The sequence below is a fragment of the Gopherus flavomarginatus genome, chromosome 2 (genome assembly GCF_025201925.1).
Source record: "Gopherus flavomarginatus isolate rGopFla2 chromosome 2, rGopFla2.mat.asm, whole genome shotgun sequence".
In the NCBI taxonomy this organism is placed as follows: Eukaryota; Metazoa; Chordata; order Testudines; family Testudinidae; genus Gopherus; species Gopherus flavomarginatus.
In genome coordinates this window covers 243,334,646-243,478,824 of record NC_066618.1, presented here as the reverse complement: position 1 = coordinate 243,478,824, position 144,179 = coordinate 243,334,646, and the positions used below count along the sequence as shown (strand labels likewise).

Below are 144,179 nucleotides of genomic sequence, written 5' to 3'. Positions count from 1 at the left end.
CAAGTCCCTTCCTGGGCCATACCTAGGGCCCTACCAAATTCACAGCCATTAAAAATGCATCATGGACCATGAAATCTGGTCTTCACCATGGAATCTGGTCTTTTGTGTACTTTTGCCCTATGCTATATCAATTTCACAGGGGTCAGGGACACTAGCATTTCTCAGGCTGGGGGTCCCAACCCAAAAGAGTGTTGTGGCAGGGTTGCAAAGATATTGTAGGGGGATCATGGTATTGCTCCCTTACTTCTGTGCTGCCTTCGGAGCTGGGTGGCTGGAAAGCGGCGGCTGCTGGCAGGTGCCCAGCTCTGATGGCAGCACCACCCGCAGAAGCAAGGGTGGCAATGGGCTGCTGGACAGTGGTGGCTGCTGGCTGAGGGGCCGAGGGCCCAGCTCTGAAGGCATCAGCACAGAAGTAAGAGTAACAGTACCACCCTTACTTGTGCTGCTGCCTGCGGTGGCGCTGCCCTCAGAGCTGGGCTCTCAGCCAGCAGCTACCACTCTCCAGCTGCCCAGCTCTGAAGACATCACTGGCACCAGAAGCAGCACAGAAGTAAGGGTGGCAATACCACAACCCCCCTACAATAATTTTGCAATGCCTCCACTACCTCCTTCGGTGTCAGGACCCCTACAGTTATGATACCATGGAATTTCAGATTTAAATAGCTGAAATAATGAAAATGATGATTTTTAAAATACTATGACCATGAAATTGACCAAAATGGACCATGAATTTGATGTGGCCTAGCCCAGGGCCGCCCAGAGGATTCAGGGGGTCTGGGATCTTCGGCAGCGGGGGCTCCCGCCGCTGAATTGCAACCGAAGACCCGGCACTATGGCAGCAGGTCCCGGGGCAGAAGGACCCCCACACTATGGGTCTTCGGGGCACTTCGGTGGCGGGTCCCAGAGCGGAAGGACCCCCCATCTCCAAATTGCCACAGAAGAAGCTCCTGGGGCCCGGGGCCCGCGAGAGTTTTCTGGGGCCCCCGGAGCAAGTAAAGGACCCTGATCCAGGGGCCCAAAAAAAACCTCTCGTGGGGGCCCTTGCCCCACTTGCCCCCACTTCTGGGCAGCCCTGCCCTATCCATAACCAAAAACCAAGCTGGCTAGATGTGGAGTTTGTAAGAAGGGACAGCTCTGTTAAATTTGCCATAAATGTTGTTTACTTTGTGACATTTTCCTATTTGCATATTTTTGCAAATACTGCCTTATTATTATTGCAATAGCAATTCAACATAAATATGTATTATGTATGCCTGAACAGTTGCATAAGGAAATTGTTAATTGCTAAGAGAATATTTGATTTTGTTGTTTGATTTGTCCATTTTTAGGACAATTTAATATGCTTAGTATCCTGATATGTTTAACAGTAGAATAAACAGAGCAACTGAAACTTCCCAGGTCTCTGTACAGTTACCTGAATTGACAACTGAAGGCAAAAAAGTCATATTTGCTTGTATTTAATGGAAGTGATTATTCAAAACTTTTAGAAGTAATAATGCAAGGAATCAGAATAGATTTTATCACATAAGTTATGCTTAGAGAAGTGAATGCATAAAAATAGCAGCTTTCTACTCAACTGATACTATGTATATTCAGTCATTTCTGCTTACTTTAGCAACAGTGAGTTTTTACTATTTTTACTCATGTTAGAGCCAATACAGCTGTGGCAGAAAAAGAGAAAGACACACACAGATTCTACTCTGTTGCATACCCTCAAACAGAGATGTTGTCTATAATTGAAAGGTATCTAGGCATCAGCTTGACTTTCAGATCCCAGGGTGAGACTGCAAGAATCAGGTTATAAGCACAGGGATTTGGCGGTTGGTTTGTTTGTTTTAAACAAAACACTTTCAAACAAATAAAATTCAGGAACCAGGGACACAAGACATGCAGAAGTGGACAATGCCATTTTTATAGAATAAATCACACTTCTAAGTAGAAGCTGTAGGCAATGAGGATCTCACCAAAAAGAGGGAAAATGGAAACATAATACAAAGAATACAAGCACTGGGCTACAATCAATCAATGGCCATTGTAAGCAGTCAGTACCTACCATTTGAGATCAGACCCCTAACTGGGATAACTGTTTGGCTCAGAGTTTTAGATCCACTCTTCATGATTTTGTCAGTCATTAATCAGTGGTACTTCCTGAAACCAAAAAGTGCATCAGTGCACAGTAAGATGCTAGCCACTTGTTCAGGCCTTTTTGTCCTTGTGGTAGGCTGCTACTACAACAGTAATTTTGATTTGATGACCAAGTGCATGCATAAAAATCCCAGGAAGCCTGGAAAGGTTAAAATTGCAATACAAGTTAAAATCACTATTGCTGTCAAGGTAAAATCAACATTAACACATCTGCTGACCATTAGCTGCCCTCAGATCCTAGTTTATATGGGAAACTGTCTATGCAAAAATGGTGGTGGCTATGTTGTCATATGGGCCAAATTCTCATTTCAAGGTAAGACCACTGACTTCAGTGAAGTTGCCTCAGTGTCACTGAGATGAGAAACTAGGTCATCAGCTGTTATCATGGTCCTGTCTTTCTAGAATCCTGGTATGAAGGAATCAAAAGTCTCCTAGCAAGTCCCCAACTATCTATGAAAAATCCTATGTTAGGTGTTTACAAAATAGATTGTAAGAACTCCAAAATCGCACAAGCCTCTAAAAAGACAAATAGTTTTCAGGGGTAGGATAATTGTCCAAAACCAAATTTTCTATTACAGGTCATGTTTTAAACATTTCCTGAACATATTTTGAAAAGTACCTAACCCAGCAATAATAATTCCAAATGGCTACATAGTAAGTCCCAATGTCTGCTGTCCATCGTGTTATATGGACATGAAATATCAGCATAATTTAATGAGAAATGCATTAACAACCTCACATATGTATTAAGTAAAGTTGATTTCCCCTGTCAGGAAATAAGTATACATCTCACTCTGAGTTGCTAGTAGGGGAGATGAGGGAAGAGATAAAATTGATGGAAGCGAGTCATATTTAGCAGATTACACAGAATAGCTGTTTGGCAACGCAAGTCTTGAAGAGGAGCAAAACTATTACAATTGTTGTTTAATCCATGTGCTCACAATGATTCTTCAGGTGGAAGCAAAGTGTATTTAAATAATTCATATATGTAAGAAGTCTCATCATGTTGAGGGTGACAGCTTCATCAAATAAATGCTAATATTCATCCATAGCAGTTTTCAGTGGTCTCTTCTTGACCAGAGCTAGTTATATGGTCCTAATGTAATTTGGAGTGAAGTGCTCTTTCAGTCTTTGCTCAAAAAACACCTGACATACTACACATTACAAATCCCTTCTTATTGAGTATCTGAAGTTACCTGTGATGAACACATTGGATATACAGATCAAAGCAGAAAAAATGCCAGGTGTACAGATGACCAGCTCTTCATGAGTGGATTTTCATTCTAATTTCTCCTGGAATACTGGAGCAGCAGCATCTGCTGATTTGCATGTGCTCCATCATGCCCTTTCTAGCGCATCCCAAAATGGGGATTAACCTTGAAGGACTGTGGATTTTGTTGCTTGCACCTTGCCATAGAGTAGAATCTGTGGTGTACTGAGGACAGTATTGGAATTGCAAGCAATCAGTTCAACAGTGTGGGGATTGGGGGGAAGGGGAATTGCCTGTTTTTGCTTGCATGCTAGGGTACTCCGTAGTGAAGTATGTGATCACGAGAGCCTGGAAAGAACCAGACTAAAACAAGGTGGGATGAGTTGTGCCTCATGGAGCAGCCTACTTTGTCTCTCTCTCTTTTTAGTTACTATGTATTAGTCTGGATTCTAAAAATAAAAGTAGTGTTGCAATGCAACCTTCAGCAAGAGTATCTGACTTATCTGTGCTTATGCCATGAACATAACAGAATCATAAATAAAAAATTTCAATCCATGTTTTCTTTTTTTCACTCATATCCTTCCTATAAACTCAAAATGAAGGTTTCTTCCAGAACACCCTGCCATGAGTGCTCATCTGAGCGTCCATTTGCAAATTTCAAAATCATGCTGTCAAACTCAAGTGATGCTGTCATTCCATAGCATTCTGTGGTGATCTGCATAAGTGTCAGATCACTTTCCAAGTGATTACTTTAAATTCATGCTTCCAAGAAATCAGTGTTCAATTAATTCACATACTTTTAAAATGGTCTATATTCATACATACACCAAACCAACATGAAATCAAAGATTAAACACATCCTTACTAAGGAGACCTCTAATAAAACAGGTTGAGTGGACATTGCTTGGGATGATTTTTTTCCCCCATGGATTGCATTGTATCTACTTTTATTGTAAATCTCTCAAAGAATACTCACATTGTATATTGTGAGTAACATTGAGTACACTCTTGCCATATTAGCTAGCTTTGAAAGAACTGATAATATGCAGCTTCAGAGTCTCTGTTGGGATTGTCCTTTGAAAAGTTAACTTTCTCTCTGAAGAGCTGAACAAAGGTATTTTAAATGTTACCATTAATAAGTACTCTTACAAAATAAAATTCAAATGCTCAATAAAATATTTAAAACATTTGTATCTGATTCAAAATGAAAAATAGGACAGAGGATAAAGGGGGAAAAACAGATAAAGGTCCAGACTTTGAGTCCAGGATCACTTCTAACTGAAATCTGACCAACTGTGGTCAATAAAGATCCTATGACACTGTTCACAAGAGTAAGGGTGTTAATTCCACTGTCTTAGCCAAATTCCTCTGTGGATAATATTAATTATATTCCCACTGCAGTTTCATGTCAATATGGTATTCTTTACTTCCTGGCATAAACTGTTCAGTTGGCTGCTGAAAGCTTTCAAACTGTTGCTGCGTTTCATTCTAAAGGTGGGTATACTTAAATGGTATGAAGAAAGGATAAACAGAAAAATGGGAAATTTCAACAGTGGATTGCCCAAGATGAATTGTTCTTCATATTTCCAACTGACAGATATGGGATTCACATAATCCTGTAGCTTTCTTTATAATTGACCTGTATGAAAATACATGGCCCCAGATGTTCTGGGGGCCAAGGTGCATAAATCGTTAAACAAATAAAGTAAGTGGAATCAAAACCTCAGTATTGCAAATCTGGTGCTTTGGTGCTCAAAATAGCACCAGAGAAACTGATTTAATACCAGCATTGCTAACTGGCCTCAGGTATTTACACTGAATCTTTTTTTCCTAAACCTCTCTTTGGTAGTACTATTTGTTTTAATAATAGGGCATTAATATACCTCTCTCTGATAACTTACAGCACACACATAGACACTCCAAATAAGGCAGCTCATGTGGGCCATTCATTTTTCCATTCCATTCTGAGCTGCATGTCTTTAGCTAGAAATTTAACATGAAACCTGTACAAAGACATCTCTTATTAAACAGCCTGTTTTAAGAGACCACCCAAAAATAGCCCAGGAATACAGTTCTGATCCACTTTTATTAGAAAACCACATCTATTAAGCAACCCATTTTTCAGACCCTCAGTGGTCACTAAGTGAAATTTACATCATATAATGAAATTGGAAACCAGAGTGGGTTGCTTTACAAAAATGCTACTGTATTATAGCACTGATCAGACATGTAGCTCCTCTTCATGGTACAGTGCCAGATGCTCAGTTGCCATAAGTCAGTGACTCCTTGGAGCTAGTCAGATTTACACCAGCTAAGAATCTGGCTGTAGTGTTATTTGAAGGCATCATTCAAGAGAGATGCTCCAAATATAGTGTTCTCCCGAGGATGGACATAGAAGCAAATTCAGTTTAATTTATATTAGGAAAAAGCATTCTGGTGTCAAGATGATTTCTAGATACACAATGTCAATTTTCTTGATATATTTAGATATTTACAGCTCTTTGATAAGAGTGACCTTACCAACAACTGTGATTACGATTTATGACTGGCAGGATGATTAAGATTTATGATGGACAGTTCAAGCAGTAGAAGTTCAATTTTATAATTACTTTTAAAATCCAAAGTGTTTCTCCTACTTCCTTCTTTCTGGTTTCCAAATCATGACTGAAGGTCTGCTCAGTATGAGAGAGATCAAGTACCAGTGAGGCTCAGTGAGGGCCTGCCAGAAAGCAATGAGATAGAAGTATATTTCAGTAGGAACCTAAGCTCACACTCAAGCTAATCCCATGAGTCGGAACACCATGATAATAATGTACAATGTGCATCTTCTAGCACAGTCGGACCTGGGAACCCAAGAAACTGCCCAGGTGGAGAGTAGACATAATTGGGACAACAGTAACTGAACTTTTTCCCAGTTCGTACCCTCACTGCATATCCTTTACCCATATGTGTTGTAGCTTTCCAATTTAGAGTGTAGTTGTCCTATTTAGGGAATTTAGGGCACCTATCACTGTAATACCTGAGCAAAAAAATACAGTGATTATGGTTTGCATAAATGGACCATAGTGAACTCTGCCTATTGCCTCTTATCTGAGCATTTAAGAGTGTTTTTAGACTGTATTAATAGCAGCGATCCCAATCCTGTTCATTATTTGTGAAATTAACACAGCAGCATATGGGCCTTGGAATGGCTGCGACGCAGTGTGACCACTGGGCTTGTTCTGCACACAAGTGGGACGCTGGGGAGCATGTGCTTACATCACAGTAAGCGTGTACTGTAACTCTTCGCTTAACGTTGTAATTATGTTCCTGAAAAATCCAACTTTAAGCGAAATGATGTTAAGTGAATCCAATTTCCCATAAGAATTAATGTAAATGGGGGGGGCGGGGTTAGGTTCCAGGGAAATTTTTTTCACCAGTCAAAAAGCTATATATTATATAGATATACACACAATATATGTTTTAAACAAACAATTTAATACAATTCACAGCTAAGATGATTGTGAAGCTTGATTGAGGTGGTGAAGTTAGAGAGTGGAAGAGGGAGGGATATTTCCCAGGGAATGCCTTACTGCTAAATGTTGAACTAGCACTCGGCTGAGCCCTCAAGGGTTAACACGTTGTTGTTAATGTAGCCTCTCACACAAGGCAGCACAAACATGAGGGAGGGGAGACAGCATAGCAGACAGAGACACACATCTTGTGTGTGGGAAAGAGAGAGAGAAATGCACACTGCCCCTTTAAGTAAGCTGACCCACTCTTAAGTGCATTGTCTTTTTAACAGCAGCAAAGAGTCCTGTGGCACCTTATAGACTAACAGAGGTTTTGGAGCATGAGCTTTCGTGGGTGAATACCCACTTCGTCAGATTTCACCCACGAAAGCTCATGCTCCAAAACCTCTGTTAGTCTATAAGGTGCTACAGGACTCTTTGCTGCTTTTACAGATCCAGACTAACACAGCTACCCCTCTGATACTTGTCTTTTTAAGTGGATCAGGAAGTTGAGACAGCAGCTGCTGCCCCATGCTTTCTCTGTCTCTCTCCATCTGTGTCCCCTCCCTGCTTTACATGGAAAAGGGGTAAGCAGTGTGCAGGAGGAGGGGGACACCCGACATTAGCCCTCCCCATGCACAGCAAGAAGGAATCTCTGGGAGCAGCTCCAAGGCAGAGGGCAGGAGCAGCACATGGCAGTGCGGGAAAGGACAACTGAACTGCCAACTGATAGCCTGCTGGGCGGCTGCAGCACAGGGAACTTAGGAGAGTGTGGAGCTGATAGAGGGGCTACCAGTCCACTCTGGCTCCAAGCCCCCACCAGCTAACTGTAATGGAATGCTCTTCCTGTAAGCAGTGGACAAAGCCGGCAGCTGCCAAACGACGTTAGAAGGGAGCATTACACAACTTTAAATGAGCATGTTCCCTAATTGATCAGCAACGTAACAACCTAACAACATTAATCAGGATGACTTTAAGTGAGGAGTTACTGTACAGCTCTTACAGACAAGAGTGACATGTCTCTGCTTCTAATTAGGAATATACATGGGGAGCCTGTGGCCACATAGGGGATATGCAAGGATTAGGGCTACTATTCTAGCCCAGAGACTGAACTAGCTGCCAGAAGATCTAAGAGCCTGCTGTGCACTTCTCTGTCTTCTGATTTGAGGCAAATTCCAGCCACCAAAGCCCCCATTAGCCCTACACACGGTCTGTTTATTTGGGCTTTGTGCAGGTGGACAGGGGAACGTCATTCAAACTAAATTCCAACCTGCTGCGAGGACGCCAAGACATGATCTTATTGCAAGTCTTGCAATAATATATGGAGATATACCTATCTCATAAAACTGGAAGGGACCCTGAAAGGTCATCAAGTCCAGTCCTCTGCCTTCACTAGCAGGACCAAATACTGTCCCAATATTTCACGTTTTTTCCTTAAAGCCCCAGCTCCTGCAGTCCCACAATTATGTTAAGAATCAAATTGTCTCTAGCCCTTGTGGTTGCAGAGAAATGCTGGAAAAAGGACATAGCAAGACTCAAAAGAACAGGAAACAAATAACAACTGTTGGTAATTTTCTTTTGTAAATCATGATTTTGGAGGAAGGACTCATGATTTTTGAATGCTTGGGAATGGCAATTCTATCTTCCAAATCTAGATTCAGACCATTAGTGTGCACATCTGAGAGAAAACCATGAGCAGTCCATTAAAAAGCACATTTAATGCAATGTTTTTTAAAATGGTTATATTTCAGGCCTAATTCTGCTTTCACGCCAGCGCAGCTTTCAGATAGACAATGGGGATTGCAACCCAGAGCTAAATTTGATTATCAGTGGGCAAAATGCTGAAGCCCTTACTCACTTTTCAGTCAGTTCTTTACTTAGACAAAACTCCCACTGGTCTGATTTTTTAGTTCTGAAGCATAATTCCAATTGACTTCAGTAGAAGTTTCCCAAGGAAAGTCTGAGAAAGGGCTTCAAGTTTTGGTCCAATAGTCAAATATTCTTTCAGGATTGTCAAAAATTCAGAGCAAGGTTTAGTTTCTCTTTTAACACACAAAAAGATACTCAATTTTTTTTATTTCTTTATTTGGAGAATGAAAAGAAAGCAAGCACACTTTCTCCAAACATTAAATACAGATTTACTTCAATTTGGAAATGGCCAAAGTTAACCAATCTTTGTTCCTAACTTTCTTCCAGATCCAAAAACTTATCACGTTACTAGAAACACTTGAGGACAAACAAAATAAAATTGCACTTGAGTTATATGATTTGAATAACTCCTGGGATACTGAAGATACAATTGACTTAAAGTTGACTAGCATCCCAAGAGAGAAAAATTGGAGTTATGCTGCCCAATAAAAGTAACACCTACATACTGAGAACAAGCCTGCCTTCCTGAGTAGAGTCTGACTCTGGCAATGGGACTGATTCAAACAAACAATCTCAGGTGGGAGGTGAGAAAGTTGGGTAGTAGTTTATAGAGGATAAAGCCCCAACCTGCTCTGCCCCTGAAACATTCCCTGCACAAGTCTTCACTTTTGAAAACTCCTGGGGCTTGACATAGAGATGCTGCATCACACCCTCTCCCACAGTTCATGAACAGATAGCATTACACAGCATGCCAGCATACCAGGGCATGATATCTCTGCATGCCCAGACTTTTTAAAGATTTATGGCTCTTTTTTTAATTTTCAAGCACCATACAATATCTTTGTTCCCTTTAATAAATTACGTTTTTGTTCACTACTTAAAGGGACATGCCTTAGAATAACCGAATCAAAACTGGGACTTCCCTATAAATCATATCTTTAAAGTTTAATCCTGGAAAAACTATTAGTCATGTTGCTGCCCAAGGAATGAAAAACCAATATCCAATTGCTTATCTACCCAGACCATATTTAAGTGTTGACTTATTTGCTATAGCCAGCGCACATATGAAAGTCATGCAGCCCTTGGATCTGTCTACCTGCTCTGTTCTTTTTTGTGCATTGGTAAAGTATCAAAACTTACAAGAATTTTACTATAGAAGAGCAGATTTTTGTCAATGTTAATACTCTGCCTGCTCACAAAAACAGAAGAGGCAAGCAGAACAGAAGGCCAGAGTGAGGCAGACCTGCAAAGCAATAGTGCTATTCTTCTGGTTAATTAGCTTACATATGTATTATGACATTGGGAATTTTGAACAAGTGGGCGTGGGAGCAGGGATATGACAATCCTCCCTATCTTTATGGAGCGATGAGAAAGGGACTTTGAAATTTTTCATTTGTAACATGGGATCACACTATGAAAGAGGCTGAGAACCACTGCACTAGAGGTTAAATATTAGACCTTTCAGCCTTGAAAGCTGCTCCTCTATTTCTCAGCACTTTACAGATATCAAGCATGAGCTCACAACCGCATAGAGAATGCTGTGGCTTTTTATTAGGTACTTGAAGTCATTGGTTGTTCAAATGAAGGGATAAGAGTGGTTAGAGGTCAAACTAGGGTGCAACTAGGAGGAAGGTGACTGAGGAAAGGGGTGTAGACTTATATTAACCCTTAGGTATTTATGCCATGCTCACTACCATATTATCTAAGCACCTTAAACATCTCATGTTCCACATCCAACTGTATCTACAAAACATCCTTATGTCTCGTTACACTATTTCAACTGAGCGTATAAAAATATCATCATTGTGCATGAAACTGCAGTTCACTACATACTTGGGGCTTGATCTAGCTCCTATTAAAGTATTCAGAAATCCTTCCATTTGTTACAATGAGAGTTGGATTGAATGAAAATTGAGCCCTAAATTCATGTATCCTGCATGTTTCCTCAGGCCAGACTCTACATGGCCCAAAAGACTACACTTTAACAATGAACCAAAAGGATTCCCCACCTCTTTAGCTGAACTAGTAGAAACTCATACTTTGTCTCAGCTGGTAGATATTCCTTACACCCAAGATATGCTACAGTCTAGAGGACATTAATCTTGGCTAGTTATAGAAGAGAATAAGTGGAAAGTCTGATGAAGCTTCTGGGAGAGAGACAAATGTTGTTCAAGGTGAAACAAGACTCCTAGAGACATCTCTCTTGTAGCCATTCCTACATGGCTTCGTGTTCACTCGGTAGGAGACCTTATATCTAGATCATTGGCAACCTGCATACAAGCCACAACACAGATCATCAAATGACAAATTTATGAACATGGTTACTGGGCGGATGAGGGGGACGGAAAAAAAAGAGAGAAAAGATTAAAATTAAAAGTGTCGTTTGGTTGATCTGAAACTGAGCCAATTTTCTAAGTTGCTCCTTGTAGCATATGGGAAATATAAGGTGAAATGTAAGATGCAAAGAACAATTCTAAATCTATGCTATGAGAAATACAATTAATTCCAGTTGACATAGCATAAATTAGTGTCCTTTCCTGAGCTGTGAATGCAACAAAACCCAACCCCTAATTGCTATGTGCTGTTGCTGCTACAAGAAATACCATGTATTTTTTTTAAAAAAAATAATTGATAGTTTTGTCATTCACGTAACATAAATTGTTCAATTAAGTTGTCTCTCGGCCTCCCAGTTGAGCTGTGATATGCTTAACTTCCTCCCCTCTCACAGTGGGGCTTACCCTTATGTTTGTTTTACTCTCAGCTACCTCAGCATATTTCTATTGCCTGGAGATAGAGTGTGGTAAAAGGAAAGGATGTGCTCTCCAGTTTGCTTATTCCAGGGGAATTTGATTCCATCATTTGACTCACAGGATTGGAAATTGAGGAACTGAATATAAATTAGGATTCTAACAAAACATGCCTTTTTCTGAAGAAAGGAGGCCACTGTCCTTTATGCTTTAAGTTTAGGAGAAAAGTGTTTCCTGAAGGTCTAAATCTGTACATTCAAGAAAAGCAGGCTTGATTTAACCAAAGAACTAAACTCAGTGCTTTCAAAACTTTATCCATGATAATCAGCATTTCACTCATCCTAGAGTGTTAAAATTGTTTTCCCTGGAGAACTCTCCAACTTAGGAGCTATCATTTTGTAAAATTATGTCTTACACATATAGAATGACAGTGTGATTGCTAACCTGCCCTGCACAGCAAGCATTACAAGCAAGATGAGAATGCAGCATGACATGACAGGACCAAGGCTGCTGTTCTGCTCCTTGAGCTGGTAGAGAGCCCTGTTATATGAGCAAGTCCATCACATTCCATCCACCCCCACGCACAAGTCAACCAGAGCTAATTCTGAGCTCCCAAACAAACAGTTCTTCCAGCTTTCGGACAGATGAGCTTCTGTGACCAATAAGGGTTCAAATCAACTCAGTCACCCATATTTGGTACTCCTTAATTTGCATGAATATGACACCATGATCACCAGCCTCATTGCTTGAATGGTACATTCAGTCTCCAGACTCTTTATTTCAAAACGCAGTTTTCCACTCCGTAAGGTAAAAAGGCCCAATCCTATAAGGTGCTGAGCACCCAGAATTTTATGACAAAGAAGATAATGAATGTTATGATCATATGATGAGCCAATTTTATTTATAATTGGTGAAACAGGATTAAACAGAGGACTGGAGGTAAAATCTTCAGCTGATTTAAACCAATATAGCTCCATTAAAGTCAATGGAGTGATGTTGACTTACATCAACTGAGGATCCAATCTTCAACTGGTGTAAGTCAGAATAGCTCCAGTGAAGTCCAGCAGCTGACAAGCTGGCCAGCAGAGCCTTGTCCAAAATTTACTGCCACTCAGCAAAGAGGGAGTTTTGGGTACTCAGCACCTCACTACCCAATGCCGTGTGTTACTTGGGCCAATCTATTTCCAGAGTGCTGGTGTGCTCTGGAGCATGGAAAATGATAATACAAGAGATACAAGGTGAGTGAGATAATATATTTTATTGGACCAACTTCTGTTGGTGAAAGAGACAAGCTTTTGAGCCACACAGACCTCTTCCTCAAGTCCGGGAAATCCCAAGTGCCACAGCTAAATACAAAATGGAACAGATTGTTTAGCTAACTACTTATGCTAATCTGTTCCACTTTTCATTTAGGTGGGCTCCAAGTACATTTCCCAGACCTGAAGAAGAGCTCTGTGTAAACACAGAAGTGTCTCTCTCAGCAACAGAAGTTGGTCCAATAAAAGATATGACCTCATCCACCTTGTCTCTCTAATATCCTGGGACCGACACAGCTACAACTATGCTAATACAAGAGATGACAGACAAGGAAAATTCACAGCAAGTAGTGTTATATAGCTTTTTTCGTTTCAGAGTACTCAGTTATGGCTTTGCCACAAGCGTAGAGTAAAGAGTAGCTTATTGTTCTTCTGTGCCAAAGGGAGACTGATTCTTGGAGTCACGATTTCTCTCCCAGTTTTCCTGCTGCTCCAAGAAGGGAATAAAATGCACTAGGTCTGTACCTGGTACAGTTCACATCACCCAGTGTGCCAGTACAGTTATGCTGCCTAGCACACTGAGGGGGAGAGGAGCAAAGGCTCTGTCGTTTCCATCCTCCCCTTCCTGTGGGAGAAGTTTAGCATCTCCCTTCTGCACTGAAGCAGCAGAAGTAACCAGTGCAAAGAATGGACTATGATCTTGCCTTAAACAATACTCAACGAGGTAGATGTTAAGATTGCCATTTTACAGACACAAATACTGAGGAAGAGAGAGAGGTTAAGCAACTTCAAGGCTCCAATAGAAGGCAGTGTCAGAGCTGATACTTGAATTAAAGTGTTCCTGGCTCCCAGTCCTCAGACTATGTGTAATACAAGTTAGGAATAGGAGATGATGATCTACAAATTCATTCAGATTCAAATTTTGCCCTTCAAAGTCAGCTTTATCCTAACTTTCCTCAATCCCCGCAAAATACATACAGCACAAAAACACTAAAAGAATGGGATAGAAACACGAGAATCAGAGTCACTGCATAAAATGATGGTAAAAGTTTAGAAACAGATGTCTATGGTTCATTAAGTGAACATCATTCTGTCATGGAGACATTTATAGGATGTTAGCATGGTAGCTCATACTGCTTTACATATTTTTTCGTAGCATCTGTATAATTGATACTATTTTATCACAATGCTTATAATTCAAACTAAATGACTGTGGAGAAACTGTGTAAATCAGAATGATCCAAAATGGGACCTAGATTTAGCATGGCTAGTACTATATGTTAACTAAGTGCCAAAGAGTTCTATAAAAAAAAAAAGATCGTAGAAAAAAGGCTATGAGTCACAGAGGTAGAAAGGTAACATAGTACCCTCTACAATAGCCATCATAGCCAAATTAGTGAAGGCTTAACTCATTTTGCTTAACTTCAGACCCATTTTAATACCATCAGTTCAAAAGTTTGAATCCAACTTTAATGTTGGTGAATGATAACATGTAATCATGACTTACATTTACTGATATTTGTATATGTTCTCTATCCCTAAACACAGTATTTTTTCTCTTGTACTTCTTTCTTCAAGGATATAAAGACAGGGCCGGCTCCAGTGGTCGGCGGCACTTCAGCGGCTGCTCTACCGTGTCGCTTCATTCTTCGGTGGCAATTCGGCGGCCGGTCCTTCCCTCTGAGGGGGACCAAGGGACCCGCCGCTGAAGACCCGGGCATACCGCACCTTTCTATTTGTCACCCCAAGCACCTGCTTCCTGCACTGGTGCCGGCCCTGTATAAAGATGAAGTGGTCTATGTATTAATTGTTTCTCTCTATCTATATTTATTAAGATACAGCTGCTGGAATCCTGATTACAAGGAAATGTGATATGTCTACTGTAACAGTCTGCCTGTGTCTGTAATCTACTAGGCAGGCAAGATGTTGGAAATTACAACAGTATTATACTTATGAAAGACTGAATATAAAAACTGCTTCATTTATAAAAGGTTAAAAGTTAAAAAAAATTACAAAAATATAGAAAATTCCATTACCCACTCAAGCCAGATCAGGACTCTACTTGATACTAGACCTAGGCCTCTGGCTCTTCCCCCCCCCCCACACCCCCAGTAAACAGTTCTGAAAAATTTCCACTGGCTGCTAACCAAGCCCTCTTTGTAGGAGAGATTTTTAAATAGGGCTGATGGAAAATTCTGTCTAAACTGTATATTGACAGAAAATTAAAATTAATGTTTTTCAAGAAAAGTGTCCACTTTCCACAGAAAATTGACTTTTCAGAGAAAAGCCAAAACACTTGAAAACCAAAGAATTCTTGATTTGCATCCAGAAACCAAAAAAATTTCAGCCAAAAAAAAATTTTTTTTTATTTGGAAATGCCACTGTGGTGGCTCATGGGAGAGTTGTAATTTGGGTGCCTTATGCCCCCATTTGCCTCTCTGAGCCAGATTCCTCAGTCAGATTCCACCTTCCAGGAACCACAGAAAAGGACTTCTTTGATGCAGCATGGGGGCTCAACAAAAGAGGCGACTGTGACTCATCATAAGAAGCATGGTCTAGCCAGGGAGCACAGCATATAGCAGAGAATAGGGCATGAAGAACCCAAGCTAGAGCTCCCATGAGGCACCTTGGCAGCCTTTCCAAATTAAGCTTAATGTTTAGGCATAAGTTGTGTTTTGTTTTGGTTTTTTTGGGGAGGGGGAGGGGTTGCCAAAAATTCTAAGTTTTCCATACAAAAAGTGAACAACAAAGAAAAACCATCCATTTTCCCTACCATCTCTAGTTTCTACCCTGAATCACTTGCCAGAGTTGAGAGACTCCTTTTTGCTATGGCTGCTCCAGTCAATCCCATGTGATAAACACAGAATAAGGCATTATTCCCTTTCACCAAAATAAAGTTCTTAAAAAAGAAATCCGCATTTTGTAATTCACTCAATTACAAGAGTATCACATTCAAACAACATGACCACTCACTCACTAAATTACTTTTCCAGTATAACTTTAAAATAAGGTCGGGGTCACTTCTCCATTCCAGATATAAATATTCCAAACCCTGAGCGTGTCTTCAAGATCACCTAAGTCACGTTAGCAGCCACAACTGCATTACAAAAAAATCATACATAATTTAGATGAGTCTGTCTCATGTGCTTCTAGTCTCCAGTTTATCAGCTTATCCCAAAACCACTCCTTATCATAGTTTTGAAAACCTTGCAATTATGAAAAGATTCGAACATGTCTCAAGCATCAACCCATCCCCTGATGCAGAGGTCAATACCTGTGTGATTCAGGATTCCTCACGTCATCCAGACTAAAAGATAAGCTGAACAACAAAGGAAACAAGAGAAAATAAGCTATATAAACCTATACACTCTGTTATATGAAAATCAGTGGATTTTCAAAAGGGGTTGGAGTACCTTTATGTCCTATTGATTTTAACAAAATTTGTGGGTGCTCAGCTCTTCTGAAAAATCAGTTTGCATAGTTTTGTGAGGGGGTTGAGGAAGGTTGGAAGTACGTTCCTGAAGGTATAAAAGGGTCTGTTTTGCTACTGCTGTGGCTGGCTGAATTAATCCATTGTTTGTATACAATTCTCCTGCTGCTCAGTAGTTATTTTGATTGTAAGTCTAATTAATTTCTCGAAACTAGAATTTTTGGTATGGGCATCTTATTTTTATTTCTATCCAAATAAATATGTGGAGATGCTCAATATAGATTTAGGAACCTAATTGGGCACCATGTCATAAAATTTTGGCCTGAATTCCTAGCCTCTTTTATTCACAGTTACTTATAGACTTGAACAAAGATGGTTGTAGCAACAGCACAGCTACCCACAAATAATTCCCCTTCCAGAGCACCAGCAACGTGCAATTCAGAGTTCAAGTTCCAGATTCAAATGCACTTCTCTGGCACTGCTATCCATATACTGCTCCCAATTGCTGTTTAGACCCCACCATCTACAAATCACACCTCTGCCTCCATACAACACATTTTTGTCTTTGATGCAAGGCCAAGTGATCCTGGATGTTGCTTTCCTTTCCTTGTACAGCTGATTTTCAATACAAACAGAAAAGCCATTTGAACCAAGAGATTTTCCTTCTTCCACAAGGACTCATTATCTATAGTGCTGAGCTCTTGGTTATTAAGAGAGCCTTCTATTATGATCTTTTTATATAACCTCTCCTTGCTAGTATCATCTTTATATATTTATTGCCACTTCTGTTACAGCGACATACTTCTAGTCTAAACCATGAGCAGTTAAACATGAGATCTCACAGGTACATATAGTTTCCCCACCCCACTGAAAGCCTCTTTATAAAAAAAAGTTTTTATTGATTGTCCCCATTAATAAAAAAAAAATTCTAAGCCCTATTAGGAGCAGCCACTTGGGCATAAGCCTTTTCTCCCTCATCTCCCCAATCTTATATACACATTTTCCAACAAGAATATTTTTAGGCTAATAAAAACTGAGCCTCACATTGCTGTCAAAATATTTCACTGTCAGAGGACTTCTGAGGTCATACTGGCCCTCTAGGAACATTGGAGATTTCCTGGCTGCTCTGCAGCCAGAACCTCATCATTCATAGTAAAGATTTACTATTGCTGTTTGCAATCTAAGCTGAAAGCCTGATCACTTCTGTGGACATATAAAACTTGGTTATATTATCATTTTTTATTCTTCAGCATAACCAAGACCATTGCAAGAAGCTCTTCCAACACACTCCAAAGACTGGGTAATCATAGTTATCACTTGAGGACTGTTTATTCTACAGACTCATTCCTCTATTCTTTGACATGGATCTCAGGACAATGCTTAAAACAAGTCAGAACAAAGGCATTAAAACTGGGCAGAAACTAATGAAAAGGTCATTAATTAGCAAGGAGGAAATGCATTTACTATTGGGTTGTTTGACACATTATTGGCTTCTTGTGAAGCACGTCATCAGGGAAGACAAAAATATAATGTTATAATGAAAATCAGAGACAAAGCAAAGGTAGAGATGGAGCTCACCTATGGAGAATGGAATAGATTGATCAATAGTATCTTCATTTTCAATTGCTTGATATGTTGTACAATGAAAAAATACAGTACAGCCACAAAATACAAGTGTTTACTTTTTATTTTAGTTTCCTTTTTAAGTGCTAGGATCGATGAATTTACTGCATGTCTTTTACAGTAATTCTGGTGCAGTTCTTTGGCTTTACTGAGAATTTAGTTAATTACTTTAAAAAAAGCACATTCAACAAAAGAAGAAAAAAAAGTTATTGTTTTCAGCCTTGAATTATGGGTTTTAAATATACGAGCAGTGTCAGAATTTTTCCACACACATTAATGCCAGCACACATTTCCTCTCCAGCGGGGGAATAATAACAGACCTTCATGATCCATGTTGCCTTCCACATGCTCACTTGAAACAACAGGACTCTAAGTGCCTCTGGGCTTTTGACATCACATTGCTAGGACTATCAGTTTGTATTAGTCACAACAAACTTCCTATGAATATGCAGCTTGCAGGGTCCTTTACTTGAGAACAGTTGCTGGGCGAAGAGATAACTGTTTCCCCTCATCTCTATTTGCTGCCAGCAAATGAAATGACAAATGAATGATGGCCAGGGTCACGTTCAGTAGGTTTTTTAGTAAACTTGACTTTATGCATCTTCTAGAGCTTTCCCAATGTAGCTGCAGCCCTCAAATCCTGGACATACCGGTAATTATTTAATTCTGAAATACAGGAATTAAAGGGTCATTGTGAAAAGATAAATTTGTTAAATATTAATCCAATCTAGACACATTTTGGTTTTATGGTTTTTTGCATATTTTTTTTAAATAGCTTTTTACTGATGAGGACTAAAACTAGTTACAAATAGAACAAGAATAGCCTGTTTATATATAAATACAGTGGCAAAAGCATACCAGCTACATACTTTGATTGTGATTTTTTAAATCTCTTTTTTCTAAGAAATTTTACCAGAAAACATATAGGCATCTTCTCTTTCAGTACTCTTTTTAAAAAAGCTTCAAATAAATGCATAAATAAAATTAAGCCAGAACTGACAATTTAGAGTGTTTTCTGTATCCAAGGGACATTTTTTGAGGCTAGTTCCATAGCACATTTTAATATAATAGGAGTTCTAACCCTGGATTGAGTTTGTACTTTAAGTATGTAATCTACTATTTTCCATGAATATAAATCCCTTCATCCAGGCTCACAAAGGATATGTCCACGTTAACGTTGAGTCATGGTTTAACAGGTGTCAGCTAACACATTAACTACTATAACTGCAGTAAACTGGATAAACATGATTAGGAACAAATGTTGGTAAATATAAAGTAGGGTTAACCACAGCTAGAAACAAATGTGTGTTTCATCTCTACACTAGAATTTACTGTTATTGTTAGTTAACAAGTGCTAAAGCACCAATAAAAATTCAAATGTAGACATACCCAAGATGTGTGATACTGACTTATAAGACTCACAATGAGGGACAGATGCGCATACATACACACAATATGGGATTTGTTTCTTTGCCATGTAACACTGGTCTACAATTTTTGAGAAGTCGTCTGCTTCAGAGATAAAATGTGATATTTATTATGTATTTTGATGTGCTGAATTCAAATATGACAATTAAAACAACTGATTGGCTACTGTTTCTAAGATATTTAAGTTTTTACATTTTATGTCTATGTATATTGTGTAGATAGTAGAGTTTTAATCATAAATTGTAAACCTAGGTCTTTTCATGTGTTTATGGTTGCTTTACATGATAATATTTCACCTGTCCTGTTTATGTAACACTTTAAAAATCAGCAAAAGGGTTATATAAATAGAATTTATTGTGAAACAAAAGGCAAAAAACTATTATGTACATATTTTAGTCCTATTCAGTGTCTACTCGGTGCTTCTGGGCTTGTCTCTTGTATTCATTAAATGGAGCATCTCTTGTCACTGTCCAGCAATAGTCTGCAAGCATTGATGGGCTCCATTTGCCCTGATAGCCTGCCAGGAGATTCCACTGCTGTAGTCTGGAGCCCAACAGCTCTGCCTTACTCATGGGTAGTTCCAAATCCCTGACAAGGTCATTCAGTTCACCTTGTGTTAGGAGATGTGGTTCAGAGGAGGAGGATGGGAGAAAATGTGGGTCCTGTGACATTGATGGTTCAGGACCAGAAGTTTCATCCTCTTCCTCGTCTGACTCAAGTGAGAATGATTCTGGTGCATCAGGAACCAGCAGTCCTTCTCCCTGGGGTACTGGGCATATAGCTGATGGAATGTTTGGATAATGCACAGTCCACTTTTTCTTCTTTGACACACCTTTCCCAACTGGAGGCACCATGCAGAAGTAACAATTGCTGGTATGATCTGTTGGCTCTCTCCAAATCATTGGCACTGCAAAAGGCATATTCCTGTTCAACCACTGGCGAAGATTTGTTGCACAAGTGTTGCAGCATATGTGTGGGGCCCACCTCTTGTCCTGGTCTCCAATTTTGCAGCCAAAAGAAAGGTGATAGGCTTTCTTAACCATAGTGCTTATACTGCGCTTTTGTGATGCAAAAGTCACTTCACCACAAACATAGCAGAAGTTATCTGCACTGTTCACACAAGTACGAGGCATCTCTGCTCACTTTGGCTAAACAGAAATGTGTCCCTTTGCAAAATCAAACACTGACAAATAAGAGAGCACAACACTGTATGATTTCTAGAGCTGATATAGGGCAATTTGTTCAGCAGAGTGATGTAAGCTTCGTTATGATTGCATCATCCATGACTTCTAGGAATGACATGATGCAATTCATATCATGTGTGATGCAATACCAGCTTCAGATTGCATCATTCATTGTTTTGCCTCAAAAGCAAGTACTGTCCAAACCCAGTCATAGATTTATTCATAGATCCAGTCAAAGATGTAATTTAGTCATTTCTGGTTTAAATTGAGATCCCTTCCCTTTATAACTCACTTATCCTCCGCCTTTCCCAAGTCAAGGGTCGTATATACTGACCCAATAGCATATCTTGAAAACTAGACCCAATCAACAATTTTAAGCATCATTTTCGTTCTCAGTGACCCAGAATTAGTAAAGTTGGACTACATTTATTTCAGAAGCATTTTGGCTGTAGAGCAGTGTAATGGGCCAAATGTTATACAGAGAAGGGAAAATAATGTAACCTCTTCTGAGCCACAGGAGATGCATCTGATTATCCCATGACTGCAACACCTCTGTCAACCCCAAGAGCATATATTTTGTATGCACTCCAAATGAAAATATTTTAATATCAATGTACAGAATATTCTCAAAAGATTCAAAAGTGTATTTTGCTGTGAATTCAAAGGGACCATGGACAGCTAATTGTATGACAACAGGGGAAATGCATAGCATAATGGCAAGGAACCCGCAAAAGCACAGTGCAGAATGGGGAACTGAGGCATCTAATCAAGTTGGCATTATTCTAGGCCCCTCCTTTCCTGTCCCAGCTCCAGTCAAATGAGATTAGTGGCAACAGCATCATATAGGTATTGCGTGCTGCTAAAACAGCTCTGATATCATCCAAAAGCACACAGTGACACCAGTTCCATGTATGATGATACTGACTTAGTAGTCATTAGCTTGGAAAAATTAGTCACGATATTGGTGCTGTGGTCTGATGGAAGCATGTTTTTATCAGGAGACTGCTTCCTATCTGCACTACCACTTCTAGCTAGCTACTACTCCACATGTAGTTATACATACTCCAAACATGCATTGCTCAAACAAAGGGGCTGCAAGGACAGGAGCATGCCTGTTAGCCACCTCTCACCAATGTGGTCTCCCAAGCATGATAGCCACATGATTAATATGCTTTTATTCCCCTCTGTGCCACACAGTGGAGGTAAGCATGAGGACCTAAATTAATCTGATGCATTTTGCCTTGTTTGCTATTTCTGTCATTTCACATTGTGTTTTTTGTATTCCCTTTGTTTCTATATTTAATAGAAGTAAATTATATGAAGTAGGGCACAGCATTAACACCTCTAATGAAATGACAGCACCTTTTATTCTGGTTCAAGTGTAAGATTTAGTTGGATCCCCAAAGTAAGGTCATTCAAATCTCCCTATTCTTCAAGAACAGCTACAGAGGGGGTCATTAAAAGGAAGTTTATTTGTAAAAATAGAAGATGGTGTGCAGCACAACTGTAAGAAACACAGATAACGTGCTGAGACCACTGCCCATCATGCTGACCAGTATGATTTCATTTTTGTCTTGTACTGCCCTGTCAATCTATCATCCTTGGACTGTAAGCTCTTTGGGGCAGGGACAGTCTTGTTCTGTTTTTGTACAGCACCTAGCACAATGGGGTCCTCATCCATGACTGGAGCTCCTAGGCTCTATTATTTGAATTACTACAATAATGAGCTTTCACAGTATGTCATGAAATCTCATGTTGATATTTTTACATAAAATAAGACAAGTTTATACATAAATATATATATATAATGTAAATAAGGTTGGTGGATTTCTCTGGAGGAGAAACCACAAAACAGTCACCCAATGATCTAAGGGGAAAATAGCAGCACTAAGTCTCACAACTTGACCATAGACAAAAGGCATACTGATCAGCTCACCCCAAACAAGCTTCATGGCATTGAAAAAGTCTTCATGGCAGAGATGGCACTTATTTCTTTGAGAAGTCAAGCCTCTGAAAAAGCAATACTAGCTTATGCAGTGGTTGTAGTATCTTACTGATGAGAAAACTGGTGTCAAGAAAAACTCTGTTACGAACAGTCACTATATACAGAAATGATGCAACAAAACTTCCTGCTATTTTGTACAGCTGCAGCTTGCCACTGACCTATCCTGGGCTGCTTTGTTTCTGCCTCAACAAGAAGTGCATCCCAAGAAACCAAAGGTGGCATCTTTACTCTTCCTGGAAGACATACACTAGCACAGAGGTGACCCTCATGGCACAGAGGGCATGACTCCTGCAAGATTGACTCTCCAGATCCTCCATCAGCTCAGAGGTGTTAGATGGCTCCAGGAACAAGCCTATGTGCTGAATAACATGTTTCCAATAAGTTCAGAAAGCTCCTGTGTGGATGATGAATGATAATATCCATAAAGGGTATGGATATTAAAAAGAAAAGGTGGGTGAGGTGATATCTGAGGAAGATATCTGTGTAGCTTGAAAACTTGTCTCTCTCACCAACAGAAGTTGGGCCAATAAAAGATTATCTCAACCCCCTTGTCCCTCTGAAAAACTGAGGGCAATCAGTGATTTTTAATCCCTTCTAGGAAAATCAAACAATTCATGAGCAATCCTCCCAAAAATATGAATACAAATCTCTTTTCCAAAATCTCCCTCAGAGATGTTACCAACAATTCTCTCCTAAAAATCTAAGCACAAAAAAAGCAAACAGAGCTTCTCAGGTCCGGCTACAGAAATTGATTGGCAAAATCCCTGGACCAGATGGATTCATTTTAGATTTTTATACAGCAAATTATTCGTGCCTTTCTCATTGAGCTCTCTCTCACATGTATTTCCCCATTCTCCATCCATAGACCAGCTCCACATTTATCCTCTGGAAGCTAGGTCTGACCTGCTGCTCTTGGAAATGGGTGAAAGCTTACCTGCAACACTCTCAGACCTATTTATTCAATCAAGAGCCCATGGTTCTACATCAGACTCATCTGCAGTTCTTGCCAAGAGTTTACATTGAGAAGGCGCACTAAATTTGATTAAGTTTCAACTAGCAACCAAAATTTTCACTGAGCTAAGCAACAAGCTTGAACTAGTTAACACAAAGTTAAATGAACACAGGTGGATGGGGAGAAATCATGGAAATAATGTTCCTGTAGAGATCAGACTCTTAAAATTGACTTAGTTTAGATTAGATGTTTTCCTCTCAGTGCAGGTGCATAGTTCCGAGAGTTCCTCTACAAACGCACACGCATCAAGAGGCCAGTGAATCATTATGGGACCTTGGGCAAGTCACTTAATCTAAAGTTATCTATAAAGGTTCATTTAAATCCAGTTATTTTTTTGTATTTTGATTCTTTTCTATAATTACCAAGGGGCTTCTGATATTTTTCTTTCAGTTTCATTAATTATTTTGTGTAACTATATGTGTATTTATATGGACAGTTTTCTGATGTATCCATTACATGGATGTAACTGTATTTTACATACCACCTTGGCTTAACCACGAGATCTTGCATGACCTATAAAATAAAAAGGGGTCATATAAAAAATAGAAACTAGGACAGATTACAAAGGATGAATATAGGCGAACAACACAGGAATGCAGGGGCAAGATTAGAAAGGCAAAGGCACAAAATGAGCTCAAACTAGCTATGGGAATAAAGGGAAAACAAGAAGACTTTTTATCAATACATTAGAAGCAAGAGGAAGACCAAGGACAGGGTAGGTCCACTGCTCAGTGAGGAGGGAGAAGCAGTAACAGGAAACTTGGAAATGGCAGAGATGCTTAATGACTTCTTTGTTTCGGTCTTCACTGAGAAGGAGTCTGAAGGAATGTCTAACATAGTGAATGCTTATGGGAAGGGGGTAGGTTTAGAAGATAAAATAAAAAAAGAGCAAGTTAAAAATCACTTAGAAAAGTTAGATTCCTGCAAGTCACCAGGGCCTGATGAAATGCATCCTAGAATACTCAAGGAGTTAATAGAGGAGGTATCTGAGCCTCTAGCTATTATCTTTGGAAAGTTATGGGAGACGGGAGAGATTCCAGAAGACTGGAAAAGGGCAAATATAGTGCCTTTCTATAAAAAGGGAAATAAAAACAACCCAGGAAACTACAGACCAGTTAGTTTAACTTCTGTGCCAGGGAAGATAATGGAGCAAGTAATTAAAGAAATCATCTGCAAACACTTGGAAGGTGGTAAGGTGATAGGGAATAGCCAGCATGGATTTGTAAAGAACAAATCATGTCAAACCAATCTGATAGCTTTCTTTGATAGGATAACAAGTCATGTGGATAAAGGAGAAGCGGTGGATGTGGTATACCTGGACTTTAGTAAGGCATTTGATACGGTCTCGCATGATATCCTTATCAATAAACTAGGCAAATACAATTTAGATGGGGCTACTATAAGGTGGGTGCATAACTGGCTGGATAACTGTACTAAGAGAGTAGTTGTTAATGGCTCCCAATCCTGCTGGAAAGGTATAACAAGTGGGGTTCCGCAGAGGTCTGTTTTGGGACTGGCTCTGTTCAATATCTTCATCAACGACTTAGATGTTGGCATAGAAAGTACGCTTATTAAGTTTGCAGACGATACCAAACTGGAAGGGATTGCAACTGCTTTGGAGGACAGGGTCATAATTCAAAATGATCTGGACAAATTGGAGAAATGGTCTGAGGTAAACCGGATGAAGTTCAATAAAGAAAATGCAAAGTGCTCCACTTAGGAAGGAACAATCAGTTTCACACATACAGAAGGGGAAGAGACTGTCTAGGAAGGAGTATGGCAGAAAGAGATCTAGGAGTCATAGTGGACCACAAGCTAAATATGAGTCAACAGTGTGATACTGTTGCAAAAAAAGCAAACATGATTCTGGGATGCATTAACAGGTGTGTTGTAAACAAGACATGAGAAGTCATTCTTCCGCTCTACTCTGCGCTGGTTAGGCCTCAACTGGAGTATTGTGTCCAGTTCTGGGCACCGCATTTCAAGAAAGATGTGGAGAAATTGGAGAGGGTCCAGAGAAAAGCAACAAGAATGATTAAAGGTCTTAAGAACATGACCTATGAAGGAAGGCTGAAAGAATTGGGTTTGTTTAGTTTGGAAAAGAGAAGACTGAGAGGGGACCTGATAGCAGTTTTCAGGTATCTATAACGGTGTCATCAGGAGGAGGGAGAAAACTTGTTCACCTTAGCCTCTAATGATAGAACAAGAAGCAATGGGCTTAAGCTGCAGCAAGGGAGATTTAGGTTGGATATTAGGAAAAAGTTTCTAACTGTCAGTGTAGTTAAACACTGGAATAAATTGCCTAGGGAGGTTGTGGAATCTCCATCTCTGGAGATATTTAAGAGTAGGTTAGATAAATTTCTATCAGGGATGGTCTAGACAGTATTTGGTCCTGCCATGAGGGCAGGGGACTGGACTCGATGACCTCTTGAGGTCCCTTCCAGTCCTAGAATCTATGAAGATATGAGATCTCTCTCTTAGGTCTGATCCCCCATTACCTTACAATCTTAGTTATTTATCACCATACCTTTGTAAGTGCTATTCCCATTTTACTGACATGGAAAGACTAAATGACTTGCCCGCCACAGGGGAAGTTTGTAGTGGAGCAAGGACTAGAAACAAGATCTTCCAAGTCCTAGGCCAGGGGTAGGCAACCTATGGCACAAGTGCCAAAGGCGGCACACGAGCTGATTTTCAGTGGCACTCACACTGCCCGGGTCCTGGCCACCAGTCCGGGGGGCTCTGCATTTTAAATTTAATTTTAAATGAAGCTTCTTAAACATTTTGAAACCCTATTAACTTTCCATACAACAATAGTTTAGTTATATATTATAGACTTCTAGAAAGAGACCTTCTAAAAAGGTTAAAATGTATTACTGGCACTCAAAATCTTAAATTAGGATAAATAAATGAAGACTCGGCACAACACTTCTGAAAGCTTGCCGACCCCTGTCCTAGGCAAATGCTCTGACCACTAGACCATCTTCTTTCTCTAAGAGGGTACAAGAATGGAATTAACTAATTAACCTCTAAGAGGGTACAAGAATGACATTAACCCTTAACTATCTGTTTATGATGTCATAAACAGATAGTTAAGGGTTAATGTCTCTTTTATCTGTAAAGGGTTAAGAAGCTCAGTAAACCTGGCTGACACCTGACCAGAGGACCAATAGGGGGACAAGATACTTTCAAATCTTGGTGGAAGGAAGTCTTTGTTTGTGCTTTTTGTTTTGTTCGTTGTTCGCTCTTGGGACTGAGAGGGACGGGACATCAATCCAGGCTCTCCAAATCTTTCTGAATCAGTCTCTCATGTTTCACACTTGTAAGTAATTAGCCAGGCAAGGCGTGTTAGTCTTATGTTTGTTTTCTCAACTTGTAAATGTTTCTTTTTGCTGGAAGAATTTTACCTCTGTTTGCTGTAACTTTGAACCTAAGGCTAGAGGGGTTTTCTCTGGGCTATATAAATCTGAGTACCCTGTAAAGCATTTTCCATCCTGATTTTACAGAGATAATTTTTTACCTTTTCTTTCTTTAATTAAAAGCTTTCTTTTTAAGAACCTGATTGATTTTTCCTTGTTTTAAGATCCAAGGGGATTGGATCTGGACTCACTAGGGATTGGTGGGGGGAAAGGAGGGGGATAGCTAATTTCTCCTTGTTTTTATATCCAAGGGAATTGGATCTGGACTCACCAGGGATTGGTGGGGGAAAGGAGGGGGATGGTTAATTTCTCCTTGTTTTAAGATCCAAGGGGTTTGGATCTGTGTTCACCAGGGAATTGGTAAAGTCCCTCAAGGCAACTCAGGGAGGGGACAAAGTTTTTGGGGGAAAGAGAGTGCCCCAGACACTGGAATTCTGGGTGGTGGCAGTGTTACCAGATCTAAGCTAGTAATTAAGCTTAGAAGTGTCCATGCAGGTCCCCACATTTGTACCCATAAGTTCAGAGTGGGGAAAGAAATCTTGACAACATCCTTCAAAAATGGCCTAACCTGATTATAGGTACACCTGTGCAAACCTCCAGCATAAACACACGCCACTGATAGAAAGCAGGGTTTACTCTCATATGACTTACTCTGGTTTCAAACATCACATACTCTTGCTAATGTAGTAACCGGATTTCTTAAGAATGGTGGCAAATGCAACAAAATGAAAGATTACATAGGTGATCTGTGCCTCAGACTGTAACTACTTCTGCTAGACACCTGAATGTGCTGGGTTTCTCCACACTGTGGCAACATTTGTATGGTTTCTTATTCAAATAACATACCACTGAACAGGTTTAAAATAAACTGAATTGAGTGTGGGTGCATGTGTCTGTGGGTCAGGGGCAGCTCCAGGCCCCAGCACGCAGGGGCGGCAGGCAAGGTGCCTTCGGCAGCTTGCCTGTGGGAGGTCCGCTGGTCCAGCGGCTTCAGTGGACCTCCCGCAGGCAAGCCGCCAAACGCAGCCTGCCTGCTGTGCTTGGGGAGGCAAAATGCCTAAAGCCGCCCCTGCTGTGGGTGTCTGTGTGTTCAGGGGTAGATGAACCTCCAGTATTGCCAACTCTCATGATTTTAATCACAACTCTAGTGATTTTGAGGTATTGTTTTCATGAGAGAGGTGAAAACATGACAAAAAGCTGCCAACTCACAAGTTTTCCCTTATTCAAAATGTCCACCATCTCTTATTACTGTCCACAGGGTTAAAGACAGCAAGAGGGCTCGTGTGGGGAACAGTGGCTATCTGCATGTGAAAAGGGAGGCTGCCATTAATAAAGTTGGTGGCCACCTCCCACTGTTTTCAGTTGAGATTTAAGACATGTCCATAGGCTGCCACTCTATGGCTCAGGGGGCTGGACAAGTCACAGGGATTGTGAGGAGCAGCAGAGATACTGGAAAAGGTGAATGGGAAGGATGTGGGGAAGCAGAAGGCAGATTTAGGGGTTGCAGCAGAGGAGAGTGGAGCGGGGGTTGAGGAGCAGTCGGAAGGCAGAGGACAAGGAAGTGTGACCCAGTCTCGGGCAGAGGGAATCAGGGAAGTGCTGCTTCTTGCAAAAGGTTAAACCAACCCCATATTTGAACTGCAACATTGTCACTTATGAGTTTTAGTGTTTCTATGCAAAACAAATTACATCAGTCACTACAGGGTTGTTCTTGGAGTATTACAAATATTTTCAACACTAATTTTTAAAAAAAATATATAATGAATGGAGATTATATAACTGTAGTCTCCAAGGATGCCAATTATTGGTTAGTTGCCCATTAACTGACATAAATTAGTTATTTCATACTTATTTGTGAAGAGGTCATCTCTTTTATTGCGGTGCTACATAAACATATGAAATGTATGCATAGGTAATGATAAACATTTCTTTTTGCTGTTGCTTATAATGTACAATACTCATTTTTGTCTGTGACCCCCTGTCCTGATATATTCCTCTGCACCCTGTTCAGCTAAATTCAGAAAGCAAAAGTTAGTGTAAAGTCCTTTAATGGATATATCTGTAATTTACCAACCCCAAAAAGTATCAGTTCAATGTGATAGTGTGAATCACGATGCATTAATTAGGGGAGAGGTTCTCAGACTATTTACTATATAACTCTTCTTTAATCAAACGAAATGAACTAGGAGGGGAGAGAGTCAAGACAGTAATAGGCAAGGGATGGCAGTTCCCTATCTAAGGGGTAAGGATAGTCTCCCTATGAGCACTCAGAGAGAGGCATGTGTTTGTGTACATTAAAAGCTGGCTTTTCAATCGTAAATTATCAAACATCTTGGAAGCAGAGTAGAGTGAAGTCAAAAGACAGATTTAAAAAAAAATCAAGATACATTTTTCAGTCTCATGATTCTGGGGCACTCCTGATTTTTGAACTCTTGAGGGGCAGTCTGAATATAGTGTGGTGGAAAATTGAGAGAGAAAGGTAGGGGGCTGCCAAGGTCATCAGTATAACACCACTATTTATTCTGGTAAGGAAAGTGATGACTCCGGCTGACTTAGGGACCAGAGGGAATAACACAGTGGCCAATAATATCAAGTTGCAAGTGTCTAGTTAAGCATACCGTACTCTCTACAAGTATGATTCATTTGCTGCGGGGGGAAAGAGGGGGTGCATTGTTACTTCACTGCAGCTCCCACATGACAACCCCTGCCCTTGAGATATCCTTTCCCGGGAATCAATAATCACTCACATCAGCTCCCTTAGGCTTCTCCTAGGCTGCTTTATAATGATCCACTCTTACTGTAGTAATACATTTTGATGCCTTAATTCTTTTCCGTCCCCATAAAGTCTGTGCTGGCTTTCATTACACTCTTGTGACCTGACCCTATAAGGTGCCAAGAGCTCACTAAACTCATGGAATTTACTGGCTTCAGGGGTAGCTGGACATTCAATCCCTTCAATCCCCTCCTTTCACAAATCTGATAAAGTAAAAAATAAGGGAAGTGAGCTTGCTTACCAGGCAGATGTCTAAAATTCTCCCTGCTTTATTTTATGTCAAATTTAGTCTAGGGATAAGTCTGTGTCTCTTCCTATGTTTGGAACCTCTGGCTCTCACAATTCAATTAAAACACTGTGTGATATTCCATGCTGACCAATGGTGTGTAAGGAATTCAGGCACAAGTCAATTATTTCAGAGGGAGTTTGGGTGTACAGGGAATGCAGGATTGGGACTATTATCTTTTCATGTTTAACTAACTGCCTATTTTAAATCTTTAATGAATTTCACTAGAGGAATTGGCCAAGTTTTCTAGGTGCAGCATAAACTAAGTTAAAAATAATTTACAAAGATTCTTACAGCCTTTGTCAAAATAAGTGTTTTTTTCCAATTTACTCTGTGTGTGTGTGTGTGTGTGTGTGTGTGTGTGTGTGTGTGTGTGTGTGTGTGTGTTTAATATTATCCAGATTGCTGTCATTTTCCAAGAGGAAAAAATGATTTTCTATTTTCAGCATTATCAGTATCGTATTCATTTGGAGAAATTAAGGCACCAATTCAGCAGTCCAGCCCCTTACAGCAAAACTCTCAGCTTTAGACATATTCTTAAAGATAACCAGGTGCCTCACTGCTTTACTGACTACAGGTGGACTTAAACGTTTACATAACTGCTTTGCTGAACTGGGACTTCAATTAGTAGAATGAGCTTTAAATGGTTATGCCTTATCCTACATTAGAGGGTTTAAAATCTTCTAATCTTGAATTTTGCATCTCTTTTCTAAGGTTTTAAAGGTACCATATAGATTCAGCAAGACCAACACTGACTGTTTCAAAATTAAATTAGTTTGAAACCTAGGACTAAAGTGTAAAATTCTGAGATAGGAACTAAGTTCTTCAAACATTAGCACTCAATGAAAAATCTAGCTTGTGGCACAGTAATATTGAACATACTCGTAACTTTTTTCCAAGCATCCAGTATTCATTCAAAAATAGTATTTCCCAGATATATTTTTGAACTTATTCTCTGGATATCTTGGTTATATTTGCTTCATTTCATCTGCTGCAGGATGAGTTTAATCTTCCAGGTCAGGTTTTTATTTTAATTATCTGCAGGCCTGACACTTTGTTCACTCACATTTTCATAGCCCTGAGCTAAATTCTCTTTCACAGCTGGATTTATTTCTCCTGATTCACAGAAGAAAATCTACTAGAAATTGATCAGCTTTATGATTAGAAAAGTCTTGGTATAAGCTTCCTCAATATTGATCCATGTTCAGGTGCAATTATGGTCCTCATGCTATCCCCATGCACGTTTCCTTGCAGAAGGGCTAGGAAATACTGAGGGAGAAAGCTTGAAGAGTGAAAAGTCAATGAGCCTGTCAAATGAGAGGCCAGAACTATACCCATGGAATGTGAAACTGTTTCAGTGCTTCATACAGCAGATATTCCAAAATTAATATGAATCTCCAGGCACCTACCAGAAGGAGAAACATATGAATATAAGCCTCAGACCTCAGCGTTATTCATTGCATCCTCTACTTTCTCAGCCCTACTCCCTTCTGAAAGTTCTGCTCCATGCTATCATGTGGTCCCACTACAAAAAAAAAAGGGGGGGTCTTTGGTGGCAGGTCCCTCACTCCCTCTCGGAGGAAAGGACCCACCACCGAATTGCCACCCAAGTGCCACCAATCGCAGCTTTATTTTTATTTTTTTTGGCTTTGCCGCTTGAGGCAGCAAAAAAGCTGGAGCTGGCCCTGGCTCCACCACTTACATAAGGTGTCAGTGATTTCAGCAGGTGGATAGGAACCTCACTGCTAGTGCAGGCTGTGCAGTCTTTCCCCTGCAACACTGTCCCACAACTGGTCCAAGGCTCAGCACCTGGTTATCAGTGATTTCAGCTCTAGTGATCACTGAACAAAACAAGGACTTTCAATTGAGTCTAATCAGCTCTGTCTTTAAAACAGTGGAGAGGTGAGGATCAAGTCAGATGGTATCTAGGACTCCTTAGGCAGAGCTCACACCACCTGTCATTCTCTTCCCTCCCTCCCCTAAGCTTTGGCACTCTTGTCCCCTGCTTAGACAGTGAGGCTCAATTTAGGGTGACTCCCCAAATCATGGCAGACTAAGTACAGTTCTGGTGCTCTTACAAAAAGGAAAAAATTTCATTATTCCTGCACTGAATACTAAAATGTTTTGTAACCCAACACCAACCAAAATTCATCACTTAGGTGTGCAGCATGATGGAGCTGCCTTGCCAAGGCAATGTAGGTGTTTATGCAAATATCATCTGTTCCTGAAATCTCCCACACACACACACCTTGATTCATCACAAGGTGTCAAGGAAGAGCTCACTCAGACCCTGCATACATAAATAATGCTTTGTGCTGAAGATGTTGTTTGAGTCATTTTAATTAAGCTCCAGTAACAGGCCCCAGAGGAAAAGGCCTTTCAGATGTCAAGCACAGCTGGACCTGTCATGTTAACAGAGTTGGGAGATGGGGGTGGGGGGAAATGCCACACAGAGATACAGCCCCAGAGTAGCTGGACTGTAGGTTCCACCTTTGAGAAAGATGAAGGAAGCCAGGCTTGTGTACTTGAGAGGGACAAGAAGGGTATAAAGCACAGTTTACCTGGTATCTCTTACTTCCATTAATATGTATCACAATGTTTACAGTGCCAGTGTACAAAACTGAGATGCATGCAAACAGACAAAATACAATGAGGGAAAAATTGCCCTCCCCATTCGCCACATATCAGGCTGGGGAGCTTGAGACCTCTGCCTTGCAGCAGGGGAGTGGGGTAGGGACTTCTGCCCAGCAAGGAGGAGGGTCTTGGGGCTTCAGCCCACTAAGTGTGCCTCCAAGGCTCAGGGTTTCAGCAGGGGAAAGGCCTCAGCAGGTGCCTCCCACGTATTGTCGTATGTGGCTCAGAGGGTCAGTAAGTTTGGCAACCCCTGTTCTAGATTTACAATGGCAGAGTTGTTTCTCAGACTCATAATATAGTCCCTTGCCAATGTCGCTACCAAATGGGCTGAGTTTGAACTAATGAAGACTCTCCCTCTATTCCCATTCCTCATGGCCTTTTCCACCTTGCATTCCAGATCCAGAGCATTTCAAGAATAACCTAAAGAACATTGATAGAAGGGGGCATGCGTCTATCTGAAAAGGTTCAAAGTTCTGAAGATTAATTCTGTTCAAAATCCTGATGGAAAACACAGATTATTTTCACAGCCCTCTCCTTTCACAGCTCAGTTACTGTTCAAGATTTAACACTATTGATGTTCAAAAATGATTTGACTGGGGTAAGTGAAGAGTTTTCCCTCACAGGCTGTCACAAGCCAACCGATAACTTGAAGATTTACCAGCAATGCAAATGGACCAAAACAAAAAAGTTTCCCAGTCTAGTTTACAATAAAGGCTTACGCGAATAAAGTTGTTTGACGTTGTAGTTGACTATGGAATTGTTCCAATGCTCATGCCACTGAGTTTCTGTTAATGAATGACTAGTACTGAGTCACCAAAATCCCCTTGCACAGGCAGCATTCTATTGCCTTAAGGTTCTTTTAACTGGGTAGGGTAACAATTCACAACTTGCATTATCACTGCTATCAGCAAATTAGCTGTAAACCCTAGTAACAAAAATGTTCATACTAATAAAGTTAGTGCCAATTTGATGCCGACAAACACCCAGATGTTCAGATGTTTATCCAGAGCCTCTCCAAGCTTCTTGTGTGTGTGAATTGGGCTGGAAATAGAGACGGGCCCAAACCAGCATACAAGTTGAAATCCCCTGAATCTGGATCTAGATTTAGATCTGAACTTCACAACTGAGACCTATTACTACAGAACTACCAAAGCAGTAACACTGGTTCTGAGCACAAACAAACTTTGGGGAAGTTAAGTATTTCTATTACAATAGCACCCACCCACCCACCAGGATCAGGGCCCCACTGTAAAAACACATGCAAAACAATTTCTCCCTCCAAGATCTTGTAGTCTAAAATGACAAAATGAATAGATGATGAGAGGAGTAGCTTGTATGTGTTTGTGTTGCTCTGCCACAGACTCAGTGTTTGATGTTGAACAAGTCACTAATTCCTCTGTGCTTCAGTTTCTCCATCTGCAAAATAAGGATAATACCTTGGTAAAGGATTTGAAATCTGAGATCGCTTTTCTTGCGAGTATTATCATTGACAACAGAATGTACCATCAAAATATCTGTTCTTTCAGGTTGAACCAGCATGTAAGTTATTATCCTGCACAGCTACAGGAATACTCAAGAGACTTCTAGCATAGAAACATAGGCTGGAAGGGACCTCAAGAAATCATCTAACCCAGCCCCTTGTGCGGAGGCAGGGCCAAGTACTTATAGACCAACCCTAAGAGGTGCTTGTCTAACCTTTTCCTAAAAACCTCCAATATGGAATCCCAGACAAGTTTTTCCTAATATTTAACCTAAATCTCCTTTGTTGCAGATTAAGGCCATTATTTCTTGACCTACCTTCAACGGACATGGAGAACAATCGATCACCATCCTTTTTATAACAGCCCTTAACTTATCTGAAGACTTGTCAGGTTCCCCCTCAATCTTTTTTCCTTAGGACTGAACAGTGGTCTTCATCAAAGTACTGTACAGATGGGGCTACTATAATATTTTTTCAGATTGAAAGACCAATGCAGAAAGGGCAGTAAATGACTTAAAGACCACAAAGTCAGCAGAAGAGTTAAAACACAGAACTCAAGTCTCCACACATTAGGAAGCAGTATTATCTAAATATGAAAGGAATTCACTATGGATAAGCCCCTTTGTTTTTAGTTCAAAATCAATTTTTACAAAAAGTATTCAGTTTTTTCTGATTTTCACCCTTCCTTTGTATAATATATAAAAAATAACTTAGTCTCATGCAATGTATTTTTCTATGTGTTACGATAATACATTAGTCTGTGTGTATATGCAAAGCTGCCTGTTGAAGTAAGACTATGTATTAGTCTAGAAGATACAGGCAAAAACAGAACACGCACAGACACAAGCTCTGAAGTGTGTGCACATCTGAACGTACTGATGAATCTCAGGCCCACCATGTACACATTTCGAGCTGTTAGCAGATAATGGTTTAAAGATCTGACACTCTAAAATGGGAAGCTAATTAAACATCATAGGCACAAACTTCTTAGGGACACAGAAATCCAATCCTATTCTTAAAAAAGGTGAATTTTATTAAAAAAAGAAAAAAAATACATTTGGAATTTAGGCTTTTGCTAGATTTTAGAAGACCCACTTACAAAAATTAAACATCAAGAATAACCTTCTTGAAGTCTAGCTTAAGGGTTACAGACAAAACAAAAGCATTTGGAGTTAGCACAGAGGAGTCCACAAGCCAATAAGAAATAAACAGAGATAAACCTAATTGTGTCTTTCTAGACACTTCCTGATCTACTTACATATCTGGGGTTTCAAGTAAGTAGGTATAGGTATAATCTGATGATTTTCCATACCTGCCCCTTAAGGCTTCTTATAGCAATGCTGCTGTGTGTCTCTTCTCTCCGGAAAACAGACAGACAAAGGGAAAGCTTTTCCCCCAAAATTTTAAGAAGTTCTAGCCTTCCCATTGGCTCTTTTGGTCAGGTGCCCACTCCCTTCCTTTTACCTGTGTACTTCTTAACCCTTTACAGGTAAAGCAAGTAGAGAACAGCTCCTAACAGGGATTTTATAGCTAACTAGCTGGCTTGGGTGTCCATAAAAGGGAGCTTCCCGCCATCCCCCCATTTATCATCACAGTCTACAACAGTAAACTGTTTGTTCAAATGAAAAGTTTTATTTGGAGATTAGAGCTATATTGCTTTCTTAAACTCAGAGGTGGCATTGTGTTTTGAGTTCTGTTTTAGTCCTACAGAAAACTACATTAATGCTTTGAATTCTATTCATCGATCGATTGAATATATTCCCCTTGTCTTTCCATCCACCAAAATAAACCCCAATATTTACCCAGAAAAATTATCTATAGTTTTTGCACAGATTTTCACTGATGTTGTTGTGGTGATAATAAACACTGAAATTCCCAGGAAAAAATTAAATAAAATAAAAAACCTGAAAATGAAGCGTTCTAACTATTGAGTATCAGTTACATAGCACAGCACCTACAGCAAATGCTAGTCCCTCCGTTCCAAGTGTGTAAATCTAATTTTTACTTCTTTCTTTTAGCACTCTGGTCCACCAGATGATAGTTTCTTCTTTATTTTGACACCAAGTTATAAATACGGGGATGAGTTTACCAGAAAACTCAAGTAGATTATCCTGGGTTTTTCCACAGTGAATACCGATGAAGCTTTGAAAAGGTTTTGAAATACTAGTACTAGGTTTAAGAGTTTACCTCTCAGATATATTGATTCGATCCCACTGACTGGAATGGAATGACACCTACAGCCTCTCAACAGACAGTAAGATTAGATAAATTGTGGAACAAATCCTCTCTCTGTTCTACCCCAACATTTAGGCCAAAGCCTTACCATTGGTTCCTAAGCAGGGCCATGCCTAGCCACTTGGGTGCCCTATGCAGTGCCCTCATTGGGGGGGAGGCTGTGTGGGGCCCCAGGCCTTCCCCCCCAGGGTCTGGGAGGCAGGAGCAGTGGGGGGCCTGTTTTGGGGGCCCACAGGCCCAGAGTGGCCCAGGGGATTAGCAGCTGGCTGGGAGCAGCCTGCTCCACTTCCCTCACCCCAGCCCCAGTCATGTCGCTCAGGGGAGGAGACTTGGAGGAAGAGATTTCCCCACCACCACCACCGGCAGCAGCGGGAAGTGGAGCAGCCCAGCCCCAGTCCACTCTACTCCACCAGCTCTCAGACGTGGCGCTCCGCTTCCCATCACTGGTGAGCACTGGGGGAGGTCTTTTCTCCCCCAACCCGAGAGACATGGCTGGGGCCAGGGCAAGGGAAGCAGAGTGGGCCACATCTCTCTGCTTCCCACCGCTGGTGAGTGCAGAGGGCAATCCTTTCCCTGCAGTCACTCGTGGCGGGAAGTGAAGCACCGCAGCTGGGAGCTGGCAGACTAGAGCGGGTTGAGGCCAGGTTGCTCCGTTTTGTGCCGCTGCCGGTGGGCGTAGTATTGCTGAGGGAAAAGGTGGAATGGGGGCAGGGTGGGGGCAAAGCAGGGGGGAAGGGTAAGAGGCAGGGCAGAGGGAACTGTCCGGGGCCCCACACCCCCCTAGGGATGGTCCTGCCCCTTGCAGGTGGGGCCCAGCCAAGGGATAGGACTGGTCACCAGGGCTGGTGCTGCCGCGTATGCAGCATGCAGCTGCCTAGGGCACCATGAAATTTGGGGCAATTTGGTTCCCCAGATTTCATAGTGCCTTACGCCACTGCATATGCCTAAGGGTGGCCTTGTTCCTAAGGGCCTGGTTCTTCCAAGTGCTGAGCACTGCCAAATAGGTGTTGTGAATGGGAGTGGAGCTCCACACCTTGCTTGATCAGGCCCAGTTTAAGTTGGGTACTGACAGCTCAGGGCTGTGAGCTTGGCGATAAATGCACCATTTCCTCTGAATGGCAGTTATGAAAGGTTGTGCAGGGAAGAAAGTTCCATTATTTGACCTTGTAAGAGTCTGGTACAAGGAAAGATCTATGGATGACTACTGACACATCCATCCGACGAAGTGGGTATTCACCCACGAAAGCTCATGCTCCAATACATTTGTTAGTCTGTAAGGTGCCACAGAACTCTGCCACTTTTACTGACACATGGAGAGTGAAGACAGGAAATAATACAGGTGAGGGAAATAAAGATCTTAAATAGGGCTGTCAATCACAATTAACTCACATGATTAACAAAAAAACTCCAATCATTTAAAAAAAAATAATCGTGATGAATCACACTGCTAAACAATAGAATGTCAATTGAAAATTAAATGTTTTGGATGTTTTTCTACATTTTCAAATATATTAATTTCAATTACAACACAGAATACAAAGTGTACAGTGCTCACTTTACATTATTTTATTAAAAATATTTGCACTGTAAAGAAGAAACAGTATTTTGCAGTTCATCTCATACAAGTACTGTAATGCAACTCTTTATCGTGAAAGTGCAATTTATGAATGTATTTCTTTGTTACATAACTACACTCAAAAACAAACGTTTAAAACTGGAGGCTACAAGTCCACTCAGTCCTACTTCTTGTTCAGCCAAATCGCTAAGATAGACAAGTTTGTTTACATTTGTAGGCTCTAAAGTTTTACATTGTTTTAATTTTGAATGCAGTTTATTTTTGTAATTCTACATTTGTAGGTTCAACTTTCATGATAAAGAGATTCCACTTCAGTACTTGTATTTGGTGAGTTGAAAAATACTACTATTTCTTTTGTTTCTTTTTTACAGTGCAAATATTTATAATCAAAAATATAAAGTGAGTACCATACCCTTTGAATTCTGTGTTGTAACTGTAATCAATTTAAAAATGTAGAAACACCCAAAAATATTTAAATAAAGGGTATTCTATCATGTTTAACAGTGCGATTAATAGCACAATTAATTTTTTTAATTGCTTGACAGCCCTAATTTTAAATTGTTTGTCCCATCCTTCTTATATAGAATTCCTGCTGTTTGAAAGACACTCCATTTCAAGTTTGACACTGGGTAAGCCATCTCTCATATACTGTGACTACCTAACACTATCCCAGCTCTGCATGGATGAAGCAATATGCAGATTTACACTAGCACATCAGCCATAGAGTGTTATTTTAATTTATTAGAGATGAAGACCCACATTCTCATGTTAAGAGTAGTGGAGTGCTCTTCACTGTATACTGAGTTTAACATAATTTTTTAGCCTTAGAAAAAGCATCTGACCTGTTTCTGTGTCAGCACTTTCTTCCCTTTACCTTTCACTTGAACATCTTATGTCCCTTCTGGAAGATCCTTAATTAACCCTTACCTTATCTTACAACCATCAGATGTAAGTTAATAGTCATTTGGGGTCATCTTTCCAAGTTTAAGCTGCATGGCATCCACCTGCTCTTGCCAGTCAGAATTAAATCTGGAGAGTGCCGAGTTGCTTGGTGATGTACGTCATTTGAAGATACAGCTATTTACCTATACAGCAGAGTGTGGACTTAATTGGGGTGCTTATGCTTTGATGTCTAAAATGCCATGATGAAAAGCTTATTTATAAGAGGTTTTCCTGTAAGAAAAGGATGAATACCCATTTCAACATTTTATAGCCTTGCTTGAATCACTCACTCTGGGCTTATTTTAAGACACAGTTTTCATTAATAAGGAACAGAGTTCCCCTACATGACCTTAGACATATGCAGCCTCCCAGATGGTAAGGAATGAAGCTTTAGGCTAAATAAGCAAGTGATGTATAGTGTATAAAACTAGCAGAATTATTTTTTCCTCTCTCAGAAAGCACAACTGGGAGTGCCTGGGTATAGTGATTGACCAGCATGTACCATGACAGCTACATGAAGTAAGTTTCCTTCAGTATAAATCATGCAAGCAAACAGCCATTTAGATGTAGAGTCCTTCTATGTATGCTACTGTTATTCTGTTGACTCTTTTTGAATAAGTGTGCCTTCAGTTTCCCTTGAAAGAAACTCAGGGGTTTGATGAGGACTAAGTTTGCCATTTGAAAATAGTCAGATTCTATGTAAGTGAATTTTTTGCCACTTAACTGAGAAACAAACTGAATAATATTCTACTAGTTACTGTGGTACAGTAAACAAACCAGAGTGATCCCTCCAAATCATCATGACTTACCACTGAAGCAAATAAATATTTACATGCTAATTGGAGCTGATCTTTTGGAAAGTACATTTCCCAGTATAGGTTTGTATCCCCGTAGTCCAGAAAAAGGGAAAGAAATGCTCCAAAGTTCTCTTTTACTCTGTTCCCTTTTTAAGGGGTCTTCTAAATTCCCATAGTAAGAAGTAAAAAATATAAAGACCCCAAATGATCTATATTGAAGGAAATCCTGATGGTTTGATTTGTCATTTTGTTAATAACACTTTCTATTTACAGAGGAACTTCCCCCTGAGAATCTCTAAACACTTTGCAGACACTGATTTATATGTCTCACATAACAAGTCCATTAGATTGTAAAATGAGTATACTTAGCATTAGCTAACTGGTGAACTGAAACGTAGACTCGCCAAAAGGTACACTAAATCTGTGGCAAAACCAAGATTATAAACTGATTCCAAGGCCCTTGCTCTAGCCACTAAACAACACTACCTCTGTTGGGCAGCTTTGCTACCATACTTCATGTACTTTTCATGGACAGATTATGAACCACTCTAATAATCAGTTTATGCTGTTACATCATGTTCATACATGAAAGTAAGAGTACATGAAGAAGAATTTGCTTTCTTATCCCATATGAAAAACTTCATTATTTTAGAGTTAATGTTGCTCAAGTATCTTTCCTGTCAATGCAATTTAAAAAAATAAAAAACAAAAATAAAAAAAACCCCACACACCACTATGACACCAAAAAGAACCAGCTAAGGTGACTAACATCCCTGCAAACCTCAGTTCATATCCCATGCCACCCAAATACCATAATCCCCAAACATACTCAGAGACTCCTCAACATCACAGTTCCCTTTCATTCCCAACATACAGCCACCCATCATTAGGCTTGAAAGCATTAGATTTTTTTTTAAATTGATAAATGTCAGTAAATTTCAATTTTACAATACACTCAAAACAAAAAGTGTTTCCATCAATAATCAACATTTACAGAACGTGAAATTAAAATGCTGCTTGAGAACTTAAAGAGTTCAATTTAAGGATATTTACTTTGCATATTTTTTACATGTGATGTTGACAATGTGTTTTAACAGTTACAAAGATTTAAAAAGTTAAAGCTTAACATATGCTGTCATTAAATTATCATGACCCTCCATACTTTCACACAACTGTGAAACTGTAAAGTGATACTTTACACACACAAAAAAAACACCACCACACACACAAATACTGATTTCTCTTCAAAATTATGAGAAAAACCAAATTCTGTCAAGTCTACCCAAATGCACACATCAGTCCCTTCCAATCACACTGAAACACAACCTTAACTCTGATCCCAGAAAAATTATTGTATCTAACAGATGGTTTTTACTTCTGAAGTCTACAATATTTTATTACTACCTAAGCATTCTAAGGGCTGGTCTACACTACGGGGGAAAATCGATCTTAGATACGCAACTTCAGCTACATGTATAACGTAGCTGAAGTCGAAGTATCTAAGATCGAATTACTCACCATCCTCATGGCGCGGGATCGATGTCCGCGGCTCCCCCTGTCGATTCCGCAACTCTGTTCGGGTTGGTGGAGTTAAGGAATCGATATAAGCACGTTCAGGGATTGATATATCGCGTCTAGATGAGACGTGATATATCGAGCCCCGAGCAATCGATTGCTACCCGCCGATATGGCAGGTAGTGAAGATGCACCCTAAGGTAGAAAGTTGAGGCTGTATGTTTCAGTGATGTAGAGGAACTGTTTCATTGACAAGTTATTGGAATTTAAATGGATCTTGCTAAGAGGTCTGAAATATCTGACATTTCTATCAGTTTGTTCATAATTTTCTTATTTACTGTGCTTGCTGGCTTTAGTTACTATGGTGGCTCTTTATATCAAGTTATAATTCACATTTTTGGAAATTAAATAATACAGACAATAGTACAGTTTTAAAAAACATAACCCATATTTGGTAAAGCGTAATATTATGTGTTTGTGGATTTGGTTACACAGAACAGAATGTGACAGAATCTGAACAAGGTAAACTTCCTTAACCAAGGTACTGCAGTAGTTGTTTTAAGAAAGACAGGATGTCTGGATGAGGCCAGCCTTAAACATCACAAAAAAAGTCTCTTGCTGTTTGCTTTTACCAGTGAAGCAGAAAATAAGTTGGCTGAATTAAAAAAAAATGCTTTTTAAAACCTGAAGCTAACTAAGTGTATTAGTGTCTCCATTTCTAACAAGACAGAGTCAACAGCAATGTAAGGAGGCTAGTGTGCCTGTGTAGTACTGCCCTCTATTGGATCAAACCAGTTCTATTATAACTGTGTTCTAGGCTTGTGGTTCTCAAAACTAGGGCCACCGCTTGTTCAGGGAAAGCCCCTGGCGGACCGAGCCAGTTTGTTTACCTGCCAAGTCTGCAGGTTCAGCCAATCGCAGCTCCCACTGGTCACAGTTTGCTACTCCAGGTCAATGGGGGCTGCAGGAAGGGAAGCCAGCACGTCCCTCGGCCCATGCTGCTTCCTGCGGCCCCCATTGGCCTGGAGCAGCAAACTGCAGCCAGTGGGAGCCTAACTTGCGGATGTAGCGGGTAAACAAACCGACCCAACCTGCCAGGGGCTTTCCCTGAACAAGCGGTGGCCCTAGTTTTGAGAACCACAAGCCTAGAACACACAGTTATAATAGATCTGGTTTGATCCAATAGAGGGCAGTACTACACAGGCACACTAGCCTCCTTACATTGCTGTTGACTCTATCTTGTTAGAAATGGAGACACTAATACACTTAGTTAGCTTCAGGTTTTAAAAAGCATGTTTTTTGTTTAAATTTAGTTCTAGGCCCTATACTCCTAACAGGTAACAGAGATTCTCACCTTGTGTAAATGGATACAGCTCCACTGACTTCAGTGGAGTTTTGCCCAATTATACCAGCTGAGGATCTGGCTCCCTTACTAACACTGGAGTTTTTGGCACAGAAGAGTCAGTTCTATGCAAACTCTTCCCATGAAGTTCCAAGTGCCCACAGTGTAAATTATAGCCTCTCTCAGTATTTCTAAAGTACCCATCTGAATGGCATTTAAGTGCCAGTGACAGCCATGAAAATCCCAGGTGGCTCTATAATTATTATGTCATGGCATATGAGTGACTCACCAGCCAGCATTCCCCCTTATGTCTAGGCAGAGGGTGCAAGAATAGGACAGCCAACAGCTACTCCAGCCCAGCACCCATCTGCTTCTTTTCATGACTCAGCCCATGTAACATTCAGTCCGACCCCTTCCAGGGTAACAGAGTCCCATGATCTTACATCATGTCATCATCCTGACTTGGGCTTAATGGTCTCTGCCCCCTTATCAAAGGGCTTTCACACCAACTTCCTTAAGGGTAGGTAGGGGAAAACCAGGTCCTCCCTTTGTTCTGGACTCCAGTCCAGGGACCCTCTATAACAAGAAGCTGAGGTGTGCTCCCCTCAGACTCTTGGGGCTCCCTGGACTACTTCCTACTTTGACGTGTCTCTAAGCCCTGTTCCCCAGTCCCTGCCTGGGCTCATTCATCTGCAGACTCTTCAGTCCTTCCCCTGGGCTCTGCAGAGCTCTTGCCTGTTCATGTAAAGAGATACACATGCAAGAGTTTTCTCCGTGGCTGTCTGGCTCCTTTTCTGCCACTCCCAAGGCTGACTAACTGTCTGTCTATACATTTCTCCTTCCCAAAACCCCAACCCTTAGGCTGCCCCTTTGTCAAGGCTCACTGCAGAAGATCACTTCACTCCTGCCCTTTCCCAGCATCTCTGCTGGCTCTTTACCAGAGCTCCTTTCTTGGGAAATTATCCCCAAGCCTACTCTCCCCTGAGCCTCTTGCCTTCTCTTCTATGCAGCAAATGCCTTCCTTTAGTAGTCACTCCCATTCCTCTTAGTGAGGATTCATCCTTAATTCAACCACACAGTTGGTCCTGGCCCTCCCTCCAGTTGCACTAACTACTTTCTGGCTTCAGAAACCTCCTTCTTTGCCAGTGTGGGTCATACACCTAAGCACAAGGGAATCAGATTTGTACATTACTGATTCTTTATGACTTTTCAACATTATTTTGTGCCACATGCCTTGGTCATCATCCATTTCAGCTCTCTGGCATACCCCCAATATACTCCTACCCAGTTGCTTCCAAATGTTGCTTCTAAGATCACCTTCCTCAAATTCCTTCACTGGTTCCTCTTTCCTTCTGCATCAAGTTCAAGCTCCTCAATTCTCAGTGTCAAGACCACATGCTCTATATACAATATATACCCTCACCTCAATCTATGCACTTATTTTTTCCTTCACTCCCTCACATTGTGTGAGCCATCATAGCCGCTCTCACAACCACTCCCTCTGTCAGCTGAGCTATTGAAGGAAGACAGGAGCAAAGGGACACAAGTCACTCAAGGTGTCAGGCAGAACTGCCACTGGCACTAACGCATAATTATAGGCTTTCCTCTGCCCAGCCCTTGAAAGGAATAAGCGACACACACCTAGCCCTTCATCCTCACGGCTGCCCCGGGGGCTGGGCAGCCGCCTAGTTTACCCTCAATTCACCCACCGGGAAGCCTGCACACAGCTGGCACTCAAAGGCTCCCTTACAGGCATGGCACGAAGACAAGGCCGCAAGGAAAGAACGGAACGCCGGGGGCGTGACGCTAGCCCTGCCTGCTAGCCGGGACGCCGCATCCTCCCGCTGACCCGCAAGGGACCCGAGATTGTCTCAAGCACACGCAGCACAATGTTGGGACCCCAGCCCTGATTCCCACTCAGAATAGGGACGGTGGTGCAATGGAAAACATGATCAGGGCCTCCTGCCTGGCTTCAACGGGGCCTTTTAAACCACAACATTTTCACAGTCCATTCCCCTTCATCAATAATGGACACATACCCGCTCATACCCTTTCACACCCAACTCGGCCTCCCACGCCTACCTCAGGAAAAACAAACACAAAGAGACTGACAACAGAAAAGAACTGCTGCAGAAGTCTGCTGCATTTAAAGCACCACTTGCCACTACTTCCATCTACCATACCTGCTTCCAAGTACCTAGGCCACAGTTTACGCCTTTATAGGCAGAGATCTTTTTTTTCATCCTGCTCTCTCTAGTTCAGTGGTTAGGCTACTCACCTGGGTTGTAGGAGATCCTGGTTCAAATCCCCCAACTGCCTGTTCAGCAGGCATTTTCTGCCTCCTAGGTGACCATCCTTTGCAACAGGCTAGTGAAGGGAGTGGTTGGTGGTCTTCCAGTGTTCTGGTGCCTGTTGGGGGTTTGTTTTGTGTTTCTTAGACTAACAGGTTTTAGGTGGGAAGGCTATGACCGATACAGAGGCAGCAGTGAAAGACACAATGAGGATGACTGGATGTGGAAGCTGCAGCATGTAGATGATCCTGGAGGGGGTACCTGAAAAGAGTTTTGTCTGCATGAAGTGCCACCTGATGGAGCTGATGGAAGAAAAGATCCGAGGACCAGAGATGCAGGTGGAAATTCTCGTTCAGTTTTGAAGGGAGTTCGAGCAGATGATGGAGCAAAGACACGAGGAGGCTGAAGGGATAAGCTCAGACTTGCAGATGGCAGCAGGACCAAAGAACTCTGAGGGGAGACTGCTGGGTGAGGACAGTGGATGGTGGAAGCATGTGACTAAGAGAACCAGGCAGAGGAAAAGACGGGCCAGTGAAGGAGAAACAGAGCTCAGGAACAGGTTTGCAGAGTTGGAAAATGAAGAAGGGGCACAGCAGGTGGTCGCTGAACGTGAGAGGACAAGGAAAAAGAGAAGAGCTGCTAGTCCTACAGGAAGAGGGGAAGAGTTAATGGAGACAACACCAAATATGAGCCCTAGGAGTATACGGGAAGGGTTGCGGAGGATTGCAAGGGTGAATAGGAATCGAAAGGACTTGCAGCCAGTGGGAGCAGGGGATAGACCGGAGAATCACACTATCACCAGGAAAAGGCAGGTCTACGTCATTGGGGACTCCTTACTGAGAAGAATAGACAGGTCTGTAACTAGAGCTGATCCGGAGAACAGAAGGGTGTGCTGTCTGCCGGGTGCTATGATACAGGATGTGGAGCTGAGGCTGAAAAGGATCCTAATGGGAGCGGGAAAGAATCCGTTGATTGTCCTTCATGTGAAAACGAATGATACAGCTAGATTCTCATTGGAACGTATCAAGGGAGACTATGCCAGACTGGGGAAGATGCTTAAGGAAATCGAGGCTCAGGTGATCTTCAGTGGGATTCTGCCGGTTCCTAGAGAAGGGCAACAAAGGTGTGACAAGATTATGACGATCAACAGATGGCTCAGGCAGTGGTGCTATAAGGAGGGCTTTGGGATATACGGCCACTGGGAAGCATTCATGGACAGAAGACTGTTCTCTCGGGATGGACTTCACCTGAGTAAGGAGGGAAATAGACTTCTAGGATGGAGGCTTGCCCAACCGATTAAGAGAGCTTTAAACTAGGAATTTGGGGGAGATGGTTGGGAGATGTCCAGGTAATCTCCACGCCACAATTTAACATTGAGAGGGAAGAAAACAAAGTAAGAGAGGATACAGCCGAGGGCAAAAGAATTGACATAAGAAGGAAGGGTAGTGTAGATACCAGTCTAATAGGGGATGCTGGTGGTAGAGTGTCTGTGCCTAGCCGGGTAAAGAATGTCAGTGAAGCCAAATGGCAAAAATTAAGATATCTGTACACTAATGCGAGGAGCATAGGTAACAAAATGGAGGAACTAGAGCTACTGGTGCAGGCAGTGAACCCGGATATTATAGGGATAACAGAAACATGGTGGAATAGTAGTCATGACTGGAGTACAGGTATTGAAGGCTATGTGCTGTTTAGGAATGACAGAAATAAAGGCAAGAGTGGTGGAGTAGCATTGTATATCAATGATAAGGTTAACTGTAAAGAAATAAGAAGTGATGGAATGGATAAGACAGAGTCTGTCTGAGCAAAAATCACACTGGGAAAGAAAGCTACTAGAGCCTCCCCTGAGATAGTGCTTGGGGTGTGCTACAGACCACCGGCATCTGATCTGGATATGGGTAGAGACCTCTTTAATGTTTTTAATGAAGTAAACACTAATGGGAATTGTGTGATCATGGGAGACTTTAACTTCCCAGATATAGTCTGGAGGACAAGTGCTAGTAACAATAACAAGGGTCAGATTTTTCTGGATGTGATAGCTGATGGATTTCTTCACCAAGTAGTTGAAGAACCAACAAGAGGGGATATCATTTTAGATTTGGTTTTGGTGAGTAGTGAGGACCTTATAGAAGAAATGGTTGTAGGAGACAACCTTGGTTCGAGTGATCATGAGCCAATTCAGTTCAAACTAGATGGAAGGATAAACAAAAATAGATCTGGGACTAGGGTTTTTGATTTCAAAAGGCTAACTTTAAATAATTAAGGAAATTAATTAGGGAAGTGGATTGGACTTAAGAACTTGTGGATCTAAAGGCGGAGGAGGCCTGGAATTACTTCAAGTCAAAGCTGCAGAAACGATCAGAAGCCTGCATCCCAAGAAAGGGGGGAAAAAAACCATAGGCAAGAGTTGTAGACCAAGCTGGATGAGCAAGCATCTCAGAGAGGTGATTAAGAAAAAGCAGAAAGCCTACAAGGAGTGGAAGATGGGCAGGATTAGCAAGGAAAGCTATCTTATTGAGGTCAGAACATGTAGGAATGAAGTGAGAAAGGCTAAAAGCCATGTAGAGTTGGACCTTGCAAAGGGAATTAAAACCAATAGTAAAAGGTTCTATAGCCACATAAATAAGAAGAAAACAAAGAAAGAAGTGGGACCACTAAACACAGAGGATGGAATGGAGGTTAAGGATAACCTAGGCATAGCCCAATATCTAAATAAATACTTTGCCTCAGTCTTTAATAAGGCTAATGAGGAGCTTAGGGATAATGAAAGGATGACAAATGGGAATGAGGATATGGAGGTAGATATTACCACATCTGAGGTAGAAGCCAAACTCTAACAGCTTAATGGGACAAAATCGGAAGGCCTAGACAATCTTCATCCAAGAATATTAAAGGAACTGGCACATGAAATTGCAGGCCCATTAGCAAGAATTTTTAATGAATCAGTAAACTGAGGGGTTGTACCGTACGACTGGAGAATTGCTAACATAGTTCCTATTTTTAAGAAAGGGGAAAAAAAATAATCTGAGTAACTATAGGCCTGTTAGTTTGACATCTGTAGTATGTAAGGTCTTGGAAAAAATTTTGAAGGAGAAAGTAGTTAAGGACATTGAGGTCAATGGTAACTGGGACAAATTACAACATGGTTTTACAAAAGGTAGATCATGCCAAACCAACCTGATCTCCTTCTTTGAGAAGGTAACAGATTATTTAGACAAAGGAAATGCAATAGATCTAATTTACCTTGATTTCAGTAAGGCATTTAACACGGTTCCACATGGGGAATTATTAGTTAAATTGGAAAAGATGGGGATCAATATGAAAATTGAAAGGTGGATAAGGAACTGGTTAAAGGGGAGACTACAACGGGTCGTACTGAAGGGTTAACTGTCAGGCTGGAAGGAGGTTACTAGTGGAGTTCCTCAGGGATCAGTTTTGGGACCAATCTTATTTAACCTTTTTATTACTGACCTTGGCACAAAAAGCGGGAATGTGCTAATAAATTTTGCGGATGACACATAGCTGGGAGGTATTGCTAACACAGAGAAGGACCAGGATATCATACAAGAAGATCTGGATGACCATGTAAACTGGAGTAATAGTAATAGGATGAAATTTAATAGTGAAAAGTGCAAGGTCATGCATTTAGGGATTAATAATAAGAATTTTAATTATAAATTGGGGACACATCAATTGGAAGTAACAGAGGAGGAGAAGGACCTCAGAATATTGGTTGATCACAGGATGACTATGAGCCGCCAATGTGATATGGCAGTTAAAAAAGCTAATGCAGTTTTAGGATGCATCAGGCGAGGTATTTCCAGCAAAGATAAGGAGGTGTTAGTACTGTTATATAAGGCACTGGTGAGACCTCATCTGGAATACTGTGTGCAGTTCTGGTCTCCCATGTTTAAGAAGGAAGAATTCAAACTGGAACAGGTTCAGAGATGGGCTACTAGGATGATCCAAGGAACGGAAAACCTGTCTTATGAAAAGAGACTCAAAGAGCTTGGCTTGTTTAGCCTAACCAAAAGAAGATTGAGAGGGGATATGATTGCTCTTTATAAATTTATCAGAAGGATTAATATTAGGAAGGGAGAGGAATTATTTAAGCTTAGTACCAATGTGAATGTAACCCTTCTGCCCCTCTGAGTTGGCAGCAACAAGGGCCGGGTTCAGTATCCAGGGATTCCGTTTCAATAACACAATGCAAAACCGGCTTGAGCCCCCACCCAGTAACCTGGGACAATTACATACCACCCCCACGGGAGCCTCTAGGAGGCAATACTTCCCCACTAGCAAGCACGGAGTCTGAGTGTAGCAAAATCCTTTTAATAAAGGAGGGAAACAATGCGGCATCATGTTGGAGAAACACCACCAACAGGATTATAACACAAACCATAAGCAAAACCCATCTCCAAGTATGTTTGGCAATGTACTTTCCCTCTTAGGGTCTTAAGTCCAATCACCCCAAAGTCCAACAACCCGAAAGTCTCTGGTCAGTGCCACCCCAGAGTTCAAAAGTTTATCTGCAGAATTTTATCCCCCCAGCCTGGGTGGAAACGGGGAGGGGCACACACAGGGTGTTAAGGGGCACCTTAGGTGGGCCAGAGCCAACTCCTCTGCCTCTCCGTGGAGTTCTGCTGCAGCCTTCACCACGACCAGCTCCACTACACCAGCTGTGCCACTCCTCCATCCGACCCGTAAGCCTCTCCGGTTGTCCCCGCAAACTGCTCCACTCCGCTCACTGTTCCATGGGCTGCTCCAGCATGCTGTAAACTGCTCCACTCTGCCAGCCGCTTAGCGATAGATCTTCAGGCTCCCACACTAGTTAACACAGCATTCAGTGATCTCAGCTCAATAAGCTTAGCTCTTTTAGTGATTTCAGCTTGCAGTAGGGGAGCCCCGGTGCTGGTGCACCATTGGCCCAACATGAATTCAGCTCAGCAGCCTCTAGATGGACTTCTAATGGAATCAAAATTAGTTCTACTCTTCAACAGTGGAGACAGGAGAATGTGCAATTGGTGTTCTAGGCCCTCAGAAGGGACCCATACCATCAGGTACACACACCAGTCCCCAACCTCTCTCCTTTCCATGGGTTTTGGCGCCCATGTCCCTTGTCTAGCAAGTGCTACTTAATTGAGATTGACACATCTCTGTCGTAAAGCAGTCTCATAGTTCCTCATTCACATAATCAGGGTGACAACACTTTATTCTTCCTGCCCCAATAACAAAGAAATTGGGGATCCCAGAGCTGTCAAATAATCATGCCAGGCTGCCATGGGCTATGCTAGGTGTGATAGGTGTGCCAATACAAATACCTGAAATTCCTTTCCAAACTCTCTGAAATTCTTTTCACACTCCCCATAATTCACCACCAGATGTCAGGGTAGAGCTCATCCTGACTCTGCTTACAAGGACACAAGAACAAATGAGTATAAACTGGACACTAGGAAGTTTAGACTTGAAATTAGATGAAGGTTTCTAACGATTAGAGGAGTGAAGTTCTGGAACAGTCTTCCAAGGGGAGTAGTAGGGGTAAAAGACATATCTGGCTTTAAGACTAAGCTTGATAAGTTTATGGAAGGGATGGTATGATGGGATAGCCTAATTTTGACATTTAATTTTGGCAATTGATCTTTGATTATCAGCAGGTAGGTATGCCCAGTGATCTCTGATGAGATCGGATCTCAGGTACTGGAGTACAGTACGGGTCGTACTGAAGGGTGAACTGTCAGGCTGGAAGGAGGTTACTAGTGGAGTTCCTCAAGGATCAGTTTTGGGACCAATCTTATTTAACCTTTTTGTTACTGACCTTGGCACAAAAAGCAGGAATGTGCTAATAAAGTTTGTGGATGACACGAAGCTGGGGGGTATTACTAACACAGAAAAGGACCAGGAATATCATACAGGAAGATCTGGATGACCTTGTAAACTGAAGTAATAGTAATAGGATGAAATTTAATAGTGAAAAGTGCAAGGTCATGCACTTAGGGATTCATAATAAGAATTTTAGATATAGATTGGGGACACATCAGTTGGAAGCAACAGAGGAGGAGAAGGACCTTGGGGTATTGGTAGATCACAGGATGACTATGAGCTGCCAATGTGATATGACCGTTAAAAAAGCTAATGCGGTTTTAGGATGCATCAGGCGAGGTATTTCCAGCAAAGAAATATATATATATATAAGGTGCTGGTGAGACCCCACCTGGAGTACTGTGTGCAGTTCTAGTCTCCCATGTTTAAGAAGGAAGAATTCAAACTGGAACAGGTTCAGAGACAGGCTACTAGAATGATCCGAGGAATGGAAAACCTGTCATATGAAAGGAGACTCAAAGAGCTTGGCTTGTTTAGTCTAGCCAAAAGAAGGCTGAGGGGGATATGCTTGCTCTTTATAAATATATCAGAGGGATTAATATTAGGGAGGGAGAGGAATTATTTAAGCTTAGTACCAATGTAGATACAAGAACGAATGGGTATAAACCGGACACTAGGAAGTTTAGACTTGAAATTAGACGAAGGTTCCTAACCAATAGAGGAGTGAAGTTCTGGAACAGCCTTCCAAGGGGACTAGTGGGGGCAAAAGACATATCTGGATTTAAGACTAAGCTTGATAAATTTATGAAGGGATGGTATGATGGGAGTGCCTAATTTTGGCAAATGATCTTTGATTATCGGCAGATTAGTATGCCCAGTGCTCGGTGATGAGATGTTGGATGGGATGGGATCAGAGTTACTGCAGAGAATTCTTTTTGAGTGCTGGCTGGTGAGTCTTGCCCACATGCTCAGGGTTTAGCTAACCACCATATTTGGGGTCAGGAGGGAATTTTCCTCCAGGGCAGACTGGCAGAGGCCCTGGAGGTCTTTGCCTTCCCCTGTAGCATGGGTCACTTCCTGGTGGATTCTCTGCAGCTTGAGGTCTTCAAAACACAATGTGAAGACATCAGTAACTCAGATATAGGTTAGAGGTTTGTTATAGAAGTGGATGGGTAGGGTTCCATGGCCTGCTTTGTGCAGGGAGTCAGACTGGATGATCACATTGGTCCCTTCTCACCCTAGAATCTATGAGTTACATGGCAGTGGCCAGAGTGGGCGCTCTAAAGAAGAGCGTGTAACCGAGGAAACAAAAGCCCAATCCTTCCAGCTAGCATTGAACCAGCAACCTAAAGATTCCCAGGGGAACGAAGCCTACATGGATCCGCTCTACCAGCTGAGCCATCAAAGGAAGATAGAAACAAGGGCACACAAGTCACTCAAGGTGTCAGGCAGAACTGCCACTGGCACTAACGCATAATTATAGGCTTGCCTCTGCCCAGCCCTTGAAAGGAATAAGCGACACAAACCTAGCCCTTCGTCCTCATGGCTGCCCCGGGGGCTGGGCAGCCACCTAGATTACCCTCAATTCACCCACCGGGAAGCCCGCACACAGCTACCGCTCAAAGGCTCCCTTACAGGCATGGCACGAAGACAAGGCCGCAAGGTAAGAACGGAACGCCGGGGGCGCGACGCTAGCCCTGCCTGCTAGCCGAGACGCCGCATCCTCCCGCTGACCCGCAAGGGACCCGGGATTGTCTCAAGCACGCGCAGCACAATGTTGGGACCCCAGCCCTGATTCCCACTCAGAATAGGGACGGTGGTGCAATGGAAAACATGATCAGGGCCTCCTGCCTGGCTTCAACAGGGCCTTTTAAACCACAACATTTTCACAGTCCAGTCCCCTTCCCCTTTGTCAATAATTGACACATTCCCACTCGTACCCTTTCACACCCGACTCGGCCTCCCACGCCTACCTCAGGAAAAAGAAACACAAAGCGACTGGCAACAGAAAAGAACTCACACACACACACACTCCTGAACGAGATGTTGCCCCTTTTGCTCCCTCAGGACAAAAGGCTTACCGCAAAGCCAAGAGCGGACCACAACGCTCCTTTCCGCGCAGACATAAATGGTGCAGGTGGGTGGGGATGAAAGGAGGAGAAAGAGCAACAGCCTGGAGAATGTGGGCATCGATCCCACTACCTCTCGCATGCTAAGCGAGCGCTCTACCATTTGAGCTAATCCCCCATGCCCACACCAGGAGACCCACCCCCTCCGCCACACACTTTCAACTCAGCGCAAACCCCATCCAGCAATCGCTTCACACCACAAAACAAACTACCTTTATGCTTGCACACCCCCTCGGAAAGGACCTCTGCTCAACAAGGACACCTGGCATAGCAAAGAACGCTGCTCCCCTTTCTTGCCTTTCAACCAAGTGCACCTTTCCAGAGTCCATCACAGAAACACAGACACGCCCAGGCTTTGCCCTCCCACACACACCTAACGCCTCTGCTCATGACAACAAGAAGAGCAAAAACTGCAAAGGAAAGGGGACGAGTTGCCTCCCTGCCCGCCTAGGCCAAGGATAGCAAAGCTTCGGATTATCTACGCATAGCCCGGCAGCTCCTTGCCAGAAAGTCCGCCAGATCGGGCTTGTAGCAGTTCTCCGCCAGAAGCCTTTTACATACTATGTGCAGTCACGGTTGCCCAAAGAAATCCCAGCTCTACCAATGGGATAGACAAAAGCCCAAAACGGAAAGAAATGGAACCGTTCCCTCACACTACTCCATAAACTGAGCTCTATGACGCCGGGGAAAGATGGACAAAGAGAGACCAAACCACTGAAACGCACACATTGCTACAACGGGGAGCATAATGGCCCCCCGTCAGCAGCGCACACAATCCGTTGAGCCTGAAGGACAAGGGACTCTCAGCCACTAAAGGGCCTTTCCTATCCCCCCCCACGTTAGCCCACTCCCTGCCACCAGAAACTACGTCCGAGCGGCATCTCTGCTCCATGCAAAAAAAAATGGAGATGGCTTGGGGACATAGCTATGGCCGGTCTCTGTTAAGAACAAAGGTGCCCCGCTACCAGGGTGAGAAATGCCACGTCCGAAGCCTGAGATCCATAGCTTGATGTCTACCCTGTGAGTGCTGGAGGGTGAAGAGAAAGGAACTCTGCCTATACAGGTGTAAACTGTGGCCTAGGTACTTGGAAACAGGTGTGGTAGATGAAAGTAGTGGCAAGTGGTGCTTTAAATGCAGCAGACTTCCAGCGGCCAGTCTCGCACGAATGGAGGGAAACATGGGGGTGGCCAGAGTGGGCGCTCTAAAGAAGAGAGTATAACCGAGGAAACAAAAGCCCATTCCTTCGAGCCGGAGTTGAACCAGCGACCTAAGGATTCCCAGGGGAATGAAGCCTACAGTCCTCCGCTCTACCAGCTGAGCTATCGAAGGAAGACAGGAGCAAAGGGACACGAGTCACTCAAGGTGTCAGGCAGAACTGCCACTGGCACTAACGCATAATTATAGGCTTGCCTCTGCCCAGCCCTTGAAAGGAATAAGCGACACACACCTAGCCCTTCATCCTCACGGCTGCCCCGGGGGCTCGGCAGCCGCCTAGTTTACCCTCAATTCACCCACCGGGAAGCCCGCACACAGCTACCGCTCAAAGGCTCCCTTACAGGCATGGCACGAAGACAAGGCCGCAAGGTAAGAACGGAACGCCGGGGCGCGACGCTAGCCCTGCCTGCTAGCCGGGACGCCGCATCCTCCCGCTGACCCGCAAGGGACCCGGGATTGTCTCAAGCACACGCAGCACAATGTTGGGACCCCAGCCCTGATTCCCACTCAGAATAGGGATGGTGGTGCAATGGAAAACATGATCAGGGCCTCCTGCCTGGCTTCAACGGGGCCTTTTAAACCACAACATTTTCACAGTCCAGTCCCCTTCCCCTTCGTCAATAATTGACACATTCCCACTCGGACCCTTTCACACCCGACTCGGCCTCCCACGCCTACCTCAGGAAAAAACAAACACAAAGCGACTGGCAACAGAAAAGAACTCACACACACACACACTCCTGAATGAGATGTTGCCCCTTTTGCTCCCTCAGGACAAAAGTCTTACCGCAAAGCCAAGAGCGGACCACAACGCTCCTTTCTGCGCAGACATAAATGGTGCAGGTGGGTGCAAGCGGGTTGGGATGAAAAGAGGAGAAAGAGCAACAGCCTGGAGAATATGGGCATTGATCCCACTACCTCTCGCATGCTAAGCGAGCACTCTACCATTTGAGCTAATCCCCCATGCCCACACCAAGAGACCCACCCCTCCGCCACGCACTGTCAACTCAGCGCAAACCCCATCCAGCGATCGCTTCACACCACAAAACAAACTACCTTTATGCTTGAATACTCCCTCGGAAAGGACCTCTGCTCAACAAGGACACCTGGCATAGCAAAGAACGCTGCTCCCCTTTCTTGCCTTTCAACCAAGTACACCTTTCCAGAGACCATCACAGAAACACAGACACGCCCAGGCTTTGCCCTCCCACACACACCTAACGCCTCTGCTCATGACAACAAGAAGAGCAAAAACTGCAAAGGAAAGGGGACGGATTGCCTCCCTGCCCGCCTAGGCCAAGGACAGCAAAGCTTCGGATTATCATCTGGTGAGGCTGCACCACCCAGGGTCTGACAACTGTTCTCTCTGTCCCAGGATCTCACCATCCCAGGAATGTCTCCACATGGACCATCACCTTCCACTCCCACTGGGGATCTTAGGGGCCTGAGCCCAGGGAAGTCCACACAGACATATATATGCTGGGGCCAGGAGTGGGAGCCAGTCTGCCACCCTGCCCATCTGACTAAATAGCTCTATGACCTAGAGACCCAGGAAGGGGTCTAGACACCGGAGTTTTTCTGCAGCACCAGCCTGGTTCCAAGTGCCAGCCTTCCCAAAGGCTGCAAGACAGGCATCTATATCTTCCCCCCCCTCCTTAACCTGGGGCAGCAATTTAGTGTTGAGATTCCCTGCAGAACTGTTACCCCATGGTCCATCCCCACTCACCCCTGAACAAGTCCTTTCGCTTCTTAACTCAGCCACCATCAGTTCATGTTCCCTGTGTCTCTTCTGCTGTTCTGCTTCATGCCTTCCCTGTCTCTCATTGTCCTCTGACTCCTTCAATCTCAGCTCCCATTCCATCCGTCTCAGATCCACCAACGGATAACTCAGTGGAGATCCCCTGCTGGTCACTGATATGGGTCTCCGGGACACCCAGCTGTTCCCAGCCTCTCTCACACCCCAGCTGGGTCAGGATCCAATGTGGGCCCTGGGGCTGCCTGGCTGCTCCCAGGCTCTCTTGTGGCCTCAGCTGGGACAGGAACCAGCTTCTTAGAATGATCCTCCTCTTCCATCTGAGCAATTAACTGTGCCTTAGTGAACTTTCCAATGAGCAGCCCTCTCTCTTTCTGCACAGCTCTACAATGTCCTTCTTAAGGAGATGGTTATAGGCTATCTCCATGCTGTTCCCAAGTGCTCATGGACTCACAAACCTGTGCTCTCTCAGCTCCCCATTATCTCTGGGAGGAACCCCTTCAGTGCGACAGTACTTCTTAGGGGTCCACTTTTCTCAGGGTTAAGCCATAGGCTCCCCCACCTCCTGGAACTGCACCTCTTGGAACCTTCAGCACACCCATCTCTCACTAATCCTCCTTTGTTTTACTGCTCCCCAGTCACTTACTGTAGGATGCTCTGTGCATGGGGTGCAGTTTATCCCACGGTTGCCACCAGTTGTCATGGAGTCACCAAGGCAATGCTCTGGAACTACTCCATATCAAGCCAGTCAGGACTCTGGTGGAGTATGCCTCCTCTCTAAGCGCATAGTGTCTCCAAGGCAAGAAACTTACACAGTTTGACCTTCCTGGGTCTGACCTTGGAGCATTCAGCATCCCCTTCCACACCATGCGCTTCCCTCAGCGAGTCCTCCCAGGCGGGGTTCCTGGGGAAGCCAGAGGGCCCTGCACCTCAATTCCGCAGTCAGATGTGACTCTCAGCCAGCCAGTAAAACAGAAGGTTTATTAGTCGACAGGAACACAGCATAGGACAGAACTTGTTAGCACAGAAATCAGTGACTTTCAGCAAAGTCCATCTTGCGTGGGGGAGGGGAGCCCAGATGCAGGGCTCTGGCCCTACCCCGTGCCCCAAGCCAGCCAAGACAGACTCACTTCCAGCTGCCTGCCCCTTGCGCCTCCTCCAGCCTTTGTCTCACTTCCCGGGCCAAGAGTCTCAGGTTATGAAGGGGAAACCATAGCATCCATGCAGGCAACTGGAGCAGCCCCACAAAAGTCTCACACCCTTATTCCCACCACTTAGACATTGGTGCAATACAAAGGGAAACTGAGATACACACAGCATTCATGCAAAACAGTAAGACTCACATAGGCTCACATACAACATAACAAGGGAAAATCCCCACTACGTCACATCTCCCCTCCTAGCTGAAAGTCGAAGGAGTTTTAACTGGACTGTAGGTGAACCTGACTCAACTTTCAGATAAAACCAAAGGGATTCTGTAGCTTGTGGTAGAAAACTTCCAAACCCAAGTTTTGCATGATTTGAGAATCAAGTTTCCAGTGCAAGTACTTGTGATTATCAATTTGAAATTTGCTGCGTGAAAGTATCCTGCAAGATTAGCCTTTCAGAAATCCTGTCCTTTTATGTTCACCCATGTAAATATTGCTGCCAGTGAATTGGTTTGTAAGAAAATTATTGAAAGTGAGCACAAAAGGGACACCAATGCAGTCAGATTATGTTCATTGAAAAATTCCAACAAATTTTTGTTGATTATTTTATAGTAGTCCTCACAGGGTAGAACTAGTGTCTTTCCACCTCATAAGAAAACAGATATATGAACATTTTAAGGAACTATCTCAATATTAAGTGATCACACATTATTTTTACCTGTGTGGGCTTATATTAACAGATACTGAAATGTCACTTCACCAGTTGTCCTAAGAATGGGATAAAGAAAAACTTGTAGTGGACAATAGACTGATGTCATCTCTGTATCAAAATCAGGAAGCTGTTTCTCAGACTAAGCTTTGTGACTTAACTCAGAGAAGAATTTTCAGCGTAGATTCCACAACAGACATTTGATTCCTATGAATACCCTGTCCAGCATCCTTTGCTAGACATAAGTGTAGGATGCACCAGGCAAGTGCTTCTGCCGTTAAGCTCCAGTGTGAAGTGCAAAGGGCGGGGATGAAAAATTCAAAGGTGATACTGGTAAATGACTGACTGCAACATGGCTTAGAGAAGCTGGTGGAAACTAGACTGTGGGCCTTTGGCAGCAGAATGTCCACCTGCAGCATGGCAGCACAAGCTATCTATAAATCCCATCCCATCAGGGACCCCAAAAGGCCTGAAAGTGGATAGGTTTGGCTGGGAAGGAAATGGAAATAAGTTTCCTGGCACATATCCGCTTGTTAGTTTAAAGAACTGCCCTCCTACCACAAATTCCCCCTGTGGGAAGTATGCATCCACCCTACATCCGTGAGCAGGAATCAGGTCCAGAGAGTGCACTTTAGTCATTGATGAGGCAGAAGGATGAGGTTGTAACTAGAAAAGCACCCAACTGTATGTGTAAAAGAGTAGACCCTGGTGATAAAAGGGGCCTGCATTATCTTATACCCTCCTGGTAATAGCTTTTCTTGTTACAATCCACTATTCTGCTACTCCAGAATGCAAGTTAAACTCACTCCCTCTGGTTTACAGACATGTATGCCTGCTTGTATTTATTTAGCATTTGGCCCTGAGTAATCCTAGGTGTTGGCTCTATGTTTCAGGGAAGGGAGGGAGAGAGGTGTTTTGTTTTCTTCTTCTTGGTGGTTATTCCCCTAGTTCAGGTTTTGTGGGAGAGGCTGAGGGAAGACATGAGGTATGCTGGATGGTAGGAGCTGGTAAAGAAGAGAAATATTAATCACTTCTTTATTGGGGTAAGTTCTTATTGTATTGTTTAATTGGCATCTTGATACCATATCGGAGGCTGCCCTATAAATTTTTAAAAGCAGGCTGAACATGTACCATGGTGTGCACTAGTCAGTTTAGGGGGCTGAGGTTCATTAAGGCAAACTGACCGGCTTCTGAAGCCGGCCATTTATTAACACACTCTTAGATATTTATATACCTAATGGTAGCTACTGGAATGGTGATCAGATTCTGTGAAATGGCACAAATACTCTAGTCTAGGAAACTATGGACATACTCTGGATGGGAGGCAGTGCACTTGCCCATGTGTGAACAAACCCCCAATGGCTACGCCCTCTGCTGTGTGGAGAGCCAGCTGTGACTCCCACAGAAAGTCTGTGTCTGATTTGCCACCTATCTTTTGTCCTTCACTTGACCTGATTAAGCACTGATATGCCATCCCCTCCTCCCCTGCCATGCACCCCCAATTCATCTGCACTGTCCAGCAAACAAAGCTTTCAGAAAGACACATTCATGCCAAAAGCCTTTAAGCAGCGAACAGAGTAGGTCAGCATTTGAGATTTATACAGATCAGTGAGTGCCTAAAGAGAGCATAGTGCTGGCTAAAATTAATAAAGATGAGTGTGTCACGAACTTCCCTGTAGCTAGTTCCTGCCAACCACAGCCTGTTGGGTGACAAATAACTTATCTAAAACCTGAACAAGACAGACATGTTCTCCTCCCTTTTAAGAAAGGAACTGATGATCTCTTGGGACACAGTCCAGGTAATTTGCTCATTAATTCTAGATTCCAGGCATCCCGAGATATAAAGTAATGGATGTGAAAGATCAATGGGTGAATTATTGAGCTTGTCAGAGCTCTTTAAAGCTAATTACAGTACAGAGTGCTGAACTGAAGCAGCTGTTGGCTACTTACCATGCACATTAAAGTTGCTGGACTGTGAAACGAATCCCACAATCTTTCGGTGTTTCTTCTCTGGTATTTTCCTACAGGACCTTACCCCTTTGATTATGGTTCACAGATTTCAGGGAGGGTTAAAATATTAATTTAAAAGTTCCTGCTATCTAAACAAACTTGGAAGTATTTCTAACAATAGGAAGCATTACCAGTATTTGTATATGCCTCCAGCTGAAAAGGAACCCAAATCCTCAAGGGCTAGAGGGTGACTGATACAGTTTTTAGATGCACTCACACTGATAAAACATCCTTGACATGATTTCAAAATTCTCTCCTTTGCTTTCTTGCCCTTTCCATTGCAGTCACAAAGGTTTTCTGGTGAGCAACTCAGCAGCCCGTCTTTTAATAGGAAGAATAATGTTCACTTAAGTCAAGTGCCCACCCATCCTTAAAGCTCATTCACCACCACCCTTTGTTAATAAAATTGCAGATGGTTGTAAGTGTGGCAGTCCCTCAGATGTGGTCTGGGTATGCTCAACCCAATTTAGTAGTGCACAACACAATCTGCAATGCCATGACACAGCCCACCTCTCTGTGTACAGGACACTTATTAAAAGGAGTCGTATCTTATCTGAGAGACTGCCACAACAAAAAGAGAGTGCTGTGGAGGAGGTTCCTGAGAGCCTGGGTCCAGCTATGCATGCACATGCACACACAAGTAAAATGTTACTGGGATCCTGAAGCCCAATGGGGAAATTCAGCAGAGACAAGATTGGAGAGAGGATCATAGAATATCAGGGTTGGAAGGGACCTCAGGAGGTCATCATCATGGTGTTCAAGAGGATGGAAAGAGAAGACAACTGGAGGGACTACAGGAAATTGGGGTGAATAGGATGCAGTCACAAAAAATGAGAAAGAGGAAATAGAAGATGGTTGGATTTGGATGAGCTTTGGACAGATAGACATCCAAACTCCTGGTGCTTATCCAAACCAAAGGGTTAGTCTTTTTAAAGTCTGTCACTCACTGAGTGTGACTAAGCCACATGATGTATTCACAAAACCAGGCCTCTTTAATACAGCACAATCCAAAATGTTCTATTTCAATACACTTCCTAGCTGAGTATAGCTGACATTTTCTCCCCATATTGCCATCTTTAACAAGTTGGTCATCAGCCTGAAGAGGGACAAAGAGTACTTCTGATGAGAAAGCAGATAATTGATATGGAAAGAGTTCTGGCAGAAGACTCAGGGCCTAATATTCATAAAACAGAGATTTCCTTGCAACTTGCTCAGATGGTCCACTTAGAGCCCAGGGCAGGTCTACACAGCTGGCGCTGCAGCTTGCAAAGGCTTTGGCTACATTACAACTGTCATTTTTTCCATGGACAAATCATTCTTAACTAGTATTGCCAATGAAATAGGCACACATATTCCATCAGCATCAAACATGCATATCCACTTTCTCTCATTACCTCCTTTTTATTGTACAAGTGTGTTAACTATGACCATTGCAAGGAGACTCACTCTAGATATGCTTGAGTTCTCCTGTGCCTCTCTTGCAGTCCCCTAGAGAGTTGATGGCATACAGGATCATATTCCACACATCTTTTTTTAGCACCAGCTTTTGAGAATCCAGGGCCACTGTGCAACAAGTAGGGATTTAGTAACTGTTTGCACCAGTTGTTATGCAGTATTTGTTAGAGCTTGAAATTAAGTGTCTTCACCTAGCATGTCAGCTTCCAGGACCAATCCTGCACTCCCGCTGAAGTTAATGGGGAAGGGAGGAGAGGAAGAGAGAGCTTGCAGGATCCAGTCCCCAAAGGGATGGAGGAAACAGATGGTAGTAAGAGAGGAGCAGGGAGAAGCAAATTATGTATAGAGGAAATACAATTATAGGCGAGAGCAAAATTAATAGGGCCTGAAGGCAAAAATTTTTAATAGCTCTACTTTTGTATGATTTTAATAATCTCTATTCCATCAAATTAAATATTTAAGTCATATCCTATACTTTGCAATGCTGGGAAGAGACAGTTTGACACTAATATAGAGCATTTTTTTTCCAGAAGGAATTTTGTTCTTTAATTAAACCTCCCCTCTCCTAAACAATGCCTCTGGCAACACAAATCATACATTGCATGATTGACAGGACATCCTGGTGTGTAATCTCATGCAGATGAGGGACAACATATAGAGGCCATGGTAAGTTTTTTCTTTTCTTTCGCCCATGACTCGAGAAAGCCCAAAAACCTTATTATAACAGATTTCTGCTTTTAATGAAATTGAAAGCATCTTAATCAGACACTTAATCTTTAGACTCTGGTAAGCAGCCCCATTTGCCCCCGCCCTGCCCCCACTGTGGCTGCTATCTGGCTTCCATTTGACCTGCCCAACATGGTGAAATTAACCCAAGAGTTTACCCAATTAGGACATTGCCAGCAGTTCTAAAGCTTCATCCACATACTCATTCATGAAAGCTACACACATTCTCCTGTGTTTGTAAATGATTTACTATATATATATATATGTTGCAATACAAAGTAACAGTACAGCCCTTTTCCCACTTATTCCTGCAGCCTGACATGCAACAGCAAAAGACATCCAACATGTGTGCCATGGTTCCTTATTTAAAATAGGTTCTGCATCATCATATAGGGCACCCTCCCTCATGAACAAGAAAGGGAATTTTTGCTAAAAAAGTAGACAAGGTCTTATTTCCAATCAGCTACAACAATAGTGAAAGCACTAGTGTAGAGAAGGGACCAACAATATTTTAAGTACTGTGCTGTGTAGATCTAATCTGAACAAAATTAAATGACAGTACTTAAAATGCTGGGATCCTCTTGCAGACCTATCTGCACTTGCACTCCCAACAATGCTAAACTGAGGGTAGCAACCATGGGAAATTTTAGCAAATGTTCAGCAGCACATCCACAGCCCAAGTCTTCCTCTGGAATCTAATTCCACTTCAGGGGAGAATCAGCAGGGTTCATTACTGCAGAAAAACAAATCACTCTCTCGGTAACCCAGCAGCATGACATACACCACAGTGTTGCTCCTGAAGTATAAGGGACTGAGCTCAGATCTGCAGCTTTCACATGGAAGCATGAACTCAGAGTGCTCGGCTTTCCTCTAGTTGGTATCTTTTTATGTAGTTCCCATTTCAAGCATAGTGGCCCAAAGTACAAAACAAAATGCATGGCTAGATGTGTAAAAGTATATGTTTTATATATTTCATTCTTCACCCTCACAGGTAAAGAGGAATGTTGGGCCAGCAGTGAGGGTGCCGACTTGAGAGACCTGGGTTCAACTCCCTGCTCAGCTACAGACTTCAGGCAAATCACTTAGTCTCTGTGGTGCAGCTGTCCAGGTGTAAAATGTGGACAATAGTTTCCTTCTTTACAGGGATGTTGTGAGGCTAAATACATTAAAAACTGAGGTGCTCAGATACTGTAGTGATAGGAGTCATATAAGAATCTTTAGATGAGTATGTTCTTGTTCTCATAGATGGTGGGCTCTGATGTAGGAACCATGGGTGGGATGGTCAAAAGTGAGTACATGTTTCATTGAATTCCTAAGTGACTTAGGCACTTCTGAAAATCCCACTGTCATAAACAGATAGCTAAGGGTTAATGTTCTTTTATTTGTAAAGGGTTAACACAGGGAACCAAACACCTAACCAAAGAACCAATCAGGAAACAAGACTTTTTCAAATCTGAGTGGAGGAAAGTTTTGGGTGTAAGTCCTTTGTTCTTGGTCTGTTCTTTTCTCGGCTCTGAGAGTGATCTTTCTATCTCCTGGCTTTCTAATCTTCTGTTTCCAAGTTGTAAGTACAAGAATAGTAAAACAATAGGTTTATATTGTTCTCTTTTGTATTTACATGTGTGTAGTTGCTGGAATGTTTTAAATTGTATTCTTTTTGGATAAGGCTGTTTATTCATTTTTTTCCTTTAAGCAATTGACCCTGTATATTGTCACCTTGATACAGAGACCCTTTTATGTTCTTTTTCATTCTTTTTATATAAAGCTTTCTTTTTAAGACCTGTTGGAGTTTTTCTTTAGTGGGGACTCCAGGGAATTGAGTCTGCAACTCACCAGGGAATTGGTGGGAGAAAGAAGTCAGGGGGAAAATCTCTTTGTGTTAGATTTACTAAGCCTGACTTTGCATACCCTCTGGGTGAGGGGGAAGAGAGATTAGATCTCTCGGTACTTGTGTTTCCAGGACTGGAAGCAGGGAATCTCCTAGGGTCGTCCAGGGAGGGGAGCCTGGGAGGAAGTAACCAGGAAACAAGGGGAGGGGGTTATTTCCCTTTGTTGTAAGACTCAAGGCATCTGAGTCTGGGGGTCCCCCAGGGAAGGTTTTGGGGAGACCACAGTGAGCTAGGCACCGTATAATTCCTAGCTGGTGGCAGCAATACCAGGTCCAAGCTGGTAACTAAGCTTGGAGGTTTTCATGCTAACACCCATATTTTGGACGCTACGGTCCAGATCTGGGAAGAAATGTTATGACACCCACTCTCCAACTAAGCCGCTGCTTAATGCAGCATGGGGACAGAATTCTCAAAAGCCCTTGCCAATATCATGGCACTGAGGGAATTGTTAGCCAGACAAGGACCCAGCCATGATTTTATCAGCTAGGACCACAAATACAATTATATTATGTGAATGCAAAGTAAGCTGTACCCAGCTAATACATATTACTGAGGTCTTATTTTCTTTTCTGGACCAGGCACGCTTTTCCCAAGGCATAATTCACAGAAAAGAGTTTAACATTTTCTAAAATACTCCAAATCTTGTTTATCCGTTTCCTCCCCGTGAGATATTCAAAGCCCCCAGGTGATTAGTCAGGTCTCCTTCTGATTGTCAGACGACTGGAGCTCTATATGATAAAAAAAACAGTACAATGTGACAAAACACAACAAAACACGGCTCAAGTACTAAATATTGAGCACTGAATTACTACAGTGAACTATTTATGATCAATCCACAGAGGGGCAAAAAAATTGCACACAAATTCATTGAGGGTCAGATTTTGCCACATTTATGCTCAGATGTACCCCCACTGACTTTAATGGGACTGCCAGAGTAAGGTCCTACTGGATATATAGGTGGAAGAATCTGGCCCTAAATACACTTGCATAATAAATCAATTTGAAAAAATTACACTCTGCTTATGAACATGTCAGGAACAGAATAAGCAGCTAAATACACACAATATATCAGTGGCTGTGAATCATTTATCCCACTCTAGCTATCTTGTGCGGCAGACACCATAAAGCCTTTACTAGCAGATAAATGCTCTTCATAAACATTTACTTGCTGGAAAAAAATCAACATTATAGGACCAATAAGGAAGATCTTTGTGTGTGTTTTGGGACTTCTAGCCTAACCCCACAATGGGCTGAGCACCATCTGCTGTCAGTGGTAGATAAGGCGGCTTTCTACCCTTCAAGATCCAGGCCTATAAGTTCCCATTTTATTGTTCTCATTCTGTTCCACATTTTAAAAAAGCAAGTCTTCCATTGACTTTAGTGGAAAGGAGCAAACCCTCGGATAACTCTGAATTAAGTTAATATTTTAACTTCCAAGTTGAATTACCCCACTAATGATTAACTGCTAAATATGGCTGTAGTTTGACCATATACAATATGCTGAAAATGATTTCATAAAGCCATATATTCTGATACAAATGTTTTTTTAAAGTTTAAAAAAAAAAGCAAAACTCCTTTTATCCGTAGGAATAATATCAAACAAATCAGATGGTAAGTAGGAACATAGTGATTTTTGTCAGAATCAGTTTAAGGGAGACAGCTCAGGACAAGTCTGGCGTAATAGCTTGACTCATCGCTACCACTGGCAACCTGTGTTGCAAGGTCAGGGACCCACATTGGGGAGCAGCATGAACAGGGCTCTTGCTCTGTCTGTCAACAGATGCTGCAGAGGGTCTTATACTCCGATTCTGAGAACATATTGTTAAGGACCAGACTGTGGGAGGCCTTAACTAACAGCTAGGACAGGAAGTTGACCTAGTTGTTGGAACAGGAGTAATCAGGCCTAGTGGCCAGAACCCAAACCAGAAGCAGGGCTACTTAGTCCAGGGAGTGAGCCAGAGTTGAGAGCCAGGAAGCAGGAGCCCAGGCTCAGAAGCTGAATATCAAGTCCAGGGAGTGAGCCCGCAGTCAGAGATCAGAACCACAGTATCAGCTGGAGCCAAGAACTGAGAGCAAGAAGTAGGAGACTGGGAGCAGGAACAAAGAGCTGGAGCCAGAGGCAGGGACAGTAGGCAGGAGCAGGAACCAGAGACAGGAGCAAGGACCAGGAGCACACTGAGCACAACACAGCTTCTACCTCAGAATGCTAGTGAGGAGCCAGGAACCTAGACCTGCCACAGGGTTTAAGAATGTGCCTGCTGAAGTCATCAGCCAATCAGGAGGCCAGGTTCATTAACTGAATCAGCTGGGGCCTGTCAGCTGGATCTGGTTTCAGCTGTGGGTCCCTGACACATGCAACTTTTTCATAGCAGCCCCAGTCACTGATAGGCCCCTCTCTATCTGACATTAGAAGGGGTGCTTTGATACTAAAAGGAGGGGAAAAGCAGTAGGACAAGTGAACACCCCCCCACCAAACAATGCTCACAAAGATCATCTTTCCTCAGGACATGCAAGAGTGAGATCAAACTCTGAGGCATCATCCCAGGCAAATAAACTCAAAGAAAAAGAACCTTTTATAAAATATTTGCAACCAGGAAAGAATGCAACAAAGACTAACCATGTCTGTTCCCCTACTCATGCTGTTTTGTTGCCCACTGTAACTCTGATGACCTCACAGGCTGCTTACTGGAAACAGTTGATCTGTACAATGTAAGAGTAAGCTCCTCTAATATGCATAGCATCAGTTGCCTTGTGAGTTGTTGTCCAGGGGTTGGTTGGTTGCTACTAGAGTTACCATTTTGTCATTGGGCTGCATATTTGCTTCCTACAGATGCTATTTTACTGGTGAGTTCAGAAATTACAACATGCAGAAAAGGCACCTCAAGAGCTATATCAACATTTTCACTACAATGTTCACTGCCAAGTAACGAATAAAGTCAAAGAGGAACAGCCACAGAAGGTGCTGATAAAAAGCAAGAAGGGAGATGATGAGTCAGTGGTCAGTGTGGAATTAATCCACCATCAACACCAATATGATCATCATGAACTATATATCAGTGATAGATATAAAACAACTGTTGGATTTAGCATGCCTTTAATTAAGCAACTGATCTTGCATAACCATGCTACTAGTTTCTCTTACAATCCATTTTCCTTACATCATTCTCACCTCCTCCAGGCTTTACATAAATACAATAGCAACAGTTAGCTAAACATGAATATCTGCACGACAAAGTGAACCAAATTTCATTTCAGAGAATGACTGTTGACCTTTTTCTATAAATTAGACAACAATTTCTAAAAGCCAGGATACTCCACAACAAGGCACACTATAATGAATCGCAAATTTTCTCATCAGCAGCAAGTGAAGGGAAGTTTCTGCTGCCTGCTCCCAGAATTTCCTAATCCTCAAAGCCACTGACTGCCGCTCATCATGCTATAAAAAGTAGAACGGTAAAGAAAGTAGGAAAGAATAGAGGAAGTTGTATGAAATGTTATCAACTACTTCATGGACATTTTCATCAAAGACCCAGAACTGCTAGGTCTCAGAATGCCTTGATTCTTCCAGTCTTCTGAACATTCTTGTTAAACATCAGAGAATTGTAGCATTTGGCCTTTGCTTAACAGTGGCAGAGAACTTTCCTCTGAAATCAATGAGTGGATTCAGAACTGGTTTATTTGGTTTAATAAGAGCAACAAACTATTTAGCCATATTTTTGAAGTTCCATCCCCTCAGTTTTCTCTGGGCACATGCAGAACAGGCTAATCAAGCCAACCACAGCTCAAGAACTGATATTATTCATATTTGGAGGGCTGAAAATCTGTTTTCATTGATTATACAACAGACAAATGGCGATTCTGCAGCTGACTCTTGGGACAGTGTGTAAGATATGCATGGCATGCTGAAAGCATTGTAGCCTGGCTTTACAAGGGGGAATTTCCTAGATAAGGACAGCATTCAGGAAGAGAAGGAAGGAAGAAGTGAGTGAAAAAGCATACAGCAGCATATGACCTGTGAAAGAGATAAGAGATTTGGGATTAGAATAGTACTTTTGAAGAATAAGTTTCCTAAAGCAAAATTAAAACTAGAATTAAGTGCCTTCCCATTTGAAATCCAAAATATACACATATGGGCAACATTCTAAGCACCTCTACCTTCCCTCAATACCCTGTTCTTCCAGATTCCAGACACAAGATCCAGGTTTGAGGCAAATTGGCTAACAGCTACAGTTATAGCAACAAAACAGAAAGAGCAGACCCATTCCCTTTCAAATGAGAGTGCAAAATTGGTATTTCTGAATGTTGGTTATCTCTTAGCTATCTGAGAAGCTAGTAATTATCTGTATTTTTTTTTCAGGAAATTCCTAAATCCCCAATGATTTACAGGGAACTTAAGCCATGCGTGTGAAGATTGATCTTCTGTCTAAATTTAGTAGTGTTCTTTAATAACTAGAGTGACTCTCCATCTAAAAGCAAAAATATGCCAATCTGCTTTTTTCTTCTCTGTCCTACTTTTGTACTGCTTCATCACATCAAAGTGATCAGAAAAGCCTGAGAAATAAGAGCAGAACATCAGTATAGAAGAATAATGCAAGATTAGCTCATGGAGTAGATAAAGCAGAGCACTCTGCTGTGACAAATATCTTAGGGCTTGTCTGTACAAACACTTAATGTACGGCATGCTGCGGAGCAAACCTACCATACACTAGGGGTATCAACCTATGGCACGTGTGCCGAAGGCGGCACGCCAGCTGATTTTCAGGGGCACTCACACTGTCCCAGTCCTGGCCACCGGTCCGGGGAGCTCTGCATATTAATTTAATTTTAACTGAAGCTTCCTAAACATTTTGAAAATCTTATTTACTTGACATACAACAATAGCTTAGTTATATATAATAGACTTATAAAAAGAGACCTTCTAAAAACATTAAAATGTATTCCTGGCACACAAAACCTTAAATTAGAGTGAATAAATGAAGACTCAGCATACCACTTCTGAAAGGTTGCCGACCCCTGCACTAGCCTGCCTCACACTCACTGTCCATGTGGCCCCTGCTGCACATGTTGAAAGCTCCCTTAAGCACTCTGATCTACTCCTCTTTGAAATTGGAGTGGGTCTCAGGCTCAGACTTTAAGGCCAGAAGGGACCATCATGATTATCTAGTCTGACCACTTGCAAGCTGCAGGCCACAGAACCTCATTTACCCATTCCTGTAATCGAGCACAATGGGGAACTTATAGTGTGCAGTAGCAGGGTCGACATGGACAGTGACTTTGTGGCAGACTAGTGCAAGGTAGATTTACACCCATCTTGCCATGCGCTGTTGGTACAGACAAGCTCTAATTTAGACTGGAAGCTCCTTAGGGCAGGGGCAATCTTTTTCTGTGTGTGTGTGTGTGAGTTTGTTTGTACAGGGCTAGCACAATGGGGCCCTGGCCTATGATTGGAGTCTATAATGCTACTGCAATACAAACCATTAGAGCTGTCAAGACTCAGAATTTCTAGTATATAGGAAACCCCAACATTTTGAAATTTGGTTTGGGCTCAAAATTTTCCACAAATTAGAGATTCCTGAAACGAGAAAAATAGGAACACTGACCCATGTTGTTTTCAAAAGTTCCAGGATCCTGAGTGAAATTGATATATGATTCTTGCCACTGCCACAGGGGCTCACCTCTTAATAGTTCTGGTAGCTGGTGAGCCAGCTGGCCCGTGAGAAGCCTGAGGTCCCAGGGCCCTGCGCAGTCCACGTGGCAGGACTGCCCTCAAGCCACAGAGCCTCAGAGCTCTGGGGTCCTCAGCAGCCCACCAGGAAGGTTTCCACAATTCAGTGGAATTGCTTTCCATGCTTTCACTGAAAATCAGTTTTCACTGGCATTTTCTAATTAAACTCTGTTCCAACTAGCTCTACAAATAATAGAGAAAAGAGGCTTGTTTGCAAGTTTCTGAAAGTTGTTTAATGTATTTTCTTTCTGAAAGTTGACCAGTTTGGGAATATCACTTTTGCTGCTCAACAGCCTAGCCTCATACTGAGGGGTCTAGGTGGATAGGTTCAAGTTGATTCTTCAAACTAGTACATTTTCCTATGTGTGCCACCTTTTATTGCAGAGTCCAGGATTTCACTTTGTAACAAGTCTAACTGATATGGTTTAAAAAAAAATAAGTGAGTAAACTAATACCGTGATGATGGGAAACCTGAGTAAAAACAATAATTCTAAGAAGTGTGAACTACTCTCGTGCATCTCAAAAGGATGATAATTTTGAAGCCTAATGACCAATTATTTCATTGTTGATATACTTCATTGCTGCAAGACAAAAGTGAAAACCATAATATGACGATCAGTGCAATCTATTGTGAATGACAGACTATTTAGGTGTCACAACTAAGTGGCACTTGGGTTGTGTGCATAGCCTGAAAGAGTACCACCCTCTCACTTCCTCCCTCACCCCCAATCCTACCCCTGGAGGGCCTGCATTACAAAGAGTTCTAAATCTAGCAACTGCATTCTGAATAGGATGGAATCTTGGAATTATAGCTGGAGAAAGACTATCATAAAAGGAATTATCATCAAATCCAATCAAAACTGCCACCTCCACACTAATGAAGTGTACCTGATGGGGATGTGGGGGTGGGGAGAATCAAGGAATGTCCAAATTTACAGCAATTCTTATGTGGCTGATAAGATGGCTCTGTTAGTGAAACCTATATTAAAGGGAGCGATAAAAAAAAAAGTAGTTTGTGTTTGTTCTTTGGTTTCACTCAGGACTCAGTTCCTCCCTTATCTACAACTGCACAATGCCCTTTTCTAGCAACGGACGTTCTATGTATTTAGCTGGGGATAAAATTGGGCCCCTTAACCTTTTTTTAAAATGCTTCCATGAGATACTCATCATGTGATGTTACGTTTTGTATCTTGCAATTCCAAAAGTAAATTTGAAGACATTTAAATTCAGTCAACACTAGACAGAAGATACCTTATTTTTTGTGGGTCTCAATGGGCCTGACTGTGTCCCCTCATTTGAACCTACATAAATCATAAGTAAGTCCACCTAAATCAGTGAGTTTATACTAGTGGGAAAGCAGCATGAGAGGAAAAATAGGACCCCTAGTGAATGAATTTATCCTTACCTGAAAGCCGAATATTAGCAGCACCTCTGCTTTCCAAGTCAGAACTGAATCCATATACCAGAATGGTGTTAGGGAGGAGCTGTGCAAGATGTAAAACTGAGATTGTAGCCACTGTTAGTTAATAAATATACCATAGGGTGCTTGGGCTGTTACCCCAAAGGCACTAGCCAAATGTCATTTCAGTTAACTACCTTTTGAAAACATCTACTTCACTTGTTCCTTTAAATGTTTCACTTTGAGGCATTAACATTGCTATATAGTGTTTGATAGAGCTAGTAAAATGTCTGCCATAAATCTAAATCCTATGTGGTAGTGTCACAGGGAACTCTACTCACCGCAGGACAGCACCGCCTCCTGACAGTTCAGGGGATTAACTCTGCCAGGCTCATGCCTCTTCTGGTGGTCACACTCCATCTCTTTCCCTTTCTGCAGCTCCTCTCTTGTTCCAGGAACTGCAGCCTACTCTTTGTGACTCATCCACTGGCCAGGTCACCACATGGTTTCCCCTTCAAGGGGTGTATACGAGGTAAGCAGGGGAATGGCCCCGACATTGTAGGGAACATTTCTGGCTTATATACTACCCCGGTGGAATTGGCTAGTGAAAGGATCCGAGTCCTCACTCCCCCTTCCTTTTACCCAGAGACCTGCCTGACATCGAGGGCTCCCCTTCCACTCTCCTGTGCTGCAGTCCTTGTAACCCCAGCAAGGTTGGGCCCAGGATTCCTGAGGGTTCAACACCACCCCCCAGTCTTGTCATGGTCATTTAGAACAGGGACTAGGGTGTCCCCACTCCAGGGTATTTTATCTCCACTGGACACTTCCCTGACCCACTGATCATTACATACAGTTCAAAGCAAATACAATTTATCAAACAGCAACCAATTTAAAAAATAAGAAAAAAATGGGGAAGGTTAAAGGAAAACATGTAACCCCACTCTGCGGCCATGGGGGAACCACAAACAGCTGTCTCTGGAATGTAAGGGAAGTTCAGTCTGTACCTCATGCTCCAGACCTCCTGCCCAGGCCCTGGCTGTGCTGCAGGGATGCTGTGGGTCAGACACTTGCTCTGGCAGTAGCCAGACGCCCTCAGGCTGTAGGTGGCAGGACCCTTCTTCCCAGTGTCACCCCTGCCCCGTTGGGGTTACGAGCCCCCTCCAAGTCTGGCCTACAAGGCATCTTGGCTGGGGGCATCTCTCTGCACTGGGCCCACTGCATAGGGTCCCCTTGCTCTCCCTCTCTGCTCACTGCAGCCGGTGCCAAACTGCTCCAGCCACAGCATTGGCCTCTCCCCATTGGTCCTGGGGACTGTCAGTCTAAGTGGCTTGATTTCTCATCTTTTCCCTTTCTTTTGGAACTGGGAGAGGGCCAACCAAAAACCCCATTAAGTTTCAATATTGAGTCAACAGTCCCCTTACACAAAGTCCCTTCTCACCAGCAACCTCAGGCCGTCTTCCCTGTCACTGCCCCCTGGCCACTCCCTCGATGGCTGATAGGGAAACCCAAGACTGTCCTCTACTCTGAGTTCCAGCCCAGGGATCCTACAACACACAGCCAAGGTCTGTTCAGTCCCCAGCCTTGCTGCTTACTCCCTGGGATGGTTCCTAGGCTGCATCCTGCAGGGTCTCTTCTCCACCCTAGGGTTGCCAAGCATCCAGTTTTCAACCAGAAAATGACCAGTCGAAAAGAGACCCTGGCAGCTCCAGTTGGCACCGCTGACCGGGCCTTTAAAAGTCTGGTCAGCGGTGCAGCGGAGCCCGGGGCTAAGGCAGGCTCCCTGCCTGCCCTAGCTCTGCAGGGCTCCTGGAAGTGGCCACCAGGATCCCTGCAGCCCCTAGACGCATGGGTGTCCAGGGAGGCTACGTGCGCTGCTCCCACCCCGAGGGCCAGCTCCACAACTCCTATTGGCTAGGAACCATGACCAATGGGAGCTGCGGGGGTGGTGCCTACAGGCACAAGGGCAGCACACGGATCCTCCCTGGCCACCCATGTGTCTAGGGGATGCAGGGATCTGGTGTCCACTTCTGGGAGGTGTGGTAAGCACTGCCAGGACCACACACTCCCTCCTGCACTCCAACCCCCTGCCCGAGCCCGGAGTCCCCTCCCACACCCAAACTCCCTTCCAGAGCCTGCAACCCCCCAAATCCTTGACCCAGCCCCCTGCTGCATCCCAAACCCCTCATCCTGGCCCCACCCCAGAGCCCACACCCTAACCTGAGGCCTCACCCCCCTGCACCCCAACTCCCTGCCCCAGCCCAGAGCCCCTTCCTTTGCCCCAAACCCCTCATCCCTGGCCCCATCCTAGAGCCCACATCCCCAACCAGACCCTGCACCCCCTCCCTTACTCTCAACCCCTCAGCCTTAGCCCGGAGCCCCCTCCTGCACCCTAAAACCCTCATCCCTGGCCCAATCCCAGAGCCTGCTCCCGCAGCTGGAGTCCTCTCCCCAACCCCAACACTCTGCCCCAGCCCAGACAGGGCCGGTGCAACCACTAGGCAAACTAGGCTGTCACCTAGGGCGCCTAGTGGTTGAGGGCACCTAAAAGCCCATTCAGGCGAGGAGGTGGAGTGGAGGTGCGCTGGGGTAGTGGGGTGCAGGAAGGGCCACTAGCAGTAATGGGGGGGCACACAGGGGAACCTCTCCCCGCTCCAGATCACCTCCACTCTGCCTCCTCGCTGAGCACACAGTGCCTGCACTAAGTCTCCTCCAATCGGCGCCACAAGCCTGGGAGGGGAGGAGAATTAGAGAGGCGCTGGCGTGCTCAGCGGAGGAGAGCTGGGGAAGCCTCCCTGGGAGGTGTTAGCTAAAATTCTTGTTTTCCTTCCACAGCCTTTGGAGAGGCTGGAAATAACTCCAGAATATAAATGCTATATTCAGATATAATGCCTAATACTTCATCTATGCAGAGACAAAGTTTCAGTTAGTAAGAGGGACCATTTAGGAACCCCTTCTGGGAGCCACACATACCACCCGAGCAAGAGTACAACATGAGTGTTCATGCTTAGATATACAATGGGGCCCTGTCCCACTCTGTACAGTCAGCACTGTCATAAGTGGTGTCAACCATCAGGTCCCATGTGTTGCCAAGCAAAGTGAGTCTGAGTAGTCCAGTCACTGTTTCTAGAGTACACACCCAAGCTCAGACCACTTGTCTGATGCCCTTCCTTGGACATGGGACTCTGTAGTCCAGCCACACTAGACCATGAAACCAGTTCCTCAGACCTCAAGAGCACACATTCCCCCATGTCACTTATACACTCTCCCCTAGAACCGCACCTGTGCTGTAGGGGCTCTGGGCTTCTAGTTAAATCCCTTCAGAGACAACATGTCAGGAAAGCAAGAAACACAGGTTTAACAAAGGAATTTCTTAAGCACAATCCCTTTACTCATAAAAAGTTACAAATCTTTGAGAAATAATAGAAGTCCTGAGGTGCACCCTCCCTTAATCTGAGTTTCTGAATACCCCTTCTGTGTTTGTCTGTGTTTTGAGCCATGTAGAGTTTCTCATATCCTCTTCTTTTCTGCACATCCTGTTTCCATATGGTGACATTTGCTTTTCACGCCTCCATTCAGAGAAGCATCCCTTCTTAAGTATAGTCTCTGGCCTTGGCTACACTGGAGAGTTGCAGCGCTGGTGGTGGCTTTACAGCGCTCCAACTTACTCATCGTCCACACTTGCAAGGCACATACAGCGCTGTATCTCCCTGGCTACAGCTGCTGCATGTACTCCACCTCTGCCTGGGGAATAAAGACTGCAGCACTGGTGATGCAGCACTGCTCCGCCAGTGTGGCCACCAAAAGTGCTGTTATTGGCCTCCAGAGGTATTCGGAGGTATTCCAGAATGCCTGCTCAGCCACTCTGCTCATCAGTTCACACTCTACAGCCCTGGCCTCAGGTGACCCACCCTTTAAATGCCCCGGGAATTTTAAAAATCCCCTTCCTGTTTGCTCAGCCAGGTGTGGAGTGCAATCAGTGAATCTTTCCAGGTGACCATGCCTCCAAGCGCCAAACGAGCCCCAGCATGGAGCAATGGTGAGTTGCTGGACCTCATCAGTGTTTGGGGGGAGGAAGCTGTGCAGTCACAGCTGCGCTCCAGCCGTAGGAATTACGATACCTATGGGCAGATCTCAAGGGCCATGCTGGAAAGGGGCCATGACCGGGACGCAGTGCAGTGCAGGATTAAAGTGAAGGAGCTGCCGAGTGCCTATTGCAAAGCCCATGAGGTAAACCGCTGCTCTGGCGCTGCCCCCACGACCTGCCGTTTTTACAAAGAGCTGGATGCAATACTTGGAGGTGACCCCACCGCTAAACCGAGGACCACTATGGACACTTCAGAGCAGGGGAGGAGGAGATGGAGGCAGAGGAAGAGGAGGGGGAGGAGGAAACTGAGAGTGAGGGTACTGGGGTGAGGGGGGACTCCCCGGAGTCCCAGGAGGCATGCAGCCAGGAGCTCTTCTCAAGCCAGGAGGAAGGTAGCCAGTCGCAGCAGCCGGTACTTGGTGAAGGACAAGCAGAGGAGCGGGTTCCCGGTAAGCAGCTTTTATTTTTAGGATGGAAATGTTTCGGGAGAGGAGGGAGGGTTAGGGCTGCATGCATGCATGCATGCCTAGATGTGGAATAGCCCATTGATGTGGTCTATCACGTCGCGGTAATCGGCCTCGGTAATCTCTTCAAAAGTTTTTGCCAGAGCGTGGGCAATGCGCTTGTGCAAGTTTATAGGGAGAGCCACTGTGGTTCTTGTCCCAGTCAGGCTAACGTGTCCGCGCCACTGTGCCGTGAGGGGTGGGGGGGACCATTGCTGCACACAGGCAAGCTGCATAGGGGCCAAGGCGGAATCTGCATTGCTGTAGAAGACCCTCCCTTGCTTCCCAGGTGACCCGCAGCAGCGAGATATCTTCCAGGATTAACTCCTGTGGAAAATGTTGGGAGAGTGTTCGGTGTAGGTGCCCCCTGCAGCTGTTTGCTTTCCCCAACAAACAGAAATCCCAGCACAGCCCTGAAGCAATCAGTCCCCCTTACTCACCATTTCGGGGCTACTGTGGGTTATGTGTGCTCTGTTTGGTATGGGAAAATTATGCTAAAGTGAAGACTGTAAACTCCTTCACTGTGTGGGAATAACTCTGAGATATAAACAATGCTGCCTCTGTTAACTGTTGCCTTTTTTTCCTTTCCACAAGCGACTTTGAGTTCTCAGCTGCCCGTGTTAACAGCAGCTCAAAGACTCCAAAACCTGCGGAAAAAGCCTCGAAAAAGCAAAGACGACCTGCTGCAAACAGTTATAGATCACTCTGCCAGAGAGAATAAAAAACTGCAGGACTAGAGGGAAAGGGAAAGCAGGATCCACAAGAGAAACACAGTGGCCAGGAAGAAAAGCACAAAGCAGCTCATAAGCATCCTGGCGCGCCAAGCGGACTCTATCCAGGAGCTCGTAGCCATGCAGGCAGAGCACTACCGCATGGCCCCTCGCCCATCCCAAAGCTTTTTCCCTTGTGCCCTAATGTCAGCTTCAAACCCCCGTCCCCAGCATCCAGGTTCTTACCTCCACCAGCTGCCTCCAACACCTGTACGTTCACCAACCAGCCCTGAGAACTACGACCCTTACCCTCTGCACTCAAGACCCATCACCATGCAGTATAGGCATCCTGAAGTGCAGCAGTCATTGCACAGCACTCCAGACAGGACATATTCAAACCTGTGACTGTACAGTTTCCCACCGCACCCTCCTGCCCTTTTAGGTTCTCAAAATGTTGTGTGTCTGTCAAGAAAGTTATTTTCTTTTCAATAAATGAATTCTTGGCTTTGAAAACAGTCTTTATTATTGCAGAAAGTTAAAGATACCTTAGCCCAGGAAAGAAACAGGCACTGCAAATCAGCATAGGAAAAATAGATTCCTACTAACATTGTAACCACTACACTTCACTTCCGTGCAAGGCACCAAACATTACTGTTGGTTTTCAGCCTCAAATTCCTCCCTCAAGGCATCCCTGATCCTTGAAGCCCTGTGCTGGGCCTCTCTAGTAGCCCTGCTCTCTGGCTGTGCAAATTCAGCCTCCAGGCGTTGAACCTCAGAGGTCCATGCCTGACTGAATGTTTCACCCCTCCCTTCACAAAGATTATGGAGGGTACAGCACGCGGATATAACCGCAGGGATGCTGCTTTCCCCCAAGTCTAGCTTCCCAAACAGAGATCGCCAGTGCCCTTTTAAACAGCCAAAAGCACACTCCACAGTCATTCGGCACCAGCTCAGCCTGTAGTTGAACCGGTCCTTGCTCCTGTCAAGCTTCCCTGTACACGGTTTCATGAGCCAAGGCATTAACAGGTAAGCGGGATCTCCAAGGATCACAATGGGCATTTCAACGTCCCCTACTGTGATCTTCCAGTCTGGGAAAAAAGTCCCTGCCTGCAGCATCCTGAACAGGCCAGTGTTCCGAAAGATGTGTGTATCATGCACCTTTCCAGGCGTGCCTATGTTAATGTCAATGAAACACCCACGGTGATCCACAAGCGCCTGGAGAACCATAGAGAAATACCCCTTCCGATTAACGTACTCGGATAGTAGGTGTGGTGGTGCCAGAATAGGAATATGCGTCCCATCTATCACCCCTCCACAGTTAGGGAAACTCATTTGTGAAAAACCATCCACAATGTCCTGCATGTTCCCCAGAGTCACGGTTCTTCTTAGCAGGATGCAATTAATGGCCCTGCAAACTTGCATCAAAACGACTCCAACGGTCGACTTTCCCACTCCAAACTGGTTCCCAACCAATCGGTAGCTATCTGGAGTTGCCAGCTTCCAGATTGCGATAGCCACCCGCTTCTCCACTGGCAGGGCAGCTCTCAATCTCGTGTCCTTGCGCCGCAGGGTGGGGGCGAGCTCAGCACACAGTCCCATGAAAGTGGTTTTTCTCATCCAAAAGTTCTGCAGCCACTGCTCATCATCCCAGACTTCCATGACGATGTGATCCCACCAGTCAGTGCTTGTTTCCCGAGCCCAAAAGTGGCGTTCCACGGTGCTGAGCATTTCCGTGAAAGCCACAAGCAATGTCGTGTCATACGCGTCAGGCGACTCGCAATCATCATCAGACTCCTCATCACTTTGGAGCTTAAGGAACAGCTCAACTGCCAAACTTGATGTGCTGGCTAGACTCATCAGCATACTCCTCAGCAGTTCGGGCTCCATTTCCCACAGAAATCGAGCTGCACAGAAACCGTTGGGACAGTCACAATGGCGCCAAACGTGGACAGAAAAACAGGGACTGCTGGGATGTAAAGCGATGCATCAAGGGGCGTTGGGATAGGAAGCAGAATGACCCACACCCTTCCATCCCCTTCCCACAACCCATGGTGCCAAAATGGGACAAGGTGCTCTGTGGGATAGCTTCCCATAATGCACCACTCCCAACAGTGCTGCAAATGCTGCAAATGTGGCCACACTGCAGCGCTGGTAGCTGTCAGTGTGGCCACACTCCAGGGCTTTCCCTACACAGCTGTATGAAGACAGCTGTAACTCCCAGCACTGCAGACCTCCAAGTGTAGCCAAGGCCTCTTCTCTTTAGCCATGTGTTCCACTGGAGAGCTCCAGCCTCCCCACCTCCCAGCACCAGGTAGGCTTGCCCAAGCTGGAGGGAAGGGGTGAACAGTAACAACATTGTTTCTTGTCACAAATGGCAGTCATTCAGAGTTGATAGCCCCAGTTTGGTCTGTTCTGGCTTCTTTGTGATGGTCCTTAAATGAGATGTTAAGCTTTTGTCCTGGAATGCAATGCAGTAACCTTGCATTGGGCAAGTTTAGATGCACAATTAAAAAATTGAGCTCTTAATATAAAATGGAATTCACATTTGATACTGACATATCTCGCTATGTCACAATACTATATTACTCAAAAGAGAGTCCAAAGGCCCCCTGGCCTGTCCCAACTCCTGGCTATTGCTGTGCTCACTAATGCTTGGATGAGGTGTGAACTTGGAATCACAGATCCCAGCTTCTGCTGCATGGCCAAGTATCCAAACCCATGGATTGCTCTGCCTAGGCTATACCCACAGCCTACTTCCTGGGCCAATCTCTTAAGCCTACATTTAGGCATACTCTCTCCACTAACATGTCAGGAACATCTGTTCTCCCAGTGTAGCCTGCCAAGCCTCAACTCTTCCCTCAGTATCACCCCTCTGCCAGCTGATTGGCCCAGAGTCAATCAGGTGGCCTTTAACCAATCCCATATCCCCGCTTAGTGGGGTATGACCCTCTGATCTGGAGCCATAGACCCCTCCTCCAGTGAGAGGAATCCTGGCAGCAGGAAGTCAGGAGTGAAATTTCCTTACTGTCCTTGAACCAACCATGGTTCTGGGATAGAGGGGCTAGCTCATCTACTGCTCAACCCCTTGGGTTGTTGGGTATGGTGGGTATGGCTCGGCCTTAAACACTGTCATGTGCACGGGGAGGTTCTACACTTGGTAGCCAAGGGAGAAGAACAGGGGGCTGGCAGGCCTACACTGTGCTCCTGGCACTGTTATGGGCTTCTGTGCTGTTTTATAGGCCAAGGCCAAAAAGAAATCTGTTGATAGCTATGGAGAAGCTGTGTGATGAGGGCAAGTAGATACCATTTCAAGACTGAGAATATAGTTACAGAAAGCATACTGCTTGAACCTTCTAGCCCTCTCTTATGTTCATTTTTTAACTGGTGTTTTAGTCTGGCTATTTTATACATTCTGACTATTTCTATTGCATTCATGGGGAAATATGGAGATCCTCCAGTGGCAAAAAGATTCCACTGAAGTCCTATAGCTGCTAATTAAAGATTATATAACCGAGTGATAAAAGTCTGAGATTCATATTTCAAACATATGGTGTTTAAGCCCTCAATTACTGTTGTACTTTTATTACAGCTTTATTTTTTCCATTAGTGCAAGTTTAGATTAATTTTTACTCCTCTTCCAAATTAAAAAAAAATCTTATCCAAAATATCTTGTGCAAAAAAGCCAAGTTAGAAAGAACAGTTCAGCCATAAAGATAGTATGGGTCCAAATAACATTAGTGGACTTGTACCCACTGTCACCAACTGAATTTGTCCAATAACTATAAAAACAACTACATTAGAAAAGGGTTAGTTGTTTCAATGGTCCAGTAAAAGAAGACATAAGGGCTGATTCTGAGAAAACCTAAGACCTATAAAGTTTATATTAAAATAAAATGACTTCATATGCTCTTAGAATTTTTCAGTACACTGGAACTATGAATGCAATCACTATGAATTCTGGGTACTTAGCACCTCTCAAGGCATGCTCAATCCTCCATTAGGAATAACCTTAGTTCCACTGTTTTCCAAATTAGTGCTCCCCTGTGCATGTTTATGAAACCTAAGAGAGGACCAAATTAGCTCTAATCTTTAAAGGTGAAATTCACCCCTGCGTAAAAGGTCCACATGAACAATGAAATGCCTGGATGTGGGCCTTCTTCACAAGGGGTGAAATTTACCCTACATGATTAAATACTGTTATTTGAGCTTAATTGTTTTCCATGTAAAATGTTTTTGATTGGATAATTCCTTTTTCCTTATTCTGCTTTGTTTTGTTTTCCTTTATATAGATATCTGTCAGATGAAGAGGTTTATACATATAATGCACATAGCTGCCATAAAAAGCTGTATGTATAACAAATTTATTTTAACCGTATTAAATAAAACCTAAAAAGACAAACATTTAAAAGACTAGTCTGTGGCTAATATTGAAAAGAAATTTTTAAAAATGTGTGAAAGAGTATGCAGGTGAGGTGGTAACTGAAGATAACAGTAGAAACAAGGAAAATGTTTAAAATACAGTAGAACCTCAGAGTTACAAACACCAGAGTTAAGAACTGACTGATCAACCACACATCTCATTTGGAACCGGAAGTACGTAATCAACCACACATCTCATTTGGAACCAGAAGTACACAATCAGGCAGCATCAGCAGGAAAAAAAAGAAAAGAAAAAAAGCAAATACAGTATAGTACTGTGTTAAACGTCAACTACTAAAAATATAAAGGGAAAGTTTTTTTAATATAAGATATGAAAAGATAAGGAAACTGTTTCTGTGCTTGTTTCATTTGAATTAAGATTGTTAAAAACAGCATTTTTCTTCTGCATAGTAAAGTTTCAAAGCTGTATTAAGGTTCAGTTGTAAACTTTTAAAAGAACAACCATAATGTTTTGTTCAGAGTTATGAACAATCTCCATTCCTGAGGTGTTTGAGAATATGAGGTTTTACTGTAATAGAGTCTGTAAAAGGGAATGGTACTCAATGTTGCTTTTAAAAATAATATCCCACAGACATAACACTGGAGGACATATTTACAGTTCTTTCACGGTAAAAAAAAAATCTGTGCTGCTTTATGGTCATGTGTTTTATGCATCAGTCTGAGCAGTGGCTTTATTCCAAATTCCAACACAGGAATTGCTTTGCATGCTAAAATTTCATTTTTAAACAGCCATTGTACAATTTATTTATTCCTCTTTCAGCTTTTAGATCTTTGAAAAACAAGAACAGTTTTAAGTTATCTTAAGCTTTCTCGCTGTATGCACACTAGATTGCTACATATTATTCTCTGCAATTTTTCATCTTAATAATTAGTAGTGCTTTCTTTGTTATCCTGAGCAGCCCTGCCAGAGATAGAAACAATAGCTCCAAGGCGGTGGAGGCTATTCACTTTCTTTTCACTGAATAATTGTTTCCTCTCCTGGCTCCAAGATTTATAATAACTCATGTTCAGAGTAGCTCATCTTCAGCACCTTTTATAGTTTCATGCTTATCTTTAGGAGCAAGTGGCTTTTCATTTCCATACCTATCACTAATATTATCTTGCATGTTTTGCCTGTTGTGTATGAGATAAGGGCAACGTAATCTAGATCTTCTATAACTTCTTCTCTACTCAGTTATAATCTTCTTTGCAGGATTTCCACTGCTCTCCCCATTAGCCAGTCTGGCCCCAATTCAGCAAGTACTTAAAACATACCTTGCTTTAAGCTTGCATTCCCATTGACTTCTGTGGTACATTGCTGAATCAGGGCTTCTGTCACTAATCAAAGAGAATTATAGGTGTCATCTCTCCTTGCTGAACAACCTGACTGGATGGTGAACCCATTCTAAATGTTGGCCAGTGCTGTGGAAAAATTACCACGCATTGTGTTTGGATCAGAACAGCCTGAGGCTCCTTTATTACAAGAATGCAGGGAGAGCCAGTCAGTTTATCTGCTCTCCCGAGAAAGGGAACACACAAGCTTATATAGATCAAAACCACATTGAGTTACACATATTTCCTTATTAATATGTTCCCTTATTAGGAATACAGCAAAAACAAGCTTTTCCCGTTATTTACAGGTTGTTCTTTTGCGGTTAACGGCTTTCCTAACACTAGTTATTGCAGTTACATTGAGCAAGATTAGCTGTTGCAATTGTGTCTTGTTAGTAATTTTCCTTTCTCCCCTTTTCCCTCCTGACCACATACGCAGTTGTCTTAACCAAAGGTTAGGCCTACTCATTTTTCCTTTACAGTGCCCCCTTTGGTGCCTTTTTGGCACCATCTTAGCCTAAACTTTCATATTTATTAAAGTTTGTATTTTTGATTTTAAACCCAATGGCTCAGTCTTTGGGGTTTTAGTTGAAGGCAATGACAATGCATGGTTAGTATGAACATGGAAAGTGCTATTATTATTACACCTTTTACAACAACAACAACATAATCCTAGGCTAAACAATAATAATAAAAACATTAACATCCCCATTGTAATAATATGATGAGGTTGTTGTACAGCCTCAGTTACAAAACACAATACATCATATGTAGTACATAAAGTAAACACTTCATAGACTGTATGAAAAGCATGTTTTTTAATTTGATATGTATTTTGAAGCATATGAATTTTTTTTTTTTTTTGTAATTTAGAAATTTTGTGGATTTCTGGTAGGAGTGAAAGCAAATTTTGGAACCGATTAGGTACTAAGGCAGTTCAATTAAAAAGTATTTGAAACTTAAGGGCTGTTTGCAAATTTTTGTTCACAGGCCAATAAATAATATTACTGCCAGAAGCTGTGGTGAGATTGAAATTAATATTTTGCAAAATGGTGGCCTTAACATACACACAGCTATTATTTGCTTGGAAAAGCAGGTATCCCGCTAGGGTAGTTTCTTGTCCCTTACCCTCCCAGCAAACATGGTTATGTACAGTGTCAACTTCCTCTGGCCTTAGTTTGCGTATACACTGGAGCTGTGGGGATTTTAATGGCTAGAGTGTTTATTGGCTCCCTATCCCTATGCAAATGTTGGGTGTTATTTTAGGAGCACCAACTATAAATCAGTTAGCAAACCAGGTATTTTAATTTTCCAAATGTCTTGGTGAATTACCCAATTCTGCATGCATCCTTCCCACAGACTTGGCAGGATTCAGTATAAGGGAGCTCACACCTCTTTAATGAGTCCATATGCTTGGAAGGAGCATTGCGAATGTTTGCACTTTTACCCAGAAAATGTTCAAGTATGTTTTCAGGACCATACATTAGCTGATACTCCTGAAGTATTTGTAAGGGCAGTGAGCCAAGTCTGATGCGTGGGATTACTTGTATAGCCATTAGCTGGTTATTCATGAAATCCTGAATTTCTGAACATGCCAGATTCCACTGCAATGCTTTTCAGCCTTAGTGATGTTTAGCAACAATGTTGTCAGCAGTTTTTGGGTTATTGAACTAAGGGCAGAAATAACACGTAATTCCCCAACTTCAGCCTGCACCTGAGATAACTGTGCTTCAGTGATAAGACCTGTGACCTTTTTTAATTGTCCTAATTTTTTTTGTGTTGTTGGCCCTTATATATTTTAAATGGCAGCTGCGCTGTTGGCACCATTCCATAAGTGTTTGGCCACCTTTTTTTTTTTTTTTTTAAGAGGAAACCCAGGCCCTTTGCTGTGCTAACCTAAGGGCAACCCTTTTGAGCAATTAGGGTATGCAGAGGTGACTTGGAAGCTGGATAAGGGCAGTGTGAATTTTGTAGTTTTTAGAGTAGTATTAATTAGGGTTCATCGATATTCTAACACATCCCTTTTTGGTGAAGTACTATACCACATCTGTTGGCTATACACTTTTATGCACTTTTGAGAGGCATTGACATTAATAGCATAGGAAGGGGTATATTGCAATATAGTGCAGGTTCAGTTATTAGTTACTGGATTTATTTTAATACAGATAAAATTTTCCATGTCAGAACAAACCCTTTGGGTATACATTTGATTATTTACTAATTGCGTGACCAAATAACAATAAGGGCCATTTTAGGAACAGCCATTTTATTTACCCCTTTATAGATCCCCTTCATTTTAATTTCTGATTTCTGGGGCTTATTTGTAGTGATATTTTTATTTACACCAACCCATTTGTTTTTCATTTAATTGTTTACATACACTATTTTGGACTTTGAAAAATAATTTTTCTGAACAAAATTTTAGTAAATTACTAAGATCTGAAGGTTTGGGCCAATGGATTTTAGTAAATTATACCGTATTATCTGTATTCGGGTAAATTTTAGGGGTGATGGCATAGGAGGAGGGAATGGCGGAGGAAATGTTTTTGGCAGCAAGATGTTTTTGATATTTATCCTCTGGAAGCCCATTAGGGAGGGCAGTACATTCCCATGGTACTTGCCCAAAAACACAAGTTGCAGCCTGAGGAATAAACCCCAAAACCCAATTAGTACCAAATTCCCAAGAATAGATCCGACAATTCCCTCTCTGCCAATATACAATACTTCGTTTTCTTCACCAGGGCGAATTTTTAATGTTCTTTGTTGTTAGGAATTTCTGGACTCTGGGGGTTTTAGCAGTGTGAGTGGATGGGGTTTTTTTTTGTTTGGCTGGTTGGTTGTTTTTTTTGTAACGGTCATGGTTTAGCATTATACCGGGGAGAGCTTACTAGCACATTACCCAGATTCTAGTCCAGTGACCTTAAGGGATTTTATCCTTTGATGGTGGATTTTATTGTAGAATTGCTGATGGTTTTGGGCATCCAAAAGAACATAAAGGTATTATGAAGGTTTAACAATAACAGCAAGAGTATAGCTACACACATGAACCAAATTGAGGGCATGAGCCATTTTTGCACCATACCTGTTTCTTTTATTTTGGCTGTGCGGTTGGCCATGGCAATTAGGTGCCAGTGGGCACTAGGCTCTCCACTGGGCTATTAAAGGCAGTATTCTGGCCTTGTGTCTCCTGTTTCCCTTTGCCAGTGGGCCGAAGCTTCAGCTGGCTGTAAAGGCAGCATGTAGGAGATTAAGGTGGCTCTGATTGCCACTGACCGATGGATCAGGGTGCTGAGGTCTAATTTTGTTTCCTGAGGTTATATTTAGGTTCCTTTTGGGGGCTTAGAGAGAGGTTACTGTTACTATTACACTGGTCACTTTCTAGAGCAGTGTCTGCCAAATGGAATTTTTTAGCGTCTGGGTTTAAAGACAGCATTGTCTGTTTGCAGTGGGAGGCATGGATTCAGCTGACAAATCCCTTGCATTTGACTGCTATGTGAGTGATTAACAGGACCTGGTAGGGGCCTTACAAGCGAGGCTTTAGGGAAGCTTTTTTTTTGGTGTACTTTAATGTAGACCCAATCTCCAGGCTGCAGTGGGTGGCACAGCATGTCAGCTGATTCAGGCAGGGCACTTTGTACCTGTGAGTGAATAGACCTAATGCACCACATTAGTGCCTTGCAATATGCCATAACACTGTTATTATTTAGCTGCAAATTCAATTTGTAAGGGATCAGGGGAGGGGATACTGGCGTTCTTATAGGTCTCGCCATAAAGATTTTGTGTGGGGATAGGCCATGTTTGTGTGTGGGTGTGCTCCTCATATACATGAGGGCAAGGGGTAGGGCATTAGGCCATTTTAGGCTGGTTTCAGCACAGATCTTAGAGATTTTGTTCCTTAATTTCCCATTTTTCCACTCGACCACCCCTGCACTTTGGGGGTGGTGAGCACAATGCAGATGTGGAGGGCCTTGCAAATCTGCTGTATGATTTGGCCTGTGAAATTAGTGCCTCAGTCACTGTTGATAGAGACGGGTAGACCAAACAGGGGGATAACGTTTTTTAACAATCTTTTCGCCATCGTGAGGGAATCGGCCTTGGCACAAGTGTAGACCTCTATCCATCTGGAGTACATACAAACACAGACAAGGACATATTCATAAGAACAACATTTCGGCATATTGATAAAATCAATCTGGATATTTACAAAGGGTCCCCACAGGGTGGGGTGCGCAGCTGGTTTAGTTCGTACTGGTCTGCCACTGTTGTGGGCTAGGCAGATAGGGCAAGAGTTACAGTACTGCTATGCCATTATGGAAAAATTTGGGGCATACCAATGTTGCAGCATTGATGCTATCATCCCCCCTTTGCTCACATGTGCCATTTTATGCTTTGAGGTTAAATTTTGCATAAGAGCTAAATTTGGGTGGAAATTGGGCATGGAGGGAGACTGTGAAATAAAGAAAATAGAGCCAAATGGAGCCAGAGACCCGGAAAGGGCCCCCTGCCTGGCAGTAGCATCTGCCAAAGCATTTCCTCTTGTAACATTATTGTAAGGCTTTTGATGAGCAATACATTTTACAACAGCAATGGCAGAGGGAAGCTGAAGAGCAGAGAGAAGAGCATTAACATAAGGCCCATTACAAATGTTTGCCTCCCCCTCCCCCCTGACATGAGAAATCCTCTCTGTTTTTATAGTTGCCCATAGTTAAGGAACACCCTGACGGCATATTGGGAGTCTGTATAGATGGTAACAGATTTGTTTTTGGCCAAGGAACAGGCACGGGTAAGGGCAACAAGTTCCACAACTTGGGCTGAGTGTGCTTTCGGGAGGGAGTGGGCTTCCACGGGCTCGTGTTGGGAACTAACAGTATAGCTGGCCACAAGCAGGCCTACAGGATTTTTAAGATAGGACCCTGTCATAGTATCTTTCCCCAATCTGAACCTTAGAGTCGAAAAGTTGGGGTACTAGCATGAATTCCTCTAAGCTTAATTACCTGCTTAGATCTGATAAGCTGCCACCAATCAGGAATTCCAGTGCCTGATACACTCTGGTCCCCCCAAAACCTTCCCTGGGGACCCCAAGACCCAAATTCCTTGAGCCTTACAACACAGGGGAATACACCATTTCCCTCCCCTTCTCCCATTTCCCTCCCCATCTCCCTCCCTGTATATCTCCTGGAGAGATATACAGATTCAAGCTCCATGAATCTAAAACAAAGGGATTCCACCCTTCTCCCTCTCTGTTAAGTACAGACTCAATTCCCTTGAGCCTCAACAAGGGGAAAAAATCAGACAGGTCTTAAAAGCAAAACTTTTAATAAAAGAAAAAAAGAGTAAAGAAAATCACTGTAAATTCAAGATGGAATGTTACAGGGTCTGTCAGCTTCTAGAAACTGGAGAAAAAGCCTCCTCCAGCAGAAATACAATTTAAAATACTTCCAGCCAAATACACATTAGACCTCTACCAGCCAGATACACATTTGCAAATAAAGAAAACCAATTAAAAAGACTAAACCGCCTTTCTACTTGCACTTACTACTTGAATAGAAAATTAGAGCCTGTAGTACGTCCAGTCACTCTCAGATCCCAGAGAGAACAAAGCCAAATCCAAAAAACACAAACAAAGGCTTCCCTCCACCGAGATTTGAAAGTATCTTGTCTCCTGATTGGTCCCCTGGTCAGGTGTTTGGTTCCCTGTTTGTTAACCCTTTACAGGTAAAAGAGACATTAACCATTAACTATCTGTTTATGACAGACCCGTTTACATAGAACAGCAGATTAGAATTATGGAGCGGGGTGTTTTTTACGTTAATTTTAGGAATGGAGAGTTTTGTAGTTACGGCTAGACAGTTATGAGGTTTTTTATTGGCAGCAGTGGGGAGTAAAGAAGTGGGGTTAAGAACAAGGCAGCGAGTAAGAGTTACATTTGAAACATTTAAAAACAGTATTTTATATTTAGTTAGTCTGGAGTTAGAGAGATGCTGGGTTTTACTTTTTAGAAGTAGGACAGTTACAGCATGTGGGACAGCAACACACAGAGTGGATTTCAGAACGAGAGTAGCAGAAGTTTTGACAAGAGCAGTGGCTGCAGCTTCCATGTGGAGACAAGGAGGGAGTCCAGCTGCCGCAAGGTACAAGGGCGAGCTATAATATGCAATGGGTTGTTGCGCATTGCCGTGAGTCTGAGTAAGGACCCCTAAGGCTATTCCCTCCTTTTCATGGCAGTAGAAAGTAAAGGGCTTTTGATAGTTTGGTAGGCCGAAGGCAGGGGATTTGGTGAGGGCTTTTTTAATTTGAGTAAAGGCTTTTTTGGTTTTTGGGAACCATAGAAGGGGCTTTTGGTCCTTGTTAAGAGTTAGTTTTTGCAGAGATTTGACAAGGGCTGCATACCCGAGGATTCATTGTTGGCAATACCCGGCCATGCCTAAAAAGCCGCGCATTTGCTTTTTAGTAGTTGGTTTAGGGACCTGGAGAATGTCTTGTACTTGCGAAGAGGACAAGTGCCTTTTTTCAGCTGAAATATTATATTCCAAACAATGGACCCTTGGCAAAGAGAGCTGTAGTTTAGATTTGGAGGCTTTGTGGCCCTTCTGAGCTAGAGCTTGCAAGAGTACAAGGGAATTAGTTTTGGAGGCTTTTAGGGAAGATGATGCCAGGAGCAGGTTATTTACATACTGGACCAGGGTGGACCCCATGGGGAATTTAATGTTGTCCAGATCCTTTTTGAGGATCTTGGAGAACAAGGTTGGCGATTTGGTGTAGCCCTGGGGTCCAAGTATATAGTAAGCATATGGGAAAGTAAAGGCATATGTATACTGTATGTATATGGTAAGTAAAGGCAAACAGATACTGGCTATTTTTATGAATAGTGATTGAGAAGAAAAGCGAACAGAGGTTAATAACCATAAAATAAACTATGGAAGGGGGAATGCAGGGAAGGATAGTAGCAGGATTAGGGACAACGGGGAAGATAGGGAGAACAGCAGCATTAACAGCACGGAGATTTTGGACAAAACACCAAGCTTGTTTGCCAGACTTTTTTACGGGTAAAATGGGGGAGTTACATACACTGATGGTAGGAATAATGACTCCTTGCTCGATTAAGAAGGTGATTACTGGTTGAATTTCTTCCTCAGCCTGTTTTGAGAATGGGTACTGCTGCACTCTAGGAAGGGGTTTTGCTGGGTTGGGCAGACCCAATATACCCAGCTTGGTTGGCATGATTAGCCCACAAGGAGGGAGGGACCTTAGCCAGCAATTTTTGTTGCAACAAGGAAGGGCTGGGGTAGGTTTCCTCCTTTTTAGCATCCACCTGTAAGACTGCCAGGACCTTATCATGACTAGGACCAGGCAAATCTAAATATGTGCCTCCTGGGGTACAATAGATGGTACAATTCAATTTACAGAGCAAGTTTTTTCCCAAAAGGTTAGCCGGAGAGCAAGGACTGAGGAGGAAAGCATGACAGTTAGACAGAGGACTGATAGAAACAGACAGCAGTGAAGAAACAGGTTTGGGAATAGGAGTATTGGCCACCCCTACTGCATTCACTATCTCAGATGTTAAGGGAGGGAGGGGAAGTCGCTGGTGCAGAGAGTAGACTGCAAAGCGCCGGTATCTAGCAGGCAGGAGGTAGGGGTGCCATTAATTACACAGGTTACATATTTCAGTCCAACGGAATAAGCAAGCAATGACGTAACCAGTCTCCTGGCTATCCTAATGGCTTTGATAGAGCAAAGGGGCTGGGGAAGGGGTTGACGGTGGCAAGATAGGATTAGTGGATTGGTTAGGCTGGTAGGGACAATTATTTTTTCAGTGGCCCTTTTGCTTGCAATAGTGACGCATGCTATTACTTTGTTTTTGGGAAGGTGGGCAGAAGAAGGAATTACAATTTGGCCTCTGCCCTTTCCCCCACAATGGGTGATTGTTGCGAGGTTTCTGTATGTTTTGGACCTGGAAGGCCATTAACTTAGCTTTTGTGGCGTCTTATTTTCGTTTTAGTTGGCAGTGATAATGTTGGGCAGCTGCTAAAATTTTATCTAGATTTTTTTTCTTCTCATTCTACAATGCCAATTTTTAATTGGTCCCCCAATCATGGATTGAGTCCCTGAACAAAAGCAGCTACCACCGGGTGTCTGGCATCTTGCTCGGCGTTGTCTATACTGGAATGTCTTTTGAAAAGTTGCTTGAGGCATTGCATATAATTAGCAGGACTTTTTCCTTTATTTTGTTTACAGGTGCTAATTTTGGTCCAGTCTGCTTTCTTTGGACAGACTGTGAGGACTGCATTTAGCAGTCTATCTCTAATTTCCTCTATTTTGGTCTATCGTGTGCCTGGGTCATCCACGGGCCACTGGACTACCTTATAAATACAATTAAATGCTTCCCTGGGTGAGACTTCTCTTAGGAATTGGTTTAAGTCTGCCCAGGTGGGGTTATAACAGCTTATGACAGTTTTTCCCAGTTCCTGGCGAGGCAGATACCACCTTGGACCTCCAGCCCTCAGTATGATAGTTCCCTGCAAGACGCGGATCACCTTGGACCCTCCGGCGCCCAGTATCCGGATTATTTTCACTTGGGTCACTTACACAGGGATAGCTTATTTAGGACGTCCACAACTCTCCTACAGCACCCTTCAGCAAAGAGTGTTGGCTAGCCTCAGAGAGAACAGCACTGCTTACTCTGGTGCTTCAGATGAGATGATTGGACCAGTCAGTGGCTTATGAACTGCCTTCAGGCGGGGACAGAGACAGGGGAGGAAAGAGGGTCACAGGAAAGGACACTTCGAGGATGATAAAGGATAGGGTCACACAATCCTAGACCCAGGCAGGCCCCTCACTGGTCAAGCCATGCAGAGTGAGACTGCCTCAGTCATGGCCCTCTCTTTGGCCGTACTAGTTGTGGTTACAGGACTTGCATTAGCGACATCTCCGGTCACAAGCTGGTGGGCTTTGCAGAGAGCTCTGGGCATCTTCCTGTGACCTTCACTCACACTGGCACACACAAACAAAGTCCTACCCAGCCACCCACATGGCTCTTCCCGGGGCAACCAGAAGGGCATCAGGCATGTCTGGCAGCAAAAGGTGCGGATCCAGCATGCAACTGGCTGGCCTCCACCAGAACCCAAAATAGAGATTTAAAAGGTCTCCTACCTTTCAGACGGCGCCTGGGTCCAATGGGGAACAGTCCGCGGTCCTCCGGTCCGGTGGTATGCTGTGGATCCGTGTCACAGCACCAAGAATTGTTGTGGAAAAATTACCACATGTTGTGTTTGGATCAGAACAGCCTGAGGCTCCTTTATTACAAGCTTGCAGGGAGAGTCAGACAGTTTAGCTGCTCTCCCGACAAAGGGAACACACAAGCTTGTATACATCAAAACTACATTGAGTTACACATACTTCCTTATTAATATTTTCCCTTATTAGGAATACAGAATCCTATTATTTACAGGTTGTTCTTTTGCAGTTAACGGCTTTCCTAACACTAGTTATTACAGTTACATTGAGCAAGATTAGCTGTTGCAAGTGTGTCTTGTTAGTAATTTTCCTCTCTCTTCTTTTTCCCTCTGACCAAGTACACGGTTCTCTTGACCAGAGTTTAAGTCTACTAATTTTTCCTTTATACCAGCAAACAACTATACAACATGCTACAGTTCTATAAAAGCTTTAGATGCTATTCACTGGCTTTTTGCAATCCAAGTAATCATAGGATGTTTAGGCTGTCCTCTACCTACAAATGCATTCTTTCTCAGAGCGCACAATATGTCTTCACTGACACGTTTTATTTTCCAATACTATTACAGAGAACAAGTGTATCTCTTACCTGAATCCTACCTACTCCAACAGAAGGCTCTTATTGGAGTGCTGTCTGTTCAATATATTAGTATCCATTATTCATGGTTTATTCATAACTAGTGTAAGGGCCAAGGTTTCGTGTGCATGTTTCAGCATCCTGTTTCAAAACTCAGGCCTGTGCACAAGTCAAGTGACCAAGGTCACATGACAGTATCCCAGCCTGTACAGGGACTGCCTGTTCACACAGACAAGGAAACCTATAAGGAGCAGAAAGAGTCTTGAACATTAGCCACGATAGTGGTAAGCTAAGGAAGCTTGCCAAGATTCAAGTGGCTCCTAGTGAAAAGAGCTGGGGAAATACCTGCAGGGGAGGCTTTAGAAAAGGCCAGCCAACAGGACCTGACTTTGAGACAGAACTGTGTTCTGTTATGTCCAGTGCTGCAAAACAGAAAGGAATTGTGTGTTAAAGAGAGAATTGGGGGAAAGTACCGGTGCCTGGAAGGGCCAAAGGAATAATCAATGTATTTTTGTGTGTGTGATGTAATAAATGAGACTCTAAGAGGAAGAAAGTTATTTTGAAATGCCTGGAAGCATATGAATTCATCCAAGAGGGGACATTGAGGCAAGACTCACCAGATGCTAAGAAGGGGGTTAGCTGAGCCCATGGCACTCTGAATCCTATTTGTTTTTTAAACTGTTTCATCCATCACTAGCATTCACTAACATTCTCATGCTAACAGGTTTCAGAGTAACAGCCATGTCAGTCTGTATCCGCAAAAAGAACGTATTTATTTTCCCCCCTACGGTTCCTCACACCTTTTTGTCAACTGCTGGAAATGAGCCATTTTGATTACAGCTACAAAAAATATTTTTCTCTCCTGCTGGTAATAGCTCACCTTAACTGATCACTCTCCTTATAGTGTGTATGGTAACACCCATTGTTTCATGTTCTCTGTATATATATATATATCTTCCTACTGTATTTTCCTCTGCATGCATCCGATAAAGTGGATTTTAGCCCACGAAAGCTTATGCTCAAATAAATTTGTTAGTCTCTAAGTTGCCAAAAGTACTCCTGTTCTCATTTTAGGTTGCTTAAGGCACTGAAGTTTCTCCATAGTTCAAATACAAACTGGTCCCTTTTGGTCTGGTATTTTCACATATATCCAGTTTAATGAAAGATGTTTTCAACTGAGCTAAATTTTGATCATGATGACATGATGTGCTATGCCACATTTAAATACTTCCTTAGCTTGTGGGTTCCTTGACTTAGCCTCTGTGCAGCTTTTTAGGTGCACAGAGGTTGAAATAGGATTCCTGTGGAACAAGGCAAGATTTCTGCAGATAACAAAGCCATTTGATATATTGTACTGTTTGAGAAGTAATATGTGATCCCATAATTAAAGACTTCATTGTAAGGCATTGGCACAAGGGGGCAGAATTAAAGTTGAGCGACAACCTTAATTTTGGCATTTCCTAATTTAAGTACATAACTGTTCTTCCAACATGGTTTGGGACTTTTTGTATGAAATTTCCTATAGCAAAGATTTTCAATCATCTGTGACAGATTCAAACCAGTGGTCTACAGGTGAAAGGCTTTGTGTCATATTACCAAACCCTAAAGCCATCCAGAATCCTGGTCTCATTCTTTCCTTGAAAGTGAGTACTAACCTCATCAAAGCCCAACCCTGTAAACCCTTGCACAGATAGTCTCACTGAGGTCAATGGGAACACACTCGTGAGTATGGATTTGCAGGATTAGACCCTAAGTACAGAGCTTCCTTTAAGGTTTGATTGCTCTTCTTTATTCAGTTAGATAATAGGCTCTTAGTCCTCACCCAGATCAGCTTTTCATAGCACTATCTGTCACAGGGCACATCTCTCACTGCCGGACTGGCACCTCCTCCTGGTCACTCTGGGGATTAGCTAGAGGCTGGTGCCCCTGTCTGCAGATTGCACGCCATCACTCCCTGCATTTGACTGCAGCCTCTCTCACAGCACCAGGAACCGCAGCGCCCTTTTCGCAACTCAGCCCTCTACCTGTGTCAACATCTGTGTTCCTTCCTCCTGGGGGTTAGTATCTCAGTCTAATAGTCCAGCCACTCCCACAATGGTGAGTGGGGGAGACCCAGGCCCACCCACTACTTTGGGTCTCAGCTCAGAGACTTTGTAGATGGCAACCACATGCTGTGTCTCCTCCAACAGTTCATTAGGTTTCCCTGAGCCACTTCCCCATGGCCCCAACACCTTCTTCACCCTTACCTCAGGGCCTCAGCATGTCAGTCTAGCAGCCAGCCATTAACTCCCTTTTGCTCCCCTGCTCCCTGCCAGCAACTGCTCTGTCCATGGTGCCACAGGACTCTCAACCTGCTAGAGACACATTCCTGACTCCTGAGCTCCCAGCAGCCACTGCCCATCTCCATCTGAGCAGCTCATTTAGGTAGTAGTTTGTTGAATTTCCAAAGTGAGAGATTAACTTATAGCCCAGCCTCCTCCTTTTTCCTGTGAGCTTGGGGACAGCTTTAGCAGAGTTAATCAGACTTTAAAGTCTGAAAAGGATATATACCATTTCTATTATGAATATTTTGGAATTTTTCTTACCTCTTCATTACTGAATAAATATTACATCATTTTCCACAGGAGCTGTTAGTGTAATTACACTTTAATACATGCATTAACACTGTGCAGTTTGACCTTTTATGAAAATAAGCATCTCCCAGAGGGAGACAATTCCAAAAAAATGTACTCTGCTATTTACTATTTAATAAACATGGATATGTACCATAGCAACCCCTACCTCATATGGTAAACATTGGTGCTCTATTTATAATTAAAATACACACTGACACTAGGACACATGTCTATCTTATTCAACTGTGAAGCACTTATTTCATTATTAAGTAGGTAATTTGTTCTACAGCCTTCATTTTTAAAACAGTGCGGGCTAGAAGGAAGTGGTAAGGAAATACACAAGGAAGTTAAGACCAAGAATTTCCTTTGGAAAAGCTAGACACACTCGGTAAAACAGGAAGGTCAATCCTTTGTTATTCTTCCTTTGGTAGAAAGTATTTGATCAACACATAGAAAGTTTGTCTGGCTATGCCATTACTAAATGCTGTATGCATTATTCCACAAGTTACAGGACACAGTTCTTCACACACTCCAGAATGTATATTCATGTTTCTACATTCTGACTGTATAGTCTGGCGTCTCAAACTTCATTATCCTACACACTGACCTTTTCTTGACTGTTTGTATGTGGCCAATTTACACACAGTAGTTTATTTTAAACTCATGTGAATATAAGATATTTAGTTTATCCTTGGAAAAAACAGCAGAACTGAGGAAAATGCCCTTCTTCCTATCCTTTCCAATTGTTCACTTCCTTCAAGGTCATTTTTCCCTGCCTTGGAGCTAACAAGGGGTAGATAGCATAATTTCCTGTTTGTTGAGATGAGATTAGGGAAATTAGGCCAATATAGAAGATTAAAATACCTCATAGAAGGGCTGTGGTGATGGTTCATGCAGCGCTGGTGAGAAGATGGGGTCTTGGGCTGGTCAACATCAACCTCTCCAGCCAACTGAGGAGTGGTGTTGATAGTTTTCCATGGCCACAATGAACAATTTCTTGAAGATTAGGGGAAGCACAAAGCAAGGTAAAAATGTATAATGAACACCCTAGGGGAAAAATGCCTTAGATTGCATTGCTCTTGTTTAAATTAGACTCTTTCTGACATCTGAATTTAGTATGAAAATACAAAGAAAAATAATTGAAAAAAATGTTAGTGAATTAATCCAGTGTCAGTATTAAATCAGTGTCATACAAACATGGCCGTGAATAGCAGAGAATGAGTGCCACAAGTAATGCCATATTTCCTAACAAAACTAGGTGCTTTGCTGCAGTGGGGAATGAAAAAGATAGTAAAGTTAACCTAACATCCTCAGAGGAGTCATACAAATGGGGCACAGAACTGTGATCTAGACCGTGTCTTATAGAAACGCGTATGACAATGGCAAAAAAGATGGATTTAATGCCAACTCCATGCAGCTGTAATTTAAACATCAATTTAATACTAAGAATGAAAGCAAGACCCATCACTGTTAAGCATCTCATTCTATTTCTAACTTGATAAGCCAGCAGGTTTAGGTTAGAGTTGTAAGAATCTCTCCATTTTACCCCACTGTATACCCTTCAGATTGTCAGTGTTTTTGGCATGTGAAGTATAGGTAATATTTGCAGAAGCATGCAAGTGACTTAGGAGTCTATGACCCATTAGGACTTAGGCAAATTCACTTAAGGCCTGTTTTAAAAATTTTACACAAACACCACTTCACAAGTGTTTCAACAGTGCCCGGAACGGTGAAGACTCAGTCCTGCTTAGTGACTCCGAGCTCTACTGCAATACAAATATTAAGTAACTAATAAACAGAACAAATAACTTCTTAATTTTGTTGAACTTAATAAAGTAGATTCTGTCCATACTCACAAAGCTAGGGGTGACACCATTTCTTCCCATTGTACTGATGGAGTCATGGAAAAAGCATCACTCTTCTTTCAAAGAAAGTCTAATAGCAGTCTCTGCTGGATCATTGCCATTTTAACTTTATACACATTATATATAAATATTATAAAATATATTTAAAATTATATGTAAATATAAAATGTCCACAGAAGGGCATGTCTTGTTCTTGTACATAGCCCTGAGCATCACATTATCTATTCCATTATTGTCAATTCACACTTGACTTTTTGGTAGCAGTTAGATGTCATGTGAAACATGTCACTTTATGTAAAACATTTGAAATAGTACTGGTACTAAGCTGCTGACTGTGAGGAAACACAACTTGTTATTTTGTCAAATATTTCTCTTCCCTATTTAAAGAAGCATAATGTATGTTTGTGTTATGATTATGTTAAGACTGCAACTAACAAAGGGCACATTCCTGCCAGATGTTGAGCAACACCTGAAGCACTTCCAGGAATTGCTCAGCACCTGGCAGGATCAAGCTCTAGCAAGGAGACACATTTTGTGTTACACTTGCTGACAATCATGGCAGACCATGCATTTCAATTTATATTTACACTCAACAGCAGTGGCTTTTTCAAAGATTTTGAATATCACAGCACCCAATTAGCTACTTGAGAATCTACACAAATTCAACAGCTCAATGGAAATATCAGTTTGCAAGATTGTAACTTTCCCTCTGTGGCCATGTAGGGGAGTCCTTTACCCCCTCCTGACTCTGTTCAGTCTAGCTGGAATGTCAATCTGTGGACAGAAAGTAGAGTTGGCTCTACAGGGCCTCTAGTTCCCACCTGTGCAGGTGGGCAGAGCCTCCACCTTCCACAATAAGACATCTCATGAAGCTGAACAAGTGTATGGGGAGAAATAATCTCTACCCAATAAAGGAGTGACACAGACTACTTTCCCCTAGAACAAATAGTGTCCTAGGCAATTCCTTGCCTGGCTGCTTCTGCAACCCCTCTGCCTTGTATCTTTCCCTATATAAAGTCTGAATTTTGCCTGTTGTTATTGCCTATTATTTCCACAAGAAAGGGCAGAGCATTCACTGAGGTAATTTAGACGAAGACTGCAATACCTTTACTTATAATGAATAGTGTCTTACTCCATAAGTAGACACATTGACTTCACTAATACTGCTCATGATATAAGGTGCTATTCGATGTAAGTAACAATATCAGAATCTGGCCCTAAAAAAATAAATGGGGTCACTGATATGATGTTTAGAGAGGAAGAAACCTAGTCAAAATTATTACTAAAACTGACAATTTCTTTCTTTCTGACAGTTGGATGTGTGTCACTTTATCATCAATAACATTTTTTTTAAATGCGTAACTGATATCCACAAAGTTCCACAAATGTTCTGATACAAAAATACATGACAGTGTAGGAAATTTGGTTCACCTTTTCTACAGGGCAGAATTTTTCAGTGCAACAGTAAAACGCAGAGAGGCCCATTGATGCCAGCTGGAAAAGGGTTCACTTTGCTGGGTCAACAACTCCTAAAAGTTCTGACAAACTCACTACACCCAACACATAGCTGTCATAGTACTTATCTATAAAGGATGTCATGTGAGATTTTAAATGAAAGCCAGGATCATGCTTGTTATTAATAACATTGCATGATGTATTTGTGGATGATATTTAAGGAATAATATATATGTACTGAAAATATATCCTGAGAGTCTGTCTCAAAGTATGAGTTACCAGCAGAGACAGGGGGAAGGATAGCTCAGTGGTTTGAGCATTGGTCTGCTGAAACCTAACATTGTGAGCTCAACCCTTGAGGGGGCCATTTAGGGAACTGGAATAAAAAAAAAATCTGTCTGGGGATTGCTCCTACTTTGAGCAGGGGGTTGGACTAAATGACCAGCAGAGAGCAGTTCTCTTTCAGACTAGGAATGTTTGTCCATCTAGCTAATTGGCATGTAAATTAAGTATTGTATTGTTTCACAATGGGCTTCTCATGACTGGTGCAACAGAGTGCAGGAAGTTACACTAGTGCACTCTGGCACTAATTGGCTCACCCAGAGAGATCTGACTGGAGAATGAAATGTAATTAATCAGAATAGCGGGCTGGGTGAATTGAAGGATTAATTAGCCCATCAGTTGAGGACTGATAAATAAAAAGGCACAGGAAGGCCATGCAAGGGAGAGCTTGAGCTAGGCTAGCTGAACCTAGAGTCAGAGAGACCTTAACCAAAGGAGACCTTTTCTCCTCTTGGGCCCTGAGAAAAGGGCTGATGATACAAGGGACATTGTATATAGTATTGTCACATGAAACTGTAAAGATATCGGTGGAGGGAACATAAACAAACAGCACAGTGTGGATATCCAACTAATGGATTCTGAACTTGTTTCTGTAGGGCAAGGAGTGAACTGCACCCTGCAACGACTGGTCAGAACTGAATGCTAATGAAGAACAGAGATGTGAAATCAACCAGAAAAATAACAATTGGGAAGAAGAATCTTATCTGAGGGTGCACATGAAAAGTTTACTGAACTATAATGGGGCGGGGGGATCAAGACAGACCTTTGTTATCTATTCACCCTGTTGGAGAATGTGGTGTGTTCATGAATGCATGGATCCTGCTTTTGACTGAAAACTAGCAACTCTGCCAAAGACTGAATCCTTGGGAGAAAATCTCCTTTATTCAGTTTACATTGATAAGTGTAGACCCAGAACTGTGTTTTATGTTTTGTTTTCTATGTATAACCATTTCTATTTCCACTTGTCTTTGCTCACTCTCTCTTGAAACTAAACCTTTGATAATAAACTGATGATTGTTTCTGCATAAATATATTGCAGTTCTATGATGTTATAAAAGGTCTGATCTTGAGTTGCACCAGCTTAATTTGTACATTGTTCCTTCAGGGATGGCTCACCTGGTAATTTCTGAGAGTGTCCAGTGATGGGGGCTAGATACTGCAGGAAGAAAACACTCTGAGGACTCGGGGGTTGGTGTGTGCCTATCCCTAGCCTGCACAGAGACAGTGAGGTCTGCAGAGACATTGAAGTAGCACTTGTACAACCAGAGGCTGCTGGTTTCATGGAGCTGAGCCACAGCAGGCAAAGACAAGACTGCTTCATGCTACGAGCAGGTGGTGGTGAGGTGCCTCACAACCCTGGGTACCTCTGGGGAATGTCACAGTGATCATAGGAATAATTATCAGGCTGTTCAGGTGACAGACAGTTGAAGATGAGTCAGGTCACTCATGAGCAGTTCATCAGGAAGTGAAGTGTGCAAGGACACTCTCTCTCTCTCACACACACACACACACACACACACACACACTTACTTTAAATAGACTGATTTATGTTTCTGCTGCTCTCCTAGTAATAGTGAATACAAAAAAGTTGGCAAAGCCTCCCTGATGTGTGTACACTTATTATTTTCCCTTTTTACTTCCTTTACTGAAGTTGTTACATTAGTTTATTTTGTAGTAAAAACTCAGTGCAGGAATCAACCCAAAACAAGGGAAACTGACATGTTTGAATGCAGTGCAAATCAGAACTAGCCCAGTCATTCATAATCAATACATAGATATATCTTGGGGAAAATGTCTCACTTCTTGGAAGACCAGAAACTATACCAAGTAATGAACCTTAATAGACCTTCCCAAACCAATATAGTGAAGGCTGCCTGGATAACCATGGATATAATCTAAGGAAAACAATCTTCTCCACACTACCCACAGGTACCATGCAGGAGGAAACTTCTTGACCTAGACAAAATTCCCACTGCCTGTAATGTGACTAGGGCCTGCTCTACACTTAAAAGTTTTGCTAGTATAATTATGTCCCTTCAGAGTCTGAAAAAAAAATCATACCTCTAACAAACAAACTAGGACTTTTTGCCAGTGTAGATGCAGGTATACTGGAAAGAAAGTCCTTTTGCTGGAATATCTGTGACATGCCCAGGGTACAATCTGGACTGACGGGTAGCTGTGTCCCCTCAGTTCTCCAGTCTGGGGTGCCCTTTACACTGCTTTACCACTCTCGGTCCGCTCACACACAGCCTCCAGCATGTAAGTTACTCCCAGTTATAAGTGTATGATTGCTGCTGTCAGCCACTCTTGAATTACACTGCAGGGCAACACCAGAAAACTTCCAGTCCCAGACTTTCTCTAGAAATGTATGTCTTATGCTGCCCACCACGCAGCTGGAAAAGATAAGCTCATATAAAAGCCATCATTATATGAATAAAAAATGATATGCACAAATCCTGTTATTTCAAATAGTTTCCCAAACACTTCAATTTAAACACACTAGTTTAGAAAAAACAATAAAACAAGTTTATTAACTACAAAAGATAGATTTTAAGTGAGTATAAGTAATAAGGCATAAAAGTCAGACATGGTTACAAAACAAATAAAAATAAAATGTAATAAATGCCTAACTTAACAACTTAGAGCGAATTCAAAGCAAAAGTCTCTCATCACATGCTTCAGCAGTCTTACTGGCTGAGTCTTTCAGTCAGGATTCTTCCTCCGGTCCAGTGCCACTTCCTTTGTTCTTCGGGTAAAGTGAATGCCATAGGTAGAAAGAAAGAGAGAAATCCTTTGAGGCATTTGCTCTCCCTTCTTATAGTTTTCTCTTCTTCAAAAAGCATCCCCATCTGGGGTTCAGGAGACAGAAATGGGACAGGAACCCTGAGTTGTTTCTTTGTCAAGATGTAGATTTTCGGCCTAGACCCTGCCAAAGAGTGGCCACTTAACCAGGTGGTGGGCCATTTGATTTCTTTGACACCAGGCTGAAGTGTCAGCTTGCCTTTTATCTCTGAGGAATTGGTTTGTGGCTGCTTCCCAGACTTGGAGCATGTCAGAGCAATACTATACAAAGGAATCTTATATGCTTACATACAATGTTGCCACACATATTTTACCAGGACAATAATGATCAGCAAAATATGTGTTTTTAAATGATACCTCACAAGGCATACTTTGTACAAAATTTATCATAATCCTGTAAAAGGGATGAACACAGAGGTTTAGACAGTCACAATAGCATATTTAATTCATGGAACTGGTATAAACTATACTGGAAAACAAACACTTTTGCCAGTATAAGCTGTCTCCACTAGGAGAGTTTGCTACTAGAGCTATAACAGTATATTTATACTGGCAAACCCTTTCTTGTGTAGACAAAGCCTAGGATAGACCCCCTAATATCTTTCCTGAAATTAAATATTAGTCTCCTGCAGTTACCTGTACACATTACAAGGAATTGTTATTGAAAAGGAGGATTGAGCCACTCAATGTGGTGTGTGTGTGCGAATATGTATATAGGTGTGTGTGTGTTTGATGTGGTAAATTGAATGGGCAGTATGACTAGCGTATTTAGGATGTTTGTACCTTCAAGTCCAACCCTGGAAACATGGTGTTGTATCAAGACAGTCATGATTGTTAGGCTTTTTGTTTGTTTGGGTATCACAAAGTATGTTAGGCCCTGATCCACCACTTAAGCACATATGTACACCATTGTGGCCTATGGGACTACACACAGGTTTAAAGTTACTGATGTGCCTAAGTGTTTTGCTGGATTGGAACGAAACCTTTATGCACATTTCAAAGCGTGTATGTGCTTAATGAAAAACAATTTTACAGGAACTGCTTCTTTAGCTAATTACATATTTGGCAACAGAGGGTGAGGGGGTGAAGTAAAGCTATTTTTCCATCTGCAGTAAATCCTGACAGCTGCTTAAAAAGCAATAGTAATGAGAGAGAAAGATCTGTGATGGGTTTAGAGGTTCTCTTCAGATAAACACCCAAAAAATGTATCCTTACCTTCTCTATACCAAATCTTTGGGATTTGCAAAACTATGCTAGAACCCTTGGCAATAAAGAGTGTCTCATGGGATCTAGGACTCTTAATGTTTACATTCGTGCCAGAAATATACTCTATACAGTTGTTTTGACACTGGATCCCATATAGAGTATCATCAAACAATTTCTACATTTGATGAGGACCACATCCTGAAAAAAATCTTTCCAGAACCCCCTTTCTGGGCTTCAAACAACCCCCCAACTTTTCCAAACTCACCATCAGAAGCAAACTCTGCACAGACCAGGATAGACCTACTCAAAGTGGCACCAGACCCTACCAGAACAATGTATGTGAAACCTGAAGACATATCTCCAAGGCTTCATGATAAATACCCCCCACCAGTGTTCCCTCTAACTTTTACGTCTATGTGCAAAATGAATTTTGTAATGGGCACCAATATGGAGGTAATGTGTGGCATGGATGGAGCTGAGGGGCTTGGAGTGTGGGAAGGGACTCAGGAATGGGGAAGAGGGTTGGGATAGGGGGATGAGGGCTCTGGCTAGGGGTGCATGCTATGGGTGGGGAAAGGGGAAGAGGGGACTCGGCTCATGGCTAGGAAAGAGAGTTGGGGTGTGTGACGAAGTGGGTGGTTTTTCTTGGGGTTTTCTGTCTTTTCCAGGGTTTGCATGCACAGGGGGTGGGACTCAATGTCCCTGGGTGTTACTGGTTTAACGAGGTGAGGGGAGAGGGAGTTTGTTGTTACAGAGGACCGGAGAGGGACTCGGGACCCCAGCCCAGGAGACACAATCGGTTCTGGCCAGTGGGAGGACAATGGGCTGCAGAGAGAGCACCCCGGTGACCTGACCAGCCAGTTCCAGCCAGAGGAGAGCTGCAAGGAGAGGGGACTCGGGCCTTCCTGTTTACGACCCTGTTTACCTGGAGAGAAGACAATGGACAGAGGCGGGGCTTGAGGCCGAGGATATCAGAGGCCCAGCTGGGAAGCAGGGGGGCTCGGGGCTGGCGAGGGGAAGCAGGCAGAGCCCGCCTGGATGCAGGGAGCTGGGATGTGCTGTTATTGTGAGAGGCCAGGCCTGAGGCCCTGAGAGTTTCCTGTGCTGTATTCAATTCTCAATAAACCCTCCTGTTTTATGCTGGCTGAGAGTCACTCCATGTCATAAACAGATAGTTAAGGGTTAATGTCTCTTTCACCTGGAAAGGAGTAACCTGAAACACCTGACCAGAGGACCAATCAGGAAACAAGACTTTTTCAAATCTGGGTGGAGGGAAGTTTTGGGTGTGAGTTCTTTGTCCTTTGTCTTGTGTCTGACCCTCTCGGCTATGAGAGTGATTTTTCTATCTCCTGGCTTTCTAATCTTCTGTTTCCAAGTTGTAAGTACAAGATAGTAAGACAATAAGGTTTATATTGGGTTTTTTTTGTATTTACATGTGTGTAGTTGCTGGAATGTTTTGAATTGTATTCTTTTTAAATAAGGCTGTTTATTCATTTTTTTTTCTTTTAAGCAAATGACCCTGTATTTGTCACCTTAATACAGAGAGACCATTTTTATGTCCTTTTCTTTCTTTGTTATATAAAGCCTTCTTTTTAAGACTTGTTGGAGTTTTTCTTTAGTGAGGACTCCAGGGAATTGAGTCTGCAGCTCACCAGGGAATTGGTGGGAGGAAGAAGTCAGGGGGAAAATCTCTTTGTGTTAGATTTACTAACCTGACTTTGCATACCCTCTGGGTGAGGGGGGAAATACTTGTGTTTTCCAGGACTGGAAACAGGGAGGTGGAGTCTCTCTGTTTAGATTCACGGAGCTTGCTTCTGTATATCTCTCCAGGAACCCAGGGAGGGAACACCCGGAGGGGGAAAGGGAAATGGTTTATTCCCCTTTGTTGTGAGACTCAAGGAATCTGAGTCTGGGGGTCCCCCAGGGAAGGTTTTGGGGAGACCACAGTGCGCCACGCACTGTATAGATTCCTGGCTGGTGGCAGCTTTACCAGGTCCAAGCTGGTAACTAAGCTTGGAGGTTTTCATGCTAACACCCATATTTTGGACGCTAAGGTCCAGATCTGGGAAAAATGTCTAGAGAACAGGGTTGCATCAGCCCCTTCGGGGGTGAAGAGGCCCAGGGGGTCCAGAGTGCTGGACTCGCGGAGGGAACCCACGGCAGAGACAGACGTGTAAGGCTCAGAGAGGTGCGGCTCCAGGAGGTGGAGGGGCCTGACCCCGAGAGAGAGTGGACCCCCAAGAAGGGCTGTCTCACTGAAAGGGGCACCCCCCACGGACCGCACAGGGCCAAGAGTGGGCACGATCTATGAGTCTATGACAGGGTGCAAGCTTTGGCTAGGGGGCAAAGGCTCTGATATGGGGCTGGGGATGAGGGGTGAGGGAGGGGGCTCAGAGCTGGGGTGTGGGGGGGTGAGGGCTCTGGCTGGGGGGAGTGAGGGCTCTGGGGTGGGGCCAGGGATGAGAGGTTTGGGGTGCAAGCTGCCTCAGGGCTGTGGTGGGGAGAAAGGACTCCCCTCAGCCCTCTCTCGCCGCAGCAGCTTGGGGACTGGTGAGAGTCACCTCCCCGCAGCCGCAGCAGCTCTGGTTGGGCTAGGCTGAGGGAGAGGCACCTCTCCCCAGCCGCGGCAGCTCAAGCAGGCCGGGGCTGGGGAAGAGGCACTTCTTCCCGGCCACAGCAACTCCAGCGGGGCTGGGCTGGGCTGAGGGAGAAGTGCCTCTCCCCAGCCATGGCAGCTCCGGTGAGGCTCGGTCGAGCCAGGGAAGGGGCACCTGTGCCTCTCCCCAGCTGGGCAGCTCCAGCGGGCCTGGGATGGGCCAGGCGAGGGGCACCTCTCCCCAGCCATGGCACCTTCGGCGGGGTTGGGCTGGGCTAGGCCGAGCCGGGGGAAATGCACATCTGTCCACCTGTGCAGCCCTTGATAGCCTGCTGCGCAGCCCCCCACAAGTCACCTTTCAACATTCACGAGTCCTACACATGCTTATCACAACATATAGTATACCTCATTCAATTCATCAAATACCCGAATAACAACTAGTGTGTGAAATGAGACAATCTTATGCTCCTGAATGAACTCACACACAGAAGTGATAGAAGACTCAAACACCATATCACCCAGAGGCAAACACTTTTAGGGTGACCAGATGGCCCAATTTTATACAGACAGTCCTAATATTTGGGGCTTTTTCTTATATAGGCACCTATTCCCACCAACCCCGTCCTGATTTTTCACACTTGCTATCTGGTCACCCTAACTTTTCACAAACAGTCATTCTATATGTAATCTCTCAGTACTTATCCTGAAATACAACCTGCACAACACCTTCAAAAGATGAGCCTGGGAACTTAAATTCATAACTCTATTAAACACTAAAAAAATGGACTCAGTAGGGACACTGGTTTTATGGCTCATTACAACAACTTGTAACACACCTCACAGCCTGATAACCCTTAATTGCACACTTTAAATGCCTTTTGCATAATATCTAACCCTCAGTTGCTACGTTTATTTCAAGAGGCTTCTTACAACATGTATTACCCCTTATACTTAATCTGTCCCAACTTGCATTTAGCTCAGACACTCTGATTTCCTTCCCCAGACCTGGAGAAGAGTTCTGGGTAGCTCAAAAGCTTGTATCTTTCCCCAACAGAAGTCAGTCCAATAAAAGATATTACCTCACCTGCCTTAGTTTTTTTTCATAGAATTTGCACAATTCAATTTCTGGTCCAAAAAAAAGCTGGACATGAAGAGGACAAGAAAAAGGGAAAAAACTTGACCAAAGTTTTCAGAATCTCTAAGCTGAAGGACAGGAAAGACTTCAGATCGGTTAGTAGTTGGTCTGAACAAGTTCACCTAAGCCTAACTGGAACGGACTTCCATTGGGCCCCTAATGTGGAGCTTTGAAAACCAGAAAGCTTAAAAAGGGAGTAAGTTAAATGATGAGATTCTGAAAGAATTTTCTGTTAGGGCTCATGTCAAGCCAGACCTACACTGTCTAACAGAGAAAAACTTTTTGTTAGGGCTGTCATGTGATTAAAAAAATTAATAGCAATTTAACAACAATAGAATATAATTTATTTAAATATTTTGGATGTTTTCTACATTTTCAAATATATTGATTTCAATTACAACACAGAATACAAAGTGTACAGTGCTCACTTTATATTTATTTTTATTACAAATATTTGCACTGTAAAAAACAAAAGAAACAGTATTTTTCAATTCACCTAATACTAGTACTGTAGTGCAATCTCTTTATCATGGAAGTTGAACTTAATTCTACATTTGTATATACCAAAAAAACCCGCATTCAAAAATAAAATAATGTAAAACTTTAGAGCCTACAAGTCCACTCAGTCCTACTTCTTGTTCAGCCAATTGCTAAGACAAATAAGTTTGTTTACATCTACAGAAGATAATGCTGCTTGCTTCTTGTTTACAATGTCACCTGAAAGTGAAAACAGGCTTTTGCATGGCACTTTTATAGCCAGCGTCGCAAGATATTTACATGTCAGATGCGCTAAAGATTCATATGTCCCTGGTGCTTCAACCATCATTCCAGATTTTGGAAGGCACTTCAGATTCTTAAACCTTGGGTTGAGTGCTGTAGCTATCTTTAGAAATTTCACATTGGTATCTTCTTTGCATTTTGTCAAATTTGTATTGAAAGTGTTCTTAAAACGAATATGTGCTAAGTCATCATCCAAGACAGCTGTAACATGAAATATATGGTAGAATGAGGGTAAAAGAGAGCAGGAGACATACAGTTCTCCCCCAGGCAATTCAACCACAAATTTAATTAGCACATTTTTTTTTAACGAGCATCATCAGCATGGAAGCATGTCCTCTGGAATAATGGTCGGAGTATGAAGAGGCATATGAAACTTCAGCACAGCTGGCATGTAAATATCTTGCAACACCAGCTACAACACTGCCATGCAGATGCCTGTTCTCACTTTCAGGTGACATTGTAATTAAGAAGTGGGCAGCATTATTTCCCATAAATGTAAACAAATTTGTTTCTCTTAGCAATTGGCTGAACAAGAAGTAGGACTGAGTGGACTTGTAGGCTCTAAAGTTTTACATTGTTTTGTTTTTTTGAGTGCAGTATGTAACAAAAAAATACATTTGCAGGTTGCACTTTCATGATAAAGAGATTGCACTACAGTACTTGTATGAGATGAAATGAAAAATACTATTTATTTTGTTTATCATTTTTACAGGGCAAATATTTGTAATAAAAAATAATATAAAGTGAGCACTCTATATTTTGTATTCTGTGTTGTAACTGAAATAGATATATTTGAAAATGTAGAAAAACATCAAAAATATTTAATAAATTTCAATTTGTATTCTATTTTTTAACAGTGCGATTAATCGTGATTAATTTTTTTGAGTTAATCACGTGAGTTAACTGCAATTCATCAACAGCTGTACTTTTTGTAAAAGAAAACAAAGCAAACAGAAATATTTAAACAACTGACTCCAAGAAAGCCAAAATGCAAGTGTGGAAGTTACATATGACATATACATCTTCTGTAGCATTTGTGTTCTACCTTTTAAAATGAATTACATTTATATACAAGTCTGTGTTTGTTTTTTACAATGCAGAGCCCTTTTTTTAACCCAAAATTTTACCTTACATTTTACAAATTTTACCTTATATTTTTAAGTTTTTATATAGATAAACAAACAAGCTAAATTCAGTCTAGTCTTGTGCATGCAGGTTAGGGGGCAGGTCACCTTTTGCCACCCATGCAAAGGCTGGGCAGAATGTTGCTGCTAAGGACTTGTCTCCACTTACCATGGCTCAACGCTGTGGTGATCGATCCACAAAGGGTCAATTAGTAGATCTAGTGAAGACCTGCTAAATTGACCGCCTATTGCTCTCCCATCAACACCGATACTCCACCGGAACAAGAAATGTAAGGCAAGTGGATAGGAAAGTTTCTCCCATAGACCCAGCACAGTGTAGATCCCACAATAAGTCGACCTAAAGTACATCGGCTCCAGCTATGTTATTCACGTAGCTGGAGTTGTGTAACTTAGGTCGACTTAACCCTGTACTGTAGACCTGCCCTAAGAGTCCCCAGCTCTGTGAAGGAGGGCCCACTGTTGTATCTATGGCACTTTCCAGGGGATGCATCTGGCAGCAGACAATGCAGTGAGCACATGCTGCACCTTGCACCACCAGCAGTAAAAAGCACACTAAAGAATGCTCCCTTCAGCATTCTTTCTTCATCTGCTGTGGCAGAATCTCTCAGGACTCCACTCCTCACGTCCAGCAGTAGAAAATACCACATCCAAGGCAGAAGCCAAACTTAAATAGTCTAATGCAGGGGTTCTCAAACTTGATTGCACTTTGACCCCCTTCTGACAACAAAAGTTACTACATGACCCCAGGAGGAGGGACCAAAGCCTGAGCCCGCCTCAGCCTCACCACCCTAGGTGCAGGAGTCAAAGCTGAAGCCCAAGGGTATCAGCACCAGGCGGGGGACCTGTAACCTGAGCCCTACCACCCAAGACTGAAACCCTCAGGCTTCAGCCCTGGGTGGTGGGGCTTGGGCTTCAGTCCTGGGCACCAGCACGTCTAAGCCAGCCCTGGTGACCCCATTAAAATGGGATCATGACCCACTTTGGAGTCCTGACCCACAGTTTTAAAGCTGCTGGTCTAATGAGACCAAACTGGGGGGCATGGATAATCCCCAGCCCAGAATATTAAAAGAACTAGTGCATAAATTGCAAGCCCAATAGCAAGAATTTTTAATTAATCCATAAACTTGGGGGGGTCATACTCTATAACTGGAGAACTGCAAATGTAGTGCCTATATTTAAGAAAGGAAAAAAAGTGATCCAGGAAACTACAGGCCAGTTAATTTTACCTCAGTTGTATGCAAGGTCTTAGAACAAATTTTAAAGCAGAGAATAGTTAAGGACATAAGGGTAAATGTTGACAGGGATAATATACAACAGTTTTACGAATGGTAGATCATGCCAAACCAACTTGATCTCTTTCTTTGAGAAGATAACCAATTTTTTAGACAAAGGAAATGCACTAGATTTAGTCTACCTGGATTTCCGTAAAGCATTTGAAACAATTCCACATGGGGAAACTATTAGTTAAATTGGAGAATATGGGGATTAATATGAGAATCAAAAGGTGGGTAAAGAATTGGTTAAAGGGGAGACTACAATGGGTCATGCAGAAAGGTGACCTGTCAGGCTGGAGGGAGTTTACTAGTGGAGCTCCTCAAGGAGCTTAGTCTTGGGACCCATCTCATTTAGCATTTTCATTAATTACTTTGGCACAAAAAGGTGGGAGTGTGCCAATAAAATTTGCAGATGACACAAAGTTGGGAGATATACCCAATACGGAGGAGGACAGGAATATCATACAGGAAGGTTTTAATTATCTTGAGAACTGGAGTAAGAGAAATGGGGTGAAATTTAATAGTGCAAGGTCAAGCACTTAGAGACTAATGATAAGAAATTTTGCTATAGGCTGGGGATGTACCAGTTGGAAGTGACAAAGGAGGAGAAAGACCAGGGTTTATTGGTCAATCACAGGATGAGTATGAGCTGCCAATATGATATGGTGATGAAAAACGCTAATGTAATCCTAGGATGCATCAGGCAAGCTATTGCCACTAAAGGTAGAGAGGTGTTATTACCATTGTTCAAGGCACTGGTGAGACCTCATCTGGAATCCTGTGTGCAATTCTGGACTCCCATGTTTAAGAAAGATTAATTCAAACTAGAACAGGTGCAAAGAAGGGCTATTTGGATGATTAGAGGCTATCTGGAGAACCTGCTTTTCAAAAGAAGATTTAAGGAACTTAGCTTGTTTATCCTAACAAAACGAAGGATGAAGGGAGATATGATTCCTTTCTATAAATACATTAGCAGGATAAACACCAGGGAGGGAGAGGAGCTATTTAATTTAAGGGCCAATATTGGCACAAGAACAAATGGGGATAAACCGGTAAGTTTAGGCTTGAAGTCAGACCGAGGTTTCTAACCTTCAGAGGAGAGAAGATCTGGAACAGTATTCCAAGGGGAGCAGTGGGTGTAAAAAAACTAAGTTGATAAGTTTATGGAGGAGAAGTTGTGTTGAGATTGCCCTCAATGGCATATGGCCCATCTGCAGCTGCTATTAGCAAATATCTTCAATGGCTGGAGATGGGACACTAGAGGGGGAGGGCTCTGAGTTACTACAGAGAATTCTTTCGCAGGTGTCTGGCTGGTGGGTCGTGCCCACATGCTCAGGGTCTAACTGATCACCATATCTGGGGGCAGGAAATAATTTCCCCCCACATCAGACTGGCAGAAACCCTGAGTAGGTTTTGCCTTTCTCTGTAGCATGGGGCACAAGTCACTGGCTCTTTTGAACTACAGTAAATGGTAGGAGTCTGTGTAACCTGAAGTCTTTAAATCAAGGTTTGAAGACTTCAGTAACTCAGATAGCAGTTACGGGCCTATTACAAGAATGTGAGGGTGAATTTCTATGACCTGCAATGTACAGGAGGTCAGACTAAATTATCATGATGATCCCTTCTGGCCTTCAAGTCTATGAGCTCTGCATCCTAGCACTCAAGAGAGGAGCAAGGGCATGATTTGGACCACAGAGTGTATCAAAATAGTAAAAGGCCTGGTCTACACTTAAAAATGTGATTAACCTAGCTATGTCGTTCAGGACTGTTAAAAATTTGCACCCTGAGTGCTGTAATTAGGTTGACCTAACCCCTAGTATAGACAAAGCTAGGTTGATGGAAAAATTCTTGGAGAGGTGGATTAACTACAACAATGGAAAAATCCTTTATGTTGATGTAGGAAACATCAACAGTATGGTGCTGACAGCAGCACAGATGCGAGACCATAGCTGTGCCACTATAGCAGTTGTAATGTAGACATACACTAAGTTATGCAGGACCAAATTCTGCCCTTAGTTATGCCATGAACCCTATATATATAGGGTTATAACTTCAGGGTAACCCAGGTGCAACTGAAGACAGAATTTGGCCCACAGTGTAATGATAAAACACAAAAATAAGGACATGGATCTATGTAGACATCAGTGATACAATAGCTAGCAATCTTCGATCATATACTTATGATACTTTGAAAATTTCTTATAAAGGTCTCCAATGTGTCTTATTTACCAGCTGGGGGCTCAAGTATTCTGCATGTACTGAGGATTCTGTCTGTTAGCATATATAATCATAAGCATTCAGCTACAGACCTCCTGGATGATCGAGAGACAAAAGAAGCACTTAAAGATGATAAAGTCATTGCAAAGAAACTAAATGAATTCTTTGCTTCAGTCTTCATGGCTGAGGATTTTAGGTAGATTCCCAAACCTGAGACGTCCTATGTAGGTGACAAATCTGAGGAATTGTCACAGATTGAAGTGTCACTAGAGGAGGTTTTGGAATTAATTTATAAACTTAACAGTAACAAATCACTGGGACCAGATGACATTCACCCAAAAGTTCTGAAAGAACTCAAATGTGAAATTGCAGAACTATTAATTAAACCTGTCCTTTAAATGGGCTTCTGTACGCAATGACTGGAAGATAGCTAATGTAACGTCAATATTTAAAAAGGGATCTAGAGGTGATCCTGGCAATTACAGACCAGTAAGTCTAACATCAGTACCAGACAAATTAGTTGAAACAATAGTAAAGAATAAAATTGTCAGACACATAGAAGAACATAAATCATTGGGCAAAAGTCAACATGGTTTCTGCAAAGGGAAATCATGTCTTTCTAATCTTGTATAGTTCTTTGAAGGGGTCAAAAAACATGTGGACAAGGGGGATCCAGTGGATATAGTGTACTTAGATTTCCAGAAAGCCTTTGACAAGGTCCCTCACCAAAGGCTCTTATGTAAATTAAGTTGTACTGGGATAAGAGGGAAGATCCTTTCATGGATTGAGAAATGGTTAAAAGGCAGGGAACAAAGGGTAGGAATACATGGTAAATTTTCAGAATGGAGAGGGGTAACTAGTGGTGTTCCCCAAGGATCAGTCCTACGACCAATCCTATTCAACTTATTCATTCAAAAAGGGATAGAGAATAAGACGGAGAATATATTATTGCCTTATTTGAATCCATAGTAAGCCCACATCTTGAATACTGCATACAGATGTGGTCTCCTCATCACAAAAATGATATACTAGCATTAGAAAACGTTCAGAGAAGGGCAACTAAAATGATTAGGGGTTTGGAATCGGTCCCATATGAGGAGAGATTAAAGAGGCTAGGACTTTTCAGCTTGGAAAAGAGGAGACTAAGAGGGGAGAAAGTGAATAAGGAAAAGTTATTTACTTGTTCCCAAAATATAAGAACTAGGGGGCCACCAAATGAAATTAATAAGCAGCAGGTTTAAAACAAATAAAAGGAAGTTCTTCTTCACATAGTGCACAGTCAACCTGTGAAACTCCTTGCCTGAGGAGGTTATGAAGGCTAGGAGTAAAATAGGGTTTAAAAGAGAACTAGATAAATTCATGGAGGTTAAGTCCATTAATGGCTATTAGCCAGGATGGGTAAGGAATGATGCCCCTAGCCTCTGTTTGTCAGAGGGTGGAGATGGATGGCAGGAGAGAGATCACTTGATCATTACCTGTTAGGTTCACTCCTTTTGGGACACCTGATATTGGTCACTGTCGGTAGACAGGATACTGGACTGGATGGACCTTTAGTCTGACCCAGTATGGCCGTTCTTATGTTCGTATGTGTTTCCACAGATCTGTACTACAAAGCTCCAGCTTCTACAAGGTATTAACCACATAAGCTAACAAAAAACTGATGTATAATTATCTTTATTTATTTCCCATCACTTATTAGCTTCTGTCAACTTTTGGATATGTACTACATTAATGATCAGAACATATTCATTCTAAATTATTTTTTTAGTATCTGAAAACATTCCGAGAATAAGCAAAACTGCCTTGAGATAAAATAAATAATCCTCAAAACAGTTTCAGTGACAATGGTCCCTGAACACTTTTGTGACTTTAGTATTAGATTTCAGATAGTCGCTAGAAACATTCATGGGGCAAACTGTAAAGTTCAAAATGAAGATAAACAAATATAGTAAGGCAAAAATCAATTACCAAATTTTCTGACTCCTTTTTTTTTTTTTTTATAGAAAAAATTCAAAGGAAACCAACTTTAATATCCAATAGCTCTATTCAGACCTAAAATAAGAACTGCTTGTACACATCTGTTAGTGTCTGCAGAATTTAATGCAAGCATAAATACTTCATCATTACAGCTCTGAAGTAATTATTATGTCTTGCCTCAATTAGTCCCTCACCTCTGTTTGTTACACTGTCTAATGATTCTTTGTGACTTTTGTTTCAGATTTTCTAACTAAAATTCACTGGAGCCCAATTTCTAAATGGAGTGGTTACAATTGTGTCAAAATGCTTTTTTTGGCACCCAGTTTGAAATACTGACCTCCCACTGTAAGCTAAAAGTAAAAACTTTAATTCTGCTCGTCTATCTCCTGATAGTTTATGTAATAGTCATCAAGGGATTGAAAGTAATCTGTGAGATACAGCACAGCCTAGTGGCTATTAATCAGTTTACTGCTTTAATGCAGAATTTTCTATCGTTCCACAGAATCCCCAACGTTAACTCATTAGGAAACATCTAACTGAGAATCTACCCTAACAAAGGTCTGGTATCGGACTATGCAGAGAGGACACTTCCAAATCATACTGTATTTTGAGACAATGTTCCTGTTAATTTCCTAAGGATCACTATGTGATGTAGAATCATTAAGCAACTTTAAGGTAAACTGAAATCCTTTTTGGTCCACCTTGGACAAAATCCTCTAGTCCTTATTCCAGCAAAGTTCCCATCAAAGTCAGTAGTGATCTTGTCTGACTTCAATCTGCAGGCATTAGCCCTAAACTATTTATTGTGAAAATACAGAAGGCAAGATGACCTGTGGAACTTAACCACAAAAGATACAGTAGTAAATGCAGTGGTGGATTAGCCACCAGGCCAACAGGGGCCCCGGCCATTTGGGGGCCCCCGGAAGAATGTGTGGCCCTGCATCCTGACCTGCTCCTCCCACCCAGCACTCCTGTCAGGGAGTGAAGTCAGGGTGTGGGGGCTTCCCCTGATCCCCAGCAGGAGCGCCAGATGGGCGGGGAGCACAGGGCAAGTCCCCACGCCCCAACCCTACTCCCTGGCAGGAGTGACCAGGAGATGGAGAAGGGCAAGTTCCATGTCCCGACCCCACTCCCTGGCAGAAGCGCCAGGTGGAGTAGGTCGGGGGTGCACATTTTTGCAGGGGCCCCCCAGTTGGCGGGCCCCCTGGGCTCGGACCCCATTAGCCTAGTGGCTAATCAACCACTGCTATTCACTCTTCATTGCTGCCCACTACCACTGCTGTGCCATCCTTCACTCTGCTGCCATTGGCTGCTGTGCTGTCATTTTCTCTGCAACCACCTGTCTCTCTACTGCAACCTTTGCCATGTCCCATCACTTAACCTAGCTCTCAGTAATTTCACCAGTTAGCATGAAACTTCACTGCTAGTGCAGGGTGAGCAGTCTCTTTCACTGAAACACGGCCCCACAGCAGGTCTAAGTCTCAGCACACATTCTGCATAACACAAGTGGTAGAACTGAAATACAGTTGTAGCTACATCATCATTTCAAGGTTATTCTGTAGATTAAACAATATGCATTTGTACCTTATTTTCACATAGAAATTTTGCACAAATTAGCTGGCCATTTGATTATAGCAAGTATATGAATGGATGAGACTAGCCTTCTTCCTTATAATTATGCATTCAGTAAAGTGTATTTTGCATTCTTACTCATGCAAAATCAGTCTGTTTATTATTTCAGTGATAAAATTCCAGTTCCTGGCAGCAGCTGTTCTTGTGTTCCTCGATGAATTGAAACAATCATCTTATTCAGAAATTCCTTAACCATCCTATTTTATTAACAAGGTAACATTCCTACACAGGAGCAAGATCTTCTCAGAAGGACCAGTGAATAACTTTAAAAAAAGCGTATATATTCCCTAAAACAAAGAAAAAAAAAACATAATCTTGTTGCCACTTTTCAGCCCAGAAACTTGGGGGAGAAGACTAGGATGAGGAGCCCAGGGAGGGGAGAGAGAGGATAGGCTGGAGTTAACAATGGCAAAAGGAGTCAGGTTTGGGTGAAAACAGAGACAGAAAGGTATGCAACCATCAGAACACACTCCCCTCCAGACCCTGGAACGGAAACCAATTCTTGAGTCTCAAAACTCCACTGCTACCAGCAAAAAGCTGTGAAACTCATTGGCAAAGTGTCTGTCTCATCCATTCTAGTGTTGGTCCACACAGAGAATGGCAACCTACTACTGCTATCAGTCACTTCATTTGTTCAAGTGGCAGAGGTCTGTGTGGTGGATCTAAAGGTTCCAACCTTGCTGACGACTAATGTGGGTGTCAGTACAATGAGATTTCTGTTTTTTCAATTAACTTTTTTAAAAACTTGGGAAATTACATTAAAAAACACTGTGTTAAAAGGACTTTATTAAGGTTGCAACATCAAGCACTCAGATGTTAGGAAATGAAGAATTAAGATTACCTGTGAAGTGCCTTTTTGTGCATATGCATTATGATGCTGCCTTTCATTACATGATCACATATTATTTTTTGCACAGGATCCTGCTCTCATGTGGTCACTGGTGGGCCTGCTCTGATGGTGGAGCAGGTCTGTGAGTAAGGGAGACTATTGTCTGTAGGATGCCTGCCTTATGTAGTGCAAAAATTGGAAGGTGTGAATGAGGAAGGGAACTGTTGGAAGAGAAAAGGTGGTTTTGTAGTTAAGGCAGTTCAGTGCTGCACTGGAGAACTCAGTTTCCTCTCTGCCTCTGCTACAGAGTTTGTGTGTGATGCTGGCTAAGTCACTTAAGAATGGATCCACAATAACTAGGGTCAGATCAAATTCACCATCCATTTCTGTAAATTTCACGGTCACAGCATTTTAAAAATCTTGAACTTCATGGTTTCAGGTATTTAAATCTTAAATTTCATGGTGTTGTAACAAACCATAAATATGTATTTTAAAATGACAACATGTAAACCTGTAAAGCCCTTAAGACTCAGTATTTCTCAAACTGGAGGTCCTGTTCAAAAAGGGGGTCGCAAAGGTATTGTAGGGGGGGTCACTGGATTGTCACCAGTACTTCTGCTCTGCATCTCTGTGACAAAGGGGAACTTGGAAATGGGGAAGAGGAAGAAAAGAGACATGGAAAAGTGACCTGGAAATAGGGAGAAGAGGAAAAGAGAGAGAATATCTGAAGTGAGAAGGATAAGAGTGTGCATGTTTGGAGGCCATCTAGAGAACAAGGAAGAGCAAGTTATTTCTGCGGGCAGTAAGGGAGGAGAGGAGAGAATCTGAAAGATGGAATGAGATGGTTATAGATGGAAGGCAAGGAAACAGCTGGAATGGTCCCTACTTAATGTAAACCACCAAATGTTAATAGGGAACATATTGGAAGACAGGATACTGGACTAGATGGACCTTTAGTCTGACCCAGAATGGCCATTCTTACTTTCTAATGTTCTATAGTGGCAGTTTGTTTTCTTATACACGATATCACTTTACACGATATCACTTATCCTTCCAATATGTTAAGAATGATTTGTTTGTTTGCTTGCATTAGACTTGTTATATCACCTGTGCTAATTTTATTTCTTAAAATAAAGTTTTCAGAGAGCTATATATAGAGGGACAACTTGAGTTCACCTACCACTCAAGTACAGTCATTCCTGAGGTAGGAGAAAAACAAAAATAGAGTAAGGAAGTTGTTCTGTACAGTTTTGGTGCAATACCATTTTCAGGGGAAGTATACATGTAAGCAAGCTATTTTGCAAATTTTTGTAACCTTTAACATATATATTACATACAGTATATATACTTTGGAGAGTACCTTTGGCAATTCCATCTTTAAACCGCTAATTTCAAATGTCGTATTGAGTGTCTCTGAAAAATAGGGACAGTTATAAAAGAAGTGATTATTTATTCTTGGTCCTTAACAACAATAAAGTAAACCATGTATCAGAGGGGTAGCCGTGTTAGTCTGGATCTGTAAAAGCAGCAAAGAGTCCTGTGGCACCTTATAGACTAACAGACGTATTGGAGCATGAGCTTTAGTGGGTATTCACCCACGAAAGCTCATGCTCCAATACATCTGTTAGTCTATAAGGTGCCACAGGACTCTTTGCTGCTTTTAAAGTAAACCATGCCAGTTAAATTTCCATTGACTTCAGAGGGAGTTGGATAGAGACTTTATTTCTTACTCTATTTAGGTTTTCCTTAAAGTACAGAATGCAACTGGAAAATTTGTCTGGCTTGTGTCAGTGGTCTGGAGATCATTAGTGTATGCATTCAAAACTTAATTGACACTATATAACTCTGACCCCTCTACTAATCTACTTGTCTCTGTCACCTTCATCCCCAGCTCCCTTTCCTCTGCCAGTGATGTCATTTCAACACATTTATCTGCCTCTCCCACAACCATCTTTGCACATTCTGTCACACCTGCCCCTTGGTAAACTGAATTAAACCATAAGGCCACTACTCTCACCTCCTCCAAACCCACTCCTACCATGATGCCTTCAAAAGATTAGTCTGAAATAATAGTTAGGTTGAGGATCGGTTGGGAGTAGCAGATATTCAATTTTTTAAAAAGGCAAATATTGATTGCATGATTTATACCTCATCCTTCATTGCTTGTACTCTTGTATGTTGAGTTCTTTGAGTTTAAGACTGCATCATGACTCATGTTATATGTTTGGATAGTACCTAGCATATTGTTACTATTACCCTAACCATAATACATGTAATTGTGTATGTTTGTGTGGTGTGATGAGGTGTCTTTAGGTCACATCCTTCCCCACAACATAAGATGTGGAGCCCTGCTACTTGTGCTGAGGTCTTTGTAGTGTTACCAACATTTAGAGAAGTTTACAATGGACAATTGTCCAAATAAACTGGGGTTCTAGAGGCTGTTATAGTTTGTAGGGTCTGTTAGGTCTGCATGTGCGTTCTGGCAAAGTTTGAGACTTGCCTGACATTTTAAAAATGTTAACAATTTAATTTATTCTTTGTGAGGCAGGTAAACAATATTATCCCCATTTTACAGATGTAGAAACTGAAGCCCAGGAAGGTTAAAGCCAAAAGTTTTAACCTTGGTGTGTGTGTTTATATATATATATTTGCTCAGCACCTCTGAATATCTATTTAGGTGCATATGTATATACGTATATGTGCACCTAAATCGATATTCAGAAGTGCTGAGCAAATGCAGCTCCCATTGACATGAGAAAGAACTACAGACTCTTCATTCCTCTGGATTTAGTTGCCTAAATTTAGGTGCTCAAGTTTGAAAGCTTTGGCCTGCATGACTTGAACAATGCCAAAAAGAGTCTGTGCTATAGCTAGGATTAGTCCCTTGCCAGTTGCCCTCGGTCCCCTGCTTAGCCTACTGAATCATGCTGCCTCTACTGATATTGAGCTGCCCCCTTCTGGCTGCTCAGCAGTTGCACTGGCTCAGCTAGAGGCAACCAGCTGGTATGAAATATGTGGTGTCTCTAGCTATCAATGGTAGGCTGGACAGAAATTCTCCTTTACTTTTCCAGGTCCCCCAAATTAGGGGGCCCGCAAAAACTGGCTGTGGTTAGCATGGTTTTATATCATCATCTAGAACTATTCACAGACACAGAACTATCCCTGTCCATGCTGGTCAGTTAAACAGCTTTCTAATGAACCTGCTAGCCAGGGCCGACAAGAGGAGGGGAAGCCGATACAAATTACCAGGGTCCGGCGGTTCAGAAGGGGGCCAGAGGCCTGGCTTCCCTAGCTTCATCAGCCCTGTTTAACTGGTCTGCCCTTGCTGGGGGGCCTGAAAAAAAAATTTTCACTGGGGCCTGAACTCGCTCTCGGCGGCCCTGCTGCTAGCAACAACAGTGTTTAAACAGGATTGTAGCTAGCAAGGTTCTGTTCCCTGTTTTTCAAAGGAGAACTCTCAAGTTTATGCTTACCTCCCTTCAGAGTTCCACAAAATGAATAGTCATCATCAAATCCACTGCAAATAACTTTTTTCTGTGCTAATATGTTTGTAGCATCATACCATACATTCACACTGCCCTCCAAAAAGATTATATCATTCCCTATTAAAAATAAGCAAAACATAAACTGATGAAATCTCCACAAAACACATTCACTCCCTACATGAGGTGAGAATCATGCACATTAATGGTAACTACAATATTAAGCTTAGTACTCATATAGGCTGCAACTTAGCAAGATGTTGATGTACGTGGCTATTGGTTGGAAAATTATTCTTTACTCCCCACAAAAAAAAAATTTATTCAGATTTTTTGGAGAGTGTTGTCGAAAAACAAAAAAAATAGAAAAAAAATTCATTTAAAATGGCAAATTTTCAAGTTTTTGGACAAAAAAAATTAAATTAAAATTGGAGTTTCCACTAGAAGAAATCTGTTATAACTGAAAAGCCATTTTCCATTCAAAAGAAATATGGAAAGTTTTTAACCATTTTCAGCGCTTAGACATATGCACCCAAGTTGTTCCATTGAAGTTAGCGATCTATACAGATGATTAAAATTAGACACATGCTTAATTACATTGCTACATTGGGGCTCTCCCTTCAAAGAGATCCACCAAGATCACATATCCCCTATGAGGGGACTGCTGGGTGACACTGAATCATGCTATGAAGGACCTTGAGTAGACGACAATGAACTAACACGTTTTTAAAGGTGTTAAATCCTATCCACACTAGCATTCAAAATTGTGAGTTAAATGTGTTAGCTAACACATTTTTAAATGCAGTCTATTTTTCTAGTTTAGATAGGGATTTGGGTAGAATGCTGAAAATCTCAGACACATAGGAACAGGCACTCTCCTGGCACTTCCACTCTTCTCCTAGCACATATAACATCTGCCAAAAGTCTCTTCTTTCCCTATAAACAGCCACTCCATCTTATTCGATTATGAAGTGTAAGTTCTAAGGACCAAACTCTGTTGTGTATTTGTAATGTTTTTCATATTATTAAGAAACCATAGCGAAGATTGATTTGAATTTGGCATTTAATGCAGGAATATACTTTGAGCCCAGTTTTCTAAATTGTTTTCTAAATTGTATGTGAGCAATTATGTGCCTAATTTATGTGCAATAGTCATGAATGGTTGAGTAACTGCATGAGCAAATGGATAGTTTGCACACACAACTACTTTATTAGTGTGTAAAATTATGGTAATTGCATGCACAAGTGAGTCACATTTAGTGCATACATCTTGATATAAATGTGTCAGAAAATCAGGTTCTTTGTATATCACCATGATTTATCTTTTCATGTTTAATCATGAAAAATTTCTCCTAAATAGCCTTCTCATTTAGGATAGAGGTTTAGAGATAGAAGTGACGTATCCTCCTGCAAATACAGCATTTAATCCCCCATATTTGATGGAAATAACAAAAAGTGACTTACTTGGAATCAATGAAAGAGTAACTTTCCAACGGCTTTCACTAAAGGAACAAGGTACGATACTAATGAAGAAAACATCTTCCATAGAATCTAAATTTAAAAAATGTAATAAAGTCATCATGAATAGCACTATCCATCAAAAAATGTTTGTAAATGATCCTTCTAGATGCCTTCTTACAGGCAGAAATAACATCATTCCACTATGAAATTAAGTATTAAGAACAGCAGGTTGATTGGTTTGAGAATATTTGTTACAAACACATGCTGCTATATTTATGTATGTTTTGAAGACATGCATTTTGCACACTATCATTGAAGGGAGGCTATTAACATGATTGTCAGACAACAATATCCCCATCCACACTGGAAGCCTGCTAGCAAGAACAGTGCTTAAACTTGGTTGTCACTAGCACGGCTTCCAATGTACTGGAACCTTAGTAGATTATTCTGTATCATGGTTTGTACATTCTACAAGATGCAGTTCTCAGTGTAAAATACAGGATATAGTACAAAATGCACTGCCTGTTCAGTGTTGGAAAGCCTATTATTTCACATTTTTATAAGCAGTCATCAACCCACCTCCATCTCCACCCCACCTCTAGAGAGAATCCAGTTCAATACTTCTGTTTTAATGACAGAAATCATGTCAGATTAGTTTACTTGTACTGTCTTTACAGGACATGATGCACTATTTTATCCATGATGAAAACATACAGTAACTCCTCACTTAAAGTCATCCCGATTAACATTGTTTCATTGTTACGTTGCTGATCAATTAGGGAACATGCTCATTTAAAGTTGTGCAATGCTCCCTTCTAACGTCATTTGGCAGCTGCCTGCTTTGTACACTGCTTGCAGGAAGAGCAGCCCGTTGCAGCTAGCTGGTGGGGGCTTGGAACCAGGGTTGACTGGCAGCCCCCCATCAGCTCCCCGCTCTCCTAAGTTCACTAAAGAGTGGGTCAGCTTACTTAAAGGGGCAGTGTGCATTTATCTCTCTTTCCCACACACAAGGTGTGCGTCTGTCTCTGTCTGCTATGCTGTCTTCCCACCCCTCTCGTTCGTGCTGCCTTGTGTGAGAGGCTACATTAACAACAATGTGTTAACCCTTGAGGGCTCAGCCGAGTGCTAGTTCAACAATTAGCAGGAAGGCATTCCCTGGGAAATATCTCTCCCTCTTCCACCCTCTAACTTCACCACCCCAACCAAGCTTCACAATCATCATAGCTGTGAACAGTATTAAATTGTTTATTTAAAACGTATACTGTGTGTATATCTATATAATATATAGTTTTTTGTCTAGTAAAAAAAATTTTCCTTGGAACCTAAATTCCCCCCATTTACATTAATTCTTATGGGGAAATTGGATTCGCTTAACATCATTTTGCTTAAAGTCGCATTTTTCAGAAACATAACTACAGCGTTAAGCGAGGAGTTACTGTAATCTGACTGAGTATCTGGGGAGTGCTGAGGAATAGGTTGGGATATAATGTACTGTGGTATTTACTGGTTGCTATGCTAACTGTTCTTACTGTACTCCGCTGCTGGCTGATATTCCTAAGAGATTGTAAATTGTATTGTCAGGGAGCCTAAAGCTCATGCATAGGCATTTAACATTTTAACATTTTAACAAAAAGAAAATAAATGCAAAGCAGTTGTAACAGCAAATATTCTTTCTATGTCTTAGGTTATAGCTCATTCTTACTAATAATACAACATGAGTGATGTGTATGGAACTGTACAAGACATGACACCTGCTCTGTGGAATGTACAGTCTAAGGCCCTGATCCTACACCAAGCATCATGTGGGCAGACTCTTCTGCCCACAGAGTTCTGTTGACATCAGTGGGGTTCCTTTTGGGTGACTCAGTGCCAGATCATGGCCTAAATTAGAGCCTATGTACCACAGCAAAGGAGTAGGGGCAACAGAGGAGGAACAATTGAGAGCAAAGTGGAAAACTGCCGCCCCCCCCCCCCCCCCCGCCCACACACACACTTCTTCTTCAACTTGTACTGAGTTAGCTGCCCCACAGTTTCACAAGTTTCCAGGGCCAATAGAAACTCACATGAAATCTACGTAACAATAAATCTGTTGCACTTCTTGTCCAACTTGATTAACCACAGCACTAGAGAAGCACATTTAAATTTACCTTTTAAGTTTTCCCAAAGTCACCAACACACATGACTGTCCTGATCAGAAGCTAACCTCTCTTCCATCCCACACCTTCCGCAACATGCACTGGTAATATCTATGAATGCACAGTGTAATTGCTATCATACAGAAATTGCAGAATACTATAAAATATATACTACCCAAACTACCAAAAAAAAGCAAAATTATTCTTAAATCTCTAGTGAGTCATTTCTTTATCTTTCTGGACTCCTCAAAGAAGCAAATATAAGAGAAAGAAAGACAAGTGTTTGCTGAGAGGATATCCATTCTTGAGCAGACACCACTGAAAATAAAATACTTACTTACTTACTTACTTACCACAAAAGGAATATGATATTTCTACATCTGAGGAGCTGCAAAGCAGTTTTTTTCCTTGTGATTCAGTGAATCCAGAAGTAAACAGGATGAAAAAAACAAGCTGAAACATGCTTGCATAGCTTCAAGCCTTTTGAAAATAAAGGGGGTACTATCTGGGTGAATATTTTACTTGAACACTTTGTTTTCAGGAAAGAGGAACAAAGTTAGACTTAGTCATCACGAGCCACATGATTGCTGGGGGGGAGTTGGTTTTGTTTGGCTTTTTTTGTTACATTTCCTCAAAGTCTCTGTACGCTTAACTTGATATTTTACTGAATTTATGCCAGCTATCTTTGTGATAAAGTTATGGGAAGAAGGAGAAATTCTTTTTTTTTCCAAGGTGATCACATTTTGGATTGTATTAGCAATGTGGTTTTAAGCCACAAACGAATAATGAAAGAGAAAATATTTTACACGAAATAGGGAAGTTGAAAAAATCTAAATAAATGATTACCGCAATTACGTAAAAGGAAGTGTAGTTGATTGATCAGAAGTAGCATCTCAAAGCATAATTACCATGGCTGAGGAGAGCTTTGCTGTGTAATTTAGAAATTCAGAAAAATCTTTATTCAACTGATTTTAAAAAGTTCACTTTCTTATTGAGCTACATTAGCCAAAGATTTTCCAAGAACATATTTCACACACAGCTTACCATCACTAAGAAATCTTAGTATTTGTAATAAAATTGCAAGAAATCTAATTAGATGACAATGTCAAACCTAGAAGGGACAACGCTTGACCGTGACTAGCTGACATGATACAGAAGATGACCATGTCAGCTAACATGTCAGAGATAAAATTTCTCGATACTTTAAATGACTGCTTCATGGAGCAGCTGGTACGGGAACCCACAAGGGGAGAGGCAACTCTAGATTTAATCCTGAGTGGAGCACAGGAGCTGGTCCAAGTGGTAACTATAGCAGGACCGCTTGCAAATAGTGACCATAATATAATAACATTTAACATCCCTGTGGTGGGAAGAACATCTCAACAGCCCAACACTGTGGCATTCAATTTCAAAAGGGAGAATTATACAAAAATGAGGGGGTTAGTTAAACAAAAGCTAAAAGGTACAATGAATAAAGTGAAATCCCTGCAAGCTGCATGGGCGCTTTTTAAAGACACCATAATAGAGGCCCAACTTCTATGTATACCCCAAATTAAGAAACACAGTAAAAGAACTAAAAAAGAGCCACCGTGGCTTAACAAGCATGTAAAAGAAGCAGTGAGAGATAAAAAGACTTCCATTATAAAGTGGAAGTCAAATCCTAGTGAGGCAAATAGAAAGGAGCATAAATACTGTCAAATTAAGTGCAATAGTGTAATAAGACAAGGCGAAGAGGAGTTTGAAGAATGACTAGCCAAAAACTCCACAGGTAATAACAAAATGTTTTTTAAGTACATCAGAAGCAGGAAGCCTGCTAAACAACCAGTGAGGCCCCTTGACGATCAAAATACAAAAGGAGCTCTTAAAGACGATGAAGTCATTGCGGAGAAACTAAATGGATTCTTTGCTTCAGTCTCCACAGCTGAGGATGTTAGGGAGATTCCCAAAACTGACCCGGCTTTTGTAGGTGACAAATCTGAGGAACTGTCACAGACTGAAGTGTCACAAGAGGAGGTTTTGGAATTAATTGATAAACTCAATATTAACAAGTCACCGGGACCAGAGGGCATTCACCCAAGAGTTCTGAAAGAACTCAAATGTGAAGTTGCGGAACTAATAACTAAGGTTTGTAACCTGTCCTTTAAATTGGTTTCGGTACCCAACGACTGGAAGTTAGCTAAAGTAACGCCAATATTTAAAAAGGGCTCTAGAGGTGATCCCGGCAATTACAGACGGGTAAGTCTAACATCAGTACCGGGCAAATTAGTCGAAACAATAGTTAAGAATAAAATTGTCAGATACAAAGAAAAACATAAACTGTTGAACAATAGTCAACATGGTTTCTGTAAAGGGAAATGGTACTAATTTATTTGAGTTCTTTGAAGGGGTCAACAAACATGTGGACAAAGGGGATCCAGTGGACACAGTGTACTTAGATTTCCAGAAAGCCTTTGACAAGGTCCCTCACCAAAGGCTCTTATGTAAATTAAGCTGTCATGGGATAAAAGGGAAGGTCCTTTCATGGACTGAGAACTCGTTAAAAGGCAGGGAACAAAGGGTAGGAATTAATGGTAAATTCTCAGAATGGAGAGGGGTAACTAGTGGTGTTCCTCAAGGGTCAGTCCTAGGACCAATCCTATTCAATTTATTCATAAATGATCTGGAGAAAGGGGTAAACAGTGAGGTGGTAAAGTTTGCAGATGACGCTAAACTACTCAAGACAGTTAAGACCAAAGCAGATTGTGAAGAACTTCAAAAAGATCTCACAAAACTAAGTGATTGGGCAACAAAATGGCAAATGAAACTTAATGTGGATAAATGTAAAGTAATGCACACTGGAAAAAATAACCCCAACTATACATACAATATGATGGGGGCTAATTTAGCTACAACGAGTCAGGAAAAAGATCTTGGAGTCATCATGGATAGTTCTCTGAAGATGTCCACGCAGTGTGCAGAGGTGGTCAAAAAAGTAAACAGGATGTTAGGAATCATTAAAAAGGGGATAGAGAATAAGACTGAATATATATTCTTGCCCTTATATAAATCCATGGTACGCCCACATCTTGAATACCGTGTACAGATGAGGTCTCCTCACCTCAAAAAAGATATTCTAGCACTAGAAAAGGTTCAGAAAAGAGCAACTACAATGATTAGGGGTTTGAAGAGGGTCCCATGTGAGGAAAGATTAAAGAGGCTAGGTTTCTTCAGCTTGGAAAAGAGGAGACTAAGAGGGGATATGATAGAGGTATATAAAATCATGAGTGATGTAGAGAAAGTGGATAAGGAAAAGTTATTTACTTATTCCCATAATACAAAAACTAGGGGTCATCAAATGAAATTAATAGGCAGCAGGTTTAAAACAAATAAAAGGAAGTTCTTCTTCACGCAGCCCACAGTCAACTTGTGGAACTCCTTACCTGAGGAGGTTGTGAAGGCTAGGACTATAACAGTGTTTAAAAGAGAACTGGATAAATTCATGGTGGTGAAGTCCAAAAATGGCTATTAGCCAGGATGGGTAAGGAATGGTGTCCCTAGTCTCTGTTCGTCAGAAGATGGAGATGGATGGCAGGAGATAGATCACTTGATCATTGCCTGTTAGGTTCACTCCCTGTGGGGCACCTGGCATTGGCCACTGTAGGTAGACACATACTAGGCTAGATGGACCTTTGGTCTGACCTGGTACGGCCTTTCTTACGTTCTTGTGTAACTCATCACAATCATGTTTAACACAATTAAATTTAGTGAAGACAAAGCCTACAAGCACATGAACCTGATATCATTTAGCAGTATGTTCTCTACACATAGCTATTCGCTTAGCCTTTCCCCTCCCCCGCCATTCTCTTTTGATTTCTCTCTTTGTATTTATCGTTACTGTTCCCATACTCTTATCTGAAGAATGCACTTTGCAAAAGAGCACCAGGCACAAGTACTGAATAACTGGGAATTAGAGTGGGTAGGAGAAGGATGTCATGCATGGTATAATCAATAAGAGGCATGAGACTGACCTAGATATTTTTATAGGGAAGACCCCCTTGACCCTCAAACATGGGGCCCCTGATGCAGTGCCCACAAGTAGTTAACCAACATTTAAAAAATAAATGAAAATAAAACTCCTCACCTCTACATTATTCCCTCTTCTGTGTTTCTCACTGTGTTGTGCCTTCTCTTCTGACAATATACTAGAAGTTCTTTGGCAAAGAGATTTTCCTTATTTCATGTCTTCCTTAATGATAAGCACATTGTTGGTGCTTACAAATGAGATTTGGAATATGATGCAGATGAGCATTAATCAGCCCACTAGACAATGCCCAAGTCACCAAGAATAGGGCACACTCAGTTGTGTGAGGCCAGTGTCTATTGTCATCAAAAGAGGGATGGCTCTGAGACCTGAGAAGCTAGGTGATTCTTTCACTGTCTTATCCGACTGCATTCTAATGACTATTTGCTAAACAGATGTCTATAATATTTCTATAATCTCATTAATTTTTGCATTTCTGCCAGATTTAGTAAAGAGCTTAAGGTCAAGATTTTTAAAAATAGAATCCTAACTTTAGGCTTCTAATTCTATTCTAGGCTTCTAAATAAGTGGCTTGATTTTCCAGTGGTCTGAGCATCCAACAGCTCTCATTGAGTTCAGAAGAAGTTGTTGGGTGCTTAGTATTACTGAAAATCAGATCACTTATTTGGGAGCTTAAGTATAATTTAGGAGCCTAACTTTATGCTAGAATTTAAAAAATCATAGCCTACATTCCAGATTTAAAACTAGTTTGAAACCAGTAGTCCAAAATTTTCAAGTGCCTTGAGTATTATAGTTCTCTTAACCTTACTTTCTATCTACAAGGACAAGACAAAAATTTTATGTAACATATTTCACTTTCACTAATTACCTCAATTCTGAAGACTAGACTGGATCAACACTCACTCAACAAAATCAGGACTAATTCAGTTCTCAGCTATTTACATGGGTGTCAAAGCTTATCACCACCTTTAAGAGGGGAAAACTATTGTCCAACTGAAACTATATGTACAAATTTCTTTCAAACATATTTATCTTGGAACCTTGTATTAATGGTATTACTATTTCATCACAATTAACCTTCCTGATTCTTAAATATTTCTGCATGCCCTTCATAGATCATAAATTGTAGTTATTACTAAGCAACAGTGATTTCTACAGTGTAAATACATATATTTAATTATTATTTTAGTTGTTCTGCACATAAGAAATCAATTAAAAGATTACATACAAAAAAGCAACTTTGGTAATTTTATCTGACCCCCACCACCATAGTATCTGAGTGTCTCAAAGTATTAATGTATTAATACAAGTATGAATCTCTCATAACACGTGTAATATAGAGGCGTATTTTACCCATATTATACCGGGAGAACAAGCACAGAGAGATTAAAGGCTTGATTTTCAGAAGTTGTGTTTCACAAGGCATGATACCTGGAATCCAAGGGGGTTGGAAAACAACTTTCATGGTGACCCCAAAGTGGCAAATGAGTGATAGAATCCATTAGATGCCCACAACACTTGGTAAGCATAGTGGGGACTTCAATAAAAATATGAGATACTACCAACTAATTAATTGTTAGTGAAGTATATGTATTTCTAAAGGAGATTACAAATTTCAAGTAAGAAACAACGGCTTGCTCTAAAATATTTTCAAAACTATCTGAAGAGCACTAGAGTTTACTCTGGATTGATGATGTTTAAGATCAGGGCATGCACAAGGAGGTGGCAAACAGGGACACGAGCTCCCTCAAAAATCAGTGAGGGCACAGAACTCCTCCAGCTCCAGGGCTGCAGCAGGGAGACCTTGCTCCGCTGGCCCCAGGGGGAGAGTGAGCTTCTCTGGCCCCAAGGGGAGCTGACAGATCCTCTGGCCCCGGGACCGAAGCAGGAGCACAGAACATGCCCCTCCAAAAGCCATCAAATGTTTATTCCTGAGCACATCCCTGTTCAAGATTGAAATTAAGTTTGTACACATGGCTTTCAAGTTTAAAAATCCTCTAAAGGAAAACAAACAATATAATACAATAGGATGGAACTGTTTCTTGATTTCTGAATTTCTGTAGTTTTCTTAACTAATATCCATATTACAAAGTACATGCACATACTTTACCTATCATGTAATTATGTATATATTGTGATATGTATGCACCCTTGTAATCCATATCCACCATATATTTATTTTCCAAAATTACTTTTGCAGTGAAAAAAAATCAGTTTTGCTTAAAAAACAGCAAAATATGTAATTGAAGAAGAATAAGTGGCAGAAAGGCAGAATGAACAGACAGCAGATTAATAATGTTTTCACATTTGTAATGGCAAAAAGAAACAGAAGATAGGGAAAGGATTTAGGGAACAGAATGTGTCATAATAATACAATTTTGGGCATATTAAAATAAGAGGGGTAAGATAGAAGGCAGGCTCTTTATTAATTATTGTCAGTCCTATTGTAACACTAAGCACCCCTGTAGTCACACCCTACACTCAACTGCAATAATCTTTGTACAAAATATGCCTTGTGAGGTATCATTTGAAAACTACTACTAATGATCACTACTAATAATCTTGTGTGATGTATGTATATGGTGGGTATTCAGAGTTATGGACCTATGCTGGAATCATAACTAAAATGTGTTCAAGCCAGGCACATCAGGGGGAGTTGGTAAACAGAACTGCTTAGACAAAAGAACGTGTATTTGATTCTCTGACCAGCCCAATCTTCGGCAAAGACAACAAAGGTCCATTTTTACATATTAGGTAAACAAAGCTATTAAGCTAACAAGTGGGGAAGAAAGAGCATGAAGCTTCCTTCACCATCAGATTCTATGTCATCTCCCCTACAGTTTAAGTAAACTTTACTTTGACGGGCAACCCTCAGAAGAATTGATTTCAAAGGTTTACTGATCTATACAGATAGGGGGCTAAACCTCAAGTGATAAGCAATTGAATCAACTGATTGAATAGAATATTAGCACATCACATAAGGTATTTTATGAATGCCTGTAACATGCTGGTGATTAATGTCATTGTAAAATGTATTTATTAACACTATATAAGGAATTATGGATGCTTATTGATATTAGACTGTACAGTCTGCCCAGACAGGAGGGAATGTCACAGCTATCTACCTGTCTGCTATGTAAATTAAGCATGGCAGAATCAGAACCAATAGAAGCCCTATTTTTATACAGGGAGCTGGGAAGCCCACAGGAAGGGGAGAACAACAGGTAGTCAGCCTCCTGGTGGACACAGAAAGCTAAGCACACAGGAGGGCTTCCTGCCGCCTGAAGCAAGGTCACTGAACTTTGGGAGATATAAAAGCAGGGAGAGAAGCCATCTTTGGCATCCATTACTGGACAGACACAAGGGAACAGAGACCTTGCAAGCTGAGAAAGATAGATCCTTCAACCAATGGAAAGGGTTGAAATCTCTGGAATTGAATATAGGTGAGAAAGCTGTTAAGGTAAAGATCTTTCACTGAAGAAGGCAAGGGAAGCTAGTATCTTGTACTTTTGTGGAAGGTCCTGACTGAGAAAAAGTTAGCCATGGCTGGGAAGAATGACTGGTGAGAAAAAACATCATGAACAAAGCCTGTATCTTGCTATATTAAGTTTTAGACTTTTAGATGCAGGGTTTCGCATTTATTTGCTTGCAACCCTTTCTAACTTTGTTCTTTTCACTTAGCATCACTTAACTCATGTCTTACTGGTAGTAAATTTGTTTTATTTTACTGTAATCCAGCTCAGTGCAGTGTATTCACCCCAGGTAAGTTAATAAGCTGTGATGTGCTTTTGTTTTTTCAGAGGAACAAAGAAACCTTATTATTTCTCTGAACTGTCCAGGAAAGGCTGGACATGACAGAACACATAGTTTTGGAAAAATCCAGGACTGGCAGTGTAGTGGGGTGCCCCTGCAATTAGTAACCAAGGCTGGTGCGGCTGCGGGGCTGCAGAAAGGCTGCTGGGGTCAGAGCTGCTGAACCTGGGCTGTCTAGAACAAGGACGCTCAAAGTGTGACCTGCATGCTTATGGGTTGGTTGTGAGCAGCCCACATTAAGAAATACAGCACCAAAGCATTGTGAGGCACCCAAAGTTATAGGGCAGGTGTTGACACAACCCCTCACTGGACTGAATTGCATCCCAGAATGTGACATGTCTAGATTTAGCAAAGGATACAAATCAAACTCAAGAAGATACAGATCATCATTAGTACAAAAAACAATATCCATGAGCTGTCAGGAACTCAGCTGATTTCAGATGCAGTAGCCTAGCTGTGATATGTGATGCTGTATGAAAAGGAAGATGACCATTTATATCATTGTTGCTTCCACTGTTGCACAATTGCAGTAGATCTGATATGAAATATGTCATGTAAGGTATCAATGGAAAAGTTATAATCTGCTAAGTATGATAATTCTATTTATATGCATGTTTCATCTTTGCATCTGAAGTTACGAATATTTGCTATGTATTTGTATCTCAAACATGTGTTTTGTTTTTGGGTGACACCTACGAGGTAGATTTACATCCAGTCTAGCCAGCCCTGTGTTGATGGGCCATTCAGGGGAATCAGCTCTTCAATGAGCTCTTCCTGAAGCAGGGGCAGCTCCAGGCACCAGCGCAGCAAGCGCGTGTCTGAGGCAGCAAGCCGGGGAGTTGGGGGCAGCTTGCCGGTCACTGTGAGGGCTGCAGTGAAGTACCCTTCGGCAGTGTTTCTGTGGGAGGTTTGCCAGTCCCAAGGCTTCAGTGGCAATTTGGCGGCAGGTACACCGAAGGCGTGGGACCGGCAGACCTCCTGCAGAACCACCGCCGAATCTGCATTACCAGCGGACCTGCTGCAGAAACGCCGCCAAAGGCACCCTGATTTCCGTGCTTGGGGCGGCAAAATACAGTGAGGAGCCAATGGCTACCCCTATTATTCCACAAAACATGTAAAGACATGATGTGGACATGTGACCTAAGACTCCATCTTTGCCAGTAACTTTCCATGCACATGGGCTATGGGCATTGTTTGGGACGGTTACTTTCCGTGCATACGGGAGAGGGTATGAATTACAACTGAACATCTCCATTTTGCCTCATTCCTGCTCTAATTCTCTTGACTGTGGATTTCTAACAAAAGGATTATTTTGAACAATGGACTGAGGACCTTCCAATCTTTTGGAAGTTTCCAGAGAGACTTTTGCGCAAGCCAGGAGACTAATCCGTCACTGCTACAAATCTGATCTAAGGACTTTGCAATCATTTGTAATGTATTTGATCTTTTAACCATTCAATAACTCTCTTTTTTCTTCTTTTTTATTATTAATAAAATCTTCAGTGAGTTTACTAAGGATTGTCTGACAGCGTGATATTTGGGTAAGGTCTGAGATACATATTGACCTGGGGGTAAGTTTCTGATCCTTTGGGATTGGATGAACCCCATGTGTGGTGAATTAGATTTTCAGAATCTCTCATCATTACAAGACCAGTTTGTCTGGATGGGAACCAAGGGCTCGAATGCCTAAAGGGGACCGTGTTTTGGCTTCTTGTCATCCAGTGTGTTGCTATGGAAGCTCTGTTATTACCAGTTTGGTGATTCTAAAATTAGAGAATAAACCACCAGGTTTTGGGGTATGTCTGCCCTGTTTCTTGTAGTCTGCCCTGAGTGTGGCATATTCAGCATGGTCCATTCTAGGCACCGGTCGCACTAGCAACCTAGTGAGCTCAGGTGTGAACTCCTGCTTGCTAATTCCTGGCTCAGATCATTGGCTTGTCTCTCGATCATGCCTCAGGTTCTGCCCTCTGATTCTGTGTGGACCACTTGGACAGACTCCTGCTCTGACCCCTAGGTCACACCACCTACACCTCGGTGGGTGACAGTTTGAGCAGCCCACTACAAGATAAAAGATGACTTCACCTAACAGCATGAAGACCTCCTCCAGAAGGCCTCAGCATGAGCCCCACACACCTTCTCAGACATCACTGGAGTCCTGCAGGAAATGCAGGCTCAGGTTGCCACACTACCTGACCAAAATGCCACCCTCCAGGCCCATGTACAAGCCCAGGCAGTGTCTTCTGTCCCTGCAGCTCTCACTTCCACTTTCCGTGAGCCTAAGCTGCCCCTACCCAATAAGTTTGATGGGGATGGATCATGCCAAGTTTTGGTGGGTCCTTCACCAATATCATCTCCAGTTTATGTTGCAGCCACAGTGTAAGCCCACAGATCAGTCCTGAGTGAGATTAGTACTTAGTTTACCCACTGGAGAAGTCCTGAAGTGGGCAGTCCCATTCCTGGAGGGGTTCTGTCCTCTCCTTGAGAACTTTGTACAGGCAATGGCGGGCATCTTTGATGATCCGAATTGAGAACATTCTGCAGAAGCTGCTCTCCATGCCCTCCAACAAGGTCCCAGGTCCGTCACCAAAAATGCAGTGTAATTGTGATGTCTGGCTGCAGACACCTACTGGAATGAGGCTGTGAAGTGATACCACTTCAGGCAAGGACTCAACAACCCTACCAAAGATGAATTAGTAAAGGTAGAAGCTTTGCCTAGCCTGGGAGCCTTAATTGATCTTTTATTAGGATTGATGATTGGCTAATGTTCCAAGCCCAAGAAAACCATATGCCATCTGACCCCTACAGGCCCGAATTCTTCCATCGCCTGGAGCACCAGTGGCCCTTCCAGACCCCAAACCAATGCAAGTTGACAAGGCCCAGCCCCACCTCTCCACTGACTAAAAGAATTGTTGCTGGGCATGAGATTGTGCTAGTATTGTGGGATGCCTGAGCACATTGCAACTGGGTGCCCAGCCAAAGACCAGCCCGACCCTCTGGGTCAGGAAACGCCAGAACTCAGCCCTAGTAGGAGAGCTAGAGTGGGGTTGGCACTCCACTCCTCCCAACAGTGAACCATGCTGCTGCCCAGCTGCTGGAATCTTGGAAACCTCTAACCAGCCCATTAGACTGCTCCATCTCGCTCTTCAATTCCAGCATTCTGCCATGTCTGACATCCACTTAGAAGCATTCATTAACTCACGCATCTTCAGAAATTTCATCAACCAGGAATTCATTAAGGGGTATAAAATTCCCATCCTTCACAAGGACTTCCCTGAACTTGTCAAGGCTATCAGTGGGTCAATTCTCTCTTCAAAGCCCATTATGCATCAGACAGCGACCCTGGAGGTCATTACCCTTGTGGTCACCACAAAATTTTATAGTTCAGGGTCATCCATGCTCCACACTTGCCAGTCATCCTTGGTGTCCTCTAGTTCATCACTCATGACACCCAAATCATCTGGCACTAGCAATCTATACTTATTTGTGCCCTCCAGTGCTGATGAGCATGCTTCCTCAGCTCCAACTAATGGTTGGTCACATTCTGGGGTGCACTCCAGCCCCCAACGGATCCAGAGTCATGAACCAAAGATTCATCAGCAGTGCCTGGAATTCCTACCAAGTACTTCGGATATGCCAAGGTATTTGACAAACAGAAGGTGGATACTGTATCTGCTCACTGGAGTTACAATTGCCCAATCAACCTTTAGCCAGGCATGGAGGTTTCTTTTGGACACATTTAAACACTATCTGCACCTGAGCTGCAGATCCTCCAGTAATAACTTGGGGAAAATCTGCAGAAGGGGTTCATCCACCCTTCGACTTCCCCAGCAGGGGTATATTAGCTTGAAATTATGTGAAGGTTTCTAATCATCAGAGGAGTGAAGTTCTGGAATAGCCTTCCAAGGGAAGCGGGGGAAAGGGGTGGGGGCAAAAAACCTAACTGGCTTCAAGACTAAGCTTGATAAATTCATGGAGGGGATGGTATGATGACACTACCCACAATGGCATGTAGTCGATCTGCAACTGCTACCAGCATATATCTCTAAAGGCTGGTGATGAGACACAAGTTGGGGAGGGCTCTGGGTTATTACAGGGAATTCTTTCCCAGGTGTCTGGCTTGTGGGTGTTGCCCACATGCTCAGGGTCTAAGTGACTGCCATATTTGGGGTGAGGAAGGAATTTTCCCTTGGGGTCAAATTGGCAGAGACCCTTGGGGGTGGGGGAGGTTGGCCTTTCTCTACAGTATAGGATATGGGTCACTTGCAGTTTTAAACTAATGTAAATGGCAGATTCTCTGTAACTTGAAATCTTTAAATCATGATTTATTTGAGTACTTCAGTAGCTCAGGCAGAGGTCGGGGTCTATTACAAGAGTGGGTGAGGTCCTGTGGCCAGCAATGTGCAGGAGGTCAGACTAGATGATCACGATGATCCCTTCTGGCCTTAAAGTCTATGAGGCAAGCCAGGGCCGAGGAGCCCCCAAAGGGGTGGTATTTTCATGAACTCAGCTAGCTCTGGGCTCAGACACCTAGCAACCCAATGAGCTGGGCTGAGCCCAATAAATCCTCACTAAGTAACTGTGCTCGAGGATTGGACAGAAGGCTCAACAGATTCTTTTTTTAAGCCTGGTGGCAACTGCAGCACACTGACTGCTCAATGCAGCTGCACCAGACCTGCTTCCCATCCATCCCTTGCTCTACCTCTTGCCTGCTCCACTCCAGCCCCAGTCCCTGTCTACCTCCAAAGCTCTGATTCCTAACTCCTGGCTCAGGCCATAGGTTTGTCTCCTGACCTTGACTCCAGTTCTGCCCTTTGATTCTGCTCGACCACTAGCTCAGACTCCTGCTCTGACCACTAAGTTGTACTGCCTACATCTTAGTGTGTGACACTAGCTGCTCTCCAGCCACCAACAGTACAATTCTTACAGTACAATTCTTAGTCTTAGTCTCTGTAATTCTTACAGTACAATTCTTAGTCTCAATTACTAGTGAAACAGGATTTTGGAAAAGACATTGCAAATGTCTCAGATTTTGCATAAAAACTCATTTAACTTAGATGGAAGCGTCCCCGGCTGAACCTGTGCTGCCATCTGGGTTTTTTCAGACATCTATTACAGGCAGGACTGGATTAATGTTTTGTTGGCTCAGTGCCAAACATATTTGTGGGCCCCCCAGGGGAGGAGAGTTGGTTCCCAGAGCGAGGCAGAGGCCAGGGGCAAGCACAGCGGGACAGGGCAGAGCAGACAAGCTCCACCTCAGGGTGGCGCAGAGCCAGTACCTACCTCTCTCTGCCAGAGCCAGGTTCTTGGGAGCCAGTTCTCTCTCTCTCCAGCTGAGCTGCAGCTTCTCCAGGCAGCAGCAGCTGCTCTTCCTGCCCTCCTGCCGGGGAGGCTGATTGCGGTTACTTCTGTAATCAGACTTTTAATATCCAGACATTGCCAGGCTCACTTTTCAACTGGACTTTCCAGTTGAAAACAGGACACCTGGCAACAGGGGTGCCAGAACGGGGCGGGGGGAGAGGGTGGAGAGGAGCAAGCGGCGGGCAGGGCCTCGGGGCACAGCGGGAGTGGAACATGGGCAGGGCCACTAGGGAGGGATGGAGCGGGCAGAGGGGGCACAGTCCAGCCACCAATGGGCCCCCCGCTCACTTCTGAGGAGCTTCCCTCACTCCTGCTTGGCAACCATAATGGGCTCCTTCCGACTGTGAGCTAGGTGTGATGGTGCCACTGTAAACCTGGTACTGATTACAGGGTAGAACAAGGTTGAGGAATAAGTTCCTCTAATGGTTTATACAGACACATAGGGGAAACTTGCTACTCCTTCCTTAGATCATTTTACTTTATTCAATTTTAAACCAGTTTAAAACTGTATAGGCTAACTTAGCTTAAAAGTAATCTGGCTGGCTAGTGGAGACAGAGACAATTCATGTTATTCATGGGCTCAAAAATGGTTTATAAACTTAATTTTTATACTTAACCCTATCCACAGTGGCTAGCCAAAATTTCTTTAAATCAAGTTTTAAACCATCCCCACGAGAGTAGTTTTAGTTGCATGTGGCTTTTAGGCACTCACCAGTGGCTTTCATATAACACCAGCAGGTCTCACAAAAAGTTGAAGAGAAGCCCTACGAGTATGTCTACACTATGAAATTAGGTCGATTTTATAGAAGTTGATTTTTAGAATCGATTTTATACAGTCAATTGCGTATGTCCACACTAAGCGCATTAAGTTGGCAGAGTGCGTCCTCACTACCATGGCTAACATCGACTTACAGAGCGGTGCACTGTGGGTAGCTATCCCACAGTTCCAGCAGTCTCCGCTGCCCATTGGAATTCTGGGTTAAGCTCCCAATGCCTGATGGGACAAAAACATTGTTGCAGGTGGTTTTGGGTACATGTCATCAGTCACCCCTCCGTCCATGAAAGCAATGGCAGACAATCATTTCGTGCCAGACACCAGGGCAATTAAAAGAGCACAGCAAGGCGTGCTGCACATCAGAGAGGCTTTGAAAACCAGTTTCATGACTGGCCAGGCTACGGTGTGACAGTTGTGTGTGTTTCTCTTTGATGCAAACCTGCCCCCTTTGTTGCTTTTAATTTCCTATAAGCCAACCGCCCTCCCACATTTGAAATAAAGTAACTATTGTTTTGAAACGATGCATTCTTTCTTTATTAGTTAAAAAAAAAGAGATAACGGACAAAGTAGCCTGTGTGGGGTGGGGGAGGAGGGAAGGACAAGGCCACATTGCTTATTGTCGCCACACTAAAAATCCAACTGTTTCAGTGATAGCCTTCTGTTGCTTGGGCCATCCTCTGCAGTAGAGTGGCTAGATGCCCGGAGCCTTCTCACCTCTGCGTTCTTGGGCATCTGGGTGAGGAGGCTATGGAACATGGGGAATAGGGTAGGCAGTTATACAGTTGATGCAGTGGGGGCCTGTGCTGGCTTTCCTGCAGCTCCAACGGATGCTTTATCATGTCTGTTTGCTCCCCCAACAGCCTCAGGATCGCATCCTGCCTCTGCTCTTCATACTCACTTAATTCTTTCCTGGCCTCTGCCAATGAATGCCTCCATGCATTAAGCTATGCCCTATCAGTGCGGGAGGAGGACTGCATGAGCTCGGAAAACATGTCATCGCGAGTGCATTTTTTTCATCTTCTAATCTGCGATAGCCTCAGAGATGGAGATGATAGGGGTAGCGTAGAAACATTCTACACTCTATGATTCTGGGGGGACTGCATGATCACCTGTGCTGCTGAGTACGCCACGCTGACCAAAAAGGGAATGAAAGTCAAACGTTTCCAGGGCTTTTCCTGTGTACCAGGCTAGTGCATCAGAGTTCAAAATGCTGTCCAGAGCAGTCACAATGGACCGCCCTGGGATAGCTTCTGGAGGCCAATACCATTGATTTGTGTTCACACTACCCCAAATTCAACCCAGCAAAGTTGATTTTAGCACTAATTCCCTTGCCGGGGAAGAGTACAGAAGTCAATTTTAAGAGTCCTTTAGGTTGCCAGAATGGGGTTGGTTGTGTGGACGCATTCATTTTTAAATCGACCCAATGCGGCTAAATTCACCCTAACCTCGTAGTGTAGACCAGGCCTAAGACAGCAGACTAGAGCTATAAGGTCCCTCTTTGTCCCTTTCTTCAAGCTACCATGAAGGGGATTGGTGAGAAAAGGGAAAGAAAAGTTTCTGAACTTGTCCTCCTACCTGGCGGGAGTGTGGATGAGTGAGACAGAAAGGTGCAGAAAGTCAGAAAATAATCTTGCTTTACCAATCCTTTGTGGCATTTTGCTGGAGTTATTTTGCGGCTCTTTATGGCTGCATTCAATAGAGGAGTGGATCTCCAGCTCTTCAATGCTGAGTATTGCTTAAGGGTTAATGTCTCTTTCACCTGAAGCACCTGACCAGAGGACCAATCAGGAAACCGGATTTTTTTCAACTCTGGGTGGAGGGAAGTTTGTGTCTAAGTCTTTGTTTTCTGTCTGCCTGCTTTCTCTGAGCTTTGGAGAAGTAGTTCTGCTTTCTAATCTTCTGTTTCTAAGTGTAAGGACAAAGAGATCCGATAGTAAGTTATATGGTTTCTTTTCTTTGGTATTTGCATGAATATAAGTGCTGGAGTGCTTTGATTTGTATTCTTTTTGAATAAGGCTGTTTATTCAATATTCTTTTAAGCAATTGACCCTGTATTTTGTCATCTTAATACAGAGAGACCATTTGTATGTATTTTTTCTTTCTTTTTTATATAAAGCTTTCTTTTAAGACCGGTTGGAGTTTTCTTTTCTGGGAAATTTCAGGGAAATTGAGTCTGTACTCACCAGGGAATTGGTGGGAGGAAGAAATCAGGGGGAAATCTGTGTGTGTTGAATTTGCTAGCCTGATTTTGCATTCCCTCTGGGTGAAGAGGAAAGTGCTTTTTGTTTCCAGGACTGGGAACGGAGAGGGGGAGTCACTCTGTTTGGATTCACAGAGCTTGTGTCTGTGTATCTCTCCAGGAGCACCTGGAGGGGGGAAGGGAAAAAGGATTATTTCCCTTTGTTGTGAGACTCAAGGGATTTGGGTCTTGGGGTCCCCAGGGAAGGTTTTTCAGGGGGACCAGAGTGCCCCAAAACACTCTAATTTTTTGGGTGGTGGCAGCAAGTACCAGGTCCAAGCTGGTAACTAAGCTTGGAGGTTTTCATGCTAACCCCCATATTTTGGACGCTAAGGTCCAAATCTGGGACTAAGGTTATGATAATCTCCAGCTCTTCAATGCTGAGTATTGCTGTGTTGGAGTTTAAGCAATCCAATCATATATAACTCAAAAAACTATTGCTATTTAATAAGCTGGTTTCTGAGGTAGTCCTGCAGCAAAAAACTACCTGATAAGGAATGAGCTGAAATTACATTGACTATGCCAATTGTATCTGTAGTGTTCAATTAACAAGAAAAAGAATTGTATGCATACAGGAAGTCTAGCTCCAACATGCAAAAGTGAACAAAGGAGAGAGGAGAGCTATAGGACAAGTTTGTAATTAAGATATATTTTAGAGTGTTTACAAGTTCTTAGGATAATGGCGTATTAAACTTCATTGTCTAGAGCTGGGCAATCATTTTGAGCTAAAAGACAAAACTCAAATTCTGTTCTCAGATATATGGATGTGGCTCCCCTGGCTGATAGCACATGCAGGTACTCAAGATCAGAATTTGGCCCTTAAAATGGAAGCAGTCAAACCAAGTTATCACCTCATTAAGAAAAATTTAGGTCCAGGAACCTGAGAAGTTCATACTTCTCACTTTCTATTGATCCTATATATGAAATACTGTATTTAGGGACAATAACATGAATAAGTGGACGTCTGAATATGTCTGAACTCGGAATTTCCTCATTGATTTAGGTAAAAAAACCAAACTTTATTTTAACAGTTTTTTTCCACAGTTATATAAAATCTATGAGTAATAAAAGTGCTTAACTTACATTTGATTGTGTTTCAACATAATCATTTATATTTGAATGCTTGGCTGCTGCTGGATAACCGATAACCTGATTGCAAGGAAGTTACTGAAGTCTCCCACAAGTTTTTGTTTTATTTTATAATAATCAACACAGGAAGAACACTAGCAGTATTCCAAGATGGGAGAGAAAATGAGCTCTACACCTAAAGCGTAAATAGGTGAAAAGAAGTGTCCATGCAAGTAGTCATTCCCTCTGCCAATCACCAGTGTGGTATATTATGTTATTTTATGGCAAGTCCTTGAACAATAGAGTTCACACATTTTCCTAACAATGGAAACCTCTTTGCAGGAGGTCATTCTCTATTCCTCCAGTGAAAAAAGGGAACATTCTAACTTCCTTGTGGTTTTTTTTCTAGAACCTTGGGTGGTCAGACAGCAGGGCATTCCAAGTCTCCATGACAACTGGAGGCAGCTCGTATCTTTGCTATGAGCCTGGACTTAGGACCATCCCCTCAGGACAAACTCTCCAGAAAGACAGTATTTTTCATCTTTGGAAGATCATTGTATAAAAGTTTTAAACCCTTTGCAAAGAGCCTTGACATGAATTTTAGGAATACTCTGGAGGAACACACACTTCCCTTTTAAATTACATAACAAGAGAGCAATAGTCAGAAAAAACTTTGGATATAAGGCAATCCTCTGAGGGAGAATCAGGCTGTCTGATGTGGAGTGTCCTAGAAAGAAAAAGATGTATTGGAATTGGAAAAAGTACAGAGAAGGACAACATAAATGATTAATGGTGTGGAACAACTTCCATATGAGGAAAGATTAAAAAGACTGGGACTGCTCAGCTTAGAAAAAGAGACAGCTAAGTGGGAGATGTGACAGTGGTCTATAAAATCATGAAGAGTGTAGAAAAAGTGATTCAGAAAGTGTTATATACCCTTTCACATAACAAAAGAATTAGGGGGTCACCCAAAGAAATTAATAGGCAGCAGGTTTAAAACAAACACAAGGAAGTACTTCTTCGCACAATGCACTGTCAACCTGTGGAACTCGTTGCCAGGGCACGTTGCGCAGGCCAAAAGTGTAACTGGGTTCAAAAAAGAATTTGGTAAGTTCATGGAGGATAGGTCCCACCATGTTATTAGCCAAGATGTTCAGGGACTCAACCTCATGCTTTGGGTATCCCTAAATCTCTGCCAAAAGCTGGGACTATACAACAGGGGATGGCTCATTCAATAATTGCCCTGTTTTATTCATTCCCTCTGAAGCATCTGGCATTGACCACTGGTGGAAGACAGGATACTGAGCTAGATGGACCATTGGCTGTACTGGGTCAGGCATTCTTATGTTTTTAAAAGCCACAAGACAGACAGAACTTTCCCTTCTCAGTCCCTTCCATGTCAGATAATCTTTACCTGTAGAAAGCAGAAAGCCATCCCTAGGGAAGAAGGTAGATTTCAACTTCCCCATGTAGAATTGAAAAGGAACTTAAGTATTACTTGGGCACTCTGAGTAACAATCTTTTACCAAACACTGCATCAGCACGGCTGAGGTTGTCAACTCTACAGAATCTGGGAAAGTGTGGGTGGAAGGCTGTATTAAATAGCCTTATGGACCTCCACATAAGAAGCAGTCTCTTCCCACAAAATCATTGCTCTTTTCACAAAGTGTGGTAATGACAAGAGTCACTTTATGATAACCTGGGGACCTCCTGGACACTAGAAGTAGACAGGGGATAGGTCCATCTCCCAGTGAAGGGGATCTGAATTGCTTTACCCCATGCTCCCTGCTGCTAGGTCCAGCTGAGTAGGGGCTGACCTCACAGAATAAGGAGTGAGCCAGAGCCACCGGAGACAAATGGCCCACTGGTCTCAGAAAGATGACAGGAGCTGGCACCTTTCATGGCAGTTGAGGCTTGGCAACTTGTGAAAAGGGGGAGAGGGGATGCTTTGCAGCTGTCTCGGCACAGACCTTTCCTACATACTGGCAGAGAGCAGGAATTTCTTCCTCCAGGTCGCTATGGGGTCAGGAGAGTAATTTTTCTTCTTTGACGCGCCACTGAAATTTTCCTATGGGCTCTGCAAGCTGTGGGAATAGGGGTCCCAGGGTTGGGAGACAGGCAGGGAGGCACTGAAAAACTTATCACTGGTTCCACACCACTGCTTGCCTGGTACCAGTGAAGGAAGCTTCTATAAGGCCTGCTCAATGATCTCAGCATGGCCCTCACCCACATGCCATCTTGAAAGCCAGGCTTCCCTGCCGTCTGCTCAACTGTCCCAGATGGACCTTACTCGGACACTGGCTGGCAAGTTTGCCTTTATCCCTGAAGCCTGCCTGTGAGTGTGAGAGGGGATGACCAATGCTCTTTGCCATTCCTGCCATTCTGGAAGTTGGAAGTGAGGAGAGGTGCTGCCTTTCAAATCCTCCTCCGAAAGCCAGAAGAAAAAAAATATTGTTGAGTTTAGCAGTTTTGAGAAGAAAAACCTCAAAACCAATGAAGAAACAAATATTTAGTTAAAAGTCTCTTAAAAATCATCTGAAAGCTCTGCTTCAAGAGGAATCCTGGAGTCTGCCATGTGTGCTGGTTGGAGGAGAATTCTGGGCAGTTCTTCCTGATGGGTGGTCCTAAATCCAGGCTGAGAGAAAAGATCTGGTCTGCCTCCAGGTACCAAGGAGACAGGGAAGCCCACTGTAAAGACTATCTGAGGTGGAGGGGACCAAGAAGAGAGAAAGATAACAGCCCCAATAAGAGGGGAATACACAGTACACATTCCAAGATGAGGAAGTCCCTGCCAGCAAATAAAAAATTAACAATGGAATTCTGCCAAATATTTTACTATTCTAGATATTTTCAACTTGACTTGCAATTAGTAAAAGTACTAAAATCAGAGAATCAGTGCTGGTAGGGGCTTTGCAAACAGCAGTACTCTAAAGCCAAGAGCAGTTAATGGCTTCATTGCTCTTGTTTAAATTAATTTAAAGCATTGGGATTTTATTTCTTTGCCTTCTTTGGCAAGTGGACAAACAGCAAAGACTGCAGCTGAAAAAAGTAGAGTAAAGGAAACAAGTTGAAAATAATAATGAAATGCCTTATTTAGCTCAATTTCCTATACATTCTCCAAACTGTGTGAATAAAATTTTGTTAATAAAAATATAAATATGCTTAAAAAGAATAAAAATATTTTCTTTACAGATTATGAGAGACTGATTATGATGAGGGGAAAATACAGAGTTTAACGTTTATGGAATAATTAGCCACAATTTGAGGCCAATTCAGGCACACATTTCAATGGATTGTGCTGGCAAACTACTATTTGCCGCAAAATTCCCCAAGAACATTCTCTAGGTAAGGGGTAGACAACCTATGGCACATGTGCCGAAGACGGCACGCAAGCTGATTTTCAGTGGCACTCACACTGCCCAGGTCCTGGCCACCAGTCTGGGGGCCTCTGCATTTCAATTTAATTTTAAATGAAGCTTCTTAAACATTTAAAAAACCTTATTTACTTTACATACAATAGTTTAGCTATATACTACAGACTTATAGAAAGACACCTTCTAAAAACATTAAAATGAATTACTGGCACACGAAACCTTAAATCAGAGTGAATAAATGAAGCCTTGGCACACCACTTCGGAAAGGTTGCCGACCCCTGCTCTAGGTATAACTTGCAGACTTTTTGGTCTTTGCATGCCATACACAGGCTCTATGTATGTAACAAATATAACAGAAATCATGTTGGCAGCTAGTGGAGAAAATATAATTCATAATTTATGGATGCTGTTAGGGCTGTATTTTATCTCATACCTATAAAAAGTTCTTAAATGAGATGACAATTTACAGTACAGTACTTAAGATTTTAAAGAACATGGGCTGATCTGCAATAATTTATTAATCCTCTGTAACTTGGTTATTGTGATAGCTATACTGGGTTATTGACTACTTACTGTTTGTATATATCAAGCTAGTTCACAAGCAAGTTTTGTCAGGAAATACACCCAGGAATTAGGGGTTGGTTCCTGGAAAACATTTCAAGGGACAAAAGACAACACAGAGCCTTTCAAATGGAAACACGCTTCTAATAATCTGTGGAGCTGACAGAACCAGTTTGACCAGGCTCAGGAAACACAAGAGAGAACAAAGGATTTTGGCTGGGTTTATGAAGATACATACTCCGTGAAGGGGGGTGAGCAGACAGGTTTGAGCTAACATGAAATTAGATTCCAGAGGTTGGGGAGTCTAGGTTAAGACAGTCCTACCTATGATTATAGGTTAGATAGATATGCATGTAGAACTTTTATTGTGTTAAAATACCTTTTATGGGGGGTTTGTTTCTACTGTTAAGATTAAACAATACTTTGTTTTAAAAAGGCTGTTTTGGGTCACTGTTCACCACTGGTCACAGTTCCGAAGGGAAAGACATGCAGGTGCTGAA

General features: G+C 42.5%; 1 protein-coding gene and 2 non-coding genes across 5 annotated transcripts; all 3 read right to left on the bottom strand.

Moving 5' to 3' along the window:
- Nucleotides 1-32,220: 32,220 nt before the first annotated feature.
- On the bottom strand, nt 32,221-123,233 carry LY96 (lymphocyte antigen 96). Of its 3 annotated transcripts, XM_050941412.1 has the most exons (6): nt 122,824-123,233; nt 120,339-120,425; nt 118,869-118,997; nt 116,756-116,808; nt 90,868-90,928; nt 32,221-33,928 (listed from the first exon to the last, which is right to left on the bottom strand). In XM_050941412.1, exons 1-6 carry the CDS (start codon nt 122,930-122,932, stop codon nt 33,900-33,902), a joined length of 468 nt encoding a protein of 155 aa, XP_050797369.1. In that variant the 5' UTR covers nt 122,933-123,233; the 3' UTR covers nt 32,221-33,899. The 3 variants fall into 3 exon arrangements, with proteins under 3 accessions (XP_050797369.1, XP_050797367.1, XP_050797368.1); XM_050941410.1 differs by lacking the exons at nt 32,221-33,928; nt 90,868-90,928 and adding an exon at nt 100,312-100,651; XM_050941411.1 differs by lacking the exons at nt 32,221-33,928; nt 90,868-90,928 and adding an exon at nt 113,525-114,853.
- On the bottom strand, nt 52,685-52,757 carry TRNAA-AGC (transfer RNA alanine (anticodon AGC)). Its single transcript has one exon. It is a non-coding gene; the product is annotated as a tRNA-Ala (tRNA).
- Nucleotides 53,880-53,969, bottom strand: TRNAY-GUA (transfer RNA tyrosine (anticodon GUA)). The gene is given in 2 exon segments: nt 53,880-53,915; nt 53,933-53,969. It is a non-coding gene; the product is annotated as a tRNA-Tyr (tRNA).
- Nucleotides 123,234-144,179: the final 20,946 nt, after the last annotated feature.

Coding starts and splice junctions, on each gene's coding strand:
- LY96 (XM_050941410.1), bottom strand. CDS start 122,932: ATGTTTCAGCTTGTTTTTTTCATCCTGTTTACTTCTGGATTCACTGAA. Junction 120,426..122,823: donor AATATCATATTCCTTTTGTG/GTAAGTAAGTAA, acceptor TTTTAAATTTAG/ATTCTATGGAAGATGTTTTC. Junction 100,652..116,755: donor TAAAGATGGAATTGCCAAAG/GTACTCTCCAAA, acceptor CCTGAACCCCAG/ATGGGGATGCTTTTTGAAGA.